This window comes from Lissotriton vulgaris, chromosome 11, assembly GCF_964263255.1.
Source record: "Lissotriton vulgaris chromosome 11, aLisVul1.2, whole genome shotgun sequence".
In the NCBI taxonomy this organism is placed as follows: domain Eukaryota; kingdom Metazoa; phylum Chordata; class Amphibia; order Caudata; family Salamandridae; genus Lissotriton; species Lissotriton vulgaris.
The window spans coordinates 99,352,250-99,496,428 of NC_141699.1; the positions used below are offsets into that span (position 1 = coordinate 99,352,250).

Consider the following 144,179-nt stretch of genomic DNA (forward strand, 5'->3'; position numbering starts at 1 on the left):
GCATGTATGTTCTTTCTCACTATTGAATTGGATGGCTGAGTTATTTTCGGATGATAACAGTGACTTCCTTTTGGAAGCTGTTGCTGCTTATTTTGCATACTCCGTGTTAGGCTGACTCCTATCGAGGCCTTGTATATCGTGAAACTTTTTCCAATATTTTTTTTTGTTGAAAATTATGATGGACAGTTTTTTATATCGGTGAGATTTTGGATTTTTTGGCGGACTAAATTATTTTTCATCACCTACTCGAATTTGAACTGACTACTTCATTGAACTCTGCATTTCAAAATTGAGTCCCTTACCTTATCTTATCTTATCCGTGCTCGGATCAAGGAAGGGTGCCCTATAGATATACATTGCCTATATGCTGTGTTAAGTTAGCACGAGCTTATTAGGAGTTTAAACGCCATTTTACCTTTCTGCTGCTTCTGCACACAACACATAGCTGTTGCTTTAGCTTTGAGCCTAGTAGAATGTTTTGATTCATGCGAGAATATGTTGTTACTCTGATATCAGCCTTGCATGGCGAGCTGTGTCTGTACAGTGAGTGCAGAAACCTTCAAGGATATCTCAGCACAGTGGTTGTTGTGAGGTCTGATCTTCGCACGTTCCTAGACATAACATACATGCAGCTGTGGCCAAGTTCTGGCTTTAGGCGCGTTTTATATTGCTTTGCACAAGAGCATAGAAACACACTTGATGGTGCTTCGCATGCAGAGAGCTAGTGGAAGATTATGTGATCCTTTACCTCTAGGATCTTGAGGTATGAGGCCGCCCTGCTAAAACCCAAAGAGACCTTCTTAGATATAATATAATATACTAGCTAGGGAGGGTGAGAATTGGGTGTTATTGAATCCTATTTGTTTTAGCATAATACCATGCTTTCACCTTTTGTGCTCTACGGACTAGTGACTATGCTGCTTACTTTGTTTCTTATAATATGTTTGCTTGTATTTGCTAAGATACTGCGTTTGAGAACACTGCATTAGTGAATAAATATTTCAAATATGCACGCGTCCTCTTTAACTCCTTGTTCTGGATTGGAATGATTGTATAACGAAAGAGTGTTCATGTGTTCCACGTTACCTGAGGTGTACTAAGTCCATGTTCTGGTTTGTCTAAGCATTGGGAGTTTGTGATAACCAATGAGACACTGTAGCTAATCTGGTAGGGGATTTTGGGTACTAAGGTGAGTTTTGGCACACCCTAATTCACTGAGGTTCCAAGTCTCTATGCACAGTTCTGTATGAGAACGGAATCCCTGCGACAACAGATGGTGAGATTGACCAGGCTATTCATGCACTAAATGCAAGGAAGGCCTCCCCATCGAATTATATAAGCGCACTGCATCTAAGATCACCCCTTACCTGAGAAACATGTTTCAGGAGAGTCGTGAGTTAGGACTTTACTGGCCGATCAGCCAAGATTGTATTTATTCATACACCAGGTAAACCACTGGAGCGGTGTACTTCCTACAGGCCAATTTCGCTGCTCAAAGCGTAAATCCAGATTTTAGCCTAAGTGCTAATTACTAGACTATCTCCGATTATTAACACATTGATAAAACCCAAATTAATTTGGGCTTTAGGTTGAGAAGGAACACAGTGTTGAATCTAAGTCGCCTATATGGGGTACTGGGACACGCCTCCACAACCCAAGAAGAGACATTGGTAGTCATTCTGGATGACTGAATGGCTTTGAACACTATTGAGTGGCCTTTTATGTTTGAGGTATTGGAGAGATAGCGATTTGGTCCAAAATGTCTGTCCTGGATCTGTATAAGGATCCCCTGGCACAAGTAGCAGTAAACGGTGGTTTACCGCACCTTTCAGCTCCGGAGAGGCACAAGACAGGGCTTCCCTCTCTCCCTGCTTATATTTGCTCTAGTGTCGGAGCCACTCGCAGAGTGGATAGGAGGAGATCCTTTAATTAGATGACTCAAATGAACGGATATGTGGACGATATCCTACTATAAGTGGCAAGTCATACATCACACTTCATAGAATAGTTCATATGTTTGAGCTTTATCATAGATACTCTGGCTACACTATAAATTTGGACAAGTCTTTAATTTCCATACTTAGTGGGACGGTCATGCCCCGTCGCTGTGAGGCCAGGGAGGTCACGGATGGATTTCGATACCTGGAGTTATTTATAACTAGAGGCCCACGGGTCTTTCAAGAGCATAATCTAGAACCCCTGCTACAGAGACTAAGAAGGGATGTCCAACAATGGAAGGCCTTGCCCTTTTCCATGCTAGGGAAGGCGGCATTGTTTAACCCCTTCGATGCTGATGACGAGCTCAGCTCGTCATCACCCACGGGTGTCATGTGCTGATGACGAGCTGAGCTCGTCATGGTGCCACTAAATGGCATTTTCCAGCACAGGGGGGGGGAAACGCCTAGCAGCCAAGTTGTTAAGATGATGGGGTTACCACGCTTCCTCTATATTTAGCAAAACGCCACGTTTCTGGTCCCCTTACCTATTTCTAAGCAGTTGAAGCACTCATTCGGACGCTCCAGTGGGATGGGGGGGCCATGATATCATTAGTGAAGCTGTCTCGGAGCTGGTGGGACAGGGGTATATCACTTCCTGCTCCCAACAAAATTAGCGGGCATTCCAGCTAGTGGTGGTGAACCACTGGGTCTACTTTTCTCATGATGATCCAGCTTACAGGATGGATTGTCATAACATGCAGCCGGGGTAAATCTTAGAGCTCAGGAGAGGAGTCGCAGAGCATCTTAGGCCAACCAGACACCAACCACGGTGAGAGTTTGGCACTGCAACTGCGGCGTTGAGGTAGAATCACCCAGGCGGCGTCACTGTGGGACAGATACCAAGGTTTCAGGAAATGGGATTTAAAAGGAATCTTGCAAGTCAAGGACTTGAGGGCAAATGGAGAGGTAAAATCCTTTGAAGACTTAAGCAGGGACTACCAATTGGTACCCACAGAGTGATACCGCTATCACCAGATTAGAAACGCCCTGTGGGAGGGATACAGAAGGGAATGGAGTTGCCGAAGTCTGCGCTGTTGGAGGACAGGTTGCATGACAAATTCATGCATAAACGAGTCATCTCCTTGACCTATCGCAAATTCTTAACAAGTCCCCGGACCGCCTACTGCACTTTAGAGACAAATGGGGGATGGACCTGAGGCAACTTGATGACAATGAGTGGCAGGAGGTGATAGTGCCTCCTGGAGTAGTGGCCATCCACTCATTCTCGATTCGTGCAGTCGAACATTTTACACCAAATTTAGTATTCATGCACGAGCATGGTCAAGATGGGAAGGGCTGAGTCAGTTGAGTGCCCTAGGGGGTGAGATCTGGAAGGTAATTTTTTCCATTTGTTGTGGGAGTGCCCAGAACTCCATATCTATTGGAGGGCGGTGGTTACATGTATGATGCACACTTGTGGGGGAGACATTTAGATTTCGCCAAAATGGTGTTTATTAAATGTATGGGAGGCAACTGATCTCAGAGTGGCTGATAAGCCTTGGGTCACTCTTGGCTTAGCTGTATCCAAACAAAGCATAGCAAGATTGTGGGGGTCAGCCTCTGCCCAACACTGCAGAGTTGAAATCGGACATGGATTGGTACGCGCAAGCAGAGAAGGTAGTCTATGAGGGGAGGGGGTGCTCACGCAAATGGACAATGGAATGGTAAGGGGGGTGCACAACTGTTGGGGGGCCTGACCCGAGTGGCATGGAGTATCAGGGGCGATGCAGATGGTCTCATCGAGAGGGATGAAAGGCGGTGGTTAGTACCTGGGACATTAGATGATTCTTGTAAACTCCCTTTGTCATAGCTGTATCGTAATGCTTTGTGTGCTGATAGCTGCTGTCATAGCTGCAATGTGCTTCCTCATTCCAATAAAGAATTGTTAAAAAGACAAATATTAAGCAATGAAAGCTAAAATCTCATGCACTGTGCTTATGTTTAAACATTACACACTGATCCACTAAGCATCCAGTAATACACCCTTACTGCATCTTTTCTATAACTATAGGCACCAGCATTCAAGCATTTATTTTGGTACTAATTTGTTGGCACACAGCGCCAGCTTTCAATGGTTTTTGCATGCTCTCATTTCTGAAAGGGTAACATATAATTCAGTGTTCTTTGAGATCATGAAGACTTCCATTGGCTGCAAATGCGCAGAAAGGTTACAACCCTCCCATCTAAAACCACCCCGGCTCACTCAGCCCTGTTTTCTGTAACTCGGACACACCAAGAGGAACACAGTGCCAGAGCAGCAACTCCAGAGGTCCATCTGGTTTACTTTTCAACCCCACTCACTTCCACCAAGGACTGACCAACGCAGCCATCTTGGCTTTGGACTAGGTTTCTGTGATAATCAGAGTCCAGGACATGGTTGATTGAGAAAGGGTATCTCACTTTGTTGTGCAAGGCGTTGACACAGCCAAGGAAGCAGCTTTCAAAGCTAAAGTGTTCCTAGCCTCGACGAATCTTACGGTCCCTTATCGGCTTAAAATGGTTACTTTACCACACATACTTTCAAAAATGAGTCCAAAATGAGCAGTGTTTCATAAAAGGCTGTGATCTGTGAATGTGGGCCACTATTTTTGATCCCCGGGATCAAATTGGATCTGAAACGTTTGCATGAGCAATACCTGTATGTGTCAGTAGGTGGCATTGCTCTGCTCCGCCTAGCATCATCAACAACAGAAGTCATGTACAGTGCCTTTATATGAACCACCCCAGTGCCCTGCAGGCACGGTTTTTCACGACTTCAGGAGTGCAGAGCTATGACGAACACTGACCACTGGTGTGTAAAACTAGTACCCTGAAAGGTGAACAGCCCTGTACCTAAAAATCTGTTCGCATAGTGTGAAAGATGGGTGGGTCGGTAAGGAGTTTGCAGCTAGATAGTTTTTCTACCATATAAGGCACTAACTTGTTTATATGAAAGATGCCCAAGCATAACATCCCTAGAGGAGGGTCTGTGAACCAGAGTCGGACTAGAAAGTCCTGCAGGACAGAATGGACAATGTGCCCATCCTGACATACATGACTATCTGGGCAGTTGTGCTTGGTGAACATGTGCAGAGATGCCCACATTGTAGCCTAACAGATGTCCAGAACATGGAACTCCACGTGCTAACAGTGGTCACAGCCTTTACTCTGGTGGAGTGAGCACGAAGCCCTCTGGGGGGTTGCTTCTTGGCCAGCACATGGCAGATTTTAATGCAGAGAATAATCCATCATAAGATGATTTGTTTCTGTCCTGGCTTCCCTTTCTTGTCTCCGACATAGCCCACAAAGAGTTGATTATCCATCCAGGACAGTCTTATGCAGTCAAGGTACGCGGCTACGCTCTTTTAAGGCCCAGCCAGTGGAGTCTCTCCTCACTCTTAGAGGGATGAGGCAGAGCGTAAAAAGTAGGCAGGGGATTGACTGGCCTACTTTGAACAGGGTGACTACCTTACGCAAGAAGGAAAGAGTCTGAAGGAGCAGTTTGTCTGGGTAAGAAGATGTACGAAGGCTCAGAGGACAGCACCTGTAGTTCACTGACTTTCTGGGCAGATGTAATAGCCACCAAAAATGCTGTCTTGGTGGCGAGGGGCCTACAAGGGTAGTTGTGAAGCAGATCTAATGGAGCACACATTAGAAAAGTAAGAACCAAACTGAGGTCTCAATGAGGCATAAAGAAGAGAACTGGAGGAAACTGACCGAAAACCTTTAAGGAACGTATTTAAAATAGGAGACTTGAAAAGGGCTGGCCGATCTAGCAGCTACAGAGATAGATAGCCGATAAATATCCCTTAAACGTGCCCATGCAGAGCCCTGCTGCACCAGGGTAAGTATAAACAAAAGAATTTGGGAAAGGGGTACAGATGAGAGGTCAACCTGTTTGAACACTGCACTACAAACTTGCTCCAACGGCTGGTTACACGGTCTTGGTGGAGGGTCAGAGAGCTGCCATAATAACATTACACACTTCAGGAGGAAGGTTAAAAGCGGTCAACTGTACGCCGCTCAATATCCACGAGTGAAGGCAAAGCATTGACAGGTAGAGAACCCTCCCCTGATGTTGCAACAGGAGATCCTCCCAAAGGGGCAGCACGATCAGAGGACCGATGGACATGCTCACCAGCTCGGGATACCTGTCGCAAAGTCATCATGTGCCCTGAGCTCCCCAACTTTTTGCTGAATTTTACTTGTGGTGACTGACTCCGACTGATCCTGGCTCCGCCTAACCAGGAGCAGTGCTATGCTGAAAGAGACACTTAAAATACAGTGAAAACACCTGCATACACTTGGGGTTAGGGTACCCTTGTGATTGGCAAGACCCAGGGCCGTTTCTAGGTGTTTTGCCGCCCTAGGCGAGAATTGAAAAATGCCGCCCCCTCCCTTTTACTACGATCACTCTAGCCCCCGTCATCCAGGATAGAAAAATTAATGCATCTGATATAAAAGAACTTGTATTCAACAATAAACAAAAAAACACATCAAACATTAAATAACTGAATTGCACTATTTATGATATTTGAAACAGTGGTGTGGAATCTAATAAAACTACTACTTGTCCATGGGACAGGTGGCTTCATAAATCTACTTGTCCCGTAAAAAAAATCCACTTGTCCATTTGGTGTCATGTAGTGCAGTGAAAAATTATGGCTGCAATCTCATTATATAAGAGTTTTGCGGCCTTCCTTTTATTTTATGCGTTTTTATATAGCGCAGAATTTACCCGAAGGTGTCAGAGCGCTTCACAACAGGAACAGTAATGATACATGAGGGAAAAATTACAAGTTACCAGATTACAAAGGCATACGTTAAGTTACATGAGGCAGAAATGACAATTGTGAGCAAACAAAATACAAGAAGTAGCAAACGGTACATTACAGGAGGAAAAAGTGACATGTGTGCAGGTTACAAAAGCATACAAAGTACAAGTAGAGGTATAATACTGCAATAAAAGGCAGACCTCCACCCAGCCTGGCACTGGCGCTCCACGCTCTTGACACCAGGCCCAGGCCCAGACAGTTAAACGCATTGCTGGAATGCGCGCAACTCAAGGAAAGGGGACCTCAGACTTTAAACTAGTTGAAGGCACACAATCTTTGCGGCCTTCCTTGACCCCCTCTCCTGTGCCCTGACCTCCACCCAGCCTTGTCCACATGCACAGTTGTGGCGGGATAAGGATTCTATCACCTCACTGACTGGAGCCGAGGTCTACCGCCTGGACATGGGGCCGCGGACGCCAATCACATTCTATGACTTTTGGATTAGGGCCTGCTGCTTCAACAAATAAACAAACAATAACAAAACCCATGCAGACGTGCGCCCGTCTCTGGAGCCGTGAGGACCGGGACAAGCTCAGAGGCTGACTCAGACACAGGCCTCTTTTTAAATTAAGAGTAAGTACTGTACATATTTTGCACATTCGCATTAGGCCTGCATGATGTTCGTAATAGTCGCTTCGCTCTAACTGCGCAGTAACTTACTCACCTGTGCTCGGGGGAAAGAAAGTCACGTCCACACGCAAGTCCTTGCAGTTTGCAGGCTCTGATGCTCATGCAATGCTGGTCTCTCTCAGGTTCTCCGCACTACCACCGGCACTACTACTGTGAGACTCTGGGGTCTCAAGCCAGGCCAGCGGGAGCTGAGGACTCGGAGTAGACATCTGCTGGCCGGGACAGGTCTGTTTTGTTGTTGTGGGGCACTGGCAGAAGTCAACAGGTCGGGTCTGGCAGTCAATTCTTCATTAGCCAGCACCGCCACACACACAGTCCAGCCGTGCCCCGCGCACCGACAGCGAGAGGGAGGTGTGCGTCACGCCATCACTGTCAGTGGCTGCTGAAGCACCACTCGGGGATTGGACAAAATGATGATGCCCAGGGCCGTCATTGGTAGCGCTATCCTGCGCTACTAGATTAACGGCCCTGTGGAGGGACCCACACATGATACAATACTAGTGTGTACCGCCCGCCCGCTCCTCTCCACAGCACCACTATCCACCACTAAGCTAGTGTGCGCTCAGCGCTGCGCAGCAACAATGTAGTAGTACAAGCATAAAGCAGGTGCGCTTGCACTCCACTTATAGGTGCTGCTGTCAGCGTGTTTTTTGCCGCCCTCCACCTTTTGCCGCCCTAGGCGGCCGCAGAAACGGCCCTGGCAAGACCTCCACTATAAGGCCCTAGTATATAATAGGGCAGGGGGATTGAATCTACATTTAGATCCATAGTACAGATTAGGGCAGGGCAGTTTAGAGGCCAGCATCCTTTTCTGCACTTGCATGTGTGCACTGCTGGAGCCTGAGGTCAATTTGAAAGCAGCCCTGTGTTGCAGGACTGCTTTTAAAATGCAAACTCGACATTGGCGTTTGAAGCACTTCCAAAATAATAAACTACAATGCTTTGGCATATTAGGTACCCCCAGGGTCTCCCCTAGTTGTGCCAGGGGTGAGGGGCGTCAGGTATTTTATATATTCTTATAAATATAAGGAGCACCCTTATAAAATGAGTTGTATATGCCCTGTGTTAAGTGAAATTACACATTCCACTCCCCACATTGTGATAAAGTGCTTTACTAAATCGACTTTTGGGCTAGGAGCACTGGTGGAGGGAGATCTGCAATATTTTTACATATTCAGAACCCCTAACGTGTCCCCTAGCTGTACCAGGGGTGGGGGTCCTATAGATATAGGCACCGTTCTTATAAAACATGTTTTTGTAAGTCCTGGTGTTGGAAAGATGGCCAACGTCATTGTTCCCATTACAAATCCCCTGCCAGATAAGTTAACATGGCAAGAAGTTATTAACAAATAATTCCCGCTAGGAGAATCATATAAATGTCATTTAAGGCCTTCCTAAAATGGTATTTATAAATCCAACAATATGGCATTTCTCCTAAAATGTACAGACAGTTATAAGACTTTCTTGTCTGTAAGCCAAATTTCCTTCCAGTGGTCTGTCCTGATTGGTCAGAGTTAAGTGGATTAGCCAGGCTCCTTTGAGGTAATAAAGAGACCCTGGGGTTTGCTAGGAGGGCAGGGTTCTGCTACACAGAAATGCCGGGGCAAAAGGAGGGGTCATAAACAATATCCTTCAATGGCAAGAGAAGACAAGCAGAAGAAACCCGTTTATTTTACCATTCTCCTCTCTAAACCCAGCCGGAGGCTAGGCTTAACGGAGAGACTATGGAGATTAGCCATCCTGGAGGTGTTTTTTGCCAGCTCTTCTCTCCCTGCTGAAAATTCTGACATGTTGAATTTTGCAGAAATGGTGCTTTCTGGGAGATCACTGTGCCACACTTTGGAGGAAGTGGTCATGCTCTGGGGTGTTGCCCTGCACCTCATTGGACAGGAGTGCCATCAAGCTTCACCCCAGAGAAAACTGAATAAATATTTGAGAGGGGCAGTGCCTCTCAGATCTGCTGCTTGAAACTCAAGAAAGAAGAAAGATCCAGGCTAAGACGTTTGATTTGCACCAATCAGGCCCTGCACTCTGACTGACTGTGCCGGCAGCACAATCTGAAACTATAACCCTGTGGAATACCTTACTTCCAAAGGACTAAAGAGGGGACTAGCTGCAAGCTACAGGTTAACAGCGCTCACCTGCCTCAACTCCACCAAGAGTCCCCTGCCTGGAGTGTATCCAGTGGACCTTCAAGGGTGTTGTCTAGGTGCATTGTGGTCCCTACGTTTCAAGGACCATCTTGGAGATTCCAGACCCTTGGATTGTACTTTGGAACCCCCATGAGGAACTTCAGGAAGAAGTTACAGAACTTTGGTGAACTTTTGTGAAAAGATCCAGAGGGTGACCGGACTCCCACAGAAAGAAAATCTTTTTAACCCTCCCTGAATCCGGCCTGCTGGAGGAGGCTGCACGACATCTGGTGAGAAATCTTCCAGAAAAGTTGCTAAGTGTGAATTTGTCCCTGTCAGGGTCAACCAAATGTCCAAAAGTAGCACTATTGATTTCTAAGCACTAGAAAGGGTTTAATCTTTAAAAAATTATACCTCTGGTTCCCTAAATTAAATCTTTTCGTTTTGGTGTCATTTTAAAGATAAAAATCTTTCCTATTTTTATAAATAGGTGTTGGATTTTTATTGTTAGTTGTGTCTTAATTATTAACGGAATTGTTGTTTTTAAATGCTTTACATGCCTGTCTTTGAAGTTAAGCCTGCCTGCTCGCAGCCAAGCTACTAAGGGCCCTATATTGTGTTAGTGGTATTAATTTAGAAATTATATTGCACATTAAACTTGCGCATTTGCACTTTGTACTAGCACTACATGCGCTGTGTTAGAGCTCGAGGGGGGAAACTTTCTAAGGACAGGTTAGCGGTCTAGCCTTCACGCTAACTCACGTCAGGTCAGCCACGATAAATTGGCCGATGACGCGACTGCGCCCAATGGCACGCGGAAGGCGCGCCTAAGGCAAGCCTGTCTGCGCCCGTCCACGCCCATACGGAACATGGGGCAGGAAACCATGCCGGTTTTGAGAGGATAAGAACTACCTTTACTACTGCGCAACTCTATGACCTTAGAAGAAAAGTAGACAGTAATTGCGTCCATGTTATGCCCCCTGATAACGCTAGCTCGTATTGCACTCATTGCAGTTTTCACTTTCAAACCTTAACACAAAGACCAGTAGTTCCTTCTATTAAAAGGCAGGTTATTATGCTTTTGCTTAACTGCCACTTGCTCTCTAAAATGTATCTTCTTCTTGAAGAGAGAAACCCTGATGCTTTATTTTCAACCGAGACGTGGCTTATCAAAGACACAGACTTTGATATGGTCCAATCTTTGCCCCCACATTATGTCATTCAAAGGCTCGACTGCAATATATGTGGCGAAGGCGGCCTGGCCATAATCCACAAGGATACCTTTGCGTGTAGAACCACTGCAAATCCAGTGCCAGACTGTGAAAGTATTTCTTTTGTGATTGAGTTATCACCTACATATACCTTTTCAGGGATTCTGGTTTACTGTCCCCCAGGTTCATTGGGTCTTTCTAAAAAGGAACTGCCGATGCTGGAGCAAATTTAGCCAGCTCATCCCCTAATTTCACAATCTTGGGTGATTTTAATCTTCATTTTGACGATGACTTTTCCGTCACCCCCGTAAAATTAGCTGACGAACTTGCAATGTATCAATTGATGCTAAAAGTAAACAGGCCTACCCACACCAAAGGCCACTTGCTTGACCCCATTTTTTCTAATATAAACAATCTTGTGTAGAGGATGCTGTCCCCATTCGTGGTCTGACCACTTCTTACTCTCTTTTAATTGGACTCTACCAGAGGTCAATCAACCTACTATTAGAACCACCAAAATTGTTTGTAGGTGGTCGAAACTTGCCCATGACATACTGACAAATAATCTTAGAAATACCCTCCCTCCATCTCATCCCAACCCCATTATTGCTACAGATAACCTCAATAATTGGCTAGAGCATGCACTTGTGTCCTTCCAAAGAGGAACATTTCAGAAAGGATGGGAGTAAAAAAAATCCTTGGTACTCCCAAAAACAACATCAATTAAAATAAACATGTAAAAGGTATGTAAGAAGTTGGAGGAAGGATTTCTCTGCGGCTAGTAAAATAAGGTACAGTGAAGCGATTAAAGTTTATAAAAACGAAATTAAAAATACTCAAACCCTTTATTATCAGGGACTAATTTTATCAGCCGATTCTCTGCGTGAAATTTTTTAAATCGCCAATTCCCTTCTCAACCCCCCTGCTCCCCTCAATGGCACAGACAATGCTCAATTTAAGTGTGATCAGATGAGTTTTTATCAGAAAAAATACAAACTATCTTTGACTCTTTTCCTCCGATTGCTGCATTATATCACCTATGCCTGTATTAGGTGATATAATCACCCCCATATCTCTATACTTCTGGTGGAATTCAATCCGATGAACCTTAATACTTTACAAAGGCTGCTCAGTGAGCTTATATCGGGCTCTCCTCTAGATGCTACTGGCAGAGCCTAGAAACTAAAATTCTTTATAAATGATGGCTCAATCCACTATCACACTTACTAATCAATACCAGGCCCATAAACATAGTGAGTGAGGTGAATGGATCATATGTTATTAATGACTTTTTGCAATAAACTATCTACAATAAACAAGACCAGCTTGTCATTTTAAAAAGTTTATTAAAACATATTTAAGAAAACTTAGGTTTGGAACTTTATTAAACAAGCATTAGAAAAAGTCATATAAGTTTTATTCAGCATTTTATAAAGAGAGCTTATTTAAAAAAAAACATTATTAATTAGCAGAAATAAGTGAAAAGGAAGAGCATTTCCAAAACCTAACTATCTCTCTGACGCTACCCTCATCGCCTGAAAACAAAGTTTTAAAAGTTACATTTCTTACGTGTAATCTTCGGACAGCAGAACACGTCCTTCTGGAATCAAGAGCGTAAGCCAAAAGTTTGCAGCTAACGCCTATTCTTATACCCTAAAACAAGCTGAGCTAACTATTTTTCACATTCCAACAGCTGAATTCTGGCTCTCCATTGGCTGAATCACCTCACGCCACAGTAAACTGTGACATCGTCCACCACGAGACCAGGCTTTACACAAAGTCATTGTTCATGCACAGAATCCTGGCAACAGTTCCTTAGTCCGCTACAATTTGTAGCAAAAATGTTCAAGCAGTATGAAATCTTGTCACGTCTCTTCCTTTTAGCCTTGAGCCAGACCATTCTGAGCTTTGTGGCACATCCAAACCCACTCCACAGAGTCGACTTTAGCAGTCCATTTTCTAGTGTTTTCAAAATAGAAGTTTATCAACCACTTCAAAATATGGGTTTCTCATGTGGCTTTCAACAACAGCAGGAGGCCTTTTCTGCGCCACTTCTGATTGCGTCACTGTGCCTCTTTCAGCTTGCATCACTTTTCAGAAAACTATTATTTAAACAAACACAAAAGAATAATTAATTCAGGTAAAACAAACCCTTCTGTACCACCCAGCCCCTGCTAATTATTAATTAACCCACTAATAAAAGACATTTAGCAAAAGCAAACAAATAAGCAACACATATAATAACTACCATTCTTCATGTAATCCAGCTTTATGTTTCTGAAAGAGTAAAAAGATGATTAAATAATACACAGACAGACAAACACAACATAGGACATACATGTAAGCACATATAAAAGCACATGCCATGAATGATCAGCTGCATATTAATAGTGACAAAGACAATAGGACAGACATAATAAACAGGACAATATTAATAATGTGTTACAAGAACAGACTTGCAAATGCAACAAAAGCACATATAATTAGTTTCCCGCGTGTTCATGTGTGGTGCAAACTTAATCTAGGTTGGATTAATAAAACAAATCATGCAAACACTCATTAATGTATTAATTCAAATTATGGGAGTATGACATCACAAGCTTGAATAAAATATTTTCTAAAGCTCGCTCTATCAACTCCCTCATCTGGTGATTTCAAAATCACCAAACAACACCCAAAAAATGTTAATTAAAATTTTTTATCTATTGAACATGTTTCAGGCTTACTCAGGATTAGTATTTAAGCTCTAATTTCATCTATATTTCTGCAACTCTCATAATGAGTAGTGAGTCTTACATTCTACTAATTCTATAACCTTTACCCTTTCTTTATTCAGCTAAGTTGAATCCTTTCCACCTTTGAATCCCCAACCCCCAATGAATTTAGGTAACTAAATTTTAAATTGCGTATCTACATTTTGAATTGCACCAACAAAACAAATATCAATCTGAGTAGTATAAAACAAAACAAAAAGTAAATTTTTGAAAATTTTTGAAAAATTAGTACATAGTATATACCCCCTCTTTTTTTTTTTTTTTTTTTTTTTCAAACTAAAACATGTTTTCTTCGACCTAGTGTCTTACATAGAAGTGTTTCCAGCTAACACAATTTCTTCGACCTTGAGTCACTAACATAATTTCTACAGCCTTATGCCAAAAATAAATCTCAATTTAAAGAAAACTAACACAATTTCTTCAGCCTTATGCCAAAAATAAACCTTAACTTAAAGAAAACTAAATTTAGTCATTGTCACCATTTTCTTTCAAGACCACCTGACTGCTACTGCGCTCCTCAACTATTGGAGAGATAGTTATGTAGGCCCATTCTGGAGACTTGCACTTTACATTTGGTCTCAATGGTCTTTTGCTTTTCATGGCAATCATTTCAATTTTCTCTTCAGCTTGCTCTTTTTTGTCTGAATCACTCTTCTGACTTGACACTTCATATTTGAACTTTAAATCTTTAGGCCAGACATCACCTTTAGGCCAGACATCACCTTTTCTCAAGAGTTTCTTCTCAGGCTTGCTTTCTTTACATTCAGCTTTCCAAGCCTTTTTTCTGAATTTTCTTATCTCAGACTCTTCATCACTCCCAACTGAATCATTTTCTGAGACTTCAAATCTGTACCAAGGAACTTCTTTACTCAGCAGCTTCACTCCATTAGAAACATCATCCTTACAGCTGGTACTTGGTAATACTTCCTCTTCTTCAGGGATCACCTTCAGCTTCCCAGTTTCAGGATTCTTGTTCCCGCACACAGAGCTACTCTTCTGCTTTTCAATACTATCCTGGACTAGATTAACTTCTTGCTCAGAATTTTCTGCTTCTGAATTTTCTCTTTCTGCTTGACATTCTTCTAGCAGATTTTCATCATTTTCTGAATCTAGAATCACAATCTCTAGATCTTCTTCATTCAATGTTTCATTCACATTGACATCATCATCCAGATGTCGACCATCTTGTCGATCTTCAAGATCTGGAAATTTTGACATCATCATCCAGATGTCGACCACCTTGTCGATCTTCAAGATCTGGATTTTCTTTAGGAATTTCTTTTTCAGAGTCTGAATCAGTTGTAGTCTCTTCACTAACATCATTAGTATTATCAGGTGCAGGTGTACAAAGGGTATGACTGGTATTCATCCATCCAGTATCTGTTGTCACCTGACTTGCTTTCTGCCACCTGGGTACTAGACAGTTTCTCCTCCGATGAACCTTTGTTCTGACCAAGTCTCTTGGCAATAGATCATGAGCCTGCTTATTTTCCACATCTGTTTCCAACTGATGGAATACAGAAACTGTATCATTCTTTCTTGTTGGAAAAGCTTCGACCCACTTTGAAAGTAAATAAATGATGACTAGGACATATCTCAGTTTGTTATGTTGGGACACTTCAAAGAAATCTATTTGAATTTTTGCAAATGAACCACCCTCCCGGCCTATGGTTCCCAAATTCTCAAATGTCTTTTGATCTGAATTGTTTTCTTGGCATGTCAGACATGTTTCCCTGAACTGTTGAATCATTATGTCTCTTGCTAAATGACCTAGACCATGGTACATCTGTGCCATGTCAGCAATCATGCAATTGGACATAACAGGTCCGCCATTTTTGTAAACCCTTTCATCTTCTTCTCGCTGTCTGCAACCTTCTTTGAGCCATGTGTTTTTCTCCTCATCAAGTGCCTCATCTTTTAACTCTTGCCATGTCTGAATTGCAAAGATTAGTATCAGGATGCTTGAAACATGTTCATTGAATTTTTCCCCTTTGATTGTAACCCACTCCTGAGCACTAAATTTAACAAAGGTACCTGCGTGCTCATTACCTTTTGAGACATGATCATTTTTCTCTCCAGCACATTTTATTTCTGCTATTTGATCTAAAACCTCAGATTCTTTGTTGAAGTCTGGCATGCCCTGAACAGGAGCTTCACTCAAACTCTTATTAAATTGCTCAATGACTTTTATTTCTGTCAGGACAATTGGGTCTTTTATATTATCTGCTTTTGTCAGTCTCCGCAATTGTTTTGCAAATCCTGAGAAAGCACTAATCCATTGGCAACAGTAACCAAGCATGCCTAGGAGCATTCTTACCTGTTTTTGTGTCTTAGGGAATTCCATTGCTTCAATCATTTTAATTCTCTCAATAGTTACCTGTCTGGGAATTCTCTCTCTCTCTTGGAACCTGAAAGCAAAAATTATTTGACTCTCTGGATGCATTGGAACCCAATACCACTCAGTATCATGTGGTATCTGATAAAGGATCTCTACTAGTTTGGGCACAATAAGACAACAAGTGATAACTATCTCATTAACCTTTCTCAGGTCCTGTACTATTTTGTACATTTCATCTGGCTTTCTAATTCCCATATCTGGTGAATTATAAAGACTGTTCTCAATCTCTTTTAGGACACCCTGCTTAATGAATGTTTCAATAACAGGAATTGTTTCTGGCCTCATCTTGTACTGTGGAACAATAGGAAATGAGTTTCCCTGCTTGTTTGTCATTTTAACTGGATCAGGTCTATTTTCTTGGACTCCACTGAATCCTGTATCTGTATTGTATTTCTGCTCATTAACATAATTTAGATATGACGACGAAGGTATCTCATTTTGCTGAATCACCACCTGTCGCTGAATTTGTAGCTGTTCATTCAGTAACTGTTGCTGCTGATTTATCTCACTCTGCATCTGTGAATTTTTACACTCTCCTACAAAAGCTAAAGTCGCTTTTTCCTTCTCTTTTTTCTTTGTCCATTTTGTTTTCCATTTATTCAGACTACCCCTTTTTCTCAAAGCCCAAATTTAATCTTTTATATGGGCAGAGGCAAACCTACCTGTATTGTTCAATCCTTCAATGTCCTCATCATCCTGTAATCTTTTTAATCTGTCTGTACTGATTGTATTATCCAGTAATTTATACTCACCAGGCTGGTCAACGTCAAAGTTTTCACTAGATAAAGCTAGAGTCATCACTCTCTCTTGCTGAGTTGGAATCATTATTAACTTATTTTCAGGTACATTTGAATAAAGTTTTTCAGCAAACTTTTGAATTTCACAATTCAATGTGACCGTTAAAGCTGTGGGACTAGTTTCATATTTTCTAAGTACTGGGGGAACAGGTCCAATTATCACAGGAACTGTCACTGCTTCCATGTCTGACATTAACTGCTCCATTAAATTATTTGTAGAACTTACATGATCAGGAATATTCATTTCAGAAATACTAGGCATCTCATCATACCTACCTGTTGTGACACCTTGAGAAAGGGTCTGGACTGGGACTCCATTAATCTGAACTGGGACTCTTGGCGACACATTAATCTGCTCTTTTGGTGTCACATTAATCTGTTCTGGGAATCTGCTTTTATTTCTGTCCTTATCTGTATTTACAACATAATTTTTGTAATGATCAATTAATTCTTCTCTGTCAGGTTTATTATTTACATTCGCTATTTCAGGAATTGGATTTTCATTAAAAATTATTTCTTTTGTTGTAGCATCTGTGTTTTTATTATGCTTACCAGTTACTACATTACTCACCTGTGTATTCAATAATTTGCTCTCACATGTAGCAACAACCTTTTTAACCTGTTTGAAAATATTTTCCATTTTCTGATAGCAGAAAAACATTTTTTTCGTCTTTGAATAATAATTATCCATGTTTTAAAATACTCACCTTTAATATCAATTAATTAATTAATTTGACAAGGACAGGTGGAATAAAATTTTATAACCTGCTCAAAATAATTCAACTCCTAATTTACCTGTATCACTATTTTTAATCAAAAACAATATCAACGCAAAATATTTATTTATTCACAACAATAAAAACCATATAATCATATGTGTTTTAAATGTACTTATGTATTTCACTTACACATCTTCTGGAACATAAACCTGTAAAAAAATAATCCTAAACACTTTTTCTAATGATGCTGTTTAATACTATAATTTTATTTGTAATTTTAAACAACTATTTTTATCTAATTTATATTAATTAAATAATTAATATCCTTATTTTAATCACCTTTGCTACTAATATCCTAATCAGGGTCTTTATTATTGTATTATTTACTAATTATCAGTGGTAAATATCAAAATAATTTTTTAATTTAAAGAATTAAAGCTTTAAGCATTAACAGCGTGGGAAAATCACTTCTGGGAAATGTAAACAATGTGTTTGTGTATCTTGACCAATCACCATGTGGCTACACAGCACTCAGCCAATGAGAGTACCTATTGTCTCTTCCAATCTAATCACGGCCTTTCTATGACACTGTAGTGTCATCAACCAACCATCACAAAGCTTGCCTCTAATAACACCAACATGTGACTGCATACGTCACCAGCAGACTTCCCCGTGACACTGTAGTGTCAACAACCAATTAGCACGAAGCTTGACTCCATGTGACTGTACACGTCACTACCAACTTTCCCCTATCCTTTGTTATGCACCTCGTCCCCACGGAGCCCCACCAAACCTCCTCCCAGCCTCAGCCTATCAATAGAACCAGATACCAGCAAATATCAACAAGCAAAGGGCGTGCCCTTCAAACACTCGCTCACTCTTCAGAGCGTGTTAATTGCAGTAGCCAATGAGAGCGCGGCTCTCCTGTGACGCGACGCTCCAGCATCCAATGGGAGCACGTCTTCAACAATGACGCGATGCCCTTGAAGCGCGACTAACTAAGAATGCAACCACAACAGCTGACACGCTGCCAAAATTAAATACAACTTTTTTTTCTAAATGAGGGCGCGACGCGCGTCTTCCTAATCCTACACTACGAAGCTTCGCCGGCTCCTCGGTGGGCTTAACCTCCTCGCCCAATCGCAGCGCGAGACCTTGCCAGCTCCTGTGGGCTTGACCACCTCGCCCAATCGCTGCGCGGGAGCTTGCCGGTTCCTCTGTGGGGGCTCGCCGGCCTCGCCCAATCAGAGCGCGGCTCTGCCGTGACGCGACGGCGTCTCCTCCAATGGCAGCGCGGCGGCTGACGTAATCAGCCGCTGCAGCTTGTCAGCCTCTCACCACTCGCTCGCAGGCCTCCCCCCCTCCTTTACAAACACCGAGAACGCTCGGTGAAATACAGAAGGAAACGAAGGAAGGGAAACAACGCACAATTTAGAGGGAAATGAGCAAAATATTTAGATAGGCTCGAGGCAAGCGCATGTAGATAGGCGGGTTGCCAAATAAAAAAAAGAGCGCAAAATACAAATAGCAAAAAGGCTCACAGGAATGGGGTCAAACAATAGCGCAATGAATTTAATAAGGTATTTACAATACTAATACCATTCCAAACATTTAGATCGCGCTTCAACCAATGAAAACGCTTGCTCTGTCAGTCCAGGGATATTAAACCAATCAGAGCGCGGCAGGCTCTGACGTATGCAGCAGGCTGCAGCTGCAAAGTCTCCTCACTCGCTTTCACTCCTCCAAACAGCCCCTCCCTTACAATTTTCGATCGGGACAGTTTTTTAAGCATTTAAATAATGCAAAATGCTTATAGAAAGTTTTAACTAACGCACAATACCTAAAATAGCATATTCTTCACCATAAAGACTTAGAAACACTTTAAATCATTTTCTATAAAACGCAATTAATAACAACATAAAAACAAACCATTTGTCTGCTTCTCTAACAAAGAGATAGTTTTACACATTCATACAAGTATTCTCAGAGTGGAATAGACGACGCTATTCTCACAGAATAGTTTCTATTGCTAATAGAGTAATTCTTACCCTACCCTTCAGTTTTACAAGCCTTTCACACCCTTTCAAACAAAGAAAACCCTGTTCATACACACACGAATTCTTGGCAGGACTTGAACCAACCACAGAAAACGTCAGGCGTTGATAAGAATAGACGACGCTATTTTTACCCTTCACTCGAGTTTGAATAAACCCTACTACTCTTTTCACAGAAAGCTTTAAAACAGGCTCACCAGGTCCCTCTGCTTAATGCTACAATTTCATAGGCAATCCTCACTACACATTTAACCATGCAATCTAAGGTCCCTAAACTTGTGTTGTACGCCCACAACACGTGATATATGCTATACCACAATTTTGAAACAGACAAATGCACTGTGTAACTCTTCTAGCTACACTATCTTGCCGGCCGGCATTTAACCAGGAATCTCTCACACTGCTGGAAAAATTCCTTAAGACTACATATAACAACTTAACAGAATCAAAAACTTAACATATGTTAAACATCAATCCTATGTCTATACCAACATATATGTAACATGCATGTCAAAAACAACATATAAACCGTCTGAAGCTACCAAATTGGCAGAGCCTAGAAACTAAAATTCTTTATAAATGATGGCTCAATCCACTATCACACTTACTAATCAATACCAGGCCCATAAACATAGTGAGTGAGGTGAATGGATCATATGTTATTAATGACTTTTTGCAATAAACTATCTACAATAAACAAGACCAGCTTGTCATTTTAAAAAGTTTATTAAAACATATTTAAGAAAACTTAGGTTTGGAACTTTATTAAACAAGCATTAGAAAAAGTCATATAAGTTTTATTCAGCATTTTATAAAGAGAGCTTATTTAAAAAAAAACATTATTAATTAGCAGAAATAAGTGAAAAGGAAGAGCATTTCCAAAACCTAACTATCTCTCTGACGCTACCCTCATCGCCTGAAAACAAAGTTTTAAAAATTACATTTCTTACGTGTAATCTTCGGACAGCAGAACACGTCCTTCTGGAATCAAGAGCGTAAGCCAAAAGTTTGCAGCTAACGCCTATTCTTATACCCTAAAACAAGCTGAGCTAACTATTTTTCACATTCCAACAGCTGAATTCTGGCTCTCCATTGGCTGAATCACCTCACGCCACAGTAAACTGTGACATCGTCCACCACGAGACCAGGCTTTACACAAAGTCATTGTTCATGCACAGAATCCTGGCAACAGTTCCTTAGTCCGCTACAATTTGTAGCAAAAATGTTCAAGCAGTATGAAATCTTGTCACGTCTCTTCCTTTTAGCCTTGAGCCAGACCATTCTGAGCTTTGTGGCACATCCAAACCCACTCCACAGAGTCGACTTTAGCAGTCCATTTTCTAGTGTTTTCAAAATAGAAGTTTATCAACCACTTCAAAATATGGGTTTCTCATGTCGCTTTCAACAACAGCAGGAGGCCTTTTCTGCGCCACTTCTGATTGCGTCACTGTGCCTCTTTCAGCTTGCATCACTTTTCAGAAAACTATTATTTAAACAAACACAAAAGAATAATTAATTCAGGTAAAACAAACCCTTCTGTACCACCCAGCCCCTGCTAATTATTAATTAACCCACTAATAAAAGACATTTAGCAAAAGCAAACAAATAAGCAACACATATAATAACTACCATTCTTCATGTAATCCAGCTTTATGTTTCTGAAAGAGTAAAAAGATGATTAAATAATACACAGACAGACAAACACAACATAGGACATACATGTAAGCACATATAAAAGCACATGCCATGAATGATCAGCTGCATATTAATAGTGACAAAGACAATAGGACAGACATAATAAACAGGACAATATTAATAATGTGTTACAAGAACAGACTTGCAAATGCAACAAAAGCACATATAATTAGTTTCCCGCGTGTTCATGTGTGGTGCAAACTTAATCTAGGTTGGATTAATAAAACAAATCATGCAAACACTCATTAATGTATTAATTCAAATTATGGGAGTATGACATCACAAGCTTGAATAAAATATTTTCTAAAGCTCGCTCTATCACTACCCCTCACACTATCCTCCACAAAATCTCGGAGGTGGTTTCACCGGTCATACTTGATTGTATAAACACTTCACTCAAAACTGGAATTGTTCCACCACAATGGAAACTTGCCAGGGTGAAAGCACTTTTTAAAAAAACGAATTTGGATCCAGACAACTGGGGAAACTACCGTCCTATCTCCTTGTTGCCAGGAGTTAGTAAACTAGCAGAGAAATACATCAACTCGATTTTATCAGCTTTTTTGGAAGAAAAAAACTGTCTGCACCCTACGCAGACTGGATTTAGACCCCAAGAAGGCACTGAGACAGCTATTTTGGCTGCAGTGGTGGAAATTAGGAAGAATCTTGACAACGGAGGCTGGACTGCTCTGATCCTATTGGACCTTAGCGCAGCCTTCAACACAATCAATCATCAACTTATGATACAAAGACTACAAGAGGTCGGAGTGACCGGAGTGGCATTGAAATGGTTAGAGTCCTTTCTACAAACCAGCGTTTACACGGTCTTCGAACGAGAATGCTCATCTAAACCTATTCCGCTGACTTGTGGGGTTCCACAGGGATCTTCCCTAAGCCCCACGATGTTCAACGTGTTTATGAGTTCTCTGGTGGAAATAGTACACCAATTTGGGGTACAGATCATCACATATGCTGACGATACGCAATTAATTATTTCTTTAAAACAATCAAACCATCGAGACCCTGATCTTGCCACATGCCTGGAGAAAGTTTTTAATTGGAGGAGTGGTTCCTTCTTGAAACTTAACGGATCTAAGACGGAACTCCTTTTATGGGGGAAATCGGCACACCCAAATGTTGATCACCTCTGGCCTAGCTGCCTTGGTCCTCCCCCTGCTCCAAAAAATCAAATAAAGTTTAGGAGTTTGGATAGATTGCAATCTCGATTTTAGAGAGCAATCACGCAAAGTAGCAGGGAGTTGTTATGGCTTACTGAGAAGGTTTAGAAAGGTGTTTCCTTTGCTTCAGTTTACCGCCAGGCGACTGCTGGTGCAGGCCCTCGTTTTGTCAGTCAGATTATGCTAATGCCATATACCTTGGAGCCCCTCAAGCTACTATTAAAAAACTACAAACCATTCAAAATTGTGGGCCTGCATGTTGATGAATATTCCTAAATGCACCTCTGCAAGGCCTGCCCTTGCAACCCTGCACTGGCTCCCAGTTCAAGAAAGAAATCGATTCAAGGCTCTATGTATTACCCATAAGTCAGTCACAGGAAAGGTTCTCCTCTGATCCGCCCTTGGATTCAACCCTATGTTCCTAATAGAGCCCTTAGATCTGGGAATAAAGGACTGATCTCAGTTCCTAAGATTAAATGTGCACGGAGCGGAGGCCGCTTGTTCACATACTTTGGAACTCTATCCCTATTCATATTCGTCTGGAAACTGATTACCTTAAGTTCAGGAATTTGCTGAAAACCTTTCACTTCCAGTAATCCCTCTTAGTTTCTGACTTGGTGCCTAGCGCTGGGATGCCCCAGGGTAACCATGCGCTCTATAAATGTTCCTTCCTTTCTTCTAATAATCCACTTTCCAACAATACTAGATTCTTCGAGCACAGTCCAGAGCCACAAGGATGATTCAGGTCCAGTCGTTCATGATCTTATTGAGAAGTCTGGGCAGGAGTACTATTGAGGGAAGGCGTACAGGAGACCAGAGCTCCACTCAAGACAAAGAAAGTCTCCAAGGGAGAGCTGCCTTAGAAACTCCAGAGCACAAAACCGACTATGTTCTCAGGCAGTAGCAAACAGATCTCACCAAGGCTCTTCCCACTAATGAAAGAGACCTTACACCACCTCCAGTTGAGAAGCCACTTATGATCTGCTAGGCATCTTCAGCTAAGTTCATCCATTCTTGCGTTTAGAGAGCCCACTAGTTGTTGAACTACCAGGGAATTGTCCTGACGTTCCAGCCATCTCTAGAGACGCAGGGCCTCTTGCCAGAGTCCATGACCCCACTCTGCACTGTTTGTTACAGTACCACATGGCTGTGATGTCTGTGAACACCTGTATCAGCTTTCCCTTGATGGAGGGTAGAAAGGCTTTCAATGCCAGCAAGACCAACCGAAGCTTATCAACATTCAGCATAGAGGCTGAAACATAAGTATCATAACCTGAAAATCCTGGACCTGTCACTCAAGAGGATAAGCCCAAAACTGCACTGTGTCCAGAACAGCTCAGATGAAAGGGAGTGTCTGAAAATGGATCCTGTCTGACTCCAGCACTTTGACAGTGAACCCCAGCGAGTGCAGGAGGACTGACGCAGTCTGGAGATTGGAGATGTGCGCCTGGTTTGAGCCCGCTTTCAAAAGCCATTGAAGACATGACTTGAGGGAGTGTGAGCATTTTGAATTTGAAGAAATCAAGAGGGCGCAAGTCTAAAATAGGACAAAGGCCTCTGTCCTAATTGGGCACCAGAATGCAGCAGGACCTACTACAACCTACTTCTGATGCCAGCACCCACTCTCTGGCTCCCTGGGACAAGAAAGCCTGCACTTTCTGGCAGAGTATTGAGATGTGCTCCCCCATCAGCCAATCGTAAGTTGATGGCATGGCGGGAGAGGTAGTCACAAAGGGGAGGTAATAGCCCCTTTGGGCAGACAAGAGAACCCAGCGGTCTGATGTTATGGAATTCCAGGTGTGCAGGTGATGGCCTAACCTGCAGCCCACTGGGTACCCATGATAGTTGGAGGGCAAAATAAAGGTGTTTGGAGGCTATGGCTGCCAGCGGGGTGGTGGACTGGCCTAAACTCTGGCCACCTGACCCACACCGGCTGTGGGTGCCACATCCTGGTCCACACTAGGACTGAAGTCTACTGGCTGAGCGGTTGGAAACGGCTAGAAATCCCTTCCAGGCCACAAAAGGCGGACAGTGATTGGCCATGGAAAGGCACAAAAGACTGGTCATAGGTCTGCTGTCCTTGAAGTGTTCCAGCGTGGATTCTGCCTCATACCAAAGAGATGGGAGCCATCAAAGGGCATGTCCATGAGTGAGGCCTGGATATCCCCAGAAAAGCCAGTCGTCCTCAGCCTAGCGTGGCGTCATAAGGCTACTAACAATGAAACCGCTCTGCCTAGCAAGTTGGCCATTTCCAGCCCACAGAGGTTGGCTAGCTTAGCTGTGTCTCTCCCATCAGCAATAGCTTGAGCGACTATGGCTGGGACAACGTCCGAGATCATACACAGCACCTGAACAACAGAGTCCCAGAGTGAGTGGGAGTATTGGTCCAAAAAGCACACAGAGTTGACAGACAGCAGTGCCAAGCAGGTGCAAGAGAACATTTTCCACAAGGTATCCAGCCTCTTGGATTTCCTGCCCAGGGGAATGGTAGGGAATGCGCATTGATTCACTTGGGAAGTGGAGGCTTGGACCACCAAGTACTTCACGATGGGGTATGTTCCGAGGAAACTAAGGTCCCCTGGGGCCGGGCAATGGTGTCGGCAAATCTACCTATTCACAGGAGATCCTGTGCAGGGATTGGACGAGGACCGAGTAGTAAGTCAGTAAGGGTTCTGTTAAACTGGAGAAGCGGTTCAGATGAGGGGACTCCTGGGTGAAGCACCTCGGTCAAGACATTAGTCTCGTCAGCAACTATGGGTAGCTGCAGGTCCAGGACCTCACCCGCCCTAATCACAAAAGTGAATGAGGCGCCTTCCTCTGCACTGCACGGAATGGAAGATATTAGGTACACACAAGTGGTGATCCTTTTGATGAAAGTGACACAATAAAGGATACCACCCCCTCCCTCACCAGCCGTACAGCATCCACTAAAGCCTAGGGTCATCAACAAAATCTGGGAAATTAGAAGCCCAGGTAGGAATCCCTTTGGTATTCTTAGTGAGTGTTGCACTTGCATCACCACCTAGGGTCCACTTAACACTTGGGCTAATACTATAGTGGTCCACTAGCCCTGGAGAATGCCTTGGGTCTAGGAGGATAATAATGGAGGGCAGAAACATGTTGGCAAATAAGAGACAAGCCTCCAAGTTATTGTACTCTGTGATACCTGTCAAGAGAAGTGTTTTGAATATATCTAGAAGCTTCACAAATAAAGGGGATAACCGAGGAACCCTAAGGTATTTTCAAATTGGCTGGATACCGCTCCTGTCCAGTAGTTTTACGTAAGAACTCCCTACTACCGCCAAGTCTTTGCAGAGGTTGAGTCCGCCGTTGTAGTCCCACCTTACCATAGTGAGGAGAGGAAGAGGATGCAGATGATGAAGCATAACACTTATGTGTGTTAGGCATCCTCTTCCATTAAGGGTGGCCTTCCCGCTTTAAACGGTCCCATGCTATATACAGTAGGAATTTACTGATCCAATCTGGGGTTTCTTTATAATTTCTGTTCTTACCTGCATCCTACCTTTTTTGCGATTTGAGACCCTTGATTTGGAGTAATGTAGGGTTGCCTTTCTCCGCTGCCTCTTTTGTGGTAACAGCCTTCCTCTGTAGCCACGGTATGAGGAGAAACCATGCCAGTTTCTGGGGAGATGTCCAGTCCATTGGCATCCCCGCAGATCCTCACAGTGTCATCAGTGACCCCTTCCAGTCATCCCCAAGTCCTAGGCTAAAGGAATAGGACACAGGCTCCAATCTGAGTGGTCTGCCCCCCCGTTAGAGTAGGGCCATCAGGACGACGTCAGAATCAACATCAAGGATAGTGGAGCATCAGTCTTGATGGGTAAGGGTTTTCTTGGAATCTGTGCTAGGGCTTGTGGAGGCTTGGCACGGTCAGAATCCTAAAACCTGCAGGATCGGGCCATCATTCATCACTTTATAGGAATGCCAGGCAGGCTTGAAGATATTCCAGCATGGCCTATTAAAAGGCTCCAACCAGGGATGAGTCCGCAGATGTAGCTGAAAACTCCAGTTTTGAGGGCTGCAATCAGATCCAAGGAAGAGGCAGACACGAGGGGCAGCATAATACAGTATGGAACAGCACTGGCTGCAGTGCCATTTGAGGAGGAGGACTTCTCCTTTCTAAGTTGTGGTTTCTTGTAGGAAGAACCGTTGGAGGATCCCTCCCCTTCAAGGAGGGGTGAGTGACCATTTAAGCGAGTCTTTAGCCAAGAACTTGGCTCCCCCTTTCCTGATGGTCTTCACCTGCATGAAAGGAGTCACCAGCTACAGGATCTTCGCTGGGCACCAGACACCAAAAACAGATTTCAAATGTTAGACAGAGCTTGAACTCTAAAGAGTCCCCATTGCTTTGATTGTTTTAACTATAAATTGTGCCTGTGTGCTCCACCGCTCGCTCGCATTGCCCGCATTGCCTCCCGAGTAAAATTGCTGCCTGATTGCGCCCATAGCGTCCTGTTTGACTTTTGTTTTTGTTGCGACCATTTTGTTGTGACTGCAGCCCGTCCCTCCCCCTACGCTCCCGCCTCCCAGCTCCCCCTCCCACACTCCACCCCCCAGCTCGCCCTCCCACACTCCACCCCCCTCCACTCTCCATTTATGACAGACGGTCCTTCGCACAGCGTCCACGTGCAGCGGTCGCGCCCCATTCACGCCGAAGGCGCGCCAAAGGTAAGCCCGTCTACGCCCGTCCGTGCCTGGACCGTGCCCAGCGCCAGACTCCCTGGCCCCCGCAAAGTGCATTCCTCCAGCATAACGTATGACGCCGCCACCCTCCTAGTCCTTAACCCCGGACGCACACCTCTATGCTGCGTAGCTGCCCCAGGTCACACCCATGGACCCTTCGCCTGCCACTCCTGCAAATTTACTAGCATCAAGACCCATACCACATCCACTAACCCCAAACACAGCTCCGACTCTAACCACCTGAAGTGCATCCTGCTGAACACCCGCTCGGTCCACAGACACGCCACCGAACTCTGGGATCTACTCGACACTACATCACCGGACGTCGCCTTCCTTAATGAAACATGGATGAACGCATCATCAACACCCGATATCGCCATAGCCATCCCGGACAATTACAAGATCATCCGAAAAGACTGCACCAACCAAACAGGAGGAGGTATCGCCATCGTCCATAAGAACACCATCAAAATCACAACCAGCTCCGACGATAACCTTACAACCGCCGAACACCTCCACTTCCAGGTCCAAACCGACCCAAGAACCACACTCAGAGGCACCCTCATCTACAGGCCTCCAGGAATCCGTAAACAATTCAGCGAAGACATCACCGACTTCATCAGTCCACATGCCCTCGCCTCCGAGAACTACATTCTATTAGGAGACCTCAACTTCCACCTGGACAAGAAAAACGACAGCAACACCACCACCCTTTTTGACAACCTGGCCAATCTCGGCCTCAAACAACTTGTTGACACCCCCACCCATGTAGCCGGACATACGCTCGACCCAATCTTCACCTCCAGCAAGCACATCTGCTTCGATCCCACCACAGCTCTCCACTGGACGGACCACAGTTGTGTTCACTTCAGCTACAAAACCACCTCGACCCACAACCCCCCACAACCTATCCCCCGAAGAAAATGGAACAAAATCACCACCGACCAACTCCTCACATCGCTCAACCAAAACCCACCCGCCCTCTCATCGTACCCAAACCAAGCTGCCATCAAATTCAAACAATGGATCACTCACAGTGCTGACGAATTAGCACCCTTGAAAAACCATCACACCAAACAAGACAGTAAAAAGGCCCCCTGGTTCAACGATGACCTTAAGAAATCCAAAAAGATATGCCGCACTCTCGAGAAAACATAGAGAAAAAACCCAACCACCGACAACATGACCACCTTCAAGGCAGCCACCCGCAAACACCACCAGCTGATCCGAGCCACCAAGAAATCAGCACTCAAGATTTGACTCGACAACAACGCCCATAACCGCAAGGAAATATTCAACATCGTCAAAGAATTCACCAACCCCACCGCAGCCTCAAACGACATCACTCCCTCCCAAGACCTCTGAAACTCGTTATCCTCCTTCTACAACAAAACTGCCGACATACATAACAGCTTCGAAAACAGGTCCAACAAACAATCCTCTCCACCCCCCTCAGAACCTAAACCGCCCTCTAACAACCTCAGCGCCTGGAACCCAATCTCCACCGAAGACACCATCCGCCTAATGAACTCCATCCACTCTGGCTCGCCAACCGACCCCTGTCCCCACCACATCTTCAACAAAGCAGACTCCATCATCGCACCCCATCTCCGTGATGTCATCAACTGCTCCTTCATCTCTGCCACCTTCCCAGAAAGCTGGAAACATGCCAAAGTCAGCGCCCTCCTGAAGAAACCCACAGCAGACCCCTCCAAACTTAAAAACTACCGCCCCATATCCCTCCTCCCATTCCCGGCCAAAGTCATTGAGAAAGCCGTCAATAGCCAACTCGCTGCCTTCCTCGAATCCAACAACACCCTCGACCCCTCACAGTCCGGCTTTCGAGCCAAACACAGCACTGAAACCACCCTCATCGCAGCAACAGACGACATCCGAACACTACTGGACAACGGAGAAACAGTGGCCCTCATTCTACTCGACCTCTCCGCCGCCTTCGACACGGTTAGTCACAGCACACTCATACAACGCCTCAGCAACATCGGCATAAAAGGAAAAGCCTTGGACTGGATCATCTCGTTCCTAGCTGGGAGAACTCCGAGAGTCCGACTGCCCCCGTTCAAATCAGAGGCCACCGAAGTCATCTGCGGTGTACCACAAGGATCATCACTCAGTCCCACCCTCTTCAACGTTTACATGAGTCAACTCGCTTCCATCGCGCATCAACACAACCTCAACATCATCTCCTACGCAGACACCCAGCTGATTATCTCCCTCACCAAAGACCCCAACACCGCCAAAACCAATCGTCACAAAGGCATGAAAGATGTAGCCGTATGGATGAAAGACAGCCGCCTTAAACTTAACTCAGACAAAACGGAAGTGCTCATCCTAGGATCAACCCCTCTGCCTAGGACGACTCATGGTGGCCTTCGGATCTGGGCTCAGCACCCATACCCACGGACCACGCACGTAACCTTGGCTTCATCCTAGACTCTTCACTCTCGATGACCAATCAAGTCAACGTCGTCTCATCCTCCTGCTTCAACGTACTTCGTATGCTCAAAAAAATCTTCCACTGGATCCCCGCCGAGACAAGAAAGACTGTCACCCACGCACTGGTTACGAGTCGACTAGACTACGGAAACACCCTCTACGCCGGAATTACAGCCAAATTACAGAAAAAACTCCAACGCATCCAAAACGCATCAGCGAGACTCATTGTGGACATCCCTCGCCAAGATCACATTACCGGCCACCTGAAAGACCTCCACTGGCTTCCCGTCAACAAGAGAATAACATTCCGTCTCCTCACCCACGCACACAAGGCCCTCTACAAACTAGGTCCTGAATGTCCCAACACTCGACTATCCTTCTACACACCCACCCGCCAACTGAGATCCTCCAATCAAGGCCTCGCCACAGTTCCGCGTATCCAAAGATCCACCATGGGAGGTAGATCCTTCTCCTACTTGGTGGCCAGGACCTGGAACTCACTCCCCACTCACCTCCGCCTTACACAGAACCACATCTCCTTCAGAAAAGAACTTAAAACCTGGCTATTCGACAAATAATGAACCCCCTCCCCAAGCGCCTTGAGACCCTCTGGGTGAGTAGTGCGCTATATAAATTCTCGAACTTGAACATTAGGGGGCATTTGACCTAAATCAGTTAAATATAACGAAGTTTGATTTTAAAAAAACGAAGGGCTATGGTGCACCAGGCAGAGAAAAACAGGAACAGATGCCCGCATTTAAGATGGGCACTTACGAGGGGGAGGAGCCTGGCTCGCAACCATGATGGCCGCCTGACTCCTCGGCTCCGCTCACCTTCTCGCCAGTTTCCCTATTTCCGCGATATCCTGTTCATAATCCTCGGACTGCATGGCGTTGGCGGAACCGGGAGGAGAGCCTGATCCTACCGCTGTGTTTTGTTGCCCGCTCCCGGCAGTGGAAGCGCCGCGACACCCTCGCCTTCTCCAGACGCTGCGAGGCTGGCTCCGGGTCTTTGTCCTTGGTGTGAGCCCGGCCCCGTGTTGAACGACGACTGCCAGTGAGTGCTTGACGGGGCTGGCCGACGTGCCGCCGCAGCTACACTTAGATCTAGGCGTCTTGCCTGCCGCTTCCTCTGACCTGAACGCCGTAGCTGCAGGAGCCACATTGTTGCATCTCTCCGAGCCCGGGCCAGCTCCGCCGCTACTTTGTTTCCCTGAGTGCCGGGATGGGCGCCATCTTCTTGCCTGCCTTCACCCTCTGATGGTGAATATCCAGGACTGAGCCCACGATAGTTTCACAACGCGGGTGATGGAGACTACTGCCCCTGCGCCCCCCGCCCGGGCTCGTCATACTATGCAACGGCAGGATGATTTAGGGAATGCTGAAAATGCAGGCGACCGACTAACAGGACGGCTCCATATACATCTGCCCCAATTGCAGGACAATGCTGCGCCCTCTCTCCCCACGGAGCTATTGCGGCTTTGCGACATCCTGAGCGCCCTGCACACCTTGAGGGCTGACCTGCGTACTGCTGCCTGGGAATTGGGGGATCGGATGGACGCGATTCTGTCCGCGACCCCCCTACCTGTCCGCGAGAGCCCGCGGGAGCCGGCCACTACGCCACACCCTGTGTTATATCCTTGTGGCTCTTCCGCCCCGGTCGCCATTGAAGTGGTGGCGGCGCGAGACTCCAATCCTGTAAGTGAACCGGCGGGAGCACCCTTGGGGAGATCCGGAGTGTTTGGGACTGTTTTATGGCCGGGGAGACGGCATCGGGCGCCATTTTTTGAGGATCCTTCAATGTCTGCTGGCGGAATGCATTCCCTTCTCTTGGAGCGGTTGCGATTGTTTGGACTGGCTGCTCTTGGTGGACCATTGCCCTGCGATGCCTCTTCTTGCATCATCGACGTTTTCTCGGCTGCGAGCTGGATGAACTTTTGCGACTATTCTCCCATCCTGACGAGGTCCCCTCATCCACTTGCTTCATCCGAGTTGTTTTCTATCCAGTTGGACTGCGTCGCTGCATCTTACCGTAGGGGGCAAGGTTGAGGGTGTCCCCTCTCACTTCGGAACTGTCTTCCTTGTACTGCTGGGATACTGATGGACTGCTGGGGATTTCACACGTTGGTACTGTATTGGTAGTGGGGTTGGGGTAAGGGTGGCCGGAATAACGTACTTTGGTGGTTTTGGACATGTTCTTATGGCCCTCCCCCGGTCTTATGTGATTTATACTCCTTTTCTTTCCTTATGGAACTCTTTCTCCTTTCTCTCTTTACTTGCTTCTACATTTCGGGTTCTCTTTTTGGGGCGACAGACACACTGCTAGGGGGGGGATAGGCCATAGCCTCTGCATGCGTGTTGGGTTTTCCTTTTTTGCTTCTTCCTGGGTCAGTGGGGTGGTTTGGAGTTAGGTGGGTAGCGGCTGGCGAGCGCCACTCTTTGTGTGGCGTCATCCTGTTGTACTATCTCTGTGCCGCCATTTTGGCTATGTTTACTGCTCGCTGGATTTCATTGAAAGACGATGCCCGCTTCTTACTTAGATGGATGTTTTGCGCACTGATCCTTCCTGCTTCTGTATCTCCTTATATAAAAAATCATTAGAAAATTAACCTTAACTTCTCCTGACACTCGGTGCACGTGGAATTCAGTGTGAAACTTGTTATATGCTTTTGTGTACTGACGTGCTATTGAGATGACGTACATTTTGCTACTAAGCTTAAAAAGTGTCAAGGCTGGCCGGATGGTTGTAGGCCCGTATTTGTTCTTTGAAAGTGCAAAATAAAGGGTTAAAAAAAAAAAAAAAAAAAAGAAGATGGGCACTTACTAGGTCAAGGTCACATCAGTGACAGACGGAGTCATAACTGAAGTCACACACATCACCTGACAATGCTAGGGACCTATTGCTGAGGAAGGAATGGTTTCCCACCTGTAGTCCTAGTTCTCTCAAGGGAATCTCTATTGAAAAAAAGTACTGAATAGCCCCACTCACGTGCAGGACCCTAGAGTTACTTTGAAAATTAAAATTTTGCATTGTTTATGGAAAGATAATTTCCTGAAGTAAAAGTGACATGCTCAAAATATCCTTCACAAACCCATGTATTTTTTTTAAGTGAATGACGAGGAAGGCCAAGACAATGCGACTGTATAGGTTGCAGAATTGAAACAATAAGAATGGAACATTGTGCCTTCAAGGGCACCCTGACCTAAAGTGTCCTATCATGACCTCCAGGTGGCAGCTTGCCCATTTCTTTTTCACAATACAATTAACTGCATTTTCTCTCTTCCATCTGGGAGGATGGAGGGTTGCTTATGATTTCAGTGGCGATTCCCATGAGAAAGAACTTGGATTACAGTTAAGAAAAAATGTCTTCTACCTCGGGTGAATACAGCTGATTATCATGAACACTGAATAGAACTAGCTCATCCCCCATAAACCCATGGGTGAAGAGAAAAACAATATGCTATTTAACTAAAGAGACTTCATGGAGAGGCAATTGCCCTACTCGGGCATCTGCTCTCGCTTGAAAATCAAGAAGTCTTGTACAAGTGTGAATAGATTGCCAAATTGCAACTTTGCAGATCTCAGAGATTGAAATATTTCTAAGTAACACAGCAGTAGCCGATTTACCTCTGGGGGACATGAACTTTAGGTTGCCAGGTAAGGTTTTGCTGGCAACACAGGATTATGAGGATCCTTCTAGACAAGAATAGTTTCAAAATTGCACACCCTGTTTATGAAGGACCATAACGCAGAAAAATTGCTTGGGCTTTAGTTTACTCCAGATAAAACGTTAACACCCTCCTAACACAGCTCTGCAGGAGATTGTGGTTTTGGAAAGAGCTAGTCAAATGTGAAAATCTGACACTACTTTAGGGAAGATTTTAGAATGGGTCCTTATCACTACACTACTGCTGTCAAATCCTGAAAGGCTTGTGAGAACAGAGCAAGTTTTTGCACTAACTGTGTGCAGAGAATATAGCGAGCAAGGAACCTTTCAGGATAGGTGATAAGGTGAAGCTTTGTGTATAGGCTCAAAACAAGGACCATAAGGCGAGAAAGGACAATATTCAGCTCCCACGGAGAAATCAATCAATCATATCATTTGTAAAGCGCACTACTCACCCATGAGGGTCTCAAGGCGCTGGGGTGGGGAATACTGCTACTGCTCGAAAAGCCAGGTCTTGAGGAGTTTTCTGATGGTCAGCAGGTCTTGGGTCTGCCGTAGGTGGATGGGGAGGGTGTTCCAGGTCTTGGCTGCGTGGTGGGAGAACGATCTGCCAACTGAGGTCGCTCTTCGGAAGTGCCTTGTGTGCGTGGGTGATGAGCTTGAAGGTTATCCTCTTGTTGACCGGGAGCCAGTGCAGGTCTCTCAGGTAGGGTGTGATGTGGCTGCGGTGAGGGATGTCGAGGATCAGGCGTGCAGAGGCGTTCTAGATGCGTTCTAGATGCGTTCTAGATGCGTTGGAGCAGTCTCAGGAGTTTGGCCGAGGCTCCTGGTTAGAGGGCGTTTCCATAGTCCAACCTGCTGCTGACAAGGGCCTGGGTGACTGTTCTTTTCGTTTCAGTAGCGATCCACTTGTAGATCCTACGGAGCATGTGGAGGGTGTTGAAGCAGGAGGAGGAGACTGCGTTGGCCTGTTTAGTCATTGAGAGGGTGGAGTCGAGGTTGACCCCTAGGTTGCGTGCATGGTCGGTGGGTGTTGGAGCGGTTCCCAGTGCAGTCGGCCACCAGGAGTCGTCCCAGGCCGAAGGGTTGGATCAGAGGATAAGGACCTCCGTCTTGTTAGAGTTCAGCTTCAGTCGGCTGTTCCTAATCCATTCAGCAACGGCCTTCATTCTGATGGGAGAATACATTTTCTTAATACCCTCAAGGAAATCCTTGATTGGAGGAATTTTGAAACTTGTTTTCAAAAGACATTTTCGGTAGGTCGCGATTGCTAGCTACTGTGTGGACACAGTTGTCAGACCCACTCCAGTACAATGAGAATCATTTTGGTCTCGGAGTGCGAAAGTTTGATGATCACTGTTGGCAGGAGGGGAAGCAGAGGAAAGGCATAAAGATATCTGCCTGACCAGTTGATCCAAAGTGCCTGGATAGTGAAACCTCAAGGCGAAGTCTGGGTATTTCTTGTTTTCTCTGCTTGAGATGTTCCATCAGTGGGAAAACACCACTCACAAAAGAAATCAGTGCGTTTTTAATCACACAAAGCCTTCAGAACTAGGCGTACCACATTCAATTCTAGTAGGTTATGGTAAATCTGCTCTTCCAGAGCCCACTCACCTGGACTCTAAAGGTGAACAATAGGAGCACACCCAAACCGAGAGGGAAGTATTGGTCACACCCAATTCTAGTAGGTTATGGTAAATCTGTTCTTTCAGAGCCCACGCACCTAAACTCTGAAGGTGAACCATATGAGCACCCCCAAACCGAGAGGGAAGTATGTGTCAACTATGGTTTGTGCTGGGATGTCTTGATGGAAACAAATCTTTGAGATGCCTTTCAACTATCTGTTGAGTGATTGTTTTGCGCGAGTTAGGATCACTTTGTCTTCCCATCTCACGGACCCTCCAGACACGGTTAGAGGTCTCATGTACAGACATACATTTAAGAGCAGAAATACACATGAGGCCACTTCTCCTCAAATGGAGGATTTCTCATTGGATGAGTATTTCTGAAAGATAGATAAAAAGCTCTCTTAAGAAGGAAATGACATATGTGCACATTGTCTAAGACTGCTCCTCGATAGATTAGTTATTGAACTAGTACAGAGATGGATTTCTCGTAACTTGTACGTAGTGCCAGTCTATTGATAATTACAAAAGCCATCTGATAAGGTTGCCTGTTGGTAAGAAGACTACTTGATGGGAGAGTCATCTTGACATAGATTAACAGACATCTTCAACTTCCTGTCGTGAGCTGCAACGACTACTAGGGTGCAGATTTAAGACCAAAAGGAATCAATTTGTATTGGTAGGGGTCACTTCTTACCATGAATCCCTGGAATTTGATGTTTCTTGGCTATCTGGTGAATCTTGCAGATCTATTGAGCAAAACAAGGCCTCTTAAAGAAGTTATGGGTATACCCGATGGGCACGCAGAACCTGAATTTCTTTGTGAAACCATTTGTTAACTTTATTTAGGTATAAAATGGGTCGAACATACTTTATTCCTTTCATCACAAGAAAGTAATGGAATCAATTCCTTTGATCGAAGTTGGAACGTTTTTCACTGCTTGATTTTGCAAGAGGATGAAGAGTTCTTGCGGTAGCGCTTCCTGATGGAATGAGGATGGTCAATTGGAGAGGAATACATGAACCTGGGACAGTATTCATTTTCCACAATATTCAGAACTCGTGTGTGACTGGTTATATTTTTCCACTACTGCATATAAGCTATGCTTCCCCCAACTGGAGATGGTGGCAAGAGGTGGAGGAAACTCATCGATTGTCACCAGTGTTGGGTTTAGTGGCATGGGAAGGTCAGGGCTGACCTCCTTTGCCTCCTGCCTGATACCTCTGCTACAACTGTTGCACCATTGAGACCAGTGAGGAGCTTGAATCTTCTGATGTCTGGCCTATAAGACTGTCTCCTATATTCCTTCTTATTCTACAGCCCTACCATCTGTAGTGTCCAGTTCGGATATCATCGGCATGAAAGCTGAACAATGTGTTCCCTGAAAACTGGAGGTTCAAGATCTCTTGTTGAGCTTCAGACCTGCGAGTGTGAGCGGAATAAATTTAAACTCACAAGATGTGTGAGCTAGGTTAGAGGTATCAGACGCATCACTATTTGGTTGGATTCCATCAAGCCCCCATGAAGAGTTCTGGTTAGTTCTTCCATGAACTGTTGAATAGAGTCCCAGAGTGACTTTTATACCTTCTAGAAGAGAAGATATGTTCGCAGCTTTCATAGTACCAGCAGAAGTGCCACACACTTTTCTGCCCAAAGAATCTATGCAAATGAATGGAGTAACCAGGAGAATCAATGTACACACTGATTAATGTCATGCTTACTCGGTGTATGTAACTCGGAGTTCCTCCTACCGTTTCAAGATGGCCACCTCCTCCATGTGCAATTCAGCCTTTTAGCTACCAAATGGTCAATGCAGCTCCGATCACTCAAAGATGGCCGCAATTGCCGTGTCCATTTCGGTCTTTACATTACCTAATGGTTAATGCAGCTCCTTCCATGAGCTGGACAGATCTATAATTTATACCCTATATTTTTTTTTTTAGCCTACCTATTTTCAGCTACTTTAATTTCACCTTTTCCTTTCCACACTAACTATTCTACCCTTCCAATACAGCCACCATTACGGAGTATCCCACTTTCTCCCGACCACGTGGGCAGTCACATGACCGTCCCAGAACTCTTTGAATAATCTGACTCCCAGCTCACTCATTCACTGTCACCCAGAAGGATTCTCAGGTAAGCCCTGTAGCTGGCCAGTTACTCATTGTGTAGACTCTGTAATACTCTGCTTGTGACATGGTTTATCGCTCATCCCCACACAGGTGATTGCACCGGTTTCAGAGTAATCTCACCATCGTTGTGATGCTCTTAATTCATCTTGGATCATTTCTTTTTTAGATTGCTTCTGAAATTTCATTTATCTAGGTAAGCCCCTCAGTGGCTGGCTTACACTCACTTGCCTGCCCCCGCAGTAATCACACTGTTTTTGCACTCTCTCATTTCCCAAGGTTATCGCGCCTTCTCCATACTGGCATGCCTCCATGGGACTTGGTCCATTTTTTGGTATGATGTACCCCATCATGCTCTGATTGATATCATACCAAATAGCTATTGGCAATTTAGTTCCCTTTCTCACCAAGACACTCATGTGACAACTCGGTTTGGCACACGTGCAACCGTATTATTCCCTTCCTGGCACTACCTCGGTTGCCTGACTGCTTGCCTCGTGCTATTACACTCTGTAAGCTACACTTTATCTCACTAGAAATAGTTAGCCACCTACCACTAACCCCACTTACCGTGATCACACATAGCATCCATGCTGTCACACTTGTGTTATTCCATTTTGCACACTGAGATCTCCACTATTAACACCTTGCGTGCTGCCCCGATTTACCCCCGGTGCTGGACATTCCATAACTGGGTGTGGTCGTGACAGAACCATTCCGTCATCAGCACAGCTCAACCGTGACTGATGACGGAATGGTTCCGTCACAAGCATCGAAGGGGTTAACGTTTTTTCACCCTGCATGTGTATCTTGTTAACACCTAGCACACGACATCTGGATAGAAGTCTTTTACCACCTACTTCTTCACTGGCACTATGTTTTAGAGACTGTTCAACCATCCCTATAATCTTACTATTTTCTTCTTGTCTTTTCTACCCCTTACTACTGTTTTACAGGCTTAACTTCTCAGGCATGTAAACTTTATTTCCTGATGATCCCAGTATAGGTTTTACATGATCGAAACATTGACCTTATATACACCATAAATGCAATTGAAATTATTGATGTTACCACTGGTTTGCTTGTTGCCTTTCTATATATAATTTATAAGCACTTTTTTTGTCCTGCCTGTGAATTTCTGTTCATGTAGGTTATTTTGGTTGTGTTGCTTTGCACGCAGGATTGTGTCCCACTTTATTCTTGTTTTTTTGCAATTAGAAACATTATTAAAACTGTACTGCTGGACAGCACTGATTTCAGGCCTATATTTATAGTTATTTTTGTGTCTCTCCCTTGTCAAGGACTACTTTGTAATTATAACAAATCATTACTCAAGGTCCCTTACGATTACACTTGGGTTCCCTTACTTTAAACACACTTGCATTGTAACAGCAGAAGTGCCACACGCTTTTATGCCCACAGAATCGAACATATTACCTTTTCTTTTTTATTTGGGGGGGATAGACAGTAGAGTAAGCAGCTGTGGCATCTTGTTTCCAGGCAACAGAAATACAGTCTAGTAGTGTGGGATCCATATTGAAAATTTTGAAATATTGCCAGATTTGGCAGCCTGTATGTCTTTTTGTAGACTGGATGGTGAAGCCTTGACATAGGTCCAGTCATGAATAAAACCATGGCTGATTCAATCATGGGTTTTGTAAAGCACAAGCTACTCACCCGGGAACAGGTCATGAGGCGCTGTGGGTGGGGAGGGGGGGGGGGGGGGGGGGGGGGGGGAGGAGACGCCACACAGCAGATGGAGGGGAGTTCCATGCCTTGGTGGCGAGGAGGGAGAAGACTCGTCCACCAGCTGTGGTTTTCTTGATCTGAGGTACCATCAAGAGGGAGAGCTGGCTGGTTGCATGCACTGGCATCGCCCAGAGAGACCACCATACCTTCGCGACTGAAACTGGTACAATTAAAAATACTACATAGAGTGTATTATTCACGTACTCTACTACACAAGCTGGGGCGCACCCTGGAACCTACTTGCCTCAGAGGTTGTGGATCCCCAGGGACTTTCTTTCATACCCTATGGGATTGCCCCAAAATACAATCATATTGGGAGGAGGTTTTGTTTGAGATATCGGAGGCGACGGGGGTTGTGTTGCAGAATGAACCTAAGTGTTGTATACTGAATATCTGGTCACCTACTGATATGAACAGGGGATTGCAACTCTGGGCGACACTGGGTATGGCCATTGCAAAGCGTAACATTGCTAGGAGATGGGGATCTGGTCTGAAACCCTCATGTAATCGGTGGTGTAACTATATGGATTCGGCAATGGTAGCAGAAAAGGCAGTATATGTGCGTAGAGGGTGCCCTAAGAAATGGTCGAGAATATGGAATAATTGGAACGAATATCGAGGGAACTTATGTGAACCCCCGGAGGAACTGCTGGAACCTGATGATGACCCGTAGAGGGGATGATACAGTGACTTTGCTCTGTTATGGCCTTCTATGTGTTTTGGGGCACGGAGGGGAGTTTCTTTGGGAATGCGTATGCTGAGAAGTGGTTAAGGAAAATGCGATATAGCGTATGTGACTTGGAATGCACCTAGGGGGGGGTCGTGGTTGGAACTATGAGGTATGTCGTGCTGGACGGGAGGAGGCGCAGAGAAGGCCAATTAAGGCGGGTGGTATAGCTTGTGATAGGAAATATTTCCACAATATGATAGATGTACTTGGGACACATTTGAAAATGCTTGTGATGTAGGACCCTTTAGGATGGTGACATTGAATGCTTTAATCCTACTTTTGATAGAGACAAAGTTATGGCTGTTTATTATAAAATAAGACGGACTAGGTCTGTGAATATTACTATCCGAATGTATCCAGATGATGTAACCACGATCTGCGACTTGGCGGGGATGGTCGTTAACATTGTATTACTGTCGTGATAATTGCATATGATTAATAGCGGCCAGCCTCAGGGTTGTGTGCAAGACGCTGTGTACAACTGGAATCTCTAATAAACGTCTTAAAAAAAAAAAGGGAGAGCTGGGTCAAGCAGAGAGAATGCTGGGGGCGTGGCATGTGGGGCAGTCATTCAGGTTTGCGTGTCCAGTGTTATGGAGGGCCTTGTGTGGGTGGGTGGGTGAGAAGCTTGAAGGTGATTCTCTTCTCAACTGGAAGCCAGTGTAGGGCCTATAGGTCTTAGCTGATGTGGCAGTGGTGCCCTACTTTGAGGCCTAAACTGGCAGCAGCATTCCGGATTTTGTGGGTGAGGTTCTTGTTGATCCCAGCGTAGAGTGCATTGCCATAGTCCAGTCTGCTACTGATGAGGGCGTGTGATGGTTTTCCTGTGTTGTGGGGGGATCCAGTTGAAGGTCTTTCGGAGAAGCCGGAGTGTGTGGTAGGTGGAGTAGTAGTAGCAGGAGGAGGAGGAGGAGATGACGTTGACCTGGCGGTCCATTATGAGTTCAGAGTCCAGGATGATTCTGAGGTTGTGTGTTGTCCGGGTGGGCAGGAGGGTACCCGAGGGAAGGGGGCCATCAGGTTTCAGTACAGGCATCGGTGTGTGGGTCCATGAGAAGTACATCGGTTTTGACTGTGTTGAGTTATAGGCAGCTGTTCTTCATCCATCTGGCGACGGCTTTCACTCAGTCTTGAAAGGTGCATTTGGTGATGTTGGGTTTATTGGATAGGGAGAGGATGAGTTGGGTGTCGTCTGCATGCGATGTGATGTTGAGTGTGTGCTCGGACTATGGATGCGATCGGGCCATGTAGATGTTTCACAAGGTCAGGCTAATCGAGGATCCTCGTGGAACTCTGCAGGTGGTTGGAGTAGGTTCTGAGAGAAATGGAGGGAGTCTGACTCGTTGCGCTCTGCAGGAGAGGATCCAGTCGAGGGCGTTTGTAAAGATTCCCGCATCTTGGTGTCTGTAAACTAGGGATGCGTTGAGAGACATCGAAGGCTGCGGAGAAGTCTAAGAGGATGAGGGCCAGTTTCTCCTCTGTCAAGGAGGGAGCGGATGTAATATGTTGCCGCACGAAGTGTGGTTTTGATGCTGTGGTTCTTCCTAAAGCCTGTTTGGGAGGAGTCAAGAGTGTTTTCTTCCACGAAGGCGAGGTGGGTGTCAATTGCTTTTTTCATGACTTTTGCTGGATAAGGGAGTATGGAGATAGGTCTCAAATTCTTGAGGTCGGTGGGGTCCGCTGAGGGTGTTTTCAGGAGAGGATTAATCTCGCTGTATTTCCAGATGTCAGGGAAGGAGGCAGTCTCGGAGAGGTTGATGACGCAATGTCTGCGGCTCTGCGGTAGACGTGGTTGGGCAGGGGCCTCCCAGAGTGGGTGGTCTTTATCAACTTCAGAGTGTCTTCGATGCCGAGGGCGGTCCAGCTGTCTGGTGTAGGCTGCGTGGAGCAGGGGTTTCTCGTGGGGCCGGTTGACGGCGAAGTGGTCATAGATGGTCTTGACTATGATGGAAGAACGCCTTGAGTCAGTCACTGAGGTCCTGGGAGGGTGTGATGTCTTGTTGTTGGGAGAACTCTTTGATGATGCTGAAGTTCATTGCTGTTGTGTGCGTTGGTGGAGATTCTGTCCTGGAGTGCCTTCTTCCTGGAGAGTTTGATGGGCCGCAGTAGCGGTTTAGAAGTTTTGGGGTTCCACCATAGTTTTTCGAGTCGTGTGCAGGTCCTACTGAAGTCTCGGAGTTCAGAGGACAACCAGCAGGCTTTCTTGGTGTGAGGTTAGGAAACATTCTGGGGGGGTGGGGGGGGGGGAAGGTGCGATGGTGTTAGCGCCATCAGTGATCCAGTTGTGTAGGGTGCAGGCGGCGGTGGTGGGGTCTGTGGGAGCAGAGCTGCTGAGGGCAGAGATTTTGTTCCAATACCTGCGCTGGAGCGGGCGTCTGCAGGGGATGTTGGATTTGTAGGTGAAGTGAACACAGCGGTGGTCCGTTCATAGGAGTTTGGAGGTGTAGCTGAAGGCGATGGACTTCCCAGCTGTGAAAACGGCGTTGAGGATGTGCCCAGCTGAGTGCATTGGTTCTGGTACGATCTGCTCGAGTCCTAAGATGTGGAGGTTGTCCAGGAGGGAGGCGGAGTTGGGGTCCTGGCAGTTGTCAAGGTGAAAGTTGAGGTCTCCCAGCAGCATGAAGTTGGTGGAAGTGGTGGCATGCGGCATGATGTCAGTGATTGAGTCAGCGAACGGAGAGCAGGGTCCAGGGGGTCTGTACATGAGGGTGCCTCGGAGGGTGGAGGACGGGTTGGTCTGTATCTTGAAGTGGAGGTATTCCATCAAGTCTGTGGGCCCGTCTGAGTAGGTGCTCAGATGAAGATTAACCTTGTGGGCGATGGTTCCCCTGGTGACGTTGGGGTGATCCTTACAGGTGAACTTATATCCTTTGGGGGTTTGATACTGTCAGCCATGACCTGCTCCTGAAAAGAGTGGCTAGCTCGGGAATAAGGGGCACAGCTTATAAGTGGCTAGAATCCTTCCTAACGGGGAGGCAAGAGAGGATTCAACAGGGAGATGATCTCTCCGATGTAGGTATGGTAGAGCGCGGAGTCTCGCAGGGCTCAGCACTATCGCCATTACTTTTTAATCTGTACCTACATCCTCTGATTGAGTCTTTAGTGCATATGGGCTGTCGAGTGTTTAATTACGCCAACGACACTCAGTTGCTTTTTAGCATTGAGAATTCTACTATGGCTCAGGCACATGTGTTAGAAGTTCTTAGATACACAGTTAGTTGGATGACTGTTAACCTACTGAAAATTAATCCCGAAAAGACGGAAGTCTTGGTGGTATCCACTGGTACATCACCTTGGGGTGATTTGTATTGGCCGCAAGACCATGGTCCTACTCCAACGCCATAAGCAAATGCAAAAAGCCTTGGCATAAAAATTGACAGTGATCGGTCAATGTCTGCCCAGATTTCCACGGTAGTTGGTGTATGCACTGGTCTAATCAGGCAATTGCGTAAGCTAGTTCCTCTCCTCTCTCAATCGATGCTGCACACGGTAGTTTCAACCACAATTATATCACGATTGGACTATGGCAATGTCCTTTATATAGGCCTGCCAAACAGTCTGATCAAGAGATTGCAGGTGGTCATGAACGATGCGGCACGTCTAATGTTTAAGCTCCCTAGAAGAGCTCAGGCCTCCCCCCTATTGCTTAGGCTTCACTGGCTCCCCGTGAAGCAGAGGGTGGAGTTTAAGAGCTTGTGTGTAGCACATAAGGCAATATATGGACAAGCACCGGTCTACATAAAGGATCGTTTGATGTCCTATAATCCTAAACGATCGCTTAGATCTTCGGATGCTCAGCTGTTGGCTTGCCCTCGCTTCAAACTGGCAACAAAGGGCATAAGATCCTTTTCTACACTAATTCCACAGTTGTGGAACAAGCTGCCAGACATGCTTCGTAAATAGGCCAATCTCCTACAGTTTAGAAAACAGTTGACGACAACTTTATTCAGGGAAGCCCTTGGCCCCTCTGAGTATTCTATCCCTTTTCCAGCTGGAAATTGTTGTGTTATCTTGGTCTGAAAGCGTCTTGAGACCTGCTGGTGAGTTGGCCCTATACAAACTAAAGTAACAATAACAATTGGGGACAGCGATCGCGATCTCTGGTCAGGAGGCGGCGTTCTTTCAGGTTTCGGTGAGGGAGGCGATGTCCAGGGAGGTGCTGTCGAGGAGGTCCCACATTTTCGTGGTGGGTCTGTGGAGGGAGCGGACATGAGGAGAATGCATCGCAGGGTTTGGTGTGCAATTGATGGTTACTGGAGAGGCAGCGGGTCCTGGGTCTCAGCAAAGGTGAAGGAATGGTGCCATTGACAGCAGGTGAAGGGCCAATGTGTGTCGAGAGGTGAGGCGAGCTTGCAGTTCTTCTTGCAGACGTTTAGTTCGTAGAGAGCCGAGGGGCTGTATCTTTGAGACCTGGAAGCATAGGTAGCAATGGTTGGTGCAGTATCTCAAAGACTACTTATGTAGTGGCTCTGACAGTCTGAAAGTAGTTATTTAATTTGTTGGCACCCTTGATGGGAACCTACTGAGAATTTAATGTTCTCAACAGGAGAGCTCCTCGCTGGTGATATGGATGTAGGAGTAAGTAACAGCAGAAGTAGTCGTGCGATATGACCTGGACCTTCCTGATAGGGATGGAGAATCCAATCTAAACCATTACAGATCAATGTCTCCTAGACAATCATGCTCAAGACACAGATCTTGCAACATGTATATATGAAGGTGAAGGTCTAGTATGACAATCGAGATCTAGAGTACATCTGCAAAGGTGCAACTGGTACAGATGACCAGTTGCTAAAAAAGGGAAATCTGGTGGGTTTAGTGGTGGAATTACTGGTAGTCAAGCAGCAGAGTCTGCAGGAGAAAGGGGAGGTGGTCCTGAAGGTGTGGGAGGAGAAGGAGAACCTGCTATGAGAAGCCAGTATGGATGGAGAGAAGGTTCTGGAGTACTTTGAACTTGGATGGAAGCCGGAGAGATTTAATCCACAAAAGCCACTCTGTCGTAATCATCCGTGCAGTAGACAGTCTATGTCAATGTTGCACTCAACGTCGACAGTCTCCTCCTCCACTGTGTGCACTCTATGGCGAACCAACGCTAGACAAGTATATGCTGCACCTCTTCGACATAGAACGGGACACAGGGTCTCCTTTAGAATTTATTTGAGGGAGCCCTCAGAGGTGAGATAGGGGCACTAGGAGAGGGAACAGTATCTCCAACCACGGAATCCTGCTTTTTTCACAGCAGGCAAATTTTCCCTCATAATGCATGCCGGGAGACGGTCCTGCAGTGAAAATACGTCTTGGAATCATGTGAATCAAGCCAACAAAAGACATCCTATGCACATCTGTTTTAGCCATTTTCCTGCCACATTTTGGGCATTTCACAAAAAGGGCTGGCCTTTTGCGATAAAATAGAAACATTTCCTGACAGGAAAATATCAGAAAATACTCAGCCCTATAAGAAGTCGAGTGAACCACTTTTAAAACAGTTTTGGTGAAAATTCGAAGTGGAAAAGATTTTCAAATGCATTACTTTACTTAAAGATCCTATTAGAAGCCAGAAAAAGAATTGGGTAAACAATCACCTGCAGGGCATGATGGGCCAGTTGAGGTCAGGGTGGCCTTAAAAGCACAGTGTTCTATTGTCATTGTTTTAAAGATGCAGCCTATACAGTTACATTGCCATATAATTAGTGGTCATTCACCTTCAAAGATAGCACAAAAATAATGAGATTTTTATCACTTTTGTAAGGTGTCTAATTAAATATTGATATTTTAAAGTAAATGAACAGAATTCGCAATATAGCCTTGTCTTTGGGCTGCAAAATTATTCGTTTCAGTGACATGTACCTGCTGGCATTCTCAAAATAAGGCAAACCAAAAATATGACTTCAAAGAAGTGCTCCGGGGTCCTTGCACGTGTGCAGGACTATTTCATGCTTATGATTATCAGTCGTGATCCACGGACAGAAAAAGTGTTCCACAGCCAGTCTGGCCCCACAAGGATACTCATGAGGTGAGTAATCAATGGGAACAGTAGCACTCAAAAGTGAACTTTTTTTGAAGGATACAAACTGAATGCCATATTCAGTTCGAGATAAGCCACCTGCTTCTCAAGATACCAGATGCAGAACCTCACCTACTTACAAATATGTTCCATGGAAGCACATGCTTTTCTTACTAGATGTTTGGTCATGCAGGCTTCCTGAAGATTTAGAAGCCTATACTGCAGGTACTCCAAATCCAAGCAGTTGAGCCAAAAGATTGAAGACTGGTGTGCAGGATCTGACAGCCTGATTGGCGAGAACAAACCTGTACAGAGCCACCGACGATCATGAAAGTGGTTGTCAGGTGCAGGTCCTATTAGCACTTTTCATTGAAAGATAGTGTAGCACTTTTCATTGAAAGATAGTGTAGCTCAATCTCCCAGATAAGGGCAAATTTTGCTCTAGCAACACAACTGTTGGTACCTGAATTATGCGTTTTAAGATGGGGTTGGATGTTTTCAGTGGCAAATATCAATCTTGAAGAGGAATGGATGAAAGAGAAATTGACACATTTTATCCAAGAATATAAGTCATTTAATACTGTTAATTTCATAACAGAAAAATAAAAACGCAGAACTATGATTTCCTCCATTCACCCACAATGTTAAAACGCTTACAGTTTTACGGTTGATTTGGCTATAGGATCAAAACAGTTTATGTGCGGCGATAACTGTGTAATGTATTGCCTTTGGTGTGATTCAGGCGTGACCTAAATCAGCTCACAATAAGCACAGACATTACCATTCACAATAGGAACAAATATCAAAATATTTTGATTAGTTGCCCAATGTACATTTAAGATTAAAATCGTGTTCAATTCCATGATTCAACAGTATAAGAGTTTAAAGCAAACAAATGGCACAGTAATCCCTTCAGAAAATTAAACCTACAAACATCCCTAAACATTTTCCCTTTATTTCCACTACATGTATTGGCCACAAATTTAAACATTTGCAGCACTCACTGTTTCATGTAAAGGCACTCAACAAAATGGCAGAATTAGGTGGCCAGAGTAAAACAGCATTGAATGAAAGGGCAGAATCTCAACAGTAAGAAGGGGATTGTGGGGTCTCTACCAATGCATGTTGGTGAACGGCATAAGATACTCAGAAAAGGACTAACATCCTTCAGTGGTAGCTTACAAACTGAACAGTAGGAATACAGAGAATCGTTCAGAAGTGTGTCAGGAGATCTAATGAAGGAGCTTTATCTGATAACTTGGCCAGACATAAACGGAGGACAAGAGGAGGAAGAAGAGCAGGCGAAATAGCTAAACGTGGATGGTCTGAAAGATCAGTACTCGCCCTTACCATGCGCAAAGACTGACTGCTCAAATCTGTGGTTTATGGCAAGAATGCATGACATAGGACTTAAAAGCATTACCCAAAACAACAAACAGCATAACTGTTCTTTTCAACAAAATCATAGCCTAGAAAAGGGAAACACATAACAAGATCTGTGTGGTTAAAACAGAGTGAAGACACACAAGTTAATGGCCAAAACCTGATATTATACAGATATTCAATTACAATACAGTATTTTAACGTACTAAAGCCCAAAACCACCACAAGTTTTTTTGGGCAGTCCTCAATTAGGCAGAATTGCTAAGCTGATCACATTTTGCCAAATTTACACCATTTGCATAGATCTTTTTTGGAAGGTTGCTTACCACTGAAGAATCAAATTCTATGATCACAGAGCGAAGAACTTTTCGTACAAAATAAGTTCTTCCCAAGGCCAGTATCTTGAGTACTTCAAAAAGGTAACAAAACTAAAATGAAAGCCAGGGGGGCTTTAACATGTTGGTTAGGGGAATTAACAGCTTTCTAACATATTTGGTTTTGCATTAAAAAAAATCTATAGGTAAGAATTGTGTGCAATGAACCTGTACTTTGCAGGCTGTAGTCTTACTGGTACATCTAGGCGGAATCTGTACCATCTCAGCTAAATGGCATGATTTAGTGCAGTTTAATTGTTCACAATGGTTTCAGTAGTACTCTTAAACTCATTACTAAATGTTAATTGCAGCCTGATGAATTCAGCAGTCTTTCAAGGCATGCTTTGTACATGCAGCTACCACCTAAATTGTTTCCAAGTACAGCACATTAACACATTAGGTATGCTACTCAAAGTAAAGCTATCTAGAATAATCACAGCCATATGGCGTTTCAGCACAAAAGACTTAGATTTAACAGTTAATAAGGCAAGCAGAAAATATGCTAGTTTTCCCACAAGTTCATAATATGAACATAACTAAAACTAGTGATCAGTGTCCCTTTATAGCTGATTTTCTACAGTTACAGTGCTTGTAAGAGGTCAGATTTAATTCGAGTTCTCAGCATACAGAGCTGCAATTTTAGAACTACAGCACAACAGGCAAAGTACAATGCAATATTTAATAGACTTCTGTATAAATAAGCCTAATTGTAAAGGCGCTCTTTAAATACAGTCATTTATTCTCACAAACATTCTTTGAAGCGCAGATAAAAGCAGAACCCTTGTGTATAATAAGCAGTCACACGGAGCAGCTGATGATACACAAAGAGCCAATAGTCTTCCAAAACAATCATAACTGATAATCTTTATGTCCACCAACCCTTTAGACTGTTCACAATGGTCTATCCAAAGATTGACTTGAATTTGTTCGAGATGAGTAGCTTCGGGCTTTAATAGTTGATCAGAGGAGAGGAAGTTGGGGAGATTCTAGCTTCTTGCGCCTTCCACACAAACTTCAATCCAACAGTTCCAGGACAAGGGGGTGTTCTAAGAAGCAACTGCAGTTTGGGAGCCCTCAGCTAGTCAACTGAGCGCTGCAGACATGTTAATTTCGGACTGCCAAATTGCAAACAGCTGAAAAAATATGCAACACTAAAGATCAGTCAGGCAGTTACTGTGATCATGTCTCTGGGATGCCATGAGAAAAGTTAAGCAGCTGGAAAGTCTCAAATCAATCAATATCCTCTGGATTTTGAGGGTCAGTTATTTTGACATGCGTAAAGGGGAAGAGCCCCTTTCGACCATTAACTTCTCCTTCCCACTGACCATTTATATTCATCCTTGTTACTTTAACGGTGTCGCCAACCTGTAAATAAAACACATTGCGTGAGAAACCACAACCTTAACAAATATTACAATACATTTGCAGTGGCCTAAATTTCTTTATAGGCAATTAAGCAATAACACTTGATATAAAATGTGCACAACCAGGTCAAACTAGTTCCCATGTTTATGAATGCAAAATCTAAATACAGCAAGGGGCTTACAAGCGTTTGAATGTGTCCATAGTAGAAAATTTGATTTCTTTCAACGTAATATTACATTTCTAGTGAATCATTAAACTCTGCATGCATACACTTTAGAACTATTTCACATGAAAGAAATTAACAGTAGGTATGCCACAACCAGTAGTAATGAAGAATTCATCAAGAATGCTAGATGGTTATCCATAACTACTTTTAACTACTCCGGAGCTGCTCAACTGACAAGGCTTAATGGATTCGGCTCTTGCCAAATAACACTTCTCCATGAATTTGGGCTGCTTTGGGCAAGAGGTGGCAACTGGACATCAAGCAAGAGTTGCCTGTGCAGGGGCAGGCAAGCTCAGAACTACCAATCCCGGATGCGTTAATCAAGCAGCATAGCGTGATTGAAGTAAAGTATGTAAGACAACCTGGAATCTGTAAACAAAGGTACTGTTGTGCAGTGCTCACATTTAATTGACCAGAATTATTGTGAATTAAATAGTCTCACAAAACGCAGCAAAAGTCTTGGCACAAGTGTACCAGGCACCAAAAAATTCTTGTCCTTGGCGCTCAAGTCATGGACACAACAGCCTGTCACAAGTTAAACAAGCATTTACAATGCACTGGGTCTCGCATTACTGATAGTTTAATGTATTGGCTTTGCAAATAATAATACGTCAATAGCTCATACTTTCAGTAATGCGAGACCTAGTACATTGCAAATGCTTGCATAGTGAGCCAGAAACCAGCATTGTAGGTCTCAGTGCAGTAACACAAGCAGCTCCTAGAGGTCCCTAATGAGCAAGGCACCAGCACTGCATGCTTCGGTGCAGTACGGCAAGCTGCTCCTAGAAGTCCCTAGTAAGCTTCACCATGCAGAAGATGTGGTAAATCCACCCTAACCATAATGCATTGCATGCAAGACAGTACTAAGAGTACATTCAAATAGCTAAGTCCATATATACAATTAGTAGCTTTGAAATGTGAAAATAATTATTACGTTAATTATGGATTAGGCAGTACTCTGTGTGGAGCTGATGAAGGGAAATTTATATAGGGTCTCATAAATGTGAGATGTTCTAGTGAGTTAAGTAACCACTGCAAGCCTAGCTTAGGATCAAAGGTGTCTCCTGCTTGAAGCCTTTTAAGAAAATAGTGCCTTGAGGCTCTTAATAAAACCTGGGGAGTAACGCATATAACAGGGGGTGTCCTCATGGGAGGTTACAAGAAGAGACAAGGCGGTACCAATGAGGGACTACTAAGCCTATTGACCAATGAAAAGCCACCACTTACAAAAGGACAGGAGCCAATTGAAAAGATGGGCGGAAAGCGGGCGGAGCTTTATGCTCATATCCTGAATACTGTGACAAGACAATTGCCAATACTGATACTTATTCTGCAAATAACTATTACCAATCACACGTGACACTCCGTGACTGAAAAGATAAATTTTAGGTCTCTAAAGATTCAATTTCATCAAAATTCAGTGTTAGAACCACATAAAATTAAAAACATAAGACATTAACCCTAGATCACATGTATGACAACATTGCTTATCACATTTAAATATAGTGAGAAAATAATTTTTGTCCTATAGGACCTTTCGCATATTTTCTCAACCTTTCCCCTGGGTCTTTTGTCTGTTTCTCTTTCTATCTGTCCTATCAATTCTTTTGGAACTTGAGCTGGTGTACACACTAAAATGTGTTTAAACGTGATAAGCAATGTTGTGTTATACATGTGACCTAGGATTAATGTCTTATATATGTTTGTAATTTTATGCGGTTCCTACAAAATTGTTGAGATTGTTCATTGAAATATTAATATGACGGTACAAACTGATTTTGATGAAATTGAATATTTAGAGACATAAAAATGTATCTTTTTTCAATCTCTAGGAGTGTCACGTGTGATTGGTAATCGGTATTTGCAGAATAAGTATCAGTATTGGCAATTGTGTTGTCACATTATAGAATTGGCCTAGCCTTGCTGATTACAGTCCAGAACCCTTTATTGTCCGGCATATTCTGAATACAGCATGTTTTGAAGAGAGCGCAAGCGCCAAGGCTCAAACTGCAGGGCGAGCGCTAAAATGCCCAGTTTTTTGCTTACGAGCAGATCTGTTTGTGCTAGTCATGCATGTAGAAGGCAATCTGAGACAGACTACCAGAGCAGCCATACACATACCCAAAGAACACATATGGAAGCATCGTTTGGAGAAAGAGGAACCAAAGAGAAGGAAACGTACTCTCTGCTGGAAATCAGACCCTTTTGAGGCATACAAAGATTTGCGGACGAGTGTGAAAGACATGAGCTTTTCAAGGGCAAACATCCTTTACACCAACTGCGTTACAACGCATGTCATTACCACATATTTTTACTCTGTAGCAACTTTCACAACGCAGGCCTTTACACTGCAAGTCATTACAGCATATTCCCCCATTACAACGCCCCAGTAGAGTTAGAATAGTAAATTGCGCTGTAATGGGCAATGCATTGTAATGACTTGTGGTGTAAAGCCCTGCGTTGTAAAAGTTGAGGAGTTCAAAATGTAGGGTAATGGCACGCATTGTAAACGCATGCGGAGTAAAGTGTCATATTCCTTTTCAAGTTAAGTTGTACACCCCAAGAGAGATTAAGAGTGGCGCATTGTTTATCATTTCCCAGTTATTCGACTTTCAGCATATAAATTTAACTTGGTGTTATGGTACTCGAGCATGATGGCAGCCAGTAAGTCAACCACCTTTGTTTTTGTCCGAGGTGGAGAAACACCATAGGGTTGGAAACAGTGGAAATAAATTCATGCCTGGTTATCATTTGAAAAAACAACAGTTGCTGGACAGAATGCAGAACAATGTCATACATTCACCCCAGTATAGAGATCTGGGCCTAAATCCATCGTTATTTTGCTCACCATGCCATTCCAGTTTGAACCCAGCCATATGCAAATCAGTCTTGACCCTGTGCCCCATGGGAACAGTCCAGCCCGAACTGCCAAGCCAGGTCCTCCCTGGACTGGAAACAAGCATCCAAGGACCGGTTATCATTTGAGGCAGAAAAAAATACAAAAAAACAGCTCTCCAGCCATGAAGCAAGGAGGAACCCATATTTGTTATTACGGACGAAATACCACACGGTAATACAGAAGGCATGCCAAAGTACATGTACACAATATCTGTTCGAATGCTGAAGACATTTTGGCAAAAATGTCAATGCGATACACGAAAGAAAGTTTTTCTGCACAGGTCAAAAAGGAAATGTTAAGGAACCATGTTGCTAGCTAGCCTAAGAAATGTGGCTTGCACACGGGAATTTGAGTATTTAAAGGATTCCCTGAGCCGTAAACAGCTGGCGCAGTGCAGTGCCATGATCATGCTAGACTGCAAGAAAAAAGTTTCTAAAAATCCAAATTTTAAAAAAGTCTTTAGTGACATTTTGAGAGACTGCTGAACAAACTGCAGGTAGTGTGAAAACTAAAAAAAAATTATACACATGGGGAGGCTAATATTGACTGCTTGGGCCAAAGAATGCAAAATGCTAAACTACAAAGAAACAGCAGAAAGGGGGAAAAATACGTGTTACCATGGAAGCAGTGAGGGGAACACTTTAAACATGAATTGTTAGGCAAGAAACTCATGATGTAACTACAAGTGGAGGAGAAGCAAGAGGAAGTGAAAATTATTTAGCAAGTACGCATCACTGGTAGCATGTGTTAATGTGATGCTGAATTTGGAGGCACTGTAGTGACAGTTTTTAGCAGACTGGCTCTCCATGTGCTTTGGCAACCAGACTTGGGAGTGAGTTTATGGGGAGGACAAGAACGTTGCTGGAAACCAACATTAACCCTGGAGGGTATGGAAGACTGCTGTAACTGTTTTTACTTACCTTTATGAAAACCATCTTGAAAAAGGAGACCATAGAAAAGGTATACGAGGCAAAAAGGAGGCAATTTTCTTAGATGGAAACATCAAAATAACATTAAGCACCACACAAAATCCATATGCCTCTGAGCAACCAATACGGATTTCAGGTTTGGAGTAAGATGAGATCATATGCAGATTTTCGAATGTACCCGAGTATTGGGTTTGCTTCATGGTTATGAAGAAACAAAACTGTAGAAGGGAGATAAGCATGTGGTCGATAAAGTTTGGGTGGGGGTGACAAACTTTGTTGCAGCCCCGAAGTATTGGAAAGGTTAAAAGTCACACAGGATGATGGGAGACTGAGGCTTCAGAATGGCTTTAACTGTTTTAGCACCGAATGATGAGAAATAAATGTGAAAGTGTGGGGATTTGCACTGTGTGAATAGGAATATTCGTATAGACAACTTCTTCCAAAGTTCTGTAAGCAGTCAGCAATGTTAAGGTTTTGTCATCAAAGCATCACTATTACTAACAGAGGAATGGAGGCTGCTGACAATTCATGACAGCTCTAGAGGCTTTCCTTGACTTTAGTCGCCAATCTTTTGGGTTAGCCTTAGCTGTTGCATATTTCCGGAAGACAATCAAGAGTATTGTATGAGGTAGAAAATGTGATGCTCTTAAAGGACGACATTAGTCCTGGAAATAATTGGTAGGATCATTGCAAGGGGCATAGGCAGATTTTGAGAAGGCTGGAGAACAATGGTTTGACAATTAAAAGGTAAGAAACGCTAACTTAGGATTGCAACATTATAGCGCAGTCACAACATATCAGTAGTAGTCAGTCCTAAAGTACAAGTACATTTAGTCACATTAATTATTGAGGCACCTGGTTCTGCTGATAAAGAGCAAATGCCTTTTTTTGCAGATGTGCACCTCCTTTGCCAGAATGAATGAAGGGTATTTAGTGGTCTAGGGAAAGTCAAACTATATTTGATGTCATGGTTTAAAAGAGAAGGCCACGTTTTGATGTCCACAAGCAAATAATGTTGACAAATTATGGTAGCCTTTGCAGATTGGCTCAAGTGGAGAACAAACGAGTGTATCTGCGCATGTGTCCTGTTCACTCAATCTTCAGAAAAGCCACTAACTGAACGTGACATTTTGGCCATTCAATATTTTAAATTCTTCCTTTGAAGAATTACTTTTGCGATTTTTTTTGGCGACTGTTGCAATGCCACATTTAGAACTGCTAGACGAATTAATGTTTCTCGGGAATTCAATTTTATTGTGGAAGTCACAAATAAGGCAGCAGGCTGCCTTTCTAGGTTCCCAATCAATGGAAATTATGTTGCAGTAGGTCACAATGCTTTTGATCCGTGGGTGCGCAAAGGGGCAGTTGAAGATCAGCTCGGCAGGAAGCTGGATGATTGTGCTCTTGAGAGTGTCAAGTGCCAAGTAGAGAAGGATTGGTTTAGTAAACTGGAGAGAAAAAATCTGTATTAGAAATGTAATCGTCATACACAATGGTATGCTGAGAATAACAGGTTATACAATTATTGGTTTGGCAACGAAGGATATTTGGGAAATTTACCAAAAACAAGAGCTAGTGTCTAAGTGGAGGTCCAGGATGGATCGACTGGTGGAATAAATACAGGGCTTCGCAAATCTCCTCACCCACTCACTATGGCGAGTCAAACTATCAGTGTGAACTATTTTTAGGTCCTACTGGCCTGTTCCGGAAAGGTGACAAACAGGTGTTCAGTTCACTCAGAAAGTGAATGAGCAATTAAGATTTCTTTTCATCTGGTTTTTATCGGATCACATTTGCTCTTGTTTAGAGACAGAGGTCAAATGTCAGCTTATGTTTTCTTACAATTTGCTGCTTATTTTTCCGAGATTGGGGTTCACTGTTCTTTCTCAGACTTCAAAGTTAGAAGATTTTGTAAAGTGAACTGTGACAATCGCACTGTACAAAGTGTGAAGAGAAAGGCTGTAGGAAGTCAGTTTTTTTTCTCTAACATTTAAATTGCATGTAAATGAACTGTATAAAAATGTCATACTATATTTCAATAGTTATGAAAACACATTCTTTGTAATACAGCACGAAGAACAATAGGATGAATACAAATCAGAAACCATTTGGGGATGTACAAATGATAATTTTTTTCTGAAACCCATATTATTTATATTCTCCATAGGTTTTTAACATTAGACCTGCATGTTGTTGGAAAGGTTTGTTCACATTTCAATGGAAAATGTGCAGTTTGTAAATCAGTGAGCTAGCACATCATGCTCGAGTAATATTAAAAGGGAGTTTTTAAACATTAACTGAGAAACATTCCTGCCCTGCCCCAATGGTAATGCTATTAGTTAACTAAGAGGCAAGTCAGAGGTTGTGTACCCCGCAAGTTGGCTAGAATATTATACATGGAGCAAAGGTTTAGTCTATTAAATCAAATATATATATATTTGCAATAGCAGAAATGCTTAACTTGCATATTTGAAGGTGCTCTCCTTTTTGATAAATATATTTGCCTAGGATCACACAATTTGAAACAAGTTTATGATTGGAGTAAATTAGTTAGGTTGAGTAGATTATTCAAATCACTACACCTCTGGTAACATTTTATGATTTGATGTAGTCCGATTGTATGCGCTGTGCTGCAAGCCAGAAACAAGCATGGCAAGGTGTGACCATATTAGGTGCCCTTCAGTTTTTACTATCCTCAGAGGCCCTAGGTCATACTGCTAGTGAATTAAACTGCAAAATGTGTTGAATCAAATGTGTGATTTGTTTAGCAGAAGAGTTCTATTGCAATTTCAGAGGGATGAGGTTGCCAACGTCGTTATTAACCAGTGTGAATCAGACAAAGGTATGCATTTGCATCGGCAGAAATGGCATGTTTCCCTCAAGATTTAAACATCTGTCATTACCAAACATAACTGTAGTGTTCAAGGGAATAAGTTTGCGGAGGCAATTCATAGATTGGTCAAAACTTGTAGGCATACAGCGTTGGATAAAGAATATAAAAGGTATCTTGCAAAAAAACTGTAGTGTTATGTGGCAACATGAAATATCGAAACTAGTCCCTGGAGCATCAACTTCTTTTATTAGAAGAAACGCAGCGAGCCACCAACTTCATCATAGCGATATCAGTCTCGCTGGTTGGAGATAATTCAGAGTACACATTTCAACATTTTATAAGGAACACACTACCTACATAGCTAAAGACACTACATTGTTGTTTCCCTTTCCAAACTATACATCAACACAATACTAGTTCTTTCAACACCTAATGCACACAAAGGCAATACTGACAATCATTACAGCTTACTATACAACAAAAATGAAAACATACTACTTAGTGAGTACTGCCCAGCACATGAACAGTCAACATCGATTATGTAGAGCAGTGGGTCTTAACCTTTTAACTTTTGTGGACCCCCACTTACTCACTACTGGAACTCTGGTATCTCCACTTTATTGGAATCCAGAGATTTCCCCCACTGATTCAATACTGGAAGAAGGGATATTGGCTTAATCATGTTCAAAGATTTGAACCTCAAAACAATACACAAAAATGTAGAAACAAGAATTTAAACAATCGATGAAATAATTTTTTCTTTTTTTAAAGGGTACATTTTAATGTAAGGCTGGAGCTTTTCGAAATTCAATTGAGGCCATTTATCATCCCTAATATTTTCTTTTGGATGTCCTTATATTACTTAGAGGATCAACCTCCCGTTTAAACTTCCTTCACATTCAGAGAACATTTACAACAAGCATTTACAATGCAATGGTCTCGGCATTATTAAAGGTAGAGCTATTGGCATTGCTCATGACTTTTTTTCATATATGTATTTTTTAAACATAAATAAATGGTATTGTCATTTGCAATGGCAATAGGTGAGCATCTCGTTTCCGAGACATGACCTCACCCCGCAATGACACTGCCCAGATACGAGGAGGCCACGTGTGTGCCTGCTGATGTGCCACATCCAGACCAGCGGGCATGGCCGTCTGCGCCTACCAGTGAGAGCCTGCTCCTGAATCACTACAGACCCTGCGTAATACTACAGACCCACAGGCCTGCCTGCCCTCTGCGTCTACCCGTGTGTACCTGCTGGTGAACAACACCAGACCCTCGGGCCTGCCGCCTGTGCATGCAGCTGCGCCACACCACAAACATACAGACCTGCTCTCTGTGCTTACCAGTGTGTGCCTGCGTCATACTACAGACCCACAGGCCTGCCCTCTGCGCTACCCCTGTGTGTCAGCTCCTGCGTCATACTACAGACCCTGGGGTCGTGCTGGCTGCTGTGCCACATTGCAGACCCTCAAGGTATGTGCCGGCTGCTGCACTGCACTCCAGCTCGAGTGAAGGCTGTGGAGCAAGAGTTGTGAGGAGGGAGACCTGGGTTCTGAGAACTGAAGATTACAAGGCGGCAATCATTTTAGGGCTCGGTATTTTCCGCATAATTATGGATTTTCGCATTTACCACATAATACATCACCCACTGCATAGATTTTAACAAAAACGCTCAAACGGACCAACATTTACTAAAAATGTGACAACAGCTGTTGCTGCACAAGGAACTCTCTAGCCGAAAGTTGGCGGGAAACCTTTGCTTATTGCTGCATTTGGGTGTAAAACTGATACTACAGATGCGGAACGAGTTCAGACAGGGTTAACATGCAAGAAAACAGCAGAACAGAGAATAAATCGATACTACCACAAAATGTGCCACATTAAGCAGCATAATCCTCCTGTTGACCAAATAGTTTAGGCACTTGCTCCACAATATGTTCCTCCCGTGACGCATAATTCCAGTGGCACGGTCAGTAGGTAAAAGTGACGTTCCATAAGACTTTGAACCATGCACGAAGTGGGCAAACCCACTTCATGTAACCACCCCGGGGGCACTATTTCTGCTTCTTAAAGGCCATTTACCACAATGATGAGGTGAATGACCGGGGACCATGCGGCCGAGTTTGGGGCATAATCACTTTGCGCTCTCTCAGACTGAAAATATAAGAGGAAACTGCGTTTTTTTTTGTGGAAAGGCTATTATTCTAGAACGTGTTTTAATTAAATCTACAACAAGCTCACAATTTCTAAGCAAGAGTTACATCCTACATTTTTATAAAACATTTTTGCAATAGTGTCGCAATTGGTTTCCTCGATTCTCTGGTTGAAATTCAAATTGCTTTATGCAACATGGACTACAAAAAAATATGCTTTTTGTTTCCCATCCCCATAGAGGCACACTGCACCCCCTCTCCTATCACTACAAACTGCTGCTCTCAAGCTCCGCTAGACCCCGCCTCGTCTGTTACCCAGCTTTTATGGGAACCCCGATTCACACGTGTCGACCCAGGCTAAAACACTACAATCATTTCCTGTCTTCGTTTTTGTGCCCAGCCTCCTCCTCTCTGGTTGATACCGTGCAGGCCCGGCCCATAAATCCCACATGTGCGCCCATAACCCTATAGCCCACCTCATTCTTTTTAACGAGGATAAAGCAGCCAGCCTGCATGCAGCCAGTCGGACCATAGTGGATTAGGCGGCAAGGCAACTCAGTGGGTTAAGGACGGCCTTATGGACGCAGGCGCAAAGTCTGCAGGGCTGGTAAGCCTTTCATCTCTCCAAGGTCAAGGAGACGTTTTTGATAAGAACGGTTACAGACCCCTGTTGTCTCAATGGTACAAAACAAAATAAACATTTCGACGAATTAAAAAATAAAATAGAATGGAAGCCATGGAGACGCATATAGTTTCAAGTAGGACATCTTTAAACACAAATGAGAAAATAAACCAGCCAAAACCACGCCATGATCGCGTGCGTTTCCTAAAGTAAAAGCGCATTGCCTCGCGGCGCTTTGCATGGATTTGGTGAAAGCAATAGCGCTTTAGGTGTGTTTGGGGTGAGTGACAGGCGCTTTGTGTGAGTTGGTGCAAGCGAACTTTACTGGGGGAGGGTAAAAGGGCTTTAGGTGGATTTTTGAGGGCTTGAAAGACGCCAGAGTACTCAAACCCGCCCCGTGTAAACCTGAATACTTGGTCCTGGCGGGCAAGCTGTACGGAGTCAGCACTGCAGCTGAACTCAGACACAAAAGGAAGCGTAGGGAAGGCGCCAAGAAGGCCCGTCATGGTACCAAAAATACTGTGGGCCGCACGGGCATGCCCTGCACTCGTGCAGTACACACAGGGCCCTAACGAACTGTTAATGCCCTCGGCTACCTTGACATTTGTCCCAGACACACCTAATTACGCCCCGGGAGGAGGCATTGTTGCGGTGCGCAGACTGCAAGCGCTACAAGGCCTTACTTACCATGGGCAGAATAAGCGCTGTCCCTCTGCAGACGGGCCGTTGGCGCAGCCCGCCTGCCCCCAGGGTGTGCATGCAAAGGGGGTGGGGGGGTCCTTCCTCCCAAATCCATTCATAATCCGGTGCTCGATGGCTCTGAATGAGGAGTTCACCCACCCCCCCACCCCCCCTCCCGAATGGATCACGCAAGCCTCTCACCTTGGCAATGGCGTGAAGGAGTTACGGCTTCTGCAGTCTCTCCCCTACCTCGAGCGGTGCGGTCTGTCCTCTCCAGGGAGGGTGCAGCCACTGCCGTCCAGTGGGTGTCGTCTCTTGACTCTTCCTTCAGGTCGCTACAGTGTGGCTTCACGTTCCTCGTTCTCTGCAGTCTCTCGTGGTGTTCGAGTGAGGGAAGAGTCTAGGGCTCCTCGAGCACCATCCTTCACGAACGCGGGCTGAAGGCAGGCATATGGATCCGATCTGTAGGGGTGGGAGCGGGGTCATGAGAAGGGGCGTGGGATTGCAAGCACGGGGCGTCAGCCAGGGGGGGGGGGGGGCAGAGATTCACAGCGGATTAGATTACAAGCGGGAGGAGGGCGGGAACAAACACGGACAGCGGGAGGGGGGCGGGAAAAAGACAGCGGTAAACGAGGACAGCAGCCTACCCCATCTTAAGGAGACCTAAAATGGCGGCCACAAGCTTTTGAAATTTTTCGGAATTGGGGGCGTGGTTTGCTGTCCTGAGTGACGGACGACGTCACAGGGCTAAAGAATGCAAAAAATCACGCCCCCAAATCCGAAAAAGACGGGGCTTCTTTGGAGGGATGGCTCTCTCCAATGGCTGGCCTCGATTTAGGAAGCCAGCCAATGGTGGAGAGACAGGACAGGGAGGCGGGACCTTCTGCGCTACTAAGACTCATTAAATCTCCGGCCTAAGACTGCGCAAGCGCAGCCTTTTAGGCCTTCGACCTAAAAAGGAACTTTTACATTTTGCTTCTTAATTTATATTATACTTTATTTAATTTTGTAAGCAGTGGCGAACACGAGCAGACTTCACAGCACCCCAGGGAGTCTCCAGGCCGCGAGTTAAAAATCACTGACTTTGCTTAAACCACCGCATTTGCAGGCTTACCCCACCAGGATTCATTTCTGCAACACTGAGGGGTAGTCTCCCCAACTCAACCCATCAACATTTGGATAGAACACTGACCACTTTGCTACCATTCCTCCACTGTTGACAACAATCTCCTAATCGCATTAGCACATATTTTACCATGTGTTTGTTCAACAAACTTATGGATTTCTTTTGTGATGCGACCCGTCTTTTGAAGCAAACCATATCGCTCACGAAATTAAGTGACTTTGGCTTTTTTACCATTATCAGAATAGTTTTGAATTGTTTTGTGCAGCCTCTACCCTGGATCTCACCCACCTCTTTAATTTCATTACCATATTGCAGCCATTTCTTCATCCACACAGGGCACAACTAGGAAGCAGGCTTCTGACCCCTTAAAAGCTGAAAATTATATTACTCAAGAGTGAGGGGTAAACGGGGTGATGTCAGAGGAATTTGCGATAGAAAGAGGTACCAGGCAAGGGTGCCCGTTGTCTCTGATGCTTTTTGTATTGACCCTGGATCCACTAGCTTGCCTTGTTAGAACACACCCAAAGGTAAAGGGGCTCAGGGTGGGCGGGAGGGAGGAACGCATCTCACTATGCAGACAATGTCCTCTTGTATGTCACCTATCCACAATTTCGACCCTTTTTCAAGAGTTGGGAACATTCGGGAAACACGCAGGTTACAAAATTAATTGGGGTAAATCAATCCTCCATCCAGTGGGAGGCCCACCGGAGGCACAGGATCTCCACAAGGAACTACAAGTAACATCGGAGGTTTTCAAATTCCTGGGGATATACATGTCTACATACATCTCATGCAGCAACAAACGTAACATTCGTAGGGTAGACACAGAATTCCACTCTGACGTGGAGAGATGAAGGTTGCCCCTCACACTGCTAGACAGAGCGGCAATGTACAAGAGGATTACACTTCCTGTGCGAATCCCAGTGGAAGTCAAATGCCATGTCCATAAGTAGTCATATTTAAGGCGACAGGAAAGGAGTATTTTCTGTAACCACATGAGAAATGTGTATTGCCTGTTGACCATGTATGTACCAAATGTGAAATTGATGTGTCTTGCTAATCACGGAAAAGCTTCAATAAAAATATTTTTTTAAAGAATGAAATTACTCCACTCACCAAATATGAAGTACTGTGAAGGAAACGTACCATACTTCTCAATGCACCAAGCACTTACAAATTAAAGGCAGCCAGTTTAGCACATTCAATCATCACCTGGTTTATTCTATCAACTATACCCCTTGTAAGTGGGTTACCTAGTGAACTACTCAGATGCTTTACTCCCACCTGCTTAAGAAACCCCTCAATTTCTTCACTCACGAACAGGATACCACTCACTGTCTTGATAACAGTTCTGGGAAACCCTCCTTTGACAATACATCTTTCATAACTTCCACTATACACTTAGGTGGAGCAAAGAATTTTTTTTCCGGCCATTTGGAATAATCAACTAGAACTATTGCATATATGTGACGCAAACCCAGAGAATTCAAAGTACCACGCACATCAATACCCACTTTGAACTCATATTCCCTAAAGGTAGTATAGGTGGAATTGCCCTTTTCACAACTTGCACACACCAAACCGTTCAATACCACCTTCCTTATCCCCGTCCATCCACTGCCACCAATACCTTTCTTGCAATCTGTGCTTTGTTACGGTTGATACCAAATGTCCTTCATGTCCTTTCCGCAGAACCTTGATCCCAAACACTTCTAGGGGGAACAATTTATCCACATGCATAAATCAACCATCCCCAATGGTTAACTTTTCTTCCTCCAACCATTCCTCACTGTCTCGCTACTTTCTGCAAAAGCACATTTGCTTCGAACACCACACATCATTCCTTCTTGGCTACAGCACTCGCAGCCTCTTTGCCCACTGTTGCAATAAGGTACGGCTCATCCTCCTCACTTGTCATCATCATTCACAAGAGGGTGTCTCAAGTAATCCACTCATTTTTCCCACCATGTAGATGCTGACTTTCAAAAAGATGCTGCAACAATTTAAAACTCGTGCAATGTAGGGTGTTAAACTCCTCATTCTCTCTAGAATATATAAACAAGAGGTTTACGGTCAGTCAAGATGATGAATCTCCTTCCGCACAAGTAAGTTCGAAACTTCTCTATTGCCCATAGGCACCTCAGCAGCTTTCTCTCAATGATGGAGTAAATCTTCTCAGACCATGTCAATCCACGTGGGGTCAATTTCACACTGTAAACAAACTCCCTTCACACTTGTATCAGCACAGCGTCTAGTGCCACATTAGTGGCACCCACGGTTACACATATGGTCAAAAGTGACAGGATTCTGAGAGAAGACATTGTCTTTCGCATTGCAGGTGACAGTGGGAATTCAGTAAATGGTTACCACACATGTAACATTCTTTTGAATGGAGTTTCTTACACTGTGTATGCTAACTCTTGTTCCCCATATACCTTTATAAATGTGAACACTGAGGGAGAACTCTAGGTAAAGTTTACTCATTGTTACCCCCTATTAACCCTGGGGGCTATAAATAAAGATCCTATAACCCTTGCAAGAATGTTACAAATACACTTTGCCCATAGCGGATCTTCCCTTAAAATCTAAGTTACTAAAAAAATGGCTCAAACCTATTAGGCTTTTTCAGTCTTTGTATTGACCTTAGAGACCTCAATACCAACATTTGGGTGGATAGGCATCCTCTTCCTAACATTTACGAAATGCTAAGTGTCATTCAAGGTGCTAGATTTTCTAGTTTCCTGGATTTCTCATCAGCCTACCATCAAGTTGCCCTTCGGCCTGACTCTAGGTCCCTGACCTCCTTCATAACTCCATTTGGAGCATACCATTTCATGGAGATGCCATTTGGTCTAGCATCTGCCGTGGCAGTTTCCCAAAGAGTTATGCAACATATTTTGCACGGGACCAATAAGGTCCTCTGCTTTCAGGATGATATCCTTATGTATGGTTGCTCAGAAGAACACAATGAGGTGTTGGATGAAGTTATGGGAAAGCTAAGCAAGGCTGGGTTCACAACGCAAAAAGATAAATGCAAAATTGGAGTTAAATCATTTACTTATTTGGGACACACCATTTCTGAAGAAGGCATAAGTCTCAAGACTAGCTTAGTAGACTCCGTTAGAATGGCACCTGCACCCTCGAACAAGGAAGAATTGAAGTTGTTCCCTCGTCTTGTGGAGTACATGTCTAAATACATCCAAAACTTTGCAGATCGAGTACAATTACGAAGGGCTTTACTCAAGAAAGATTACCATTTTGTATGGAATAGTCCTCGTCAGGATGAATTTACCCAGATAAAAAAAAGCAATTTCTGAGGCACTTCTATTGGGAATGTTTGACTAGTGCTAAAACCACTCTCCGCAGATGCCAGTGTAAAGCGGTTAGGTGCATGCCTTACACAGGTTGTCGATGCTAAAGAGATGGTAAGTGCTTTTGCATCTAGAACATTAAAAGAATTTGAACAAATTTATTCTACTATTGGAAAAGAGCTCTTGCCTGTTATTGGGTAATCAATCACTTCAAATTCTACCTGTGGGGCATACCATTTTTTGTGAGTACAGACCATAAACCCCTACTTCCTATGTTCTCTACCAAATGTATTGATAAGACCACCCCTCGTATCTCCAAATGGGTACTAGGGTTGCAAGGATTTAACTTTAACATTGTATTTGTACCAGGTAGCAAGAATACAATTGCTGCTTGGCTCTCCAGGCTCCCCATCACAAGTGCAGATTCCCAGGTCAGCCCTCCTGAGGAAGCGATCAGATCCATAGACATCCCAGCAATAAAAAAGATGAATGGGAGAAGTGTGATGTCCTCAAGTCTCTTAAAGATAGGATTATCATCGTTTGGCCCAAGAAACTTAATGAATTACCGGAAGTGCTCAGGCCTTACTGGAAGTGCTCAGGCCTTACTGGAATGTAAAAGATGAGCTATATCAATAATAACATTTATAGATGCAACAAGATTGTTCCCCCCAAGGGAATACAAGCTTGCATTCGAGAAGGCCATCCACGTAGGAGTATGACCAAAGGGAAAATAAGTAATTACTTTTTCCCAGCATGAACACTATGGTGGTGAAGACAGTGTAGGAATGTTTTGCTTGCAGCTCCAGCGACAAAACTAGAGGCAAACGAAAAGACTCCTCTCCTGCCTGAGAAAGAAACTTCAAAGCCCTAGGACAAATTGGGCCCCGACATCAAAGGGCCATTAAATATTCTCAACAATTCCCAGAGATTCAGGTTCGTGCGGATAGCAGATATCCAATGGAATGATAGTGTTAATGATAGTGACTGACTTAGACTATCTCTTATTGAGTTCTTAAAGAGATATTTTCAAAAGACGGTACAAACAGCATAGTGGTCACTGACAATGGGGCACAGTTTACTTCTGATGCGATACCAGTTTAAGGAGAATTTGTCCATTACACATGTTAAATCCCCCTTTTAATGGCCAATGGGTTAGTAGAAAGGGCAAACCGAAGAATTAAAGACACAATTCAGTTAGCCCTCACCTCAATGAGCCCATTGATGAAGCTTTGAGGAAAATGTTATGGTCATATTACATCATTGCCATACAAAAATGAGATTATGCTGTTCCTAAATGTTAGGGTTTTCTAGAGTCAGGAAGACCGGAACCAACTATGCCCCAGCAGGGGTTTAAAGTTGGGGATCCATATATTGGTTTGTAATGCCCTCACACACCCTTTCAGGTGTCATGCTTCATCATCTGGGCTGCTCCTCGTTGGGTCGGCGGTGCAATACCCAACGGGCTCCCTGTAATAGAGGCACTTTATCGAAGATCTTTTATCCAATAGCCGTATGGTGAAGTGCGGGGGTGGGGCCAGAAATGTGGAGATGTAGGAAGGTGCTTAAAAAGGGTGCGGAGTACCGAAAAGCAACATTTTATTCTAGGGGGTATCCCACCCTAACTAAAAACAGACAACAAGGCTCATGTCCAAGATTAATGTCTCGGGTTAGAGTGTCCTTGTTGAAAAGTGCAGGTCAACATGTTTCTCGCTCTACGTGTACTCTACTAGCGATTCTTCAGGACCAGAGAGATGAAACTATCTACACTTTGGAAAATGTGACATCTAAATCCTTCATTACAAAAAGGTAATCAATGACATTTCTTCTTCTAAAAAAAAAAAAAAAATAAGTAACTGCTTTATCACAATGCAAAATAAAACTCACCCATAAAGGCCTGCTGCTTTTAACAGGTTACGTAGTAACTAAATCCGATCTACTGCATTTGTTGTTACGTTTTACAATTAACATATCAGACTTATGGCATCTGAAATACTAGTGGACCCACCGGGCCTAAAACAGTTATAATTGGTTTATGACCATAAGCAACGCAGGCCGTTTGTACTAAATTTAAGCTTTCCCTGAAGGCAACCATAAAGCATACTGTCAATACATTACAGATGTACACCAAATTACAGATGCCAAAGCAAAATACACTCTCTCCTCGTTATGAGCAGTTTTAAAACAAACGCTAGGTAAATCCCTTTTGAAAACTGAGGGTTTTGTTTTTTCCTCACGCTTTAATTAACTTACGTTTCGACAGCCCTACTGACAAAATGAAGGTTCTGCCACCAGGTTACCACCCAAGACACACAAAGTATGATTATACCATTCTCGAGACAGGGCACAGGACATTTCCTAAATAATGGAAAACAATGAAGGTTTGCCACAACCGAGGCACACCCGCTCACTTCAGTCTAAGCCCCACCCCAGGGATAATCTCGAGCTATCTTTGCACAGTGAAGCTGCCGAAAGTCTAGTTCCAACACGAATCCAAGGCCTGAGGGAGGAGCAGAATGAGGTGCATTCCAAGGATGACTAACGCCAGAACATTCCAATACCTGCAGCCCCTTCACTTCTTTATGAGCAATGCTTGTAAATGTATCACTTCCTGTTGTACAGTTACAGCACTTACCCATGCACTGAAATAGGCTTACTGAATTAAAGTGGTAATTCCCCATACAGTAAAGCTGCATGAATGCCGAAACTCGCTCAGAACCACCTCCGCCAAGGCAACAGCTGTGCAGGCAACGATTAACTAAAGTTTGCCACGGATGGACCCAACCAGGATCTGGACACTTCAGACATCAGAACAGCACCTTCCTTTAGCAAATCACGCAGAAACCGATAAACGATTCAGAGAACACTACTGGATAACATGATGGGAACCAAACACTCCACAAATAGTCCATTGGACTGTAATGCATCCAACTGTATCTCAGTGCCCAATCCACCACTTTAGCGCTATGATGCCCCCAGCTACGTTCGTGCAATGAAGCGCTGTTACAAACATTTATGGCCAGGTAAGGCCCCGTTTGGGCTTGCAAGCAGGGGCACAGATTATCCTGAACAAAGCCCAGTCTTTTGTAAACGTCATTGTTGCCGTTGCCCTTAAAAACAAGACTTCAAACCAAAAAATAGGGCGTCCCTCAAAAAAAAAAAAAAAAAAAAAAGGAATCGGTTGATAAAACTATTAGTAATCATTCTGGAGAACAAGGCAGGGAATAATTAGCAACAAAACAAAGGGCTGAAGAAACGTCACTAGGTGTAGGTACATTGTGCAGGAGGACGACAGAGCAAGGGTTACTTGTGAAGGTGAGGATACCTCCAGCGGCGACCTCCCTACCATGTAGGCAAGGCATAGCTATCAGAGGGGCTGGACAGTACCAACTACACTCAAACATAAAAATGAAACTTTAAAATTATCTACGATTAAGAACCGATTAAAACACCAACAGACTCAGGAGCCTGTAGACTTAGCAACAATGATCTGATATCAGAAAGACCATGGCAGTGCAAACAGGGTCATTGCTTTGCTGTGACAGGGCATAGAAAACAAAGCAGCTCAGCAAAAGAAACTAGCATTTGCAATGCAATAGGTCTCGCATTTGCTAGAGTTTGAGCTATTGGCATTGTAAATGACCATGCCTTTTATTTATGCATTTGCAGGCTGTGCGTAAACAAGCACTTTGTACTTCTAGTCCTTGCTTATGAGAAACAAAACTGGCAGTTTTTACTGACATCCTTGCTTCTCGTAATCAGGGATTATAGGTACAAAGTGTGTGTTTATGCACCGCTTGCAGGTTTTCAAAACAAATGAATAAAAGGCAGTCATTTACAATGCTAATAGCTCCAACTCTCGCAAATGCGAGACCTATTGCATTGCAAATACTTGTTATATGTTTTACCCAATTCTATTTATGTTATCAACCTCACAAGGATGAAATGTAGAGCCAGGCCACATCTAACTATCCATCTCTGCCAAGGGCACGCTACACTTTCAGAATAACAGATACTCAGAGATGTCACCACCCCCACTATCGCATCCACAGCTCAGCCCACCTCTGTCTTAGTTTACAAAGTTATGCACACTTTAAAACAATGACGGAGGCACGTGGTGGGTAGAAATGTGGAGTATAACCAAAAGACCCTCCGGGAAGCCCCAATAGCTTGGAGATCAAATTGCGTATTTGCATGCAACTGCACAACTTTTTTTTTTCTTAAAAAAATGTTAAGCAGTATTCAGGACATTTGTTCCCACTTTGATGTGTCCAAAAACTAATTCAAAAGCAAAAGCTCGTACATCCTACTGGGGAGTTACAAGTGTTTTATACAATATATCTTTTTTTTTTTTAAAGCGAACATCTAGTAATAATAAAGAACAAGCTATTCTATTTTACTTTATTCGAAATTGGAATTCATGGTTCTAGCATTTTTATCAGTCTGGGGTGCGCGTTGTCTGGTTCAGGGGTTTCACATTGGCAGCAGTTATTGTGGTAAGGTATTACTATCCAGGCAGGGCCTTTGAAGTGTGTGCTTGTTTTAGGGTGATTGAGACATTATTTGAGCACATAACTACAAGAGGGTTTTGCTAGCCCCAGGAAATTATACATCCCATCTCGGGACATGTCCCACTTGCTCATAAGATGTAGTTCAGTGCTTGCTCATTTGCCACCCAAACCTATTCACAACAGAGGTGTAAGAGAAAGTCTCTTTCTACTGTATAGGTAAGATGATCAAATTAGTCAAAGAATCACATGAAGGCAAACCATGTGGGAGCGGTCAGTGTCTGTATATGCAAGGTACAGATCACTGTTTATGTCATGAAACCTATACATTGTAAGTTTATCTTAATGTGTAATGTTTTGTGGAGTGTAATCATAGGTGGGAACAGTTCCAAGTGAACTGTGAAGCTGCATGTGGGTATGCGAGTGTGGTTATGCACATGCGACTAGCGCATGTTGGTCATTGTTCCCACGGTTCCATCCTCATGTTCAGAGTGAACAGCATGCTTCAGTTTCTGTCTTCTGCTTATGTGATCTTCACCTCCGATCACATTCAAGCACACGCAGACTCCTCAGCCACCTTAATACAAGGGGATGTGTTTAGCTTTGTCTGGGGTTGCTTTTTATGAGTAACTGATTTGGAACACTACTTTTTGCGAGTGGGGGCCCACTACGTTAAAACAAGCCGATGAAACAAGTGCTGGAAAGCAGCCAGCCCACCATGTGGCACACTGCGCACCAATGCCCTGCTAATAAAAACAAGCGCAGCCTTAATCGATTCAACATGTGCATACATACTATTGTGACCGTTTCAGAGGAGTTAGATACAAGTAACTAAGTAACTAAGCAGGGTTTACCTGCTCTCCGAGGCTCCTGTCTGGTAAGGTGTTGATTAATGGCACTAGAAACCATGGATAGGTGTAATCGCCAACAGTGGCTGCACACAAGAATCAGAACCTCGAAAATGACAACTCGGCGCTATACGAATCACTGCAAATGACAACGTAGCGTTATACCAATCACTGCCTGCCACATTTCTGCTGCGCGTCACCTAGGAATGAATTATATAGCAGGAGTGTTTGCTCCCCCTTGGGTCTAAGGTTCACTCGTATTTTCTGTCTATGTATGTTCCTTTCTCGGTTTCTCCTTAAAACCCCTATCCTGTGCATGCACAGGAGGACCACGGCAGAGTGCACATTCCGCAAAAGACACAGTCGATGCTCTGCCTTCTGTGCACTGGTACTGAACCTGACTAGTTCATAGTATCCAAGAAGAACATTGAACTAGCAGAGAGGGTTAATGCACCCACTCCAGAAGACTGTGTGCTACGCCCTGGTTCTCGTCAGGGTGGGGCAGACGAGAACTTTCATCCTTCGGAGGTCCATGAAATGACAGTTCACGTGCTACAGCACAAATAGGGCATGCCTCGCCCGGGAAGTTCAAGGAGCTGTCAACTCTCCACTTAAATGTACAAAGCAGCGTTTAATTAGATCTTCTACAAAAACACACTGCCTTATGTGGAGGTCAGCATGCCTTCTATTGTCTCGTTTAAGGATAACACATAATAAGTGATAGCCAGTGCTTGAAATGAGAAGTGCCAGTACTCTCCAAACAAAAGTATTACGTCTGTCTTGAGATGTGTAACAGAGTACCGGCCCATTTAAAGCACTGGCTGACCACACGAGCTCCTAAACCACAAAGATGTGCTTTAGTCAGAATCAAACATAAACACGCGTGCACCGCGACTACTATTCCCATCAACAGCACAGAGCATTAAGCATTATAGACAGAACTGTCAGGAGCCATTCACTAGATAAAACAAGAAATAAGATGCTCTACCAACACATTTTTTATGATACCATTTTTATAGCCTGCAAATGAATGGCATGCAATGTCTGTCCTGCTGGGATACAAACGTACACGTTAATGACATATCAATAAAGAGAAAGGGCGAGCACTCGGATTGCAGTTCTCTCTTACCTTACAACAACTACGAGGGCAGGGAAATCTTCACGAGAGCGCGTGCTGCAGTCCGTCCAGAGCTCGCGCCACCGGCCTGCGACCAGGAAGTCAGGCAGGCCGGGCGGGACAACCGGAAACAGGAAGTAGGAGGGCGGGAGCCTACCCCGCCTCCCACAAAAGAGCCGCGGCGGTTTTGAGCACCGGAGCAGGCAGGAGCCTACCCTGCGCCCCGGTGCCGAAGGAGGGAGGAAGAGTCCTGCTGCCGGGCCCTGCAGCTGCCGATGAGAGGAGAGCCACCGCACCAAGGAAGCCGGTGAGTGGGGCTTCGCCTTGTTGCTGAGCTGCGGGGGAGCCGTGTGTGCGCGCGCGAGGGGGGGGGCTGTGTGAGTGTGAGCGTGTGTGCGCGAGGGAAAGTGTGTGCGCGAGGTAATGTGTGTGCGCATGCGTGACTGTGATTTAGAGAGAATGCGAGGCAGGGGATATGCACGGCGACGTGCGTGCCCTCGAGGAGGAATCTGAGACAGCGATGCGCGTGGGTGATCACTGTCTCACATTCCCCGAGACACGCCAGCAAGAGATGTCTTCGCAGACAAAGCATGCTTCGCATGCTTTTTAGGTCTGCTCGACCTAAAAACATGGAAAAAGAGTGCTAAAGCCTGATCTTTCATTCATAACTATCGTCCATCACACACAACCCAATCTGCCACCATTGCGTGCCTCACCTGCCCTGATCTCTCAGATAATACCCTTTTCCCATCATTATATTAAACATATCCTTAACTCTGATAGGCAAGGATCCTCTTCTCCATGCTCCCTCGATCACCAAACCAACCTCTGACCGTAATCCTGTATCAACTCTTGTTGCATCGCCTAGAAACGTTCTCTCCTTCCCACTGAACCCATTATCTCTTCCACGCTATGCATCTAAAACTGGCAGACAACTCTTTTAAAGGAACATATTGCTCTAAAGTGAATAATTCCATATAGAAATTTCAAACTAGACTATTAACATGCAAACTCATACTCAGCAAGTCACAACAGCTCTAAAATGCACAGTAACAGTGCAGTCAAGAACAACTAACTTTGATTTTTGGTTTTGTATAGCGCTCGAATGTCCGGAGGAGTCTTTGCGCTGCTGCTGCCTTATGCGTTGCTGACGAGATTGGTTTCTGCTGATTACTAGCATGTGAACAGCCAAGTTTTTATTGACTTCCGAAAAGCAAGGACGTCGGGGCATTTCCTTATTGCCCTTGGAAGGCTATTCCGTAGTGTAGCTGCTTTCAATATACATTTTTTGCCTCCCCAAGTAGTATGCTTTGCTCTTGGAAGGAATAACCTTGCATCTGTGGATCTGAGCTTTCTCCCGGAGGAATACCAAGCAAGTTTTGCCCTAAAATAGCTTGGCCCAGAGTTATGCAGTGCTTTAAAGGTTATGCATAAGGTCTTAAACTCCAGCCATTTTCCTACGGGTAGCCAATGCAACTTAACTAGTGCTTGAGCTGCAGATTTATATTTGGGAATTCAAGAGAAGTCGAGCTGTAGCATTTCGCAGTGCTTGAAGTTTTTGTAGTGATTTTTCCCGGATCCCCGATAAAGAGGGCATTTCCATAATCTAATTTGGCCAGTATCAGAAAGGTGATAACTTTTTTAAAGTTCATTTATTTATTTAAACTTATAAGGCGCACGGCTACCCGCAGTGGGTTTCCCGGCGCCAAGGGATAGACTGAAGAAGAATGAACTACCAGGCATCTGTCAATGAAGCTACTGAAGAAGACTGCTCAATTTACTGCCGAAAGAGGCAAGTTTTTAAACCCCTGCGGAAGCGAAGAAGATCTGTCTCCAACTTCAGGGTCACAGGCAGGGCATTCCAGGATTTAATGCCTAGATGAGAAAAGGAGCAGCCGCCTATCTTCACTAACCTAAATCTAGGGGTGATAAAATCACCTTTTCCTGAGGATCTCAGACTGCGACTGGGCTTATAAGTATGAATGAGATTCTGTAGGTACCTCGGGGCAGAGCCCTGTTTTATCTTAAAGATGTAACATAAGGCCTTGAATTTAATTCTACTAGTTATTTTCAGCCAATGTAGATCACGAGGGCTTGAGAGGCAGATGTTCTCCGAGGAACATTGCGTAACAGCTGTGCGACAGCATTTTGGACGACCTGGAGTTTATTCACTTGTTAAATCGACGCCAAGATAGAGGACATTCCCGTAGTCCAGGCGAGATATTACCAAAGTCTGGACCACAGTCCTCTATGTAGAGGCGGGAAGCATCCACAAGATTTTTTGAAGCCATCTTAAGGTGGCAAAACAGATGGAAGCCACCCTGACGGCCTGTTGCCGCATTGTGAGCTTTTCGTTAATGAGGAATCCGAGATTGCGAACCTGAGCAACGGGTTGAGGGGTAGGACCCATGCTCTCGGGCCAATGTTGAGGACCCCATAGATCTTAACCCTTGCCCAGGATCACAACCTCGGTCTTATCCCCATTTAACTTAAGGAAATTCTCCTGCATCCACTCTGCCACTCGAGTCAGACCCTGCTTAAGAGCAGAGATGTTATTACCTTCCCTGTTAGAGAGGGAGAAGATGATTTGTGTGTCATTGGCGTAAGAAAATAAATTCAAGCCGGCTTCCTCCACAATGGTGGCCAGGGGTCTAACATAGATATTAAATAGTAGTGGACTAAGAATAGACCCCTGGGGAACGCCGTACGCCCATGCACATATTTGAGGATGCTTTGGCTGAAAAAACCTGGAAGGTACGACCACTTAAAAAAGAGGCTATCCAAGCCAGAGCTGAGCCCCCAACTCCCAGAGATTGGAGAGATGTGATTTTAGATATATGGACTGATCTTTATTAATTTTAATCTATAGAATACAGATGAAAGTGCTTTTACTTGTTGGTCAAATGTTGTCGGCAAACATAACTTCCAAGGTCCTTCCTTATGTACTGGAACCTCAGACTGAGGCTCTAATGCCACTCTCTAGTCTTCCATAAACATCAGATGGCAAACACTGCTCTTGAGGTACCTCACTCTTTACCTTGGCCCTTCTTGGATGCCCATCAGCCAAAAACAGCAACATGCACATACTGTACCAAAGCACCCCAGACCTGCAACACTAACCAACCACACCTCACAAACTCACCAAACCCAGATAACCCAAATAAATATCTGTCTTCTTGAACATGTAAATGAGTATAGTGCAGACACCGCTGACTGCTCTACAACCCAAACGTGCCACCTATGTTACATTTCCACCTTCCCAACACATCGAACCTTCACCCTGAACGAAGACCGCTACAACTAACACTTGTACTTCTAATTCAAACAATCCCACTTGATCTGCAAAGAATTCAATCAAATCTGCATGATGATCAATAAGCGGAAATAATCTTCGATCTACTAACAAGTTCAAAAACAGAATCTGGTCATTATAAAAAAACATTAAATCTGGACACTGGAAACCCAAGTCATCTTGTCTCTTGGGTTATACACATAGCAAGCTATACCTAAAACAATTTTCTGCTAGTCTGGAATCCTGATCAGAGGAAACAAACTCGGGTCCTGTAGAGATCACCATCTAATCTTTTATTAACATCAAAACGTAATGCAACCACAGTGGTCTTCTACAACACACAGATGCAAAACTCAACCTGAAAGCTCTCAACTTACGATTCAACACCAAGCACATGGGCCAACCTCAAATGTTCCATATACCCAACACAATAACAATAACAAAAACTAAAACGGGGCACACTTCAACACTTTAAGACAACCACTTAAGATCAACCTCTGGATGCTGAACATGCACACGTCTACCATTAAGCAATAAGTTCGCTGCTCAAACAGGGAGGGGGGCAGGGGCATGCCAGATTCCCTTTAAAGAGCTCACACATCTCAGAATTCTGCAACCCAGCATATTGCTCTGCAACAACCCTTCAATCATAACATTCCTTCAAGTCCACGGCAAACACTTCAATGTCAAAACCTGGAGGCCAGAACTCTGACAACAATACATTGGGATCTCATTCAGAGTCCAAGGTAAGATGAACACCATCAAAGAACGATGACAATCTACAATTGCATCGTTCAAGCCTCAGTGACTTTCAGAAATCGGTGTCATGATGACAGTCCATGGATATGCGGGCTCAGACCTTTGCCTGTGAAACCTTCCAAATATCTTTATGTGCACAGACCTCTCTATATCTGCATTGAACATAATCAATGTCTTAAGAGGCAAGTTCCCAGCAGAGCTGAAGATGTGATACATACGACAAAGAGCAGTCCGCAACCCAACAGTTAAAAAGAACTAAAGGCCAATATCAAAAGGATAGCGCTCAGGAAAGCCGATAGTAAGACCAACCTTCACAGATATCTTCAACTTTCATGAATAAAGTGAGTTGCTAACAGATCAAACAGGCTTCAATCCAGGGAAAAGTGCAGATTCTATTCGGACTTACATCAGGGATCACTTGAAAAGCGTTGGATAGAGCAGAGACACAGCATAACTTTTAATGGAACTAGTTGCATTTGTTTTGAAAACTATCATCGCTCCCTCCTGGAGACTGAAAAACAGCATAAAGGGAAACATCTTTTGACTTGCTCTCTTCCTACCTTACTGCCAGATCAATCTATCACTGTATTTCCATCCGCTTAAAAGTCTAACAAAATGTGGCGTACATCAAAGATCAATATGGTGTACATCAAAGGTCAATCATTTCTCCACACCTCAATACTGAACGCAAACCACACAAAAAAAAGTCATATCCTTTAATCTCACATACTGCAACATGGCTGAGACTACGCAAAACGAGGAAAATTCAAGCAACCTTCACAACTCAAGACTAGATGAAAGTCCCCGAGTTCCATACCAAATGGAGAACAGAAATATGGCCCAGGGCACTTGGGTACCACTAACATCAGAGTAAGAAACTATAGTGGATTCCACGCTGCTCACAGTTCAGTTAGTTAACCAAGTGACTAGAAATGCCTTCAGTAGCATATGGAGGCTGAAGACCATTCCACACAATCTGGGATTCCAGAAGAATACACAGGCAACTACCTCCCTCATCACATCAAGTCTGGATTATGAAAATAGATTGTACTGTGGCTTCCCCAAGTACTAAAAAGAAAGCGGACACCGACCCAGATGTGTCTCCATACTTTAATACGGTTGGTTTGGAATGTGACCCGCCTTTTGTGTACCACAGTGACCATTGCTTTGTTTGCTTTGGCAGAATGCAACAAGATGTTGCATACATGACCAATCAAATGCATGTGCACACCGGTCTTCATGTACGTCATGAGCCGGTTTAATAAAAAGAGTTTTTAAAAAATGTTTAAAAAAAATCTCAGACACAATTCTAAAGTTTGAAGTCATGACGATATCTCCCCCAACTCAAAAGTTGTTCACCGCCATCCTATCTTAAGACCCTACTTTCAAGATCCTCTGTTTTACATAGACCATCAACAGCAAGGGCTCAAGCTTCTTGCAAGTAAAGGCTAGTTGAAAAAGAACACTGCAATGTAGGGCACCACTACAACTAATCATCCATACTACAAAACAAAGCATACAAAGGGTAGATTTCTCTCCTTTCCAGCTGCTGTACACTAGAACTCTGTCAGCAAAGAAAAGAACCAAACAACCACAAGAATTAAGGAAAAGGCGAAGATGTTCTTTGCTGATGAAGCCACAAGAATGTGGCTGGGCCAGTCTTCTCATAAAACAGATTAAGACAGGGAGAGGATCATCTCTGTACAAATGCTGATCGATTTTAATGTTTTTTTCCAAACTCAAATCCACTGATGAACCAGAAAATCTGGACCTCGACAGAAAATCTGTCCTTCAGAGTTATTTAACATGGTGCACTAGTGTAAAATACGTGATAGGTAGCAAGTTTCAGGCTGACTAGAAATGCACTGTTTAATCCCTTATTCAAGATAAGGGTTTACGGCTGTATGCAAAACAATCAAAACAAGGTATTGCAGTAGTTAACAATAAAGCCTTGAGACTATCTCCTGCTCTGCACTCGTTAATAACCAAAGTCTTAACCAATGTGTTGGCTGATTAAAATTAATGAACCATTGAATAGCAACATACATTTCCGACACATGATAATGTTCCCCATCATACAGCTAGCTGTGTGTCATGCTAGGCATGTGGATTATGCATGGCAGGAAAATAACACAAACAAAATTAGTCAACTTGTACGCTTCTAACTTGCATGTCTCCAGGCATCGAAAACAAACTAAGATAGATTTTTAAAAAAAATTCTTTAATGCTGGTTGCGCGTTTCCAGCTTTTGCCGAGATTCAAGAGTTGAGAAATTCTCTAGCAATCGCTAGACACAGGGGAGGAAGTGGCGGGTGCAGGCGCCATAGGCTAAAAGGGTAGGGCGGTTGGATTTTAAGAGCCAAATAGGAGAGAATGAAGAAGAAAGAAAAAACAAGCAAGTCTCCATTTTCAGCTGCGCTGCGATAATACGAGTAACTGTATTGGTCAACCCGTTTTTTTTGCTTTTTTTTTAATTTTTGGAAGACCTTTATTGATAAGAAGTTACACATACAATCAAGCGCGCAGCCTGAAGGCTCAGAAATGTAATACATATCAATAAGGCAAGTCCGTCAGGATTAATTACAGGAGCATTGCGGTCTAATTTTCAAATTAAAGTCTGAAGGATAAATGGCCTCAGGATATCAAAGAGCAACACATCGGTTCCGGCCTCATGAAATCAGGAGTAAACAGTATACAGTGCAAAATATCGCCAGAACCACATCTCGCCGCAGTTAAGAATCATCATGGAAAAGGCACATATCGGGAAGCACAGCGGACAGCAAGTAGTTATCAGAACACAGTGTCCCACATTTAGGAGGCAAAAAACTACAACCAGTTCACAAAATGACACAATGAGTAGAACTCCCAGATCGCGCCGAACCCCAATCCCCAATAAAGAATGGGGTATATAAAAGGAAGAATGAAATAAAGAAGAAGAAGAAGAAGATAGAGGGCCATAGAAACAAGAGTAACATAAAACACGTCCCATCCCCCAACCCCCCACCATGCATACCAGCGGAAGGCCACGGGCCCCCCCTTCCTCCCCCCCATAGGCATGCCTGTCGCCCCAAGAAGAACCCCAAAAGAGGGAAAACGGAGGAGGGCCATAGCACCAGCCCCTTGTACACCCCCAACTCCAGAAGCATAGGCCCACTTAAAAGGAACGTGGGCTCCAACCTACGGTCACCCCAACCACCCACGGTCTCCAGTGCAAACAATAATCCACTTGGCACCAAGGTCACAAAGAAGTGTCATAGTTAATCAGGAATCAGCCCTGGCCAGTACGAAAAAAGGCCAGCAGTCGACCCCACAGGCTCTCAGGTGATGGCAACAAGTCCGCAGTTCCAGGATGGGCCATCCCGGTTCGAAACAAAGACCAGAGTGATGATACAGGAGCGGTCTCCCTGGACACATCCACGTTCCGCAAGCAGGCAAAGCGATGGCAATCAGGCAAGCAGGCAGCCAGCAGGAGAGTAAATGGAGGAACAAAATCGCAGTCTCTGTCATCATGTTCCCCGGTACCATCAACATGTACCCTGCGCGCCTGGGAATCCACAGTTGCAGCAACCGGGAAGAAAGCGGGCTCGCGATCCGCAGTGCACCCTGCTGTGTCCAGTTGTTCCTCGGCAGGGGAGAAGGTGGGCTGCGAGATGTGTGCAGTCGCCCGCAAACCCTGTAATTCAATGCGCCAGTCTAGGAGGGCCAGCCAAACGTCCTTCATCGTGGGCGCCATTTTCGCACTTCCAGCGCCTAGGGACCTCGGGCCTCACACAACAAAGAAATCCGTCCCATCGGCGGCCCGGCAACAGCAAGCAATGCGCGGCGTGCAGAGGAGCTTGGAAGAATCACAAGCAGGGTGTTTGCGCCGCAGTAGTCGATGTCGCGCTGAAGCGAGGAGTCCAGGGAATGCCACGGGGAGCAGTTTCGGTTTCACTACTCGGGCCGCCGGATCCTGATTGCCGATTGAGGCCGATGTTTACGCATTGCTGGGCGGCTGTAGCACTACCCAAGGTCCCGGCTCACCCCGGAGGAAAGGCCAAAAACTTGCAGACGGCAATGCACGGCCGTCAGAGGCGGTGCGAAGGTCAGAGTAACGCGGTCGGGCTCCGCCGCAGTTCCGCTGCATTGGACCGTGGCTGGGGTACAGGATGGTTGCCAGGATAGCGTCGGAGGTGAGGGCGAGCTGCGGAGCCGGGCTTCTATGCGGCCATTTTGGCCGCCGTCTTGGCTCCTCCCCCGGTCAACCCGTTTTTTGACATGCATTTTGCGGCACTGTTGCAACACTGAATTGATAGTACACGAGTGCAGCACGATTGCAAGAAATGTATCTGCAAATACCTACCTTGCTTAAGGATTGGTATCGTTTTAGATGACAGTTTGCACAATTCTGCGCGGCTTTCAATTGGATGTGTTAGTTGAGATGCAATATTTGCAATATCGAAGCACTGGCACTTTAACACTGCTCATTTACAAGCATCAGCAATTAAAGAATAGGTTGGAAATACACATGTGTCTCTGCCGGGCTACTGTAGTCATGACATAAGGACAGCAGCATTTCTCAGCTGTTTAACAATACTGATCCTATGTGAGAGCAGGCATGTCTCGCCCGAGTTGTAATACTGATTAACGATTCACCATGTTGCCAGAAATAAAAGAGAGAAGTCACAAGCAGAGAGAGATTACTCCGTAGATGAGCAGCCCCGAGGCTGGGCTGCCCTCCTGCAGGGAAGAGCTATAGAGGCAGGAAGGCACAATTAACCGTGAATAGGAAGGAATTTGAAAAAATAGAAAAAAGCCGAATGTCAGTATTTGGCCTACAGTGCGCTAGGCTCACACTTACCTGGCCACGTTGTATATGCTTTAATGGACAGTGCTGTTATAGAACATGTGTGTGCATGGGTGGGACCAGGGAGAACAGCCGCGGCGGTGCAAACGAGGGCAGAGAGCAGGAAGACTGACTAAAAAGCACCGGTAGGAGAGAAGTGAGTGAACTTGAAAAGTGGTTTGGTATAGAAACATATTTATCCCTTAACCGCATGCGTGCTAGCGGTTTTCCCGCTGAGCGCTGCGATTTTAAAAATCTTGCGTTACGTGACATGGTCAACTCGTCACACGCACAGCGCAGGTAACGCCCATGACGAGCTGACCTTGTCTCACGCATCGAAGGGGTTAAAAAGGCTCTTACAAATGTAAGAAGAAGAGAGCACCCTGTTCGCACCAGCTCCGATCGGACCACAGCTGCTGGTCTTTTCCAGCTACGGCCGATGAAGAAAATTAATTGGGGCAGAGTGAAAGCCACAGCAATTAATACAAATTGCTCTCCATTCCAAACAATGCCTGGGAGCTGCCTTACAGTTGTTGCTTTTCTGCTTAGATTAACTTCATCAACACTAAACCTTTCTCAGCACTATGCAATATTAAGATTTCAAAGTGAATGTCATCTCTGGTCACATTGGTCAACAGCAGTACACGCAAACCGCCCTTCAGGTCGTGAACCGTAGCAAACCTTTAACCGCGGAGGACATTCCACTGGGGTGCTACCGAATCTGAGGTGTGCGCAGATCGGACTGCCCCCGGCCGTCCTTCTCACATGCCCACCGTGACGTCGCATGGAAAAGGTTAAAAGAAACAAAGTGTGCGTACTGGAGATTTTTTTTTGGAACCAATAAAAAAGCAAGGAATCCTGCCTTGGACCGCCAAGGTCACTGAGGCACACGTAAACTCCATCCTGTCTGCCCATCTCTCTCGTAATAATATTCTTGACGAGAGTCAAAATGGGTTTCGCTCACAACACAGCACTGAAACTGCGCTGCTCTTTATGACCGAGCATTTGCGGTCAGTGCTGGATGCGGGGCAGACTGCGGCGCTCCTATTGTTAGACCTGAGCACCGCGTTCAACACGGTGTCTCATGACATTTTGATGCGGCGCCTGGAGGAAGTAGGTATTGTGGGGAAGGCTTTTCAGTGGTTCCACTCTTTCCTCTCGGACCGGTTTTTCAAAGTAGCCATTCCACCTGGCCAGTCCTCTCCACTCTCTGGGTCTGGGAGTCCCTCAGGGCTCTGCCTTAGGCCCCACACTATTCAACCTGCATGTGAAACCGCTGGCTGCTGTCGTCAGGCAATGTGGCCTTACCATGACATCGTACGCCGACGACACGCAGCTGGCGGTGACACTTAGTGGGGACCCTGAGGTGAATGCGCCCAGATTCCGTGCAGGACTTATAGCTGTGGCCAACTGGATGCGCAGCAACTGCCTACAGCTTAATGCTAAGAAAACCGAGGTCCTGATTTTAGGGAAGCAGGCGGAACTTTGGGGAGATCAGTGGTGGCCTCCCGAATTGGGGGTGTCCCCCATTCCAGCGGCCGAAGTTAAAAATCTGGGGGTCTGGCTGGACTCTAACCTCTCTTTCACCAGTCATACAAAGAAGACAGCAGCTACCTGCTTTGGTATTCTGCGAGGACTGAAACCTGTCCTCAAGTTCTTCGACCCTCCCACGCGGCAACTGGTGGTTCAGGCCTCCATCCTTTCTCGGCTGGACTACGGGAGTGCTCTGATGCTTGGAGTTAATCAGGCTGAGGCTACTAGGCTTCAGAGGGTGCAGAATGCTGCTGCACTGGCCATTGTGGGCCTTCCGAGACGATGTTCTGTCTCCACTGTTCTGACCTCCCTTCACTGGCTTCCGGTCAGACAGAGAATCAAATTTAAGGCTCTCTGTCTGACATTTAAAATTCTGAAGCTTTCCTCCCCTCCTGCCCTCGCGAGCCTTATCTCTCCGTATGTCCCCACGCGGTCCCTCAGGTCTGAATCTCACCATCTGGCGATTAAGCCTAGGTTCAGACTGAGTAGGATGGGAGGACGCTCTTTTCGTGTTCTGGCGGTTGATCTATGGAATTCCCTTCCTGTACACATTCGTGCCCTAAATAGCCTAACTCTTTTCAGACGCGCCATTAAAACCCACCTGTTTGCTTCTGTTAATTGATTCTTTTCCCTTTTCAGCTTTGACCTGTTATGTTGTGGTACCTGATCAGGCGCCAGGACGCCCCTTCGCTGGGGCAGCTGTGCGCCGAATAAAAGTTATTAACATAACATAACATAACAATAAAAATACAGTAATTAGTCCCTGCTCTGATTGACCACTAGGAAGCAAGGATTTTTAAAGTACGCTGAAAAACAAATGAAAAGCCGAGGTGGACTTTTAAGTCCACAAAGTAATAAGTATATACAGGAGGTCTCGAAAGTTCGACCTAAAAAAGCGAGCTGATATACAACTTACCCAACAAGAGACCCCATGAGTGGGAAAGTAGGGAACACTTTATTTCAGATATCAGTCTCTTGAATCCTAACATGTATATAGCTTACTACTCAGACACTTCAGCAACTACGGTTAAAGTATAAAACATTAATTCGGAATAAAAAAAGAAGGTATGAAGAGAAATGTTGGGCAAATATGTTGGAGGTGATTGAATCCAAGGATGCGAGAGGGTTCTGGAAATTAGTCCAAGAGAGTTTGGGCTGTAAAGCCGGTTCCTTCGCTTGTATGGTCCCAGAAGATGATTGGGTAGGCTATCTGGAAGAAATCTATGGAAGATGGCCGACACAACCAATACCGGGAACCTTAGGTTGGCCACGGATGATATAAAGGACCACTTTACCCCAAGTTATATAACAGATTATAGCTAGTTTGAACCTTACCCGTGCCGCAGGACCAGATAACCTCCCAGGAGTGATAATTAAAACGAGGCCTGAATAGTGGGCAGAGTTCTTTGCAAAGATGTTCCTGGTAATCCAGGATACGGGAATCCTCCCAGAAAGTTGGAAGGGTGCAATTATAAGGCCTATTCATAAAAAGGGTAGCCACACAATACCGAAAAATTATAGGCTTATAAACCTCCTCGATATAGGGGAAAAAGTCTTTGCAAAAGTAATTTTAAATTTATTAAAAGATTGGGCAGAGGAAAACCAAACCATCCCCCCGGAACAGGGAGGGTTTAAAGCCGGCCACTCTATCATCGACCATTGTTTTGCTCTTTGGGCCATAGCACAGAAGTCAATGGAATCGCAGGGTAGGTTGTTCTGTTTCGTTTACTTCTGTGCAGCCTTTGATCTAGTGGACCAGGAGCTGCTGTGGGAGGCCCTAATTAGTCAGGGAATTCCTAATGATATACTGCGGCTGCTACAAATGCTCCACACTAAAAACTGGGCACAGATAATTTTAGACATAGATGGTAGTCTATCAGGGAAAATAGAAATTGGAAATGGTCTGCGTCAGGGATGTGTATTAGCTCCCCTGTTCTCCTTGTTCCTAGCAAACCTACCATCAATGTTGGGGAACAAAACTGGGGCAAGCCCGAAACTAAATGCCAAGCAGATGCCTACTCTAAGCCGACGATCTGGTGATTATGGACCAGACCGAGGTTGGCTTGCAAAGAAAAGTAAATGCTTCAATGACTACTGCTTAAGAAAAAAAACTTGTGATAAATACGGATAAGACCAAAACATTGAGCTTTGGCCGGAGGAAAACTGAGCTCTCATGGTGGATTGGGTCAGAAAAAGTGGAATCAGTAACAGAATATATACTTGGGGTTATGGCTCCAGCAGAATTTGAAATGGAATACCCACTTAGAGGCATCTAAAGTAAGAACCTCTGCATCGATTAGCGGTCTGATATTGTTTAACAAAGCCTATGGAGCTATGACCGACAAACCAGTGCTAAAAGCCTATGCTGCTATTGTACCCCGGCAATACTTGTATGGTGCTGAACTGTTGTTCCTAAGTGGTAAGGAAAACTGGGATGTGGAAGAAGGTAAAAACCTAAAAAAGTTATTTACGCTCGCCCGGTCAGCAATGGTTCAGGCAGTAAGACAGGAACTAGGCCTGACTTCATGGGGTATACAAGTTGGTATGGCTCTTTTGCGCTTTGGCAACACCTAGAAATAGGCGCAATTACCAAAATATCTCAATGGGGCAAAAATGAAATACAGGACAGCGAACTAAAATGGGCAAGAGAGACCAGGGGGAAAGTAACAAAGCTATGCTTGAAGATGAGAGTTAATGTGTGCCCTACTGTCTCCGTGGCTAATATTGATAAAAAGTTACTCAGGTCGACGGGGAAGGAAATATCGCATGCACAGGACAAAATCTATCTTGAAAGTAAAACTTCGACCAGTTTTATGATTGATGCATGGAATAATGTTTATTGCTTCCCCTACATAGATAAGTTACCGGACCGTCGATTACAAAATGAGGTTCTGAGGGTTAGAATTGGGGTTAACCCTTGTTATATGAACAACTCGGTAAAGCGGACCATGATCAATGAGGAGGGAAGCTGTACTTGCTCTTTAGGGTCCAAATGTGATATGCTGCATATCTTATTTGATTGTCTGAAGTTTTTGGACTTGCGTATCAAATTTTTAAAACCGATTCTTATGAAATATGAGATTAAAACTAGGACCCAGGCTGCGAACTGATGACAGAAATGTCCCACTTAGATATTGCTGTGGCAATGGGGAAATATATGCAAAAAGTGAAGGCAGTTTTATATCTTTTAAACGAGTTTTAATAATTAGTATTTTTAAAATATGTTTTTAGGGTGTCCGATTGTTAATGAAATGTTTTATTTAACTCTTTGGATGAACTTTTTATCGATATGTATTGTTTGTGGACCAACGGTCCAAATAAACGTGAAATAAACTTGAACTTGACTTACTACTCCTACGTAGAGTTTTAAAGCACTTGCCTACAAGGGCAGAGTGCAAAAGGGTGTAAGGATAAAGTTGCAATGTGTTGTATTTGTTTTGATAACGTGTAAAGTGTTTCAAGTTTGTGCATGGTGACCATTAAGGTCTGGTATATTTTGTTTTCGCTTACTCAAAAAAGGAAAAAAAGATAGCTCATGTTGCATTACATATTCAAGGCATCCTCACACATGGCTGTGTTTGAATGATGTCTGCAGGTATCTTAATGAGTTTACCTTAGTTATCCCATCATGGTCCGCATCATTTTACCAGGCTCACAATAAAATCTTGCTACATGGAAAACTCATGGTAGGAGAGATTCTTACCTCCAATGCTAAAGCAGTCTTGTCATAGGCACATGGTACTCGTTTCTGAACTGCTATGGCATAAACAGGTCCATTCAGCATGGATGGCAATGGGTTGGTAACAGCGCCAGGGGTGCCCGGTAACGAAGGTAAAGGACTGGTGGTTTGGGGCTGAGCATAAGCATGGGCAGGCTCGGGAATGCCATAGCTGTTTGAATTCCTGTGTCCAGTTCTGGACGATTTTGGGAGCTTCTCTACGTACGGAACAGGAATCATGCCAACACGGCCATCCTTATTTCGTGCACGCCACCACTGGTCTTCAGGTCTTTCTAATATCACCAACACTTCGCCCTTTTTGAAAGGTAGGTCCTCATCGTCATTCCCAAGGAAATCATACAGTGTCCGCACATACTCTACATTGTCTTCAGAGGCTGGCAAGCTCGAAACCGATCCAATTCCCACCGTTGGGTTTGGAAACCTAAAAAAGAGAAAAGCATTTATTTTTAAATAAACAATCAATAAAATGGCATTGTTTGACGCTTCACGATAAAACAGAGGATGCTTAAATGAGTTACTCTGGAATTTCTTTAATTGGAAAAACTGAACAATATGATAGCACCATTTTCAATGAAGAGGGAACGTATATGCATTTCACAACATGTTTGGTGGTCCTATGGGTGGTGAGAGGGGTACGGGCATGCCTATGTGAAAAAAATGCCTCAAATAAGCATGATTAAAAAAATAAAATTAAAATAAAAAGTTTCACTTGACCCTTCGGTACAACTTATACGGCACTTTCATTAATTTGGAGCATGGGGATGGCGCAGACAAGCAGCAGTCGTAGAGCCATGCAGTTGACATGGGCTGATAGCCGAGTAAACTTCCAGTAGCAGAAGAAAATTTGCATTTATAAAAATATATAATAAGGTCGCGAAAAAACTACTCCCAAAACAAATCAATGCCTGGAACCGGGTTTGCAAATAATGCCAAAAAGTTGGCATCAATGGTGCTGGGGCAGCATTTTTCACTAAGCATGGCGTCAATCAGTACCCACTGCACAATCAATATTTCAAAACACAAGAGCAACCCATATGTCCCTGTGAACTGGGTATTGGCTATATAGCTTTTAACAACTGCTCACAAGGAACTCATTCTTAAGAAATTTCACTTGAGCAAGTGTATGTTCTTGCAAGTATTCAATCCTAAAATGAAGAGATAACTATAGGAAAACAAAATCTATTCTGAACATGTAGTTTAATTCAATATTCACAAAATCAGAACAGTAGTAGCCCACAAGTTTTAACTGGTTTCACTCACTTCAGCCCAAGTGAGTTACATTTATTCATTTATAAACAGTATTTTTTGCAAAAGTTATTTTTTTTTTATAAAAGTACGCACACCATGTGTGTATATGAGTACAGAACATTTTTTCACATATTTGTGACAGATGTCACCCCATAACCAACGTGTTATTTTAAAAAATGTGATTTAAGGCCAATCATGTCTGGATGTGGATCGGTTTTAGAACCAGTAGGTGAATACATAAATGCCTTTAAGGATTTTGTTCCTATCCTTGACACGTATGTTAGGGACAGCACATACATGATCAACCTCATTGAAGGAGCAGAATACAATCCTGTTAAAGATATTCTAGTCACCATAGACATAGAATCATTGTAAACAAACATTCCACAAAATGACAGCATTGAAGTATTAAAAAAAAGTCCTTGACTCACACCTTGCTCCTTGCCATGTACCCACAGCAAGTATTACTGATCTTCTCAAAATTGCATTAACTGCTAACTATTTTTCTTTCAACTCTACATATTAGCAACAATGTTCAGGCATGTCCATGGGAGCAATTTTTGCTCCAAATCTAGCTAATCTGTATGTTGGAGATCAACAAACGTACCTATATAAATACAAAAGATAACCCATTCCATGAGAACATCAAATGTTGGAAGCGTTATATTGACATTATCTTCCTGATCCGGAAAGGAAGTGAAGACAGACGGAAGCTTTTTATCACATATCTACACAGCTGTCAATCAGCTTCAACTTTCACCTTCAACATTGATAAATAAAAGGACTGCCTTTTTTTGATCTGGAGGTCAAACAAAGAAAATGCACTAGTTGTGGGTCTATACACGAAACCAACAGAAAAAAACAGTTTCAATACAAAAGTTTCCACCCTGGAGCACTAAAGGATGGGCTGCCATATGGCCAATTTTTTAGATTACGTTGAAATTGTACTGAAAAGGAAGATTTCTTCCGTGAAGGGAATATACTGAGTTTCAAAATAAGAGAAAGGTTATCCCAAAAGATTGGTCAAAACATCTGAAGAAGGTGTGGTACAGGCCAAGAGAGAAAATATTAAAACCTAAACAGAAGCCCCTGTAACAAAAACATCTGTAACTATCTTTTGCCCACACAGTAAACAAATTGTCCAAACTATCAAGCAGCATTGGCCTATATTAAATACCATGCATATTTTCAAAGAGCAACTCATGTTCTCTTACAGAAAAGCTAGAAATATTAGAGACCATCTAGTACATTCGGACACGAGCATACGCGCACAAAGCAGCACTATATAACAAACCTATGGGGATTACCATCCATGACATGTCACTACAAATGTGGTGGTTGTACAGCTTGCCAAGTCACCACTGACACCAAAGACTTTGTACATGAAGACATTAAGAGGAGACTGTCTCGTTCAGAGCAGATATAGGTCCCAGCTACCACTGTGAATTGCAACACCACTGAAGCTTGCTGACCTGGTGAGTGTACTAACACCCTCAAGTATCATTATACTCCTTGAGTAGTAGTTGGGTTATTAAAAGAATTTTCCTTAAACTTTTAGGTATCAATCTAAGGATCTAAATAATTCAACTCTGACTCACTCATCCCCTGCCACCAATGCAAATTGATTTACTATTGTAGTCAGCTGATTAGATGAGTGGACTACACCTGCATACTCCATGAGTAGGATTACTGAAAGCAATTTCTTAAATTCATAGGCATCACTTCTACCATGAAGATAATAGATTACAGGTTGCCACAAGAATACTGATCACTCTAGGACAACCACCTTGATACCAACCGATATATATGCAGGTCCTTTCTTGCCTATTAGCAAGACGTTCAACATTGAGCCTACACCGGACACATCTAACGATTGTTTTGAGGTAAGCTCTTTAGGCGCAATCAGGTCCTTAATAGCACCCGCACACCACGCAATTCTTATACTAATATCCATATCCTCCACAGTCCCGAGGAAATTCTTGTCCTGAAGAGACCCTATTACACTCAACTGGGTCGAAACATCGTTGACAATAAAAAATGCTAGTCTTTAAGCACTATAAAACTAATCTGGAAATTGAACCAGTGTAAAAAAAAGGTGTCGTTTCATTCCACTAACCCTTTGTAAATGAAGGCAATTTTTTTTGTTAAATAAAACTGTTATGGTCACTTCACTGGGGTCACATCTGTCACAAATATATGAAAAATGTTTTGTATATATATATATATATATATATATATATATACACACACACACACACACAATCACATGGTGTGCATACTTTCATTTTTTAATAAAAAGGAACTCAAAAATAACTTATTTTGCAAAAAATCCTGTTTATAAATGAATATGTTACTCGTTTCAGCTGAAGTGGTTTAAGCCAGTTAAACCTTGTGGGCTACTACTGTTCTGATTTTGTGATTATTAAATCAAACTACATGTTCAGAATAGATTTTATTTACCTATACTTCTCTTCATTTTAGGATTGAATCATTGCGAGAACAAACATTTGAACAAGTGAAATTTCTTAAGGAGTTCCTTGTGAACAATTGTTGAATGCTATAGTCAGTACCCGGGAGGAGAGAACACTACGATTGGTGAACTCCAGATAGTTTGTAGTTACCTAATGAAAAATCCCTCCTATACCCACCTCTTCCTTTGCTAAGGCCCGCAGCGACATCCATTATGATGACCAGCATCAACAGGTTTCCCCTGAGAAGTAACTAGTGGGGGCCGCGCCTTAGTGCTCCAGGGTGTGTAAACACAGGAAACCTGTGCCTGAAAGATTCCATAAAGAGCAGCATCCCTGGGACTGTTCTCCACAGCGTTGCTCAGTCATATCCCAAAGCATCCGGCTGTACCCCATACTGCATTGCCGCTTCCTAGTGTGTGTCCCCGGTGCACTGCGGGCTTGGTACTCAACGCTTTCTACTCCTATCCATGGACCTTATTTGGTGTCCAAGACTATTTTTCCTCGCATTTACTCGCTTGCAAAATGTAATTTATAATAAACGCGGTTCCTATTCTTTCTTTTAATATAACTCTCGCTCTATTGTGCACCATGAAAACGGGGAGGAAGACATTTAGTTTCATCAAGTATAAACAGACGTTTATCAAGCGAGTTATTACGACGATAATTTATTTATAAAATGGGAACAATTGAATAGATATTGACGGGTAGCGTATAGTAAATCGGGTCATTTATTGCAATTGCTCTTGGACCAGTGAAGCCCACACGAAGCGATATCAAAAAGGTGAAAGCAAGGTTAAAATCAACAAGTTAAAAAAGGTTCTCATCTTGTAGTTTGCATCAGTGGATGGTTCGAAAGGAATGCCAGGTAGTAGACACTGTCCATTTTAGATGTGTTAGAACCTAAAGCATCGTGAAACCTAGAAACGTCCAAGTGCAGCTAGCCCCCAGGTTAGATAGACGCCCCCTGCACTGGTGTCTCGCATTCATCCATCTCTTCCAGTGACTAACTTATGCAAGAACAGCTCTGTAGGGTTGGCTTGTTTCTTTGAGTGCCGTTTAAATTATAAAAAAACACACTTGAGAGGCAAAGCTATTCCTCTGGCTGGCTCTGAGCTCTTGACAGAAAGACACCGACCCTAGCCTGACGCCAGATTCGTCGAACGACACATCCCTGCGCTCGGGAGACTGCCTACACATCCTTCAGGTCTACTACGGATCAGTAAAACATGGCTTATCACCCGACTCAAAGTAACTCCGTATGGGATAGTGCTGCTTGCCTTCTGAGCCTATGGCAATATCTTCCAAGCGCTGCGTATACAGCAAATTAAGAACAAATGCGTACCTCTTGAAAAGTGATAGATTACCAAGGCTGCCCAGAACTTGTAAATCCAAGTTCTTTTGCGAGTTGATTGAGCGAGTTTCAGAAATTAATTGACTCGTGAAATTATACTTCCATAATTATTAATTCTATTAATATGTTTGTGCATGATTTTTATTAACCAACCTAGAATAAAATGCAAACATGACACGAGGGACTAATATCTGCTCTATGTTGCATCTGCAAGTACGTTGAAAAATAATTTATTAAACTTGTCTAATGTTTTTGTCAACATTAAAAGCGGCTGTTTAATTAATGGCATGTGCTTATTTTATATGTGCTTTTGTCTAAGTCGTGTCTTTTTGTTTGGCAAAAGGCTCATGGAGAATCCTGCCGGTCTAAAAGAAGATGGTAGAATATAAAGCTGCATATATGTGCTTAAAGCTAGATAAACTAATGGGTTAACATTAGTAATGGTGGGTGGGTAACAGAATGGGTCTCAATTCTCTAATTAATTACCGTCTTGTGTTTGTTTAAATATTAGTTTCCGTATGGGCCTTTTCCTTGAAAGATGGCTCGCTGGCAGTGCTGTTAAGATAGACTTGACCAGAGTGAGGCCTTCACTCATGTGCCGAAAAAAGAATGTTTCCTGTTTAAACAAAGGAATAATGTGCAGAACTGTTAAAGGTCGAGTCGAACGTGTTCTTGGAGAGAGCACCAAGGACAGAGAGCCTGTATTGCTTGCCAAGTTCAGGAAGTGGAAGTTCTTTGGCCCAGTTTAATGTTTCAATTCTAAGGAAGCTAGAAGGATGGAATCTAAGAACAATAAGGGCTTATGATGTGCCCTGGACTTGGTCAGAAACAGAAAGATTTAATGTGGTCTGACGGCCGTCAGCCAATCAAAAACACAGAAAGACTGAAAAAGTAATACTTTTTGCTGAGATTAGTTAGTTAGAAAGAAAGGTATAAAAACTGGCCCCATGACAAGAGTGCTCCCCACTTTCCGATTCCCAAGAGACGTGACATGCTGATGGACTTCTTATCCACGTAAGGATTATAGGGTTTATGGACTTTACATTTTCCCCTTCTAGGTGAAGTGAGTTAGTTAGGGAAATAGATTTAGGGAATAAAAATCGTTTGAATAATATTCATGCTTCTGTGATTATTTTGAATTGACAGTTCAATGTGCCTTACTTAATAAAAAACTGCTACACTGCTGATTGCTAATTAATAAAGTTACTGAATAAAATACTCATTCTTTGAAAAATAAAATAGATTTTAAAATGTCAAGCTGGTCTTGATTATTTTAGTCTAGTTACCATCAGTTAATCTATCGACCTTAGTGACTTAATTGGAATGTTTCCGATATAATTTATGAATATGATGAGGATATACTGCAGTTGTATATAAAGTGTATATAGTTTATGAATAGGTTTGATTAATTAGGTCACATGATTCAGTTGCCTGATATCTGGTTTCTTATGGGCCTTGTGAGAGTTTATGATTAATGGTGAGTATTGTGGTGTTGGGTAGTGTTGATGAGAATTTCAATAGTGGCGCTGGATCAGAATCCTCTCACCGAAGCAATGGAGGGCGCGAGATCCTCCTTGCCATGGCCAGGCTATCCGATGGGGCCGTGGTAATAGACTCACTCTCCTAGCATACACCAGCCTGGATGCTCCGTTTTTACTAAACAGCGTTTCCCTCCCTGTTGTCATCTGGCTGAATCTTTACAGACTCAAAAGGCTAAGAGAAAAGCCGCTTCCAACTATTAGTTTCATGCTCCATCTCGTTCTGTACTCGAGACCTCTCCTTTACCTAAAAGCGCTAAACAGTTAAATGACACCCCCGCAGACCACTTAAACAGACCTTGAATCTAAGGTTACCAGATGACAGCCACCGAGAACACAGCTCCTGTCCTGGACTGTCTTAAGCAATGCATTCTGGGAGTAGCAGTCCTGAGCCGTTCTACTGACCCCAACGCTCAGTGGTTGAACACTGTCGTTGGTGACAAGGGGTCACGCAGGGGGTAGGACGTGCTATTTAAATACCATTACGATTAAGACTGGCTGCCCTGATGCGGACCCCGCCACCATGTCAGCCCCTTCCAGCACCCAAACGCTACCCGCCCACACCCCCTCCCAGCCCAGGTGTTACCTGGCGGCCGGCTCGGTCAGCGTGGTGGTGTCCAGGTAGTGGATCTTGTAGAACTCGAGCAGCGCCGGCAGGTTGTCGAACTCCTGGTCGCCGATCTTGAAGCGCCTCGAAGGCAGCAGCGAGTTGATGATGTAGTGGGAGACGCGCGAGTTCTCGGACACGGAGAGCACATAGTCTCCGGGGCACGTGGACGAGTCCCGCACCAGGAAGACGCCGTGCCGCTGCCCCTGCAGCCGCGCCTGCGCCTCGTTGCGGGACACCGGCCCGAAGTACCAGCTCGAGCGGTCCGACGAGTCGAAGCGGGCCGAGGACATGGCTTGGCAGAGGTGGGCCCTGGGGCTGCGAAGGCGGCGTCACCGCGGGCTCGCGCGCGACTCTCCTGACAGGGAACGCTGAGGCCTCCTCAGCCTAGGCGGGTGCGGCCCCCCATCCTCCGAGTGCGGATAAGGAGCCGGAAAGGCCGGTGTAGTAGCTGGCTTGCAAGGCGCGTGCCGAGAGCTCCTTAACTGCGAGTCGGAAAGTCTGCTGCTTACCGCACTGACAGAGCAGGTCGTTCGTCTCCAACTACTACTACCGTTACCACAGTAAAAAAAAAAATGGCGGCTGCGCGGTTAGAAAAAAAAATCTACTCGTACACCATTTGGTACATCCGAGGGGCGCGCGCCTCGCCACTTCCCTGCCTCCACCCAGGTCTGGCTCACCCAATAGAAAGCGCGCGCGCGCTCTCGACTTTTACACTTGTGGTCCAGTAAGAAGCGGAAGGAGGGGTGGGGGGCTAGCGCTCTTCTACGCCTCTTGCTCAGACAGACTCTAGGGCGCGCGTGCACTCAAAGGAGGTGGGGTTAAAGCAAGGGAAGTGGAGGGGTGCCGACAACGAGATGTCGCTACTGAACCAGTCGCGTTGTGAATTTCACTCCCCCCACCCATTGGAACAATCTCTGTGAAACTACTCGGCAGTCGGCACCGAAAGGGTGCACCCTTTTCCGCCTATAGGAAGGGCGAGAACTTTTTGATTGGATGCCTCGGGGTGCACGTTTTATCCCGGATACTCCCTGCAGCACTATTGGCTAGATCGTCTGACGCAAATGAACGTCGAGATTGAACCCGTTGTAAGCAGGCCCTGTTAGATGGAAAGTTGGGTTTCCCTGCCTGTTTATTTATTTATTTATTTATGCAATTTTATATAGCGCGGACTTTACCCGAAGGTGTCAGAGCGCTTCACATAAGTCAGAGCGTCAAAGGAACGTGCCAGTCAAGGCACAATATTATTGATATTTGGCGTTTTACTTTTTAGCAATTATTTTACATATGTAATACCTTTATAACTACCTTGTGTTTTTTTGGGGAAAGTCGTCTAAGATGTTTATATTTTCAAAAAACACATGCTCATCTGCATTAGGACGGGAAACAGCCACTACACCGTTTCCACGAATGCACTAACCATGCATGCTTTACAACGCATGCATGGTTACCACTATAACCTTTACCACGCATTCCTTTACTACGAAATACTTAATAAATGGTAATGCCATGCATGGTACTTGTTAGCGTTGTATAATCATATAACCCATTAGGACAGTGAAGCTAATTTATTTATGGTGTCATAGGTTCCTGCCAAAATGACATCGCCTTGGTACATAGTATGTCGAAGTATGAAATAACACACAGTTTTTGGGATGTCATGTGAAAGTAATACTGGTGACATGGATTTAAGTGGTACAGGTTCCTCAGGGCATCAGACCTGGCTATAATTAAAATTGGTATTAACACAGGTCATTATGGGGCCTAGGGTGACCAACCGTCACTAAATTTCACGGACAGTCCGTAATTTCGTCCGTCTGTCCGTTGTCCGTGAAGGATTCTTTAACGGACGCCATTTGTCCGTAATTTTAACCGGTCGCAACACCCTAAAGCCGGCACAGCTTCCCTTCTTGACTCCTTTGCTGTTGAGGTCAGGTGTAGTGTCCGAGGCAGTACAAAAGATCACATACTCAGCAGCATTGGAGAGGCACAGCTGGATGGCAACCTTCACACCTCCAGCCCTTGATGCCCTTTTAAGAGGTGCTTGAAGGTGACTGAGACAGAGGGGCTGCAGCTTCAGGAGCAGGGGCATCTATTCAGATGCAAACAGCCCTGAATGCGTCATGTCTCTGAATTTTAGAGGGGCCACCGCCTCACACATTCCCTTTCTGCCCAGGGCCCCAAACATCCTAGAACCCGCCCTGATTATACCAAGGCAGCTCGTGGTTCTCTTCACAGAGCTTAATTACTGTCACTAAAGGTCTGGCTCACCCAATAGAAAGCGCACGCGCGCTCTCGACTTTTACACTTGTGGTCCAGTAAGAAGCGGAAGGAGGGGGGGGGGCTAGCGCTCTTTTACGCCTCATGCTCAGACAGACTCTAGGGCGCGCGTGCACTCAAAGGAGGTGGAGTTAAAGCAAGGGAAGTGGAGGGGTGCCGACAACGAGCTGTCGCTACTGAACCAGTCGCGTTGTGAATTTCACTCCCCCCCACCCATTGGAACAATCTCTGTGAAACTACTCGGCACCGAAAGGGTGCACCCTTTTCCGCCTATAGGAAGGGCGAGAACTTTTTGATTGGATGCCTCGGGGTGCACGTTTTATCCCGGATACTCCCTGCAGCACTATGGCTAGATCGTCTGACGCAAATGAACATCGAGATTGAACCCGTTGTAAGCAGGCCCTGTCAGATGGAAAGTTGGGTTTTCCTGCCTGTCAAAGGAACGTGCCAGTCAAGGCACAATATTATAGCTATTTGGCGTTTTACTTTTTAGCAATTATTTTTGTCCCGAGGGGGTCGGAACGTTAAAGGCTGAACTAACTACTGTTGGTTCTGCTGTAGTACTTGGTGAGAACAGGAAGACTGGCGGCTTCAGTAGGGGTTTTAAAGAGGGTTTTATTGGTATATAGGTTTTTTTTCATCAAAGCAAACCAGAGTCCTGCCGTGGAAAATGTCCCCAAAGAAATACTTCTTTCTCCGGTGTTCGCACTGGATTAAAGTTCAATCAGCCTCTGGGTTGCAGCGTCGTCGTCCTACGTCCGCTCCAGTACCGGCAAAGAAAAGAAACGAGGGTGAGAGGCTTGTACTAATCTGACACGATAAGAAGGACCAGGAGTGAGGGAAGTACCGCCGTGACTTTGTGCACACTCACAATATGAACGCTACGTGATTATCAGGGAGGGAAGTGCTCGTGAAAGGGTAGGGAGGTTTGTCAGGATAGCGCTTGCAGGAAAGCTTAAGTCTGTTTCCTCCGCCCGACCCAACCCGCGACCCTGCCCCGTACCTCTTGGAGCCACGCTCCTCCCGTGGGAACGTGGCGGGGCACAGCGTGGAAACGTTGGCCTCCCGGCTTGTCGTCCTCCGTCTCTTCCGGCTCCCTAGACCGTCCTTCTTCTTCCACGAGGTTCACCGCCTCTGGGAAAACGCCGTCCGTCCTCTTCTCTGTACTTCCTGCTTTTGACGTGGTGCCGCTCTCAGGGGGTAGAGTCTCGTCTCCGCGGTCCGCTGTGTTAAAGGAACCGTCTGTTTTAACAAACTGGCTCCAGCCTGATTCTTCCTCTTCAGTCCACGAACCAGACGTATCCTGTTGGGATAATGGGCACGGTAAGAGGGGGGTAGCAGTCCACAATTCCGTCTCAGCGTGAGGTTTGGACCCATGTGCCCCGTCACAATTTTACATATGTAATACCTTTATAACTACCTTGTGGTTTTTTTTGGAAAGTCGTCTAAGATGTTTATATTTTCAAAAAACACATGCTCATCTGCATTAGGACGGGAAACAGCCACTACACCGTTTCCACGAATGCACTAACCATGCATGCTTTACAACGCATGCATGGTTACCACTATAACCTTTACCACGCTTTCCTTTACTACGAAATACTTAATAAATGGTAATGCCATGCATGGTACTTGTTAGCGTTGTATAATCATATAACTAATTAGGACAGTGAAGCTAATTTATTTATGGTGTCATAGGTTCCTGCCAAAATGACATCGCCTTGGTACATAGTATGTCGAAGTATGAAATAACACAGTTTTTGGGATGTCATGTGAAAGTAATACTGGTGACATGGATTTAAGTGGTACAGGTTCCTCAGGGCATCAGACCTGGCTATAATTAAAATTGGTATTAACACAGGTCATTATGGGGTCTAGGGTGACCAACCGTCACTAAATTTCACGGACAGTCCGTAATTTCAGCCGTCTGTCCGTTGTCCGTGAAGGATTCTTTAACGGACGCCATTTGTCCGTAATTTTAACCGGTCGCAACACCCTAAAGCCGGCACAGCTTCCCTTCTTGACTCCTTTGCTGTTGAGGTCAGGTGTAGTCTCCGAGGCAGTACAAAAGATCACATACTCAGCAGCATTGGAGAGGCACAGCGGGATGGCAACCTTCACACCTCCAGCCCTTGATGCCCTTTTAAGAGGTGCTTGAAGGTGACTGAGACAGAGGGGCTGCAGCTTCAGGAGCAGGGGCATCTATTCAGATGCAAACAGCTTTGAATGCGTCATGTCTCTGAAATTTAGAGGGGCCACCGCCTCACACATTCCCTTTCTGCCCAGGGCCCCAAACATCCTAGAACCCGCCCTGATTATACCAAGGCAGCTCGTGGTTCTCTTCACAGAGCTTAATTACTGTCACTAAATTGTAAACAAACCTTGGTTCTTCAAACATGCAGTCTATAATGTAATACAATAAAGAAATGGCACCCACACTGATTAACAAAGTATGGAGGACAATCAGTTAAATCAGATCTCTTGGAGTATCTCCTTTAAGGACTGTACATCAAAGTGGGGGATGGCAAAACGAACATTTTGGAAATAGAGCCTGTCTTTTCATTGTCTTGTCCAGGAGGGGTTGAGGAGCCCTACACCACCCTAGAAGAGACCAAGATGATACTAGAATACTGCATACCCACCCCTGTGCCCACCCTGGTGGATCCTGTTCCCCCTCCTGCCCCCCCTCCAGTGATTACTCCTGTCCCCCCATGTGTTGGCTCCTGCCCCCCCTGCGGTGGCTCCTGTCCCCCCATGTGGTGGCTCCTGCCCCCGCCTGTGATGGCTCCTGCCCTCTCCCCCCTGCCTGTGAAGGCTCCTGTCCCTCCCTGTGTTGGATCCTGTTCCCCCTTCTGTGATGGTTCCTGCCCCCCCCCCCCAGTGATGGGTCCTGCCCCCCCACCCCAGTGGGGGGGGCAGGACCCATCGAGGTTGCTTTTTCAGCAACCTCGATGGAGCCGCCTTTGTCACCGCAGGGGTGAGAAAAAGGGCCATAGCCGGTTCCTCCAGGCCCAGCACCAGAGGCAGGAGAGGAGAGACAGGTGTTTTTGATGCAATGTCTCAAAAATGACTGAAGTTTTAGGAGTAGGCACCGTCAAGGATATGCCCAACTTCGCAGCGCCCCTTAAAAGGACATCATGGAATGCCACCAGGTCATCAATCGGGGACACCCTCGTGTCCGGTGACTCCGACAAGGTAGGAGAATAGTCCCTGGTACCAGAGGACCTTGTGTGGGAGCGAGATTCGTGCCTCCTATGGTGGCGTCTCAACCTCGTGGACGATCTGTGTCGCGATCTCTCCCTTCTCCCAGAGCGAGAGAGAGACCTGCCAGCCCGTGGCCGCTCCGCCGGTTTCTGTGGTGGGGTCTTCCTTGGCTCCTCTCAGGGTTTAGGTTTTGGGGTCCCCTTAGGAGGCACAGGCAAAGACGGCAGCGAAGTGGACCTCGGCGGAGGAACCTTCGGCTGCGGGGCGGGCCCATGCGGAGGAACTGGTGGCGGTGGGTCGCCTGATGGAAGCGGAGGGTTGGGTGGAGGATCCTCTTTAGGAACAGGTGGAGGTGGCGACCGAGGCCGAGATGGCGTGTACACCTCTGAGTACACCAAGCCCGGTGACCCCTTAGGCGAAGGGGGCGGAGATCCAGCCCCTTCAGCAGGTGATCGCTTCCTCTTGCGCCCTCCACTAGAAGCAGTCTGACTTCTGGGACCAGAATCCCTCTTGCGCCGTTTTGGAGAGGCAGAACGACTCCTAGATGCTGACCTCTTTCTCCTCGACGCTGAGCGTCGTTTTTCTGGCGTCGAACGCCGCTTCCGCGACTCTGGCGTCGAACGCCGCCTCCGCGACGTCGACCTCCTCTTCCTCGACGTCGAACGCCGACCCCTCGACGTCGACCTCTTCCTCCGTGAGGTCGTACGCCGCCTCCGCGACGTCGAGCGTTCCTTCCTCAACGACGAGCCTCGAGTCCTCCGTCTTGACGCTCTCGACGTCGACCGGTGCTTCGACGGCGACCGGCGGTGTCGCCTCGACGGCGAGCGCCGATGCTTGTCACTCCGTCTCTGACGTCGATAGGAAGACCTTGACGTCGACGATGACGTCGACGGTGGCTTCGACGGCGACCTCTCCAGGCCCTTCGACATCGAGCCGTCACGCCGTCTCGACCCGGAGCCCCGGGGAGAAGGGGAGCACACCACCGTCATCCCTCTCGACGTCGTCAACGCGGGTGAGACACTCTTTGCAGCGGGAGGCTTTGCAGTAGCGGAAAACGGGAGCTAGGATAGGGAGGTGAACCCGCACCCCCCACCACTTCACTCCTCGCGTTTCCCACTCCGCGGGAAACGCTTGTTTGTTCTGACTCTGGTGCTATCTCCTGGAAGGGCGGACTACCAAGCCCAGAAGGCTCAGGGGTATAGACACTCCTTCCTGCACCGCCCTGCCCCATGTGCTTTAAATCTTCACCTGGACGCACAACGCGGGACGCGGGACGCGCAACGCGGGACGAGCCGGGCCAAGGGCGGGCCCGTTTAAGCCCGTTCAAGACCGGAAGAGGCCGGGACGGGCTACCCCACTGACAACCCACACCCTGTCTTGTGAGTACTGTGGATTCTAATATATCTTGGACATACTGTTGACTCGTTTACGAACAATGCCACCTAAGGAGGTCAAGGGAAGAGCCGACACTGTTGTATTCACGGGAGCAATGGACCAATTCATCAAAAGGATGAATTCCGTTGTAGATAAAAGTATTTCCATCATGGAGCGAAGGGTTTCCCAGGAATTGGCTATTGCAAGACAATCCTCACTAGGCCAAATTGCCAACGCACAAACCCCTGTTTCCCTGGGTAATGTTGTAGCTCCTGGGGAGATTGATGTTTCGCCAATTTTAGAATCAATCATCCCGCAGGTATCTAATTATGACGCTTTACATGTGACCGATGGGAGTTATTCAACTGTATCAGAGTCATTATTACTATCTCCCCATAAATTGCCCATTGTCCCTAACTTGGTTAAAGTTCACAACACAAGACAGCAGAAAGGAGCAAACACCGGGACTATTCCTAAGGTGAAATCAGGGCAATTGAACAATCATGGTGGAAGGAAAAAGAAGGGTGCAAAAAATATTGTGCCAAGCCCAGGCATTGTGGAAACGCCTGTTGTTGTAAACCCCACAAGCCCGGCTCTTGATGTAATAGACCTAGGGGACATGATGCAAGCATCAGGAGGGCAACTAACTATGGGGGCTACGGAAGGGACGCAGATTGCTGAGCCAAATATTATTTTTGATACACTAAAACTCCTCCTACGTCCTCTTGAAGATAGGCTGAGCAAGATAGAGACACACTTAAAACGGATAGAGAGAGATATCAAGGGAACTACTGAATCCTCCTTAAAGAATCTTAGCTCCACTGCCATTCACACACTACCGAAGGTCAGGGCTACCATTACCAAGGCCCCAGCTGCTCCCGGGGATCCCCCAGTACCAATAATAACTGAGGTGACCCCCGAGGCAGCCAAAGACAAGGATGCAAAAGATACCAAAGCAAGTAGGCCAAGTAAAAGTAACACATCTCAGGGTTGTAACGAAACAAGTTCTAGAGCGGAAACCATTGTAGATGCCATAAATCTACCCCCTGAGGCCTGCCCATTTGTGGTCATTCTGGCTGGAGTGTCGGAGTTGGGCAAGCAAGAGGTGGAAACCTCTACCACCTTGTGGAACAGCGTTGTCCACTGGCTGGATGTAAATAGACCACTGCCCCCACAAATGATGGGCAGAATTCTTACTACTCGGCGGGTACCCTGGGTAGGACATTTGGCAAAAAATATAAAGGAGGATTGTGTTTTGATCAGGTTTTAATGTCTTTATTTCGATGGTAAAATCATAAAAGACAATTTTAACAAACATTTAAAACAGTTTCATTATCCCTACATAATGCAAAATCTTATAAAATATTTATAATCAACAGTTTAACCACAATTTAGGATCCACAGTTAAAAAGTTATTAAACCACTTTAGAGAAGAAACAAGACATTAATTTTAACATATCTTAAAAATATGCTTAGCATTTGCTAAAAGGTACTATACAGATTACACACTTTATCTAATCATGTGGCGATTGAGTTCCTTCTTGCTCTGATTGCCCATGCCCATCCTAAATATTTAGCCAGACATATCACAGTGAAATCAGTGGTAATTGTTTTTAAAGCCCATATTGCATCCGATGATTCTTTGCATTTCATACGTTTAAAAATGGGTTTTAGCCATTTTGAGCGTGGTTCTCTATATTGAGGACAGGCGAACAGAAAATGGCCCTCTGTTTCCTTACGCCCAGGGCAGCGGCTACAAAAACTGGTAGTGTTGTTGCGCCAGGATGAGGTGAAGGAATTGAGAGGTAATGAACCCACCCGAAATTGGTGGAACAGTTTTCTGTCCAATGGCCTGGAGATAAGGTCCCAATATATCTCACGAGCCGGGTCCAATTTAAATCTTAAAAAACGCCCCGTCAGATCTTCAGAGCTGGATGCATGTGCCAAAGAATGACGGGTTGAGGCCCAGAATAAACTTTTAAATTCCTTTTTCGGGGGGAAGTTGTTAGTGCCTGGCGAAACCCAAAGATGACTAAGACCCATATCAGACAGGCTCTTTTTCACCGAGCGAAGCCAGGGGATCCGCTCGGAGCCTCCAATTGCCTTCACCTCAGTTAACTCCTTTACAAAGAGTGCCAACTCCTCCGTAGTCCACAGACGCCTCCAGGTAGACACTACTCTATACCTTGCCATGTCTGTTATTGGGTGGCAACCCATGTCATGGCAAAGAGGGATCAATGGAGTTGATTGGGGAAGCCCCACCAGATTGCGAAGAAACCTACACTGGATTTTATACAGGCTTGAGAGATCCATAAAGCCCCATAACTCTGCCCCATAGAGTGTCGCAGCATTAATTTTAACATCATAGATTTGTAATGCGGGGGCGACCCTTTTGGTGATCGATTTCTTCTGCTCTCGCAGAAGACAACCAGTCAATTGGGCCAGTTTTAACTGCTGGGTCTCTATTTGAGGTTTCCAGGACAAGCAGTAATCCAAAGTGACCCCCAGATAGGTCATCGTGTCAACTTGTTCCAGGTTGACGCCGTTAAGTTGCACGCTACTGCGTATGGGTTTTTTCCTGGAGAAAACCATAAATTTAGTTTTCCCCACGTTTATCTGGAGGTCATTTTGGTGGCAGTATTCCTCAAAGTGATTTAGGGCCCTCTGCAGACCCCCCCTCGTCTTTGATAGGAGGAGGGTGTCGTCCGCAAAGATCAACATTGGGAATTTAGTCCCGCCAGGGATGGTGCATCCGTGTTAGTAGACCCGAAGAATTTCACTACCTGATCTATAAAAAGTAGGAATAGGGTGGGTGCGAGAACGCACCCCTGGCGGACTCCTCGTGACACTGGGAATGAGTCCGTAACTTGCCCTTGTACCCCCCATCTGACCCTGGCGAAATTGTCTTCGTGTAATCTAATAATAATGTCCACTAATTCCCCCGGCATTCCTAAATCCCTTAATACCTGCCATAGTTTTCCCCTCGGCACCAAATCGAAAGCTGATTTCAAATCTATGAAAGCAGCGAAGATGGTGCCACCGCCAAGTATGACAGTCTTCCAGAAGATCATACAGAACCTCAGGACCTGGTCAATGGTACTTGTACCAGATCTGAAGCCCGCCTGTAATGGGGACAGTATTCCTTCAAGCTCCATCCACCCAAGAACCCTCACCAGAATCATGCGAGCAAACACTTTCTGAAAGCAGTCAATTAGGCTAATCGGGCGGTAGTTCCCTGGGTTCGATCTATCGCCCTTTTTGTGTATGGGGAGAATCTCCGCCCCTTTCCATGTCTTGGGGATACGGGCACCTCTCGCTATGGTGTTAGCTATGCTTGTTAAGTAAGGTACCCAAAGGCCTATATTTGCTTTGAATAGGTCTGCCGGAATTTGATCCAACCCAGGTGCCTTCCCCCTCTTTGTTAGCCTTAATGCATACTCCGTTTCTGCTTCAGTAAAAGACAGGGTCGTATTGCTAGGATTTATTACCGGCAACATAGTCGATCTGGACAGGGAGTCAACGGCTACTGGGCAAAATTGGGCAGAGTAATGTTTAATCCAATCTTCCGGGCATACATGGTTAGATGGGGTACGAAACTCACCATCCTTTCCACATTTAACAATATCCCAGAATTTGGTCTGGTCGTTGGATTTACTGGCGTCCAGAAGGTCAGCCCAAAAATCGTCCTCCCATTCCTTCTTTGCCACCCATTGCACTTTTTTATACCTTTTCCTGGCCTCTTTAACTGCAACAGAATCTCTAGATTTAACTTTCTCGATGAGATAGCTATGGGCCTCTCTGCACTCTCTATTGTACCATTTTGCTCTTGGTGGGTTCAGGTGCCCAGTGTTAGACTTACAAGGCTTTGATAAAATAATTTTGAGTTCGGAAAAACATTTGTCATGTAAGCCCATCATCTTATGTAATTCGCCCTGGTCCCGCTCAACAGCAACGGTCCTCATATTATTTAAAGCATTTGTCACCACATTTTCAATATTGGCCTGTATTGTTACATCATTTGAGATTAATGACCACTTCACCCTCCTCCGATCATTAGATAAAGTTACAGCCCCTTGCCCCCTCGGATCTGGTTCCCCTATTCTTATCTGATTACACATTTTGAGTTTCAGGGACAGGGGGTTATGGTCACTTTCTGGGCGTATTATGATTTCCATATCGTCGATTACATTCCAATATTCCATTTTTATAAAGATGTAATCGATACGACTTTTTCTAACACCATTATCAAAAGTGGGATTGGCTTCAATGTCCGATTTGGTGCGACCATTGACAGCCCTTAGGCCCCATGTGAGGCAAAAAGCTGTCCAGTTCAGAGCGGCCTCCGTTGCTTTAACTGGAATTTTATTGGAAAGTTCTGGGATTTTCCACGTGGCATCCTCTTCAAACCCCCAGTTGTCTTCCGGCAGATACAATGGCTCAATCGTACAATTGATATCCCCTGCTAAAATAATAAATGAGGCTTTTTTCCAGCCCGTTAGTAATGTGTCTAATACACCTATCAGCTTGGGGCACCGGCCGCCAGGGAGGCCTCTGGAGTAAATGTTAATAATGAGCATATCCTGCCCCCCTGCTTTGCTCAACCTTATGGCCAGTATATCGGGATTATCTATGTACAATTCGGCAGCTGAAAAACACCAAGCCTGCTTCACCCATATAGTTAATCCCCCAGATGCCCGCCCCTTTATACCTTTTATTGCGGGTTTAGAAAAGTTTATATATCCAGCCATATAAAACGGAGCTGTAGCCCACGTTTCCTGCAGAAGTACAACCTCATAATTGCCTATAAACCCCATCCAATCCTCGGATACCAGGCGTGACTTTGCTCCAGCAACATTCCAAGACACCATATGTGAGATTTGTGAATCTATCTCTGCGTGGTTGTTACTAACAGAGAGAGGGGAATGGCTACTCAGTAGGCATGTATCTATCGGTCCAATTTCTTCTGTGTTAGAAGGGGTGGCGTTAATCCCCACAACCCCCCTCTGCGTCCCGGTATTATGGGGCATAAATTGTACCTCCTTCGCTAGTTTTGGGGTAAGGGTGGATGGGGTATACGCTCTGTCAACTTCCACTGATACTAGGTTAGGTGACTGAATCTGTGCACCTAGTCAGTCAACCCACTCCAGGTCTGACAGTGCCTCAAAATGGTTATAGAGGGGAGGGTAATATTGGGGGAAATGTATTGCAGGCTCTCGAGGTCTTCCCCCTTTGACTTTCCAAGGATTGAGGCCCATATGATTAATTTGGTGTGTTTGGGGATAGAAGTAGCCAAGGTGTAAGGTCTGAACATCACCCAAACGGGCGAATCTGGCTTTCCTCTGGATTCTATCCACTACCCAGGGGTCTCTGAATGAAACTAAAATACAATCCCCCTCCAGATCTTTTTCACCCTTTCCTACCCATTCTACTCTCCTTACATAGAGGATTTCGGTGGGGGACGAGGGGGGAAGTGGGCGGTGTTTATTCAACCAAAATGTGACCTTGTTCCGTAAATCTACCTGGGATTCCTTAATACCCTCTCTAAGGGGGGCCACTCCTGTTAGTACGATAGTGTATGGAGACGCTTCTGGGGGTAGGTTAACCCTCAATGGATTTCGTGAAGTTCTATTGTTAATCCTCTTATTCCTATCTGGATATGGGGTTTTATTATCCCTACCCAAAGCGGGTGTATGAGCTGGGGTGTTTTGTGGTTGGTTTGATACACCATTCGCTTGCTGTCTTTTTCCCTGAGCATTATTGGCTGCCAATGGATGTTTGGCCTTGGTTGTTTCTTTGGTAGGGACTCTACTAGCAGATGGTATTTTTGCCCCCGTTTGTAATTTCTTATTTAGGTTAGTTGTTGATGTCGCTGAGGGATTGATTGAAGTTTTCCCCGTAATTATGGTTGTTCCCCCTGTTGGATTTGGGCCCCTCGTTTTAGTACCAGTAGCTGTTAAATTTTGTAAGAGGTCCATGTTGATATTAATAGCTGCTTCTAAAACATCTATTTTAGCGGACATTATCCTGGTACTCTCTAAGACCGGCAGCAATAAGGTTTTAACCATTGCTTCCATTTTTGCCAACAGGACGTCATCACTGCTAAGGCAGGTTGGACAGGGATTAGAGGACCCAGAATGGGCCAATGAGGGGCAGTACACTATTGGGGGTACTCGAGTGGTCTGGGAGTGGGAAGAGCTGTTTGTTTGATCTAATTTAGGTTGTTTCTGTATCATGACTCCCTGTGGGCTTGAAACATGTTTTCTTTTTCGTGAGGCCTGATTGGTAATTACAGGTGGCGGGACCGGGATACTAGGTGGGGAAGGGACATGTAATTGCTGGGATCCTGGTGAACTATGCTTATCATTCTCATTAAATAAGCTATCCCCTTCTGTACTAGTCAAATTATTACCAGAGTTCGGAGTCAAATTTTCATGTGACCTAGGTGATAAGGCTTCGACCCCATCCACATGTACTATAATTTCGGCGTCTGATGTAGAGATACAATTAAACGCAGCGTTGGTTAATGGGCTTTTAGCGCGAGCCAAAGCACCTATAGAGGAGCGCTTCCCAGTGACTAAATCCAGGGACAATCTGTGCTCAACCAGTTCAATTTCTTTTTCCAGTATTCCCGTAGCTCTCGTGATAAAGGCATCTAAAGGGCCTGAAACAACACCCTTTGAAGTTTGAATGTGCACTAGACGTTGTTTGCCAGATCTCAGGGCCATGTTTAGGAACAGGTATTGGATCCTCTGTGTACAGTTGGTCAGGATATCAAAAGGTTAGGACCAGGATTCTAGGCCCAACCCAACCTCGTCCGACCCCGGACGGCCACAGACGGTCCCGCCCTTGTCCCGGGCTTCTCCCGGCGCCCTCCCGCGCGCTCCCGCGCAGCGGGGCTGTTACCGTGGCTTTGTAGGAGAGGTAATTACGGCGTTGGGGGCGGGACCGGCAGGGAGAGGAGCCCAGCTGGTAACGGGCGCGCGGGGACTCCTGGTCTATGGAGTCCTCCGCTCTACCCTCGCAGCCCTGCCGGTGAAGACAAGCCCCTTGAAAGATGACCGCCGCTGTGTTTCCGCGAAGCGGGACCCGCGAAGCGGGTCCGGCGAGCAGGGGCGGCACACAGCGGTCTGAAGCAGCGTTCGTGGTAACAAAGTGCCCAGTGCTCACCAGCGTTGTAAGAAGGAATCCGAGGAGGTAAGGGTCAGCTGCCTTTTCAGAAATCCCGGCGTTGAGGGCGGGACCGGCAGGGAGAGGAGCCCAGCTGGTAACGGGCGCGCGGGGACTCCTGGTCTATGGAGTCCTCCGCTCTACCCTCGCAGCCCTGCCGGTGAAGACAAGCCCCTTGAAAGATGACCGCCGCTGTGTTTCCGCGAAGCGGGACCCGCGAAGCGGGTCCGGCGAGCAGGGGCGGCACACAGCGGTCTGAAGCAGCGTTCGTGGTAACAGAGTGCCCAGTGCTCACCAGCGTTGTAAGAAGGAATCCGAGGAGGTAAGGGTCAGCTGCCTTTTCAGAAATCCCGGCGTTGGGGGCGGGACCGGCCGGGAGAGGAGCCCAGCTGGTAACGGGCGCGCGGGGACTCCTGGTCTATGGAGTCCTCCGCTCTACCCTCGCAGCCCTGCCGGTGAAGACAAGCCCCTTGAAAGATGACCGCCGCTGTGTTTCCGCGAAGCGGGACCCGCGAAGCGGGACCCGCGAAGCGGGTCCGGCGAGCAGGGGCGGCACACAGCGGTCTGAAGCAGCGTTCGTGGTAACAGAGTGCCCAGTGCTCACCAGCGTTGTAAGAAGGAATCCGAGGAGGTAAGGGTCAGCTGCCTTTTCAGAAATCCCGGCGTTGGGGGCGGGACCGGCAGGGAGAGGAGCCCAGCTGGTAACGGGCGCGCGGGGACTCCTGGTCTATGGAGTCCTCCGCTCTACCCTCGCAGCCCTGCCGGTGAAGACAAGCCCCTTGAAAGATGACCGCCGCTGTGTTTCCGCGAAGCGGGACCCGCGAAGCGGGTCCGGCGAGCAGGGGCGGCACACAGCGGTCTGAAGCAGCGTTCGTGGTAACAGAGTGCCCAGTGCTCACCAGCGTTGTAAGAAGGAATCCGAGGAGGTAAGGGTCAGCTGCCTTTTCAGAAATCCCGGCGTTGGGGGCGGGACCGGCAGGGAGAGGAGCCCAGCTGGTAACGGGCGCGCGGGGACTCCTGGTCTATGGAGTCCTCCGCTCTACCCTCGCAGCCCTGCCGGTGAAGACAAGCCCCTTGAAAGATGACCGCCGCTGTGTTTCCGCGAAGCGGGACCCGCGAAGCGGGTCCGGCGAGCAGGGGCGGCACACAGCGGTCTGAAGCAGCGTTCGTGGTAACAGAGTGCCCAGTGCTCACCAGCGTTGTAAGAAGGAATCCTTATCAATTTTGATAACCCTAGAGTTGTAAATTACATCTGCAATTGGAGGTACCCCAGTCTAGGCACCACCGTTCGCCCCTTCCAAGTAACCTATTTCTATCCTCCAGGCCATTTCTCTTCATGGGCAGATGATTGGACGACGGTGCAGCGTAAGAGGAGGGGGCCTCCAACCGGGGGGTGGTTAATGCCATCCCTAAAATTGGATTCTATCCCTACTCACAATCGCTTTAATTGCTTAGAGTCAGTTGACTGACTGCAAGATACCCTCCCCTTTGTACCCTCACTGTCACCAGGTTCAGAAGATGGGCATCAGGTATTAAAATGCAAAAGGGTACCTAATTTTAAAGGAGAGGTAACCAGAGATATCAAGGGGGTATCATGTTCCTGTATAGATCAGGTAATGGATCGAATGTTGTTCATTGGCATCTCAGAGCAGCCCACAAGCTATCCAATAGAAGCTGAAAAGGTTATAGTACCAACGATAGGAATAGATGGTATAGACCAATCAGTGGTGGGTGAAGATGACATTATTCTGACAGGGGTAGTTAGAAGCCCAACCCAAACCTTACCACCAAGTAGTAGCAATTTAAACATCGGGGAATCGCTAGTTAAAATTATATCATGGAATGTAGCAGGAGTGAGTGCAAAAATAAGTGATCCTGACTGGAACAATTACATAAACTCCTTTGACATATGTGTATTACAGGAAACGTGGGCCACAAAACCCTTGCACAGAGCTGGATTTAGAACCTACCAGCTAGAGGCCGTCCCATCAATTAGAGGTCGTGCCTCAGGAGGTTTGTTAATATGGGTCAGCGTATCTCTTAATATTGGTATAAAAAAACTAAACACTGACTCTTTAGATCTACTTGGTTTGGAAATGACCACTGATGACAAAAGGGTGATTAATCTTCTTAATGTATATAATAGACCATGCCCATCTCATAAGGAATCATCTTGTATTAACAAACTAGAGATAATTCTGGACACTTTGGGTTCGGAAGCAAGTGTAATGATTTGTGGGGATATGAATTGTAATTTTGAACCCATTGTAGGCATGCAAAAATTGTACGAAGAAGAAGATGTTGCTAATGGAGTACCGCCTCTAGCTAGTAATGGGGTGGTTGCTGGGACTATACTAGCTCTTCAGATTACAAGGGTACTTACAAGCCACGGCTTGAGGGCATGTAATGTGCGCCTGCCATCTGACAGCCCCAAAGCACCCACTTTTTTGAGGCGTACCTGTCAAAGTAAAATAGACTATGTCATTGTTTCGTCGGATTTATGGCCATATACAAAAGGCCTGATGGTTAAGGATAGACTTGATAGCGATCATCGTCCCCTTGAAACCAGCTTCTTACAGAGTTTATTAAAGGGGCTGGAAGTTAAAGAGGGAGAACAACTAGCTATTCTAGATAATATTATACTTAGTACTAACCGACGGTCTGTTAAATGGGCATACATCCTAGAAAAAGAGGAGTTACTGGCAAATATCTATAGCTCACTTGCAGAAACTTTTGACACTTATAATCCCCTTGAATGTGAATTTAGTCAATTTTTAAAATTGCATAAAGTCTTTTTCAATACACTATTAGAACTAATGACAAAAAGGCCAAAAAAAGGGACAGGCGTTCTTAATGCATTGCCTATAGGTAAGCCATGGTTTAGCAAAGAATGCCGTATTGCAAAAACTTCATTGATTGAAGCAGTCAAAGCCAAAAGTGCACTAGTAGTTAAGGAAAAAAGGAAACTATATAATAAGGCATTGGCAAATGCAAAGTGTTCCTGGGATGAAGAGCTTTGGTCCAGTATGTTGTCGGCAGCTAAAACAAAGGACCAGAAGTTATTTTGGGAAATAGTGGCCAAGGGAAACAAAAGGGAGAAGGGCTCTAAAGAGGTCTTTCTTGACGAGGTTACGTGGATTGACCATTTTACGAACCTTTACGCGGCCCAACAGCCCGTAGAAATAGTGCAGGAAGAGCACGCTCTGTCGCCTGTAGATGTTGAACACTTACAAATAACCTTTAACCTACAGGAAACAGAACTAGCTATTAATTCTGTCAAACAAGGGAAGGCCCCTGGACTTGACAAAATACCAGGTGACCTTTTCAAGCATAAACTGGATGTTTGGGCACCATATTTAAACCATTTGTGTAATGCAGTCGCGGCTGGTGAATTAATCCCGGATACATGAAATGGTGCGGAAATTATCACTATTTTTAAAAAGGGCGATAGAAGCGATCCTGCTAACTATCGCCCTATAAGTCTTTTAGATATAACCCAAAAAATCTATGCCAGGCATATATTAAATCATATTAATACATGGTTGGAAGAAGAATCAGTTTTAACAAAATATCAAGCTGGGTTCAGAGCTAAAACAGGAAACAAAGACCAGGTTCTAAGGCTGTGCTGCTTGTATTGGAAATAAGTCATTCTCCGAAATAGTCACCTGTACGTGGCATTTGTTGATTTACGAGCGGCATTTGACCTTATCCCTCGAGAACTTTTGTGGGAATCATTGAAAAATCAGGGACTCCCAATGGACCTACTAAAACTAGTCATGGGTTTACACAAAGAGAACTATGCCAAGGTCAGGTGGGGCCCAAACGGGGAACTAACACAACCAATTCCGATAAAAAGGGGAGTACGACAGGGGTGTGTATTGGCCCCAACCCTGTTTTCCCTGTTTGTTAATGATATCCCATCTTACATGGAGAGTTGCGATAATGACTCGTCTAGATTGGTAGGTGAACGGGTTTCATCCCTCCTGTTTGCGGACGACACTATTCTCATTTCGCAAACACCACAGGGTCTCCAGAACCTATTGGAAAGGTTCCAGTCGTACTGCATTTCGAAAGGTCTAGAAATTAATAGTAAAAAAACCAAATACATGGCTCTGAGCCCGCATAAAAGTTTTAGAAATAATCTAATGTTAAACGGCCAAAAATTAGATCATGAGCAGAATTTCACTTATTTAGGTGTATTAATAGACTCATCATTAGCATGGAGACCACAGTTAGAAAAGACAAAAATAGTGTTTAAACAAAATTGTTTCCCAATTTTGGAAAGACACAATAAATGCTTGAATAAGGCAGTAACTCCAGCTCTAGAGCTTTTTAGGTACAAGGTTCAATCAGCAGTGCTATATGGAGCAGAACTATGGGGACCAGTATGTAGAAAGACATTTGAAACTTTCGAGAATACATTTTTTAGGGGATTGTTAAAACTGCCTGCTAGCACCCCGTTGACACCCCTTTTCTTGGACATGAACATTAAACGCACGGACCAACATGCGATATTAAGACCGTTATTGCTGTGGGTCAGATTGTGGATAACTCCCGAACTGTCTGATTATAAGGAAGGGTTGAAAGAAGTCATGGATCTCGACAGCGGTAGCAAAATCTATTGGTTTAAGCATGTAAGATCCTGGCTAGCCAAAATAGGATTATCCCATTTCTGGAGTGATCCAGAGGCTATGAACGCGTGCTCCAGGAAAATTGTCAAATTGTCATTCTGGTCGTACATGAGCTATGATTCTGCGTATATAAAAACCCATGGTCCCTTAACTGAAATTTTTTTATTGATCAAAGATTTGGCACTTTTTGAAACCTTTCTGGATGAGATCCAGCCGCCTTTAGCAAAAAGCTTGTATATAAAATATAGATATGGAACATTAAGAACTAAGGAATTTGAAAAAAGTTGGGTGAAGTCAAACAGTGATCTATGCACTTTATGTACTAATAACACAAGGGAAGATGTCTTACATATTCTATTTTTTTGCTGCAGTTATGTAATACCAAGGAAAAAGTGGATAGTGCTACTTTGTCGCAATATTGGCTCAAACTCCTACAAGGAGGCCGGCAGAATTTTAAAAACTGACACTAGTCAGGTAATTGTGTTCGGTCTTAATAGATTTCTTCTCGCTGCTAACTTTATTAGAATAAAGTCGGGTCTACATCTTTAAACCTTAAGGTTTAATTTTTATATTTCTCGTGTTCATTAAACATGCCAAAATGCGTAGGATGGCAAGGTATCTAAACTACACCAACCATGTATTACTTTTTGACATTTCGTAGTGTAAAAGTTTTAAAATTATGCCTTGGTGGTTACCCATTTAATTACTTTTTATCATGTAAAAAGGTTGCTTATATTTTAATAGTATATTTTTTTAATGTGTGATGATTCCAAACCATAATTATAAGATTGTTATGAAATTTCACATAAACAAGATGATGTATACCGGGACGAAAAGAGCTCTAATTACCATGTGATATCAAGTCGATTTCCCTTACCTACTCTGTATTTTAGAAAATTATAAATTGTAATGAAATGATTTTAATTGTGTATCTTTTATGATGCTATTGCAACGAAATAAAGATTACTGAATTAACTTAATACATTTCTGGCCAAATCCCATTTTTGCCATTAGCCTCCATAAGTAGTCCCAGCACACACGGTCAAACGCCTTTTCTGCATCCAGCAGAAAAAGGGCTAATTTCTTATTGTTCACAGCCGCAGTATCAAATAACGTAATAACGTTATTTATATGATCCACCGTTCCTCTTTTCGGTATAAAACCGTGCTGTTGCCGAGAAACTAAAGATGTTACAAACTCGGACAAGCGATTGGCCAAAATCTTTGAATAGATTTTATTATCAACATTTAATAAGGATATTGGTCGATAAAATCCCACCATATCCGAGGGTTTACCTTTCTTGCAAAAGACCACGATAGTCGCTTCTGACCAAGTGCTAGGTGGGTTTCCCTGTTGTGCTTTCAACATTACATTCAACATTTCATCATTTAAGTTATTGAAAAACTGCTTGTAAACTTCTGCAGGTATTCTATCGGGGCCTGTCGCCTTACCAACTCCAAGCTCCTAACTGCCAGTTCTAACTCTAACATCATTATCGGTAAGTCCAATCTGTCAGCGAAATCAGGATCTAAAACTTTCAGACCTATATCCAATCTATCACTCCATTCAGTGGCCACATCTAACCCATCTTCCTGCATGTATAATTCAGAGTAAAACCTCTGAAATATGTTAAGAATTTGATCCGACTCCGAATGAGATACACCCTGACTGTCTTTCATTGCGTTGATGTTCCGAGCTGACTCCTTCATTCGCAGTCTGGCCGCCAGCCTTATACCAATCTTTCTCCAAACTCATAACTTTGCATTTTAGAAGTTAAAAATCTCCTTGCAATTTCTGTACTCCAAAATCCAAGAATGTTAGCTCTGGCCTTTGTTACCTCATTCTCAACCTCCCAAAGCTCCTTTCTACCCCTGACAACTTCCCTCGTTAAGAGGATCTCTGCCTGTGCCAACTGCTCATATAACTTATCAAATTCTTTTTTTTAAGTTTCTTTTGCTGCCAAATTGAAAAACTAATACACTCGCCCCGGAACCCCGCTTTGAATGTGTCCCACACTATACAATCATTAGCTGTACCCTGATTATTACTGAAACAATACTGGTATTTTTAAACGAGAATTGTTCAACATGATAATTCATGCTAGCAAGAAGTTGCTTACGTTTAATGAATTTCTAATTTTTTTATTGGTCTAGCTTTATAAAATATCATGGTTTTAATTAACTGAAATAAAATACTTTGACTTGTTGTTCAGATAAAGACTTTTGTGAGTCGTGGCAGACCCCCTTGTTCAGGGCTTCTTTTCTAGCACAGTCCTATGTGGACTCTTGGCGGGGGTCAGTCTTACACCCACTTTATAAGAATATGAGCAGTAGATCAGATCCATCGTGTTATCTCCAAATCACATTACTAGATGTCGAAGGGGGAGCCTATGCAAACATTTTATTACAAGAACGCGAGGCTTGGGCATCCAATAAGATCATCATCCATTCCTTTCAAAAAGGGATTAGGCAAAAGTGCAGTACTAAAGATAATATTGTATTACTTTCTTATCTACCTCACCAATCCATTAGTCCCCAATGGCCCCCATTATATGTCTGTTTTTTTATTACATGGCTGCCTTTGATACAATCACATAAATTGTGGAGAAAGCTGGTAGCCTAGGGTATTTCATTGGCTTTGCTTCAAGCAATAATTTACATATATTCTTATACTTGGGTCCAGGTAAAGGTTGGAAAAAGGCGCACACTCTTAAAAAAGATTTTCACTAAAAGGGGACTGAAGCAGGGTTGTGTCATTGTTCCTTTACTATTTAGCCTTTTCACTGCAGACATCGGCCCAACTCTCAGGAAGGCAAGATAGTTTCCTCCGCAGATCATGAACACTCATGTATACATCTTACAGTATGCAGTTGACATTGTTCTTCTTGATCATACATATATACGGCTGCAAAGGATACTAAATGAACTATTTGCCTACAACTGTGAAAATAAGGCTGAGCTAAATCCATCTATGTCTAGTGTCATGATTTTTGGAAAAGTCCCAAAGAAACTAGATTAAACTTGGCTATCTGGCCCATGCCAATTAAAGTACTCAGCTTGCTGTAAGTATTTGGACATTTGCCTGATGGAGAAAGGTTCACCAAGATACCATCTAGCAAAGTTAAGGCACAAAGGAACCTTAGTTCTATATTCTTTATGTAAGCTTAACACCAATCTACAAACCCCTTCTGCCACCTCAGTCCTACATGTCGCCAGAGCCAAATTAATTTATTCTATGCTCTATGGTCATCAAGCCTTGCCAGGCCATTTTGCCTCTCTGTTAGATATATTACAGTGTAAGGCTTTTCAGAGGCTGTTTCGCTTACGACAGTTTTGTGCTCGCATACAAATCCAATTAGAATTTGCCCTAGTGCGGCAATATCTTGCCTGCAAGGCAAACATTTTAGCACACTGTTCCATGGTTTAAAAGCAATAATCAGATTGTGTCTGTTACAGGATGCACCCTTCTCAAATCCATGGGCTGACTATTTTTTATCCTCCATTAAAGATCTTGAGGCACGATCAGTTTAGGAACGAGTAAAGCAACACCACGGTGTAGTATAATTAATAACAGGCAGTCCTCATGCAGTCACACCCACACACTCACTCAGCAACGATACGCAATGTCACAGATATTCGGCAGGTCCGTATGGAGCGCACGTGCACAGCACTGTACTGTAATGCTGTGCAACTGATATATGGCATGTCAGTTGATAATAAAAATGAAGACCTCATGGCCCAATACGGGAAATAATCAAATTTAAGTCTCTGTGTATAATGAACAAATCTCTCTAGGGCAAGGGCCCCCCCATCCTGAGAGGCCTGATCACCCCCTACAAAGCCAACAGAGCACTAAGATTCGACCATCTTTACTTTGCAAACATCCCCAGAATAAAGAAGGCACGAACAGGCGAACGTCTCTTCTCCTTCAACGCCGTCAAACTCTGGAACTCCCCCACCCTCATTATTCGGATAGAATCCAGTCTTCTGAAGTTCCCCAAGCTCCTGAAGACGTTCCTTTTTCCCTAAAAGCTTCCGTTCCCTCTGCTAAAAACTTTACTCATAGCGCTGGGACGCCCACAGGTAGCCACGCGCTCTACAAATCCAATTCCATTCCATTCCAAGCCCTCCTGCTCCTTTCAAATAACCTTGACTACCCTACACCCACGGGTTGAAGATTGATAACCCTCTCACGATACTAGGCCACATGCAGCCTGAATCACAGTCAGTCATGGTCCAAGGCTAGAAGGTGGTGGTAGGTAGCAGGGCTAATTAGGAGGCAGTTGACAAATGGGGGTTGTCCACCACTCGGGAAGTCCACCCACGGGATATGAAGCAGAAGGGGGCTGATGGCGGTGGTCGTTTAATCAAAGGATTACACAATGTGCCTTCTGGCACCAGCCCAGTTCTGCGAAGCACAAGTGGGCGGGGGTCACACAGCCTCTTGACACACTTCTGCTTGCTTTTGGAAGCGCTCCTCAGGCCAGTCAATTACTCTCACCACCCAGGCCTGATCCGGGCAATACTACCTGGTGGCAACATGAAGTCGTCGGGGCTGGGTGAGTAGAGGGCATTTGGTCCCCGGCACTGAGGGCACACAAGGAACAATTGATGAATGGGGAATGCATTTTGTACCTCTGAGGAAATGAGGCACAACTTCTGGTGTGCGTCGATCCAAGTCGCACCAGACAGTTCTGATCACACACAACGAAGAGTTCCGAAGTCCGTACCTCTGTGGAAATGAGGCACAACGCCTGATTTGAGTTGATACAAGTCGCACCAGACAACACCAGTCACACACAACGAAGAGTTGCAAATTCAACACCTCCCTAGAAATGAGGCACTCTGCTTGGTGCGCGTTGATACGAGTCCTACCAGACAATTCGTGCTACATACACAGGCGAAGTTTAGCAGTGCAGCACAAAGTAGAATGAGGCACTATTACGGGTACACCCTCACCTCTGAGGATTGCAACCTGTGAATAGGACCCCACATGCAATGAGCATGCAGTCGGCGTGTTGCACAAGAGTGATGTGGCACGATCGACGAAGCGGGCCACGATGTATCCCGCAACCCATGAATCCGCTCACCCTCACCAATGCGCTTATGTGTGTTGAAGCCCCCACAATGCAGGGGCCACAATCCTTAGATGCAGGCAACACTTTTGTGGCTCTGCACAAGACAATCCAGTCTCCAGGCACCTTGCTTAGTTCCACGCCGCACTACCAGTTGGGATTCAGCAGACACTGTGGGCACTTAAGAGGGCACCGCTCTGTAATGTCACAAGTTGACGGTGTGGGTCCCTCGTGGGAGGTCTTTGAAGTCCCTGAGACCTCCACAAGAGAGCAGTGGGCAAGCCAACAAGCCCTTGGAGAGCACTCTTCAGGTTGATACATAGCAGCAGATAGTGGGCCCAGGCCAGCCACTATTCTGGAAGGATACACAGTCCCTTACAATGGCAGTAATCCTCCTTGTGCACAACAGATTCCTCTGGCAGTGTGCACCACCCAGTTCCAGGATCTGCTGTCCCACGACCTCAGAAGTGTATCTCTACCCTGCGGAAGTATGGCACCAGTAGTTACACTGTAGTGTGCCTTTGAAGTTAGGGGTAGGTTCACAGGGTTTCCCTTTGAACCACAGATGTCTCCCCTACATTTCAGTCCTGTCTGCCATTAGGCCGTGGAATGCTGATCTTCATCTTTAGTGCGGCCATGATCTGGCTTCCCAGAGGCCAGGTGTAAAACCTCTCCCTTCCATCTATCCAGCCAGGCCCTCAAATAGCAGAGGTCTGTCATTCCAGTTGCATGCCCAATGTTTATAGCTATCACTGGGGAATGCACATATGTGCTCCCATAGCCTCCAGTATTCTCTGGAGTCAAACTAAAAGGCACACAAAGAGTTATAGAGCAGAGAAATGCCCACTTCCTAGAAGTGGCGTTTCTAACCTATTAATGACAAAATCACATGTGCCATAGGAGAGGGTTTGTCATTGTGAATCCAATGATAGGACAAATTATGAAGCTGCTCCACTGCAAGCCACTACTGCAGCTTGAAGTAATTTCAACCATGCCCCCATGTTAACCAATGGAAAGAGTAAACCTCATAGGTAGTGAAAACACACATGGGTATTCTCTTTTACGTGGGTAGGGCACACACTGGTACCTGCCCTGCTTTTCACCTACCACTTGCTTCACCCCTTAAGGCTTACCCTAGGGGTGCTCTAGTGGTAGTGAAAGGTCTTCTCAGGATTGGCCAGTGGTTCAGAAAGGCCAACCTGAGCAAAAGTGCAATTGCGCATATCCAGACCTGCAGTGGCAGGCTTGACACATGTTTAAAACATCATAGGTGCAATTGCGCAATCATAGGCCTGTGATGGCAGAATTGAGACATGTTTAAAAATATCATACACGCACCACTGCCTAGCGTGTAGGAAGGGCGCACACACTTTCTCACTGCATTTACAGTGGGAAAGTGCCCAGAGCCCTAAGGCAACTAAAAGAGATTCAGCAAAACCCCGTTGGTGTCCCTTGGGAAGAGCCGCCCTCCTAGGTATGGAAAACCCACAAAGAGTTCTTCACTACCTGGTCATGGAACGCCCATATGTACCTGCCTAGCCTTTCACCTACCACTTGCTGTGCCTCTCCGGGCTTACCTTAGGGGTGCTCTAGTGATAGTGAAAGGTCCCCTCCGGATTGATTACTAGTTTAGAAAGGCCAACCGAAGCATAAATGCAATTGCGTCCCAACAGGCCTGCAATGGCAGGACTGACACATGTTTGACAGGCTATTCTGGTGGGTAGCACAATCAGTGCTGCGTCCCACATATAGCCAGTGCAGCACCTGCCCTTGGTCTGTGGTGTACCTTTTTACAGTGCACTCACAGCTACCAAACCTAAACCAATCAAGAAAGCACCATTTCCTAGCATGTGCAGGAAGGGTGCGCGCACTTTCATGCCGCAGAATCAGCAGAAGACCAGGAGGTAAAAAAAAGTTTTAGGGAAATCCCCCAAGAAGGGCCAGGTATAATACTATCCAACTTAAATGAACGGAAAAAAAAGAAGTAAAAAACCAAGACAGAGTTAATAATGTATATCAACAAAAGGAGAGAGAGGGTTCTAGGGCACTCTTAGTCCCCAAACAATATACAGGTAATCAAAGGAAGAGTGACCAAAAAGGTAAAGTATATAAAGGAGGTGGGTATCGCACGTGAAGTCTGAGGCCAGTTGTAAGTGGTCCGGTGGTAAGACCAATTTCAAGAAAAAATACACTGTTTTTTCAGGAAACCCTCACTCACCCTAGTGGTGACATGCTTCATCATCGGGTCCACCGGGAGAGATCGAGTACCTCCCCGGTGTGCTGCGACGCCAGGAAACTGCGGAGCAGGTTTTTGTGTGAAGATGAAGTGTGAAAAAATGCTGAGGTTTAAAAATGTCAGAGGTTGTACCAAAAAACTTTATTCACTGGTCAACCTGACATATTAAAAACAAGATATGTGAAGGGAAACTAGCCAATTACTTTATACTGGTGTTTACCCTGTAGAAAAGGTCAACATGTTTCTGCCCGTTTATGTGTTACTTTACTGGGCTTTCATCAGGACCGGTAAGCGAGTGTGCCAATGACAGGAGGGGCGCGCTAAGGCCCGCCCTGCCAATGGTCGTGAAAGTTAAAAATAGCACTATGTGTAAAAAATGGTGCAAAAGAAAGAAAAAGAAAGAAAAACAAACTCATAAGTAGTGGGGTTTTACCTCTTTTGCGAGGAACCTAGGAGTTTGTAAGGAAATAGATCCACGCCCCATAGAACACAGGAAGGGGGTGGGAGCGACAATGGCACACCGCCGCAAAGCTCAGCACCCGCTCGGCACCTAGCTGCACCCTCGCTGGATCTCCGCAGTTTCCTGGCGTCGCAGCACACCGGGGAGGTACTCGATCTCTCCCGGTGGACCCGATGATGAAGCATGTCACCACTAGGGTGAGTGAGGGTTTCCTGAAAAAACAGTGTATTTTTTCTTGAAATTGGTCTTACCACCGGACCACTTACAACTGGCCTCAGAGTTAATAATGTACCATTTAGCTTGAAAACAAAAAACCTGGGCTGAAAATAACAATCTTTACTTGAAACTTATCCCTGACGTGAAGCAGAGCTAGCATTCCAGAGGAGGTGAAAGGCTACAGCACACAGGTAATAGCATGAGGTGAGAAAGCTTTACTATTCTGGGTGGAGCTAAAGCACACTAAATGTATAATTTAAAGAATTGGTAACAATGGGGCATGCAGCCAGCTGTGATGTTAAACCAGACACAGAAAGGAATCAGCTAGCAGCATGTGAGTTACGGATAGCAACAAAATATTTAAATTTTCTCCACCTTTATAATTCATACCTGTTTTTTTCCCCTTCACCCACACTCACTGGCTGTGAAACCTTTCACTCGCTCCTTTGCTTTCATCTTTACCTACACCATTCCTCCTGTCCTCTTCTTCCACACTTTATGTTTTATGACATCAGCTTCTGTTCACATTCTAGATGCGAGCCTCAAAGCCCTCTCAAGTGACCCTTGCCTGCTCTAAAATTCTCTCAGGCTGTGTCTCAAAATCCTCTCCATCGCTTTCTCTGAGCTTCCCAGCTACACTTCACCCCTTCACTTCATTCCTCCTTCTCAATTTCAATAAAGCCAGAGACATTTTAATCATAATATGTCAACAACACTCCCAAAGTTCCTTAAAAATGATCCATTATATTTCTTATCAAGAACTTGAGTGTCTCTTTAGAAGCTAGCTTTAAGAGTTTATTAACCCAGTCATCAACGTTACTATGACGTCTACACTTCAGTTTATGCACAATTATCTTTCAGCAACTGCAGTAGCATTTTGATCCACAAAGCAGTACAATGACTGAATGTTACCTTCAATACAACAGTATTAAAGATTAAAGAACTGATTTATAGTTTGGTGGATAGGCTTCTCCTTCCGAAATGTGCAAGCAGCAAGGCTAGCTCTGTGTAATTGGATGCATGAAGTGTTGTGTCTGACTCACAAGTTCTTGACATTATGCTTATCATATTTTAGTCCTAGGATTATGAATTTAGCCAGTAAAATTGGGAGTTGTAGTCCTAGTTCACCACAACGGATAATTTAGAATACAATCGTTTGTAGAATTACTATTGTGTCTCTGTTGACATGGATGCATATGGTATCTTTCTACTCTTTTTTATGTCTTTACCTTAGAAAAAGATAAGATAGAGCTGGCCTGCTCGGGCCAGAAAGGGATGAGATAAATTGAAAAAATGATATCTGCAGCAAGAGTGCCACAGGTTATTCCACACAGGAGAATTACGCCCCAGGCCTACATCTCAGTCCCTTATAATACTGTGCCTGTAGGAACCAGTGAGCGACAGGGCGACCTTCTCCTACATCACACAACACCTGGAAAGGACACCTGCTAGTTGCAGGAGGTCAGCAGGGCAAAGGAGACAAAAGAAGGATATAGATAGCAAGTACACTTATAGAAAGCCCTCTATTGCCCACAAGGATTACTAGGGGAACCCTGCATGTATATTTGGTAAACTAAGAAAACAAACGAGGTGTAGAATTAAGTGCAAAGCCATAGAAACGGTGAACTTACCAGACTGTTACAAATGGGGGTGGGGTCGCACACTACTCACACACCGGCGGTGTCGCCCCAAAGGACTCTGGTCAATGTAGTAACGTGTTCGCGATGGATCATCTTTCGATCTTCTGCTATCCTCGCTGTCTTCGCCATCCCTGGACACGTGTTTCGGGGTATCACCCTTCGTCAGCAGGGATAGGCCGTGTTCTGGGGTTACCGATGGCTGCCATTATCTGCCAGGTATAGGACCACTCCGGCGCGTAGGTGCGGGATCCCAGGCTCGTCAGCCCGCTGCTCAAGGGAGCTTTAAAGTTACAGATGGGGGTGGGGTCGCACACTACTCACACATAGGCGGTCTCGCTCCAAAGGACTCTGGTCAATGTAGTAACGTGTTCGCGATGCATCATCTTTCGATCTTCTGCTATCCTCGCTGTCTTCGCCATCCCTGGACACGTGTTTCGGGGTATCACCCCTCGTCAGCAGGGATAGGCCATGTTCTGGGGTTGCCGATGACTACCAATATCTGCCAGGTATAGTACCACTCTGGCGCGTAGGTGCGGGATCCCAGGCTCGTCAGCCCGCTGCTCAAGGGAGCTTTAAAGTTACAAATGGGGGTGGGGTCGTACACTACTCACACACCGGCGGTGTCGCCCCAAAGGACTCTGGTCAATGTAGAAACGTATTCGTGATGCATCATCTTTCGATCTTCTGCTATCCTCGCTGTCTTCGCCATCCCTGGACAAGTGTTTCAGGATATCACCCCTCGTCAGCAGGGATAGGCCGTTTTCTTGGGTTGCCGATGGCTGCCAATATCTGCCAGGTATAGTACCACGCCGGCGCGTAGGTGCGGGATCCCAGGCTCGTCAGCCCGCTGCTCAAGGGAGCTTTAAAGTTACAAATGGGGGTGGGGTCGCACACTACTCACACACCGGCGGCATCATCTTTTGATCTTCTGCTATTCTCCCTGTCTTCGCCATCCCTGGACACGTGTTTCGGGGTATCACCCCTCGTTAGCAGGGATAGGCCGTGTTCTGGGGTTGCCGATGGCGGCCAATATCTGCCAGGTATAGTACCACTCCGGCGCGTAGGTGCCTGAGTGGTACTATACCTGGCAGATATTGGCAGGCATCGGCAACCCCAGTACACGGCCTATCCCTGCTGACGAGGGGTGATACCCCGAAACACGTGTCCAGGGATGGCGAAGATAGCAGAAGATCGAAAGATGATGCATCGCGAACAGTTTACTACATTGACCAAAGTCCTTAGGGGCGACACCGCCGGTGTGTGAGTAGTATGTGACCCCACCCCCATTTGTAACTTTAAAGCTCCCGTGAGCAGTGGGCTGACGAGCCTGGGATACCGCACCTACGCGCCTGAGTGGTACTATACCTGCCAGATATTGGCAGCCATCGGCAACCCTAGTACACGGCCTATCCCTGCTGACGAGGGGTGATACCCCGAAACACATGTCCAGGGATGGCGAAGACAGGGAAGACAGCAGAAGATCGAAAGATGATGCATCACGAGCATTTTACTACATTGACCAAAGTCCTTAGGGGCGACACCGCCGGTGTGTGAGTAGTGTGCGACCCCACCACCATATGTAACTTTAAAGCTCCCGTGAGCAGTGGGCTGACGAGCCTGGGATCCCGCACCTACGCGCCTGAGTGATACTATACCTGGCAGATATTGGCAGCCATCGGCAACCCCAGTACACGGCCTATCCCTGCTGACGAGGGTTGATACCCCGAAACACGTGTCCAGGGATGGCAAAGACAGCGAAGATAGCAGAAGATCGAAAGATGATGCATCGCGAACACTTTACTACATTGACCAGAGTCCTTAGGGCCGACACCGCCCGTGTGTGAGTAGTGTGGGGCCCCACCCCCATTTGTAACTTTAAAGCTCCCGTGAGCAGTGGGCTGACGAGCCTGAGATCCCGCACCTACGCGCCTGAGTGGTAGTATACCTGGCAGATATTGGCAGCCATCGGCAACCCCGGTACACAGCCTATCCCTGCTGACGAGGGATGATACCCTGAAACACGTGTCCAGGGATGGCGAAGACAGCGAAGATAGCAGAAGATCGAAAGATGATGCATCGCAAACAATTTACAACATTGACCAGAGTCCTTAGCGGCGACACCGCCAGTGTGTGAGTAGTGTGCGACCCCACCCCCATTTGTAACTGTAAAGCTCCCGTGAGCAGTGGGCAGACGAGCCTGAGATCCCGCACCTACGCGCCGGAGTGGTACTATACCTGGCAGATATTGGCAGCCATCGGCAACCCCATTACTCCGCCTATCCCTGCTGACGAGGGGTGATACCCCGAAACACTTGTCCAGGGATGGCGAAGACAGCGAAGATAGCAGAAGATCGAAAGATGATGCAACACGAACACTTTACTACATTGACCAGAGTCCTTAGGGGCGACACCGCCGGTGTGTGAGTAGTGTGCGACCCCACCCCCATTTGTAACATTGAAGCTCCCGTGAGCAGTGGGCTGAAGAGCCTGAGATCCCGCACCTACGCGCCTGAGTGGTACTATACCTGGCAGATATTGGCAGCCATCGGCAACCCCGGTACACGGCCTATCCCTGCTGACGAGGGGTGATACCCCGAAACACGCGTCCAGGGATGGCGAAGACAGCGAAGATAGCAGAAGATCGAAAGATGATGCATCGCAAACACTTTACTACATTGACCAGAGTCCTTAGGGGCGACACCGCCGGTGTGTGAGTAGTGTGCGACCCCACCCCCATTTGTAACTGTAAAGCTCCCGTGAGCAGTGGGCAGACGAGCCTGGGATCCCTCACCTAGGCGCCTGAGTGGTACTATACCTGGCAGATATTGCAGCCATCGGCAACCCCAGTACTCCGCCTTTCCCTGCTGACGAGGGGTGACACCCCGAAACACGTGTACAGGGATGGCGAAGACAGCGAAGATAGCAGAAGATCAAAAGATGATGCATCGCGAACACTTTACTACATTGACCAGAGTCCTTAGGGGCGACACCGCCGGTGTGTGAGTAGTGTGCGACCCCACCCCCATTTGTAACTTTAAAGCTCCCGTGAGCAGTGGGCTGAAGAGCCTGGGATCCCGCACCTACGCGCCTGAGTGGTACTATACCTGGTAGATATTGGCAGTCATCGGCAACCCCAGTACACGGCCTATCCCTGCTGACAAGGGGTGATACCCCGAAACACGTGTCCAGGGATGGCGAAGACAGCGAAGATAGCAGAAGATCGAAAGATGATACATCGTGAACACTTTACTACATTGACCAGAGTCCTTAGGGGCGACACCGCCGGTGTGTGAGTAGTGTGCGACCCCACCCCCATTTGTAACTTTAAAGCTCCCGTGAGCAGTGGGCTGAAGAGCCTGGGATCCCGCACCTACGCGCCTGAGTGGTACTATACCTGGTAGATATTGGCAGTCATCGGCAACCCCAGTACACGGCCTATCCCTGCTGACAAGGGGTGATACCCCGAAACACGTGTCCAGGGATGGCGAAGACAGCGAAGATAGCAGAAGATCGAAAGATGATACATCGTGAACACTTTACTACATTGACCAGAGTCCTTAGGGGCGACACCACCGGTGTGTGAGTAGTGTGCGACCCCACCCCCATTTGTAACTTTAAAGCTCCCGTGAGCAGTGGGCTGAAGAGCCTGGGATCCCGCACCTACGCGCCTGAGTGGTACTATACCTGGCAGATATTGGCAGCCATCGGCAACCCCAGTACACGGCCTATCCCTGCTGACAGGGGTGATACCCCGAAACACGTGTCCAGGGATGGCGAAGACAGCGAAGATAGCAGAAGTTCGAAAGATGATGCATCGCGAACACTTTACTACATTGACCAGAGTCTTTAGGGGCGACGACGCCGGTGTGTGAGTAGTGTGCGACCCCACCCCCATTTGTAACTTTAAAGCTCCCGTGAGCAGTGGGCTGACGAGCCTGAGATCCCGCACCTGCGTGCCTGAGTGGTACTATACCTGGCAGATATTGGCAGCCATCGGCAACCCCAGTACACGGCCTATCCTGCTGACGAGGGGTGATTCTCCGAAACACGTGTCCAGGGATGGCGAAGACAGCGAAGATAGCAGAAGATCGAAAGATGATGCATCGCGAACACCTTACTACATTGACCGGAGTCCTTAGGGGCAACACCGCCGGTGTGTGAGTAGTGTGCGACCCCACCCCCATCTGTAACTTTAAAGCTCCCGTGAGAAGTGGGCTGACGAGCCTGGGATCCCACACCTACGCGCCTGAGTGGTACTATACCTGGCAGATATTGGCAGCCATCGGCAACCCCAGTACAAGGCCACCCCTGCTGACGAGGGGTGATACCCCGAAACATGTGTCCAGGGATGGCGAAGACAGTGAAGATAGCAGAAGATCGAAAGATGATGCATCGCGAACACTTTACTACATTGACTAGAGTCCTTAGGGGCGACACCGCCGGTGTGTGAGTAGTGTGCGACCCCACCCCCATTTGTAACTTTAAAGCTCCCGTGAGCAGTGGGCTGACGAGCCTGGGATCCCGCACCTACGCGCCTGAGTGGTACTATACCTGGCAGATATTGGCAGCCATCGGCAACCCCAGTACACGGCCTATCCCTGCTGACAAGGGGTGATACCCCGAAACACGTGTCCAGGGATGGCGAAGACAGCGACGATAGCAGAAGATCGAAAGATGATGCATCGCGAACACTTTACTACATTGACCAGAGTCCTTAGGGGCGACACCGCCGGTGTGTGAGTAGTGTGCGACCCCACCCCCATTTGTAACTTACCAGACTGTATTGACCAAGTTCCATAACAAGGTACCATTTCGATTTGGTGTGCTTGTTTATTTAGGCGCCTTCCTAGGGTACTACCTTAACGCCCAATGCACTCACATTGAGCAAAGATGCAAACCCCAAAAGCTTGATTCAGACATCTTCAATAAAGGGACTATCAAACACTATGTAATTTTTCCCTTTCATCAAGCAGTCAGTATCTAGTAAGGTCTTAGCACCCTCTCAGGTACACCCTAGTTTACCACATGTCACAAAGTCACCACAATTAATATGACTGCACTGCCTACCCATATTTAGTAATCCACTATTGTCCCCACCTCGTTCCATCATAACGATCAGCTCACAGATTACCAACTCTTCCACACCCCTTGAGGGGGCAGAGTCATTCCAAAGAATCACCAAACAAATCAGCGCCCACCTGTCACTGCTGGAACAAGGATCACAGAGAGGCACATCATTGAAGATATCTCTACCACCCCAACCACACCCTCAATCTCAGTTTTCACCCACTCAGATAATCGTATCGTGCCCATGACCCATTTAACACAATAACCTCTTCCCAAAATGTTCCCAATCTCTACTCCACAGGACAAGCCAAAAACCATGTCCATCCAAACCTCCCCCGCTAACTCACTCAGACGAAAACCATTCCAACAGCATTACCCAGGCCACCCCCATCCCAGCTCTCTATCACAAACCAAGACAACCTATTACCACAACTCTATAGTATCCAGACTAGATGAAATCACATAAAACCTACACCAACTCAAGACCGACATACGAAGCCTAATAAATAAATCCAAGATGACCTACACCAGATGTCCCAAAAGGACTCCAGGAAATAATAGACTCCGTCCCCAACCACCCACGACTACCAATTTCGCCACCCCATCTCACGAGATGGCGATCTATACCTTAGCACAACTCCCCCACAAGGCCCATCAGACTAAAGGATCCACTTTCAGACAGTGACATTCACTCCCTTCTCCACACAACATGACAATACAGACAATCTGGCTCGTATTCAAGCAATCACTTCAAACCCACATAGAGATCCTAGGTATAATGCTAGAGATGTAAATAAGTCCAACCATATGCTAGTCCTCATCAAACAGACATCCCCAGCTGACACCAAACCTCACCTGAAATCCATGCTTCTCATTTGCAGATCAGCTATGAAACATGAGGCGGATATCGCTGACCTCATCCTTGCTCAAAAGCTCGACACATTTCTCCTAACAGAAACATAGGTAAATGACTCCTCTACTCCAATCCTTGACTTACTAGTCCAACTTACCTATGACATTATAAGATCAGACCGTCAGTAAAACCGGGTGTAGGCATTGCCTGCATATCCCGCAGTAACCTTGCAGTGAATACGTCCCTAACCGCCAAGCTATCCTCTTGTGCCTACCTATGCCTAAACATTACAAGTAACAACAGACCACTATGCAAACTGCACCTGATATACCACCCACCAGGTGATAACTTATCATTCAACAAAAAATTATGGAAACCATCACTACCAAGGTAGGGCTTCACTCCTTCCAGATCTTCCTCAGTCATTTTACACCTACACTGGACCGACCCGAATGACCCATCAGTTAACAGCCTTAAAACCTTCCTGGCAGACCTCAACCCAAACCAAATCTGCGACAGCCCTACTCATAACCTAGTGCTACCTTGGATCTAGTCAGCATCACCTTCATCATCAATGAATCAGTGAGGGCACAAACATCAACCTAAAAATCCCAGGCATTGGAAAAGGAATACTATGGACATACACCCCAATGATCTGACATCCTTCAGCAATAACATCTTGCCTCCTCCTGTGGTCATATCAGATGTCCATGACCTGACAAACCACTACAACTCCATGATGACCATTCATGACACAATTGCTCCATTACAACTAAAACGTCTAATGACTCTAAAACATGGTACAACAAGAGCCTTAACCGCATCGCTGCGGCTGTGATTTTCGCGCTGCGCAGCTTTTTTTCAAAAGCCGCGTTATATGACGAGCTCAGCTCGTCATCCGCACACGCCCCCCGTGGCTGATGACGAGCTCAGCTCGTCATCAGCATTGAAGGGGTTAATGAATAATCAAGCAATCTGAGACTAGCTGAACGAGTGTGAAGATCCACACCTTAAGGACCTGAGATCACTGAGGAGCACCTACAACAAACGCACCAGAAACTGAAAAGCAACCTTCTTTAGAACTCAACAAGACATGGCCAGAAATCGCCCAAAAAAACACGTTGAAATTGTCAAACAATCCATTAAAAAAACAAACCTCACGATTGGTTCTAATCTGCAGCCAAACAGCAATGTATTTGCCTCCTTCTTCCTTGAAAACAGAAAAAAGAATGAAAGTGATCTTCAAACGGCGATTGAGCACCTCCCGATAATATCGCCAAATAGCTCCCGCGTCGCCTCCCTTTGATCGCTTGAACCACGGACTCACTTGTCTAACCCTCAAAAACAATGCGTTGTGGAACATATTCGAACCCTTTGATGAAAATGCCATTCTTAATAGCTTAACAACACTCAAACCTCCAAACCACTTCTTTGACCCACTACCATCTAACCCCTTCAAGGAGATTAAAACATCTTTACTTCATCTCTGGACCAAGATAGTGAATGCTTCACTACTTCAGAGGTTATACTAGCCTGCCTTAAATTAGGACATGTAACCCCCATTCTAACAAAATCCCTCAGCAGATCATTCAAACCCAAATAACTTCCGACCAATCTCCACCATTCCTTCTCTGGCAAAGCTCCTGGAGAAAAGGGGGCACACCCATTTTATTGACCAATACAAATCTGGCTTCCATCAGGGACACATCACTGAAACAGTCCTAACACATATAGTTGCCGACATGCTTAAAATCTAGATCAGAATAAATACTGCCTCCTTATCCTCCTGGACTTCTCCTCAGCCTTAGATACGGTCAAACATGGCAGCCTAATTGACCTACTGGAATGCAAAATAGGGTTATCAGGGTTCATGCTAAACTGGTTTGCCTTGTTTCTGTACATCAGAACACAAAGAATCAAGGTTAACCAAACCCTGTCTAATAACATTCCGTCACTTTAGGAGTCCCACTGTGGTCCATCCTATCACCTACTCTCTTCAACCTCTTCATGAAGCCTCTAACAGAAATTCTGAAATTCTCCACAGTCAAATAGCACATGTATGCAATGACACCCAACTGTACCTAAAAATCACCTCCCCTGAAAATATACGTCTACTCAACACAACTTTACAAAAAAAACTGCTGTCCAGAAACCACCTCAAACTCAACTCGCTCAAAACCGAATTCCTCTTATTTACCTCACTAAAAGGATCCTTTGACATTAAAGATGGGATGAAACATCTAACTGCCTTCAATTACTTTACACACACTATAGATTCCACAAGATCACAGGGAATAACACTCAACAAGAATCTCAACATGCAGGAACACATCAGCACAGCCACCAAAGGAGCCAACCTTCAAATCAACATACTGAGAAAAATAAAACCCTTCCTCTCCTTCGATGACCTCAAAACAGCTATGCAAACTCTAGTAATCCCCAGGTTAGAATATGGAGGTGCTACCATATGTGATCTGCCTAGATATCTAGCTGTGCCTAGAAAAATTACCAGAAATTGACAATAGAGTTTAAAAGACTGAATACATTCATGGACATTGAATTCTAAACGATTGGACTTTTTCAGTATCACGAGAACTGATGATATCGTATGTATTGGTGGTATTACATTAGTGTGCTCAAGGTAGACTTTGATTGCTTTTTACTCCCCTCAGGAGGGTATATACAAGATTGAAGTGGTAACCAATCTTCCCACCTTTGAGAGCGGTGCTTAGATTATAACGAGTTGTGTACTCCACCCGAGATAAGAGTTGAGCGCCCAGCAGTATACCTGGTTACCAAGTGTGAATTTACCTTATGTGATCTGCCTAGATCCAAGCTGGCTCCAATAAGGGTGTCCCTTAATTCTGCTGCAAGGCTCATCACTGGATCCAAGAGAAACAACCACATTACTCCCAATCTGAAGGCACTAAACTGGCTCTCATATGAGGCAAGGATACAGCTGAAAATTGCTTGCTTTACATATAAAGTACTACACTTCAACATGTCGAGGTACCTAGCTGATAAACTGGATCTGTCCGGCGGCTGCAGATCCTCTAGGATCGCCAGCACCTTATAGTTTTTTTTAATAACTCTGTTTATTGGCAAAAGTAAGCTTGATGGTCATTACACACAGGAATTCATAATGTTTACAGTGTTGCATCTATAGGTTCTTATACAAATATCACCACTTCCGCTGTCATAGCATACAAGATGGTAACAGTAAATAACTCATTAAGGCGTTAATGGTTTGTCAAGGGAAGGGATCAAGGGAGGTTCACACATGTTGCCGCGGTACTCATTCCACTTTGATTAAATTGCCACCCATTTCCAGGAGCAACCCCGGGCCACATAGACTGTCTTCTATTGCAGCATGCACCAGTCCATGTCCTGCTTCCATGCACTAAGCGTGGGAGGTGTTACCGCTCCCCACAGGTGTGCTATGTTACGTTTTGCTATAGCCTGTCCAACTGTCGCCCATATTCTGCCTTTTGCTGTGAAATCTGTGGGCTCCCCGATGTTTAAGAGGCACCTTTTAACTTCGGGTCGCAATTCTACTCCCCAGACAGCACGCATACAATTGTGAACCCATTTCCGTTAGGTTTGTATCAGAGGGCACTCCCACATTATGTGAAGGAACGTCCTCACCTCCCCACACTGTATCCTACAGAGCCCTTCCTCACTCCTACCCATCAATACTAGTCGGGTACAAGAAATGTAAACTTGGTGTGATATTTTCAGTTGTATCAGCCTCAGTTTTGCTGATATCGCCACTTCTTTGGAGTAGGAAAGTACCTCTCTCCATTCTTCATCATCGATCTCAAGACCGTCAGTCCACACTTTCTCCTAAGTACGAGCAAGGGGTCAGGGGTGTGGTGTATGAGTTTTTTATATGTGAGGGAAATAGCCTTTTCCGGCAGATGACAGTTCAGCAGTCTGTCCTCTAGGGGGGAGGACTCCAGAAGCTGTGTTCCGGGAGGAATGTTAGCCTGGAGTGAGCGCCTTATCTGTACGTATCGAAAGTATTCCGTTTGTGCTAAGTCATATGTTTGCCGTAGCGAGGGAAATCTCACCATACCATTGGGCACCCATAGGTCTTTTATATGGGAGATCCCTATCAGGCCCCAGTTATGAAACCCTTTAGTGCGACCCATTGTACCAGGCCCGGACTGGCCATAGCGGGCACCGGGCAATCCCCCGGTGCGCCGCATGGGTGGGGGCCGGTTTTGGACCCCTGGGGGCTGTTTTTCTTACAGGGCCGTTTTTGAAGCATAGCTGCAAAATCGGCCCTGTAACAAAAATCAGGCGAAAACCGGCCCCGGCAAAGTGCTCGTCCGGCCCCCCCTTGCCCTCCTCCGAGTGGGGAGCGGGGTCGGCCGAGCACTTTGCCAGGGCCGGTTGTGGTTCCCAGTCCGGCCCTGCATTGTACCCAGCCTTTCCGAAACCCAGAGCAGGGTAGCCAATGTGAGTTTGTCAGCCCATCCCAGTTTGCGGCTCACAATATGCCAGAGTTGGACCGAGTGTCTTGTAGGACCTGTAAGGGGGTATTTGTTAGGTTTAGATTAGAGCGCTGCCTCAAAGTTCTCACCCGGAAGGAGCCACCTATCCATCCCATAGCCGGAATTGTCCCCACCACAGTACGCACCCTGGTTTATGGCCAAGAGGTGTGCTGCCCAGTAGTATTTCTGAATGTCCGGAAGTGCTATCCCCCCTCGTAACACCCTAATGTAAGTTTATGGAGTGGGATGCGTGGCGTTCCGGCCCACATCAGGTCCCTCTGGGTGGCCTCAATGTCTGTAAAATACTTTTGCGGGACTAAATCCGGGTAATTTTGGAGAGCATATAAGAAACGCAGCAGCGCCATCCTCTTGAAAAGAGCTGCCTGACCCAGTAGGGACAGCTGGAGCTTCTTCCAAGTGGCGGTGTCCCTTTTGAACCTCTGCAGAGGTGGTAAGAGGTTCCTCTCATACTGGGTCGTCAAATCAGTGGAGATGAAGATTCCAAGATACGTGAACCCCTCTGTGGCTGTCTTGATCGGGCAGTCATGCTGCATTGAGGGGGGGGGGGGCGCCATGCAGGACGTATAGCAACTATTTCCCCCAGTTAATGCTGTAACCGGAGTTTCTCCTGAAACTGGTAAAGATGTCTTGGGCAACTCTAAGTGAATTGGAAGGGGAGGCGAGGCATAAGAGAATGTCATCCGCATAGAGCGAAATCCGGTCCTCCCACCCCTCAGCCCACGTGAGCCCCCGTAGTGAGAGGTCCTGTCGTATCCAGGCCGCCAGCGGCTCCAAGGAGAGGGCGAAAAGGAGGGGTGAGAGAGGGCAGCCCTGCCGCGTCCCTCTCTCCAGTGTGAATATCTCTGAGATATTATTGTTGACCACCACCTGGGCTGACGGCTCAGTATAAAGGAGGCGTACCCACCCAATGAAATTAGGGCCAAAGCCCATCTTTTTGAGGGCCGCCATCATATAAGGCCATTCGAGCGTGTTGAATGCCATAGGCATCCAATGAGACACAACCGCGTCCTCCGCATCCTAACACTCCATGGAGTCATCTTAAGTTGAGCGCGGTGTTGCGGTTCTGCATAAAGCCCGATTGTACTGGGTGGATCAATTTGGTGATTATCGGCTTGATCCTATTTGCGAGCAGTTTCACGAGGATTTTGGGTTCAGCATTTAACAGTGATATCGGCCTGTAAGAGGTGCAGAGCTCTTTGGGTTTCCCATCTTTAGGGATGGCTACCAATGTGGCTCAGTAGTTTCCCAAGCACATACTCTTAAGGTGCTGGCCCAGGCTGTCGGGTTTGAGCTTGTACAGCTCAATAGGAAGACCGTTGGGTCCTAGGGCTTTTCCAGGTCGGAGTTCATTGATCGCCTTGGCCAGCTCTTCTGCGATGAGCGCACCTTCCAAGGTCTCTCGGTCGTCGTCAGAAAGGGTGGGTAGCTTAATGTCGGCCAAGAGCGTGGAGGAGTCTTCCTCCGGGAGCTCCGATCCCCTGCGGTACACTCTTTTGAAATGTGCTGCGAATTCACTAACTATCTCCTGAGGTTCAGTGAGAAGGGCGCCTGACCCGGTCCTGAGCTCAACCACTACCCTCTGCGCTTTCTGCTTTTTGTCCAACCAGGCTACTCATTTGCCCGCTTTGTCCCCTTGGTCATATAAACGGCCATCCCTGTCTCTCGCTAGGTTTTTAGCGGCATCAGTGGCCAGTGCCTTGTATTTGAAACTTTGAGCTTCATCTGATGCAGAGCCCCGGATTTCCATCAACTTGAGCTGCCCCCTACCGAGCGAGAAGGTCACGCTCGATGGTTAGCATGTGTGTCTTCTTTTCCTTACGTTGTCTGGCAATTGTGGAGAGGGCTTCACCCCTCAATACGGTTTTGAATGCTACCCAGAGGACAGTAGGGGATTCCACCGACCCAATGTTTTCTTGGAAGTATTGGTCAATCAAGCGGGTTATCTTCTTGGTCTACGGGTTGTGGAGGAACCAGGAATTTATGAGCGCAACACAACCTACCCTCTGTTCCCCCATAGTAAGGTGTGCCCCTATGGGGGAGTGGTCAGATATGCCTTGTGCCAGGTGTTTGATCTCTTGGATGGTAGTGTCGTGTTGCAACGGCATAAGGATGTAATCCATCGTAGAAAAGGTGCGGTGTGGTCCTTAGAAGAATGTGTACCGTTGTAGGTTTGGGTGGCGAATGCGCCAGAGGTCAACTAGGCTAAATGCCTCCAGGAGGTTGTAGAGCCACATGTGCCCTGTGGCGATGTATTGTGGTGGGTGCCTATCTAGGCCCCCGATACTACTGCATTAAAACCCCTGCCAAGTAAAAGCTGCCCCTCAGGAAGGGGAAGGAGAAGTTTACCCAGATCAAGTTACGATTGGGTTTGGAGATCTGGTGGGATATAAACCGTCACTAAATTGAGTATGCGTCCCTCCCATCTCGCCGAGAGCACTGTAAAGCGTCCCAGTGGGTCTGTCTCCGAATGCTCAATGACAAATGGAAAGTTACGGCGCAACAGAATGCCCACCCCTCTGGACACTGAAGTGAAGCCGACATGTGCCACCATTGTATAGACACATCTATTGAGTGCATGACAGGTATTACCGATGAGGTGCGTTTCCTGCAATAAGACGACATGTGGGAGGTGTCGCTTGACAAATTGCAGAACTATACCCCTCTTGAGCTTGTCACCAAACCCGATGTCGTTCCAGCTGAGGATTTTAAAACTTTTATCTCACCTTGTAGCCATCACTGGAAGCTATCCTTTTACGCGATCCGTAGATCCTGCAACACTACCGTACAATTACATTTCCTGTATGACCAACTTAAACCCCCACTCCCCTCCCTCCAAACATTTCTAACCATTAATAAATAACAATGAATCCACTGTCCCCCCGCCTTCTCCCCACCCTGCTACCCTGCCACGTAGGCTTAAAACGACCCACATCCCCAAGTAGCAGAGCGTCTTTTGCCCCAAAAAGGAAGAGAGAGAGAGAACCCCCCACCCGGTAAACTGTTAGGTGGGGAAGTGCGCTGGGACCAACTCTAGCCGCTGAACGCCCTTCCCCTTACATTAAGTATCTTATCAAGCTTATGCACCCAATTTGCGATTAAAACATCATAGCACTCTCAGCCCCACCCCGCCCCCTACTAAATGCTTTTATTAATGCACTAAGAACGGCTGGGCCAGTCTGAGCACCTTATTGTTACAACCTCCGAAATTTCGGGAAAGGAAAACCTACAATCAAGCCTTCTCCGGAATGGCCCCTAGAATTTTGAACTCCCTGCCCCCTGGAATCCGATTGAACGCGTCAATCACATCATTCAAAAATGAAGTCAAACTGTTTTTGATTACCAAAATATATATACACATATGCCTGACAATAAATGCCATAATTGTATATGAATAACTACAGACCATCTGAATGAATGTTTGAAGAAATCTTCACAGACGATGAATTTATAGCATCATTGAAATTCACAGAAACAGATGGTGGTTTCTTGCAGTGATGCACATAAAGCTGACAACTCCCACCTACAGAAACAGCATGTTAGCAAAGTGTGCCGTACTTCACCTGGGAGCTGCAAATTTGTTCCATTTGTGGTGTGGGCAGTGGCATTTTTGCCTGTGGCACCATGAACCATCTCACCACTCCTGCTTGCCTACAATACAGCAACCTACTGGACAGTGGCTTGATACACTTTTCATGCCTCATTCTACAGTTTTAGTCGCAGCACTGGAAATGGATGTGACTGGAGGAAGGCATACTCACAAGAGTCAATCTCTAAACAAGGCCAGTTGTGGGAGTAACCGTCTTTCTGTAAGAAGACTAATTCTACCATATATTACATTCTTTGGGCCCAATTCAGAAAATAAATTTGCAGTACGTGATGTAGTATTACTCATTAACTCCAAAATGATATTCACAAACCTACATGCGGAAACCTCTGCCTCTGTCACTAGTATCTTTTATGAGCACTCCCACAGAAAGCAATGGAGGCAGAGACTTAACATAGCACCCCATAGGAACTAAATAACTCTAATTGTTTCAACCTAATATGTATATAATTGTTTTAGTGTTACAAAGTTAGATTAAGTTAATATCTCGTAGTTAAAAAAATCATTTAAAAACAATTTAATAAAAGCTTTGAACTTTTAATAACATTTTAAATTATTTAAATTGAATAAAAAACATGTAATTAAATCTACGAACTTAATTAAATATTAAAATGCAGTAGGGTACCTCTCTAGTTATGTTGAATTGTCAGGTAACCTAGACCCTTCTAAGTCAGGTTTTGGACCCAAATACAGCACAGAATCAGCCTTGCTAATGGTGACAGATAACATCAGAATGACCCTAGACAAAGGCCACTCTTTGATTCTGGTGCTATTGGGCCTATCCGCCGCATTCAATGCTGTTTCCCATCAAATACTATTCAGAAGGCTGAAGGAAATAGGACTAAGAGGCTCTGCCTTCCATTGGGTGGCAAGTTTTCTATCTGGTCGGACTCAAACGGTCAATTTGGGCCAGTATTGTTCGGCGCCCATGGAACTTACCAAGGGAGTTCCACAGGGCTCCTGCCTGAGCCCCACCCGTTTTAATATGTGGCTCCCTTGGCTAATGTTCTAAGAAAATATGGGTTTATTACAATATCATATGCCGACGATACGCAGCTACTCTTTACCTTCGATGAACTAACTCCTACCATCCAGCAGACCTTCTCTCTGGGCATGAATGCCATTTCTCAATGGATGAGGAATAACTTTCTTCAGTGCAATGTCGGTAAGACCGACCGAACTCCGACTTTTTGGGGAAGCCCCCATATTATGGTCCCCCAATTGGTGGCCCGTTAATCTTGGAAAGCCTCCCATTCTCAAAGTTTCTGTCAAAAACTTGGGAGTCCGGTTAAACCATGCCCTTACTTTCAAGGAACATGTTGGCCAGACAGTTGGTACATGCTTTCATACTTTGGGCCTACTTCGGCGAGTCTTCCCTTTGCTTCCGGACTCTGCAAGAAAGACTCTGACTCAGGCCCTTATACTGAGTCGCCTAGATTACTGTAACGGTTTATTGCTCTCTGCTAATAAGTGTCAATCAATAAACTGCAGGTGGTTCAGAATACAGCGGCGCGATTGGTGTTGAACATGCCGCCCAGATCTGCCTCTTGTCCTCTTCTCTTAAAACTCCATTGGCTGTCAATACGCCAACGGATCAAATTTAAGATCTGTTGTACCATCCACAAAGCATTATTCAAACTTGGTCCCAGCTATCTGTCGGAAAAATTAATTCCCTATCACCCCCCAAGATCTTTGTGTTCCAGCTCTAAACATCTACTGAAGGTCCCCAGAATGAGGAGAGCGAGATTAGGGGGGAAATCTCTATCATACCTCGGACCGAAATACTGGAACGAACTTCCCCTCTCTCTAAGAGAATGCGCAAATCGTCTAGCTTTTAGGAAACAACTAAAAACCAATTTGTTCTGCTTTTAATTAAAAAAAAAACTCAGCCGCCGCTGCACAGTTGACATGCCTCCACAAAGCGCAGAGATACTCCTTGGAGTCAATTCTGGCGCTATAATAAACCCATAAATAAATAGGGTAGGCTTGATTAAAAAGATATTTATAAATCAAAATAATATAGTTTAGCTATCAATTATTTGACTTGATTAAATAATGTGATGTAATACTTTATTAGTTCTAAGTTAATATATATTTTTTAAAACCTTAGAAATTCACTGGAAAAAAACATAGGTTGAAGTAACGTTACAGTTAGTTATTTGTCAGTGACAACATTAACATTTTGACCTAAAAAAAACACAGCAATTCATAACTTGCGCCCCACCATGCACTGCGTATTACCTCACATATGACATCACTCATGACATGTTCTATGACATACTTTATGACAGCACTGATGACATCTCAAATGACATAATTGATATGCCTAAATGCCCTTCATGAGCTAACCCAATTTCTCACACATATATCATTCTCACAAGACAGTGAATAAACTCCCACAGATCAGCATCAATACCCTTTTACCGTCTTCAAACCCGGAGAGCTCTCCCCAGGGGGGCCATGGTAGCATTCTTAGGGCGGCACATATGGCTCAACATGAACTTGTAAATGAAGATGGCCTGGAAGCTTAACTTGGCACGTTCCCAGAATGTCTTCATTAACATGCAGTCCCTTAAGTGGTTAAAAACACATACATGGGGACCTCCTAATGTAAAATAATGTATTTCCATCGGATTAGCTTAACTTTTATTTATTTTTCGTTTAAGGTTTCCTTATTATTTAATATGCAGGTAAGTAAAAGTGGAAAAACAAGACACAGAATATTTTATTCCTTTTAGCCTTGTAGCGGCCGGGTCAAAAACGGATCTAAAAAGAACAAAATATTCTTCAAGTGTTTTGTTTTTCAGTTAATTGCAAATAAATTAATGCAGAAACCTTAAATGAAAAACAAATTCAAGTTAAGCTAATCAGATGAGAATACATTATTTTACATTATGAAATTTCATTTGGGTAATGTGACCACTGCAGATGTGAGGAGCAGTGACTGGTGCATTAATAGTGCTACAAGGTCCCATCCTGGAGCAGAAAGCGTTGTGGATATGCAAGTCATTTAAAAATTGTATTATACACAGTATAAGGTAGACTGCTGCAAAATGATTTGGTGTTTTAAGATAAAACAAGTGATTTCAAAATACTTATTTTAGTAATAGGTAAGCTAAACCTAGTGCAAACATTTGTCTATTAAAGGTATACTTTGTAGAACTCAGTGTATAACAACCTGACATTAAGCATCAAAAACTAATTGTTCCCATGAAGCTTCATATGACTCCAACAATTAAAGCCAAAACTGGCTTCCAAGCAGCCTTTACATTTGTTGATTATTTGCACACATTTACATTCTTTCAGGTAGCAGGCACCCTGATGAGAATGCCTGTTTTGTACTTACCTCTGTGTCCCTCCCTGAGCTTCACAGCATAGTAAAACTCCTCTTAACCCAACCCCCCTTTCCCATCACTTTTACACAGAGGCAATTCAAGGGCCAAAATAATTGTTCAGGGATGGTTGATTTTTAACCCAAAAATATGGGAACTGCTTTTGTAAAATTAAAAAAGCATTGGGCACGGCGGTCCCCATGGACCCCGTCCACTTCGACCTCTGTTTACATGCGCATGTCCTTCAACGTGAGTCGAGTGGGTGACAGGGAGGAGGTCAGCAGGGTCATATTCAGACAGAGCGCTCTGACTGTCCGGACCCTTTGGGCCTCAGAGTAGCGAAAAGTAGTGAGATCCTTGGATAGCATCAAAGAGATATCCCAGAAGAAGTGACGCTATATGGAAGGGGGGATGGTCATTTTTTAGATTACAAATGATAGAGACAGCTTCCTCATAGAATTGCCTTGAACAAGTTAGGGATTTTCGGGGGATTTTTTTCAGGGTTTTTTAGTGCAGCAGGTGCAGTTTCATTGGGACCCAGGCTGACAATACCCCAATTATGGGGCCTTGTGTTTTTGGTCAGTTTCTGTTTTGGTTTGATATATTTGTACTTTTGTAAGTCTCACATATATAGTGTAGATTATGAACTACATAAAATACCCCTGAAAAGAACTCCTAAGCGCTGTCCTCAGAGCCCACCCCTGACTCCCCCTCTCTCTCTATTCTTGCCATAAATTTTTGGAGGGGGGCACGACATCAAAACATTTTTGCTTAGGGGAGGCACAGAGCAAAATGTTTGAAGACCTCTGCCTTTGGCTGAGGTAAATCTTCCAAATATTCTTAAATAACACATTGCCAAACAGGATCTGTGGTGTCCTTCACCCAATGTTCTTCCAAAGGTAAGCCTCTGGATGCATCAACTGCCCCATCATATATGTATGTAGAAAGTATTTATATTCTGCTTTAAAAAACCCTCTTCCATCCTTCCTATCACTACTCCCTCTGACTCATACCAAACCTTTCTGAATAGTATGCATTCCCAAACATCCTTCCCAAACTTTCACCTCTCTTTTTTAGCCAAACCACCCCCCTAACAAGCACACATGACCAGTACAACAAAAACAACTTATTACTTCTCCTTCTCAAATCCTTTCCTATCCATATCTTGAACGAGGTGGTGGCAGCGCCTTGTGATAGCGCTGGGAAACGAAGGCGGGCAGACTGCGAGTTAAGCTCTTCTGCACTGCTTTTCTGTGAAGCACGATCGCTGCTGGCGCTTTTAATGCTTTTTAAACCTTTTTTAAAAAAACGCTCGCGTTTTTCACTGACTCAATTGATGTAAATAATTGTGTGGTGTTTTAAACTGTCTGCCATCTGTTGAATAGTCATACCTCATTGTTGCTCCCCGGTCCCCTTGGTCCCCGGTCCACCGCGGCTTGCCTGTGCCGATTGTGTGGAGGGACAGGTTAGGCGCCATCTTGGGTGTCCCGGACCCCTACTGGAACGGAGTTAGCGCTCCAGCTCGGGGAGGGGCTTGGACGTCAAATGGGGATGCCTCTTAGAACGCGCAGCGGTCGCGCGCAGCGGGCGCGCCGTCTGCGCGCCGAAGGAGCGCCAAAGGAGGGCTTGTCTGTGCCCGTCCGTGCCCCGGACGGGCCCAGGGCCAGCCACTCTGCCCGGCCTCCTTTGGTGTTGACCAGCTCAGCAACGCGGCAATATTCGCGCTCTGATCTTTTGAGACTTGCCCCTCACAATAAGGGCCCGCCTTGCACACGTACAGATCTAGCCGGTGTCCTGGGCAAGTGTGCTACGTGTGCATTCCAGCCCCAACCCTTCCCCCCGCCACGTTCAGTCAGCAACGCCACCACTACTAACATCAGGGCGGGACTGATCAATGCTAGATCGGCGGTTAAACATGCAGCCGATATTTTCGAACTACTATCGGACGGCCAACTGGAGCTGCTGTTCCTCACGGAGACTTGGATGACTAGCACCTCCGCTCCTAGTGTTGAACTTGCGGTCCCCAGAGGGTTCAAGATAGCTAGAGTGGATCGCCCCCTGGGTAGAGGGGGCGGACTAGCAGTGGTGTTCAAGGAGGGATGGAGTTTTGAATCCGAGCCTCTGACTGAGAGTCTAGGGAGTGAGGCTCTTCACTTCTCCATTAAAACCTCTCCCCATTTCACCTTAGGTGGATCTCTGATCTACAGGCCCCCGGGCCTGGCTACCCAATTCCTGGACTCATTAGAGGAATATTTAGTGCCACGGGCCCTAAGTTTCCCTAAGTTTCTTTTGGTCGGTGACCTAAATATTCATATGGATGCCCCCGACTCCTCCGAAGCTCGCAGGCTTGGGGAAATTCTTGAGCTTGCCCAGTTAGAACAATGGGTTTCTGGTCCGACGCACGCGGGTGGCCATTTACTTGACTTGGTGTGCGCGAATTTCCCCATCCAGTCAGTGTTTGTGGAAAAAACAACTTGGTCTGACCATGACTTGGTCAGGTTCAGTTGGGAGATGGTAGAGCCTAGCCCCCCGCCCCCTACATGCCATCGTCAAAAAATTAACCTACCCGCGTTTAGACTTGCCTTGTCTAACACTCGTCCACAACCTAAGGGGTGTTTGGACGAAGCAGTGGGGGAGTTTAATGAATGGATACGGCAGGCGGCGATTGCCTCTACTAAGCAAACTATGCTGACTAGAGCCAGACGCTCGCCCTCCCAACCCTGGTTTTCCCCTGAACTAAGAGAGATGAAACTGGGCTGCAAAAAATTAGAACGTTCATGGAGGAGAGAGTACAGCCCTGAGGCTAAGTCCGCCCAACGGCTCGCTCAAAAAGACTATTATGCAGCCATTAGGGATGCTAAAGGTAACTATTATGCTGGGCGCATTAACAAGGCCGATAACAACAGCAGAGAGATCTTTGCGATTGTTAAAAGCTTTGTGTCCCCTGTTGCGGAAGCTATGCCCCTCCCGTCCTCTGCACAATGGTGCGAGGAGCTGTCCACTTTTTTCATAACTAAAATAGCGAAGATTCAGCAGGGCCTTTTAGAGGCACTTCCTGCCGACTGCTCTGCAGCTGGCCCCTGTTCACCCTCTCCCTCATCCTCTGGGCACCAACTTACCACCTTCGCACAAGTTGCGGAGGGTGATGTTCTACATCTTCTCCAGTCCCTAAAATCGGGCTCTCCTGCCGACCCGTGCCCTGCCCGAGTGCTCTCGGAGGTGGCGGTAACAGTCTGCAGTGAGATCACGCAGATAGTGAACCTCTCCCTGGCCGCAGGCGCGGTTCCCCAGGTTTGGAAACACGCCAAACTCCTTCCACTCTTGAAGAAACCAGGATTGGACGTGTTAGTTCCGGGAAACTACCGACCCATCTCCCTTCTACCTGCTCTCACGAAAATCTGTGAGAAGGTAGTTCTTCAACAAGTGGAGAGCTTTGTCGAAACTTCTAATGCCCTCCACCCTGCCCAATCGGGCTTCAGGGCTGCTTATAGCACCGAGACGGCCCTGGTGGAGATGACCGAGGCAATTCGGGAATGTTTAGACGGAGGTGGCAGAGCGGTCCTAATTTTATTGGACCTCTCTGCCGCTTTCGATACAGTCCCCTATGACCTCCTCCTCGGTCGGCTGTCTGCCATAGGTATTGGGGGAGTGGTGCTGGAATGGCTTTCCTCTTTTTTATCTGATAGGACCCAGCAGGTCTGGATGCCCCCGCGTGCCTCTGAGCCAAAGCCTTTGCTTACAGGGGTCCCGCAGGGGTCCACACTTAGCCCCTTACTGTTCAATGTGTACATTACACCCTTGGTATATCTAGCTGAACAGTTTGGGGCTAAAATCTTAGGGTATGCTGATGACACCCAATTGCTGTTCACCTGGCCAGACGACAATCTGGACACGTCTACAGTTCATCTGTGTCTATCCTCGGTATTTCGCTGGCTAACACAGGCCCAGCTGAAGTGTAATGAGGACAAGTCCGAAGTGCTCTTTTATGGCTCCTTCCCCCCCTCATTTAAGAGCACACTTTGGCCTTCTAACATTCCCTGCCCAAAAGAGATGGGGAGACCAGCAAAAAATCTGGGTATTTGGTTTACGGAGGATCTCAGATTTGAGCATCACATCAAAAAACTTACAGGCACCTGTTTTGCCACTCTGAAAATGCTCCGCAAATTTTTTCCCTTGCTCCCTAGGGAGGCCAGAGAGTCGGTTGCCAGGGCGCTCATACTGGCTCGCCTTGATTACGCGAATGCACTGTTCAGTGGCATTCCGGCCTACCTGGTCAAACGCCTTCAAATTATTCAGAATGCGGCTGTACGCCTTCTATTTAACATCCCCAGGTGGAAGAGCGTTCGCGCTGAGCTGCGCTCACTTCACTGGCTTCCCGTAGCGCAACGCATTCTGTTTAAATCTTTGGTTTTGGCGTTTCGTGCAACTCATGACCAGGGCCCCTCGTACTTGAGAAAGAGATTCACAAGGTATATCCCGGCACGCACCCTGAGATCCGCCTCTTTGTTTAAACTGTCCCTTCCCCGTTTTAAACGTGCCAGATTGGGCGGTCAGTCGCTGTCTGTCGTGGTGGCTCGGGCCTGGAATGCCCTCCCTTTCCATCTGCGCTCCATGCCGACAGTGGCTGCTTTCAAAAAACACCTGAAAACTCACCTATTCAAGAGTGCAGTTTAGGAGGATCCCTCGATGTTTTGTTCTTTGCCTTTCCGTCTTTCCCCCGCGCCAGGATACTCTCCAGTAACAGAGCGCGTTACAAAACGGTTTATACTTATACTTATATTTTCTTTCCCTGCTTCACACTCTCCTAAACACACAATAAACCAAGAGCACAAATCTAACTCAACTAATGCACAGGGAAGAAAAAAGTGTACTGACCTACTAACTAATAATCTTGTGATAAAAGCTCTTCGGTGCCTCATCAGAGGTCGCAAGAGAGATATAAATACATTAATACATTTACAATTATAGTTAACGTGATCACTAAATTCAGAAGTGGAGCTAGATAAATGTGAATGGCAATCCAAAGGATTGCGATCTGTAAAAACGTCAAAGGAAGTTCACCAGTAATTCATTTTAAATTTTTGAATAGCCCAGATACAGGCCAAAGCGTCGTGCTGTATCATGCTATTCTTTATTTCGAAGCAAAACCAAAGGGGATGATGGACGGATTGTTGTACATTGCAAGCACTCACCCCCAGTCAACTGGTCTGGGTTTAATCCATCATCATTCTTTAGCTCACTCCGCCACCCCAGTTCAGACATGGCCATATGCAAATCAGTCTGACCCTGTGCCTCATGGGAACAGTCCAGCCTGAACTGCCAAGCCAATTCTTCCCTGGACCGGAAACGAGCATCCTGGGACTGGTTTCTGTCTAATCAGCCAGACTAGCTTGAATCTAGTGGCAAAGGGAGCAAGGGACCCACGTCTGGGCATACCCTGCCAACTTAGAGCGAACAAAGCAAAACCAAAGGGAATGATGGACGGAGTGTTGAACATTGCAAGCACTCACCCCCAGTCGACTGATCTGGGTTTAATCCATCACAATTCTTTAGCTTACTCCGCCACCCCAGTTCAGACATGCCCATATGCAAGTCAGTCTGACCCTGTGCCTCATCGAAACAGTCCAGGCCGAACTGCCAAGCCATGTCTTCCCTGGACCGGAAACAAGCATCCTGGGACCGGTTTCTGGCTAATCAGCCGTCATCAGCAAGGCTAGCTTGAATCCAGTGGCAAAGTGAGCAAGGGACCCACGTCTGGGCATATTCTGCCAACTTAGGTCGAACAAAGCAAAATCAAAGGGGATGATGGACGGAGTGTTGAACATTGCAAGCACTCACCCCCAGTCAACTGATCTGGGTTTAATCCATCATCATTCTTTAGCTCACTCCGCCACCCGAGTTCAGACATGGCCATATGCAAATCAGTCTGACCCTGTGCCTCATGGGAACAGTCCAGCCCGGTTTTGCTTCATTCTTAATTTCAGCATCTGTGAGCGTCTTGGAAGCAAACACACCTGTGATCTCGTTGCCATCAACTAATGGTCTAAATGATGTGATGGTGGAGTGGGAAGCATTTAAAGTGGTACAGTCTCATGTTCACGACGAGTGAAGGGGCAACAAGCGGTAGGAAGCTGACGGTACCGCTACACAAGAGGAAGAAACTACAATTCCCATCACCGGACCCAAGAAGAACTACATATCCCGTGAGGCCATGCGCGGCGCATGCGCAAACCCCAGAGACGTATATAACGATGGCGGCGCCAAGAACAAGCGTCGGATATTTCCGAGCTGAGACGAAGACCGTGTTCCTTCTACTTAGTAGCGTGCCGAGATCGGGTCTCCGAGTGGTCCAAGCGGCAGCTTTGAGGCAACCTACCGAGTGCAGGAGCTCTCTGGTGTTCATGTATGATAGCCCTAGACGAGGTTAATTGTAGCCTTGCTGGAATCCCTGGGTAACTTGAAGCGAGTAGAGCGGCTGCTCTTGCGCATTGCTTTGACGCGCCATTACTTTAGGTGGCCCCACAGGAAACCAGCAAAGGGAACCAGTGGGGATTACCCAGTATGGATTACTGCTCACAGTGTGGGTCATTGACTAAGTACCCGAACCAACCATGTCCTATGGGCATAAGGCCATAGTGGGAGCCACTATTGTTAGTCCAGTGCTGTGAATTGGAACAGTCGCCATTGGTGAGTTAAACCAGGGCATCACTGTACCCCTCGTTGGCGAGTGCCAGGACCGGCATTCTTGCGGGGGACGGTAAAGATGGTGTACTGATCGTTGCACCGATTACAGGCTCGAGTGGCATTGTCGGTCACTCCTTAGCACAGTGCTCTCCGTTGGGGAGTGTCAAGAACGATACTCATGCGGAGGACGGTGTAAAAGTACACGTGTGATCTCGGGTGGTGGTAACCAGTTTTCATTCTTGCTGGACGTTACATAGTAGCACCTGGACAGTGGTTGGGTTTACATAAAACAGTTATTACATTCATACGGTCTGTGGTTGCCTTATTACTGTGTCATATTTCGGAGGTCTTGGAGTTGCGATCACTACCCAATCCTGCGGGCAATCAGGGATTACATAATATCCGACCTTCCCTACATAATCAGCCTCCCGGTTGGGTTAGTGACAATGGCCAACATGGATGATGTGTTAGCGGCATTCCTTATTGTCCAGAACAAACTAGCGGCCTCCAGGTAGGAAACCGCGTACATATGGGCTAGAATGGAAAATATACAGAGGAACCCGTTTGATGCAGGAACACCAGCGGTGGTACAGCCGGCTGCTGTGGTGGTAGAGTTGCCAGTGTCTATACCTCTTGC

The 144,179-nt window shown here is 45.4% G+C and overlaps 1 protein-coding gene across 1 annotated transcript; it reads right to left on the minus strand.

Annotated features, from left to right (window-relative positions):
* Window positions 1–46,013: 46,013 nt before the first annotated feature.
* CRKL (CRK like proto-oncogene, adaptor protein) lies at window positions 46,014–92,138 on the minus strand. The gene is made up of 3 exons (XM_086942767.1): window positions 91,183–92,138; window positions 83,953–84,409; window positions 46,014–48,584 (listed from the first exon to the last, which is right to left on the minus strand). The coding sequence occupies exons 1-3, from the start codon at window positions 91,494–91,496 to the stop codon at window positions 48,450–48,452; spliced, it is 906 nt and encodes a 301-aa protein (XP_086798893.1). The 5' UTR covers window positions 91,497–92,138; the 3' UTR covers window positions 46,014–48,449.
* Between the last annotated feature and the right edge of the window lie 52,041 nt (window positions 92,139–144,179).

Coding starts and splice junctions, on each gene's coding strand:
- CRKL (XM_086942767.1), bottom strand. CDS start 91,496: ATGTCCTCGGCCCGCTTCGACTCGTCGGACCGCTCGAGCTGGTACTTC. Junction 84,410..91,182: donor CTGACCGAGCCGGCCGCCAG/GTAACACCTGGG, acceptor TCTCTTTTTTAG/GTTTCCAAACCCAACGGTGG. Junction 48,585..83,952: donor AGACTGCTTTAGCATTGGAG/GTAAGAATCTCT, acceptor TTTTATTTACAG/GTTGGCGACACCGTTAAAGT.